This window comes from Gallinula chloropus (assembly GCF_964237585.1).
Source record: "Gallinula chloropus genome assembly, chromosome: 10".
Classification (NCBI taxonomy): Eukaryota; Metazoa; Chordata; class Aves; order Gruiformes; family Rallidae; genus Gallinula; species Gallinula chloropus.
The window spans coordinates 20683491-20792511 of record NC_140095.1 but is presented as its reverse complement, the minus strand read 5'-3'; the positions used below and the strand labels follow the sequence as shown (position 1 = coordinate 20792511).

General features: G+C 60.1%; 13 protein-coding genes across 14 annotated transcripts; 5 read left to right on the top strand and 8 right to left on the bottom strand.

Moving 5' to 3' along the window:
* Positions 1-5448: 5448 nt before the first annotated feature.
* LOC311195473 (protocadherin-10-like) lies at positions 5449-9827 on the bottom strand (the record flags this gene model as incomplete). Its single annotated transcript, XM_084268877.1, has 4 exons — positions 5449-5708; positions 5956-6044; positions 6124-6182; positions 7341-9827. 4 exons carry the CDS (start codon positions 9825-9827, stop codon positions 5449-5451), a joined length of 2895 nt encoding a protein of 964 aa, XP_084125003.1.
* Positions 9828-19442: 9615 nt separating this feature from the next.
* Positions 19443-29482, bottom strand: ZMAT2 (zinc finger matrin-type 2). The gene is made up of 6 exons (XM_084268591.1): positions 29392-29482; positions 25858-25951; positions 24411-24534; positions 24016-24089; positions 21895-22040; positions 19443-20324 (listed from the first exon to the last, which is right to left on the bottom strand). The coding sequence occupies exons 1-6, from the start codon at positions 29407-29409 to the stop codon at positions 20181-20183; spliced, it is 600 nt and encodes a 199-aa protein (XP_084124717.1). The 5' UTR covers positions 29410-29482; the 3' UTR covers positions 19443-20180.
* Positions 29483-29582: 100 nt separating this feature from the next.
* On the top strand, positions 29583-35344 carry LOC311195493 (histidine--tRNA ligase, cytoplasmic-like; the record flags this gene model as incomplete). Its single annotated transcript, XM_084268897.1, is given in 12 exon segments — positions 29583-29795; positions 29920-30039; positions 30473-30568; positions 31234-31413; positions 31416-31601; positions 31758-31856; positions 32165-32258; positions 32378-32505; positions 32605-32847; positions 33626-33742; positions 34003-34149; positions 34902-35344. Coding segments are annotated over 12 exon segments (1734 nt in total). The 3' UTR covers positions 35013-35344.
* Positions 35345-35717: 373 nt separating this feature from the next.
* On the top strand, positions 35718-50385 carry HARS1 (histidyl-tRNA synthetase 1; the record flags this gene model as incomplete). Of its 2 annotated transcripts, none has more annotated exons than XM_084268407.1 (13): positions 35718-35801; positions 36416-36505; positions 38902-39021; positions 39202-39297; positions 39839-39964; positions 41826-41933; positions 43739-43837; positions 46345-46438; positions 46558-46685; positions 46786-47028; positions 48272-48388; positions 48822-48968; positions 49891-50385. In XM_084268407.1, 13 exons carry the CDS (start codon positions 35718-35720, stop codon positions 49948-49950), a joined length of 1512 nt encoding a protein of 503 aa, XP_084124533.1. In that variant the 3' UTR covers positions 49951-50385. The 2 variants fall into 2 exon arrangements, with proteins under 2 accessions (XP_084124533.1, XP_084124532.1); XM_084268406.1 differs by having other exon boundaries at positions 41808-41933.
* A 400-nt stretch (positions 50386-50785) lies between these two features.
* Positions 50786-54257, top strand: DND1 (DND microRNA-mediated repression inhibitor 1; the record flags this gene model as incomplete). The annotated part of the gene is made up of 6 exons (XM_084268896.1): positions 50786-50820; positions 51157-51235; positions 51808-51925; positions 52017-52478; positions 53116-53514; positions 53760-54257. The coding sequence occupies 6 exons, from the start codon at positions 50786-50788 to the stop codon at positions 53834-53836; spliced, it is 1170 nt and encodes a 389-aa protein (XP_084125022.1). The 3' UTR covers positions 53837-54257.
* Positions 54258-55730: 1473 nt separating this feature from the next.
* On the bottom strand, positions 55731-58047 carry WDR55 (WD repeat domain 55; the record flags this gene model as incomplete). Its single annotated transcript, XM_084268895.1, has 8 exons — positions 55731-56058; positions 56171-56340; positions 56458-56557; positions 56674-56853; positions 57020-57107; positions 57187-57287; positions 57816-57958; positions 58030-58047. 8 exons carry the CDS (start codon positions 58045-58047, stop codon positions 55731-55733), a joined length of 1128 nt encoding a protein of 375 aa, XP_084125021.1.
* Positions 58048-58551: 504 nt separating this feature from the next.
* IK (IK cytokine) lies at positions 58552-68772 on the bottom strand. Its single transcript, XM_084268438.1, has 20 exons — positions 68698-68772; positions 67864-67930; positions 67528-67620; positions 67058-67117; positions 65863-66030; positions 65664-65778; positions 65384-65454; positions 65225-65271; positions 64114-64277; positions 63895-64003; positions 62856-62895; positions 62282-62471; positions 61907-61925; positions 61437-61514; positions 61126-61207; positions 60565-60622; positions 60093-60181; positions 59726-59834; positions 59164-59198; positions 58552-58795 (listed from the first exon to the last, which is right to left on the bottom strand). Exons 1-20 carry the CDS (start codon positions 68711-68713, stop codon positions 58768-58770), a joined length of 1638 nt encoding a protein of 545 aa, XP_084124564.1. The 5' UTR covers positions 68714-68772; the 3' UTR covers positions 58552-58767.
* A 150-nt stretch (positions 68773-68922) lies between these two features.
* On the top strand, positions 68923-70713 carry NDUFA2 (NADH:ubiquinone oxidoreductase subunit A2). The gene is made up of 3 exons (XM_084268759.1): positions 68923-69039; positions 69164-69270; positions 70382-70713. Exons 1-3 carry the CDS (start codon positions 68936-68938, stop codon positions 70471-70473), a joined length of 303 nt encoding a protein of 100 aa, XP_084124885.1. The 5' UTR covers positions 68923-68935; the 3' UTR covers positions 70474-70713.
* TMCO6 (transmembrane and coiled-coil domains 6) lies at positions 70506-77999 on the bottom strand (the record flags this gene model as incomplete). The annotated part of the gene is made up of 12 exons (XM_084268758.1): positions 70506-70899; positions 71289-71456; positions 72309-72403; positions 72544-72718; positions 72809-72920; positions 73494-73610; positions 74166-74251; positions 75148-75252; positions 76532-76715; positions 76839-76948; positions 77195-77316; positions 77915-77999. The coding sequence occupies 12 exons, from the start codon at positions 77997-77999 to the stop codon at positions 70750-70752; spliced, it is 1509 nt and encodes a 502-aa protein (XP_084124884.1). The 3' UTR covers positions 70506-70749.
* Positions 78000-83781: 5782 nt separating this feature from the next.
* On the top strand, positions 83782-85648 carry CD14 (CD14 molecule; the record flags this gene model as incomplete). The annotated part of the gene is made up of 1 exon (XM_084268784.1): positions 83782-85648. One exon carries the CDS (start codon positions 83782-83784, stop codon positions 85144-85146), a length of 1365 nt encoding a protein of 454 aa, XP_084124910.1. The 3' UTR covers positions 85147-85648.
* A 2468-nt stretch (positions 85649-88116) lies between these two features.
* On the bottom strand, positions 88117-89808 carry SLC35A4 (solute carrier family 35 member A4). Its single transcript, XM_084268554.1, has one exon. It carries the CDS (start codon positions 89795-89797, stop codon positions 88850-88852), a length of 948 nt encoding a protein of 315 aa, XP_084124680.1. The 5' UTR covers positions 89798-89808; the 3' UTR covers positions 88117-88849.
* Positions 89809-89843: 35 nt separating this feature from the next.
* Positions 89844-91054, bottom strand: LOC311195195 (SLC35A4 upstream microprotein). The gene is made up of 3 exons (XM_084268556.1): positions 91033-91054; positions 90826-90924; positions 89844-90541 (listed from the first exon to the last, which is right to left on the bottom strand). Exons 1-3 carry the CDS (start codon positions 91045-91047, stop codon positions 90344-90346), a joined length of 312 nt encoding a protein of 103 aa, XP_084124682.1. The 5' UTR covers positions 91048-91054; the 3' UTR covers positions 89844-90343.
* Positions 91055-93092: 2038 nt separating this feature from the next.
* On the bottom strand, positions 93093-100516 carry STING1 (stimulator of interferon response cGAMP interactor 1; the record flags this gene model as incomplete). Its single annotated transcript, XM_084268894.1, has 7 exons — positions 93093-94003; positions 95262-95448; positions 97388-97626; positions 97774-97882; positions 98585-98765; positions 99290-99590; positions 100396-100516. 7 exons carry the CDS (start codon positions 100514-100516, stop codon positions 93810-93812), a joined length of 1332 nt encoding a protein of 443 aa, XP_084125020.1. The 3' UTR covers positions 93093-93809.
* Between the last annotated feature and the right edge of the window lie 8505 nt (positions 100517-109021).

Below are 109021 nucleotides of genomic sequence, written 5' to 3'. Positions count from 1 at the left end.
ATCTTCTCTCTTTCTCTTAATGTTTTTTTCTTCCCTGATGTATTTTTTCACCTGTTGTTGCAGATATTCCTCGAGTTAAAATAAATATCTCATCACAAATTCTTGCAGATCCTCTGGATGTGTTTCTGATGGTTGACCTGCATAAATGTTTGATTTTTCAATCTGTTTAACATGAACTTGTTTGCCCTGTTTCCTGGCACTGGAGAAACACTTTGACTTCCCAACACTGAAATAAAATAATCATAGAATCATAGAATGGTCTGGGTTGGAAGGGACCCCAAGGGTCACAGAGCTTCAACCCCCTGCCACAGGCAGGGACACCAACCTCCAGGTCTGGAGCTACACAAGGTTGCCCAGGGCCCCAGCCAACCTGGCCTTGAACACCCCCAGGGATGGGGCACCCACCCCCTCTCTGGGCAGCCCCTTCCAGCCCCTCACCACTCTCTCTGCAAAGAACTTCCCCCTAATATCCAATTTAATCCTTCCCTCCTCCAGCTTCACTCCATCCCCCTTGTCCTGCCAGTCTCTGCCCTTTAACAAGCTGATTCCCCTCCTGTTCCTCTGCTCCCTTCAGGGACTGGGAGGCTGCAGTGAGGTCCCCCCACAGCCTTCTCTTCTCCAGGCTGACCCAGCCCAGCTCCCTCAGCCTCTCTCCATAGGGGAGCTGCTCCAGCCCTCTGAGCATCTCCGTGGCTCCTCTGACCCCTCTCCAACAGCCCCACATCTTCCTTGTATTGTGGGCCCCAGCAATCACTGCAATTGTTTAAAACATGCAAAAATGTACCATCTATTCAAATGTAAGAGCTGTAAATCATTGAATTTCATGGGAGGAGAACCATTAGTCAGAATGCAGACTGCACTAGAGGTCATATTTAATTTATTCCCAAAGCCTTCCCTCGTGCTTTTTGGTCCTGTAAGTCATAAGTTATTCAATGCACAAAGGTGTCTTCTTACGTCTCACAATAATTAAGCTGATTAAGTCATATTATCACTAACTGGAAGCATTAATTCTGCTTGAGTGAATGCTGCAACCAGAGCCAGTGACATTCCCACCACTGGGACTGAAAACACGGTATAGGCAAAGCAGGGAGGCAAAAGCCTCCCTTAGCCCAGGCCTGCCTCTTCACCTGGTGGCTGTGGAGGAGTGGGCAACTGGTGTCTGCAGAGCACTTAAACAAAAAAGAGGGAAAAAGGAAACAAACAACAAAAACAACAAGAAAAGAATGGTGCAAAGGAGCGGGGAGAGTCAGCAGGTGACAGTCCTGCAGAGCATCGTGCAGAGCATCTTTCAGTGTGGAGAAGGATGAGTGAGGAGGAGAGGAGAGGAGGGGAGAGGAGGGGAGAGGAGGGGAGAGGAGGGGAGAGGAGGGGAGAGGAGGGGAGAGGAGGGGAGGGGAGAGGAGGGGAGAGGAGAGGAGAGGAGAGGAGAGGAGAGGAGAGGAGAGGAGAGGAGAGGAGAGGAGAGGAGAGGAGAGGAGAGGAGAGGAGAGGAGAGGAGAGGAGAGGAGAGGAGAGGAGAGGAGAGGAGAGGAGAGGAGAGGAGAGGAGAGGAGAGGAGAGGAGAGGAGAGGAGAGGAGAGGAGAGGAGAGGAGAGGAGAGGAGAGGAGAGGAGAGGAGAGGAGAGGAGAGGAGAGGAGAGGAGAGGAGAGGAGAGGAGAGGAGAGGAGAGGAGAGGAGAGGAGAGGAGAGGAGAGGAGAGGAAATCCTGCCATCTTTGGAGACTGTAATTAACCACTGAGTGCCACAGCACTCAGGCTGTATCCCATCGAGTTCAATGTGCAGGTTCCAACTGGCTCCCGTGGATTTTAGCTCCGTCCTGCTGGTCCCAGTCCCTCTGGGGAGCTGGGATGCCTGTAGTCATGTGTCTACCCAGCCTAACCTGACTGCATGCAGAGTGCTGTGCCCCTGCTGTGGTTGGGTTTTTTTCTGGGGGGGTTGTTTGTTCACTGGCTGCTCCTGGTCTCCACACAAGGCAGACCAGAGTAGAGCTGAGCACCATCCCCTCTGGGTCCTTCCTCTCTGGCCTCTTTCCTCTCTACCTCTGGATTCATTTTGTCTCTCTGGTACACACTTCTGAGTCATTACAGAGAGAGAAATAATGCTTCCATCCAAAGAGTCTTTTCAGCAATAGCAGGAGTATGAACACCCCCCCACACCCCCCCATTTGTGCTGGTGCCCAGCAGCACTCTGTGCACCCGCCTGCAGCGTTTTGCAGCCAACTGCACCACATGGCAGCCTTCCCACTGTTAGAGAAGCAAATCTCAAGCTGGCTGGCAGGTCCCTGAAAGCCAGATTTGCCTCTGGATCTCTGAGAGAGACAGAATGTATGAGAGGGGCATGGAGAGAGCATGCTGTTGAGTACGTCTCCAAAGTGGCTCTCCTGCCCAGTGCATTACTGGCATGCAGAAACCAGCTAATGCTCATGGACTGTGCAGGAGAGTGAGCACAGGGAGAGTTGTAAAAATAACTGGTTGTAGGGCAAAGCCCTTGCATTTTTAATGACACCCTGCCCCTGTGGGGAATCTTCAAAGGAAATCTCATCCGTGAGATGGACGAGCCTGGCCAGGCAAGGCCTTTGTGGAAGGGATCGTGGTCTGGCTTATTGTCCTTCTTAGGGATATGCTGACTGAGAGAAGAGATTGATGCTGAGCTCTTGTCAGTGCAGGACTTCCTCCAGCCAAGCAAGAAGAGATGCTCAGGGGATGTGATGTGGGGTGTCTGGACCTGTGCTGGGTGCTGTGCTGACACCCAAATCCCTTTTGGAAGAGGTTGGACTTGAACTGGGATGAGCACAAGGTGCAGGGGTGTGTGTGTGTGTGTGTGTGTGTGAGTATGTGTACTTACCTCATCTCCTGGGCTGAGGATGGCCAGGAGTAAAGGAGAGGGAGGTCACCAACAGAGTACACTGGAGAGTGACACCCTCGGTGGCAAAAGCTGGGTGCTTGGGTGCTCAGCATGAATTTCCAGTGACAGGGGTGCAAATACAGTTCTGGGGGAATCCCTTCTGCGACCTCCCTTTGGGAATCAGCTCCATGCATTTGCCTAGATCCCGGGTGCCAGGAGGAAGTGTACTGGGTACTTCTGCTGACAGCCTGGCCCTTCAGTGGAGGGTCTGGGGCTGAGCCCTGTGACCCGCTGCAGAGGGGCTGCATTTCTCTCCTGGTGCCTGACTAGCACTGCCTGAAGATGACAGAGAAGATATTGCCAGAGCTGATCCATGAGAGGGAGATGTTCACTGCCCCTGCAGGGAATCAAGTCAATTTGATGCTTTTATTATTTCTTGAGGCTGTTACTCATGTTATTGTACCATTTTACATAATTCATTTGTTCTTTTGAAGCCGTGAAACAAGCTAATGCTGAGCAGGGGGCTCAGGCAGTGGCCGTTTGGGGGTCTTTTTGTACCCTTACCACTCTGCATAGAGTGTTGAAGGATGCACTCAGCAGCTTAAAATCCTTCAACCTACCATCTAATTGGGCCAGGGAATATTTCATCTCCTGACAGCCAGGCAGATGTGAGCTGGGACCGAAGTCAGTGGAAGCAGCCAGGTCCCTTTCATGTCCAAACCCCTCCTGGGTCCCTGACTCCTGTGGGGCTCTTTTGAGTGTTCCCTGCCCCTCATGCCCACTGAAGAGTGTGTTATCCACTTGCAGACAAGGACGTTTCTGGGTTAATCCCGAAAGCCGCATTGCAGCCTTCCCCAGCCAGACCCTGAGCAAGCAGGGGGTAAGAGTCACGCTGTGGCCACCTCAGGACTTCATCCAAAGATGAACCCCTTCCCACATCAAGACTCAGCCCACCAGCAGATAGGTACTTGCTGTTGTTATTCCCTGGCAGTCGGTCCCCTCTGTGACTCCTGGGCAAGATGCTGGGGAGCCCAGGATCGAGGGGAAAACTTAAATGGGCCATAGAAAGCTCAATAACCACAGCAAGTCCCTGCTGCCAGCCCCAGCCCCTCTCCCCAGCAGATCAAGGAACTCCGTGCCTACCCCTTGGTGCAAATCCCTGCAGAGTCTCTGCCCAAGATGGAGCAAGGAGCTGTGTGACATCCCCAGCACGTGGCTCCTCCCGGCTCTAACACCAAAGTCCTCCCCGAGTCCTTGACCCCCCAGCACCCAGGTGAATAAAATGAGCTCTCCTGAGCAACTCCAGCAATTAAGGAGGCCAGGGGGACACATCTGGTGGAACTTAGAGCCCTCCTCCAGGAGCTGAGCCTTGATTCCTGCTGCCATGGGCAGCCCAGGGACAGCCAGGAGCCGGAGTGAGCTATTAAAATACAATTTATTGGTACAAATCAGACATCGTGAGATGAACTTGCTTGGGAAAGAGCTGTCATGTTCTGCACAGATGGGTTGGAAATGAACTGTCCCGTGACAGGAGCAATGCTGGCAGACAGGCTGGCTGGACAGGTGTAGGGGGAGCAGTGCTGGGGGGGGGGAAAGACTGTTCTGGGGTTGGATTCCTGCCCTTGAAGGCTCCTGACTGCCAGATAAAAGTCCTCAAGGAGAAGCAGGGTACAGTGGGAGATGTCTGTCCTGTGCAGGTGGGAGCCCCAGTACAGGAGCTCCCACAGGCGTTCAGGACTTGGGGAGAACAGTGATCTGGGTGAGGGGAGGGGAGGGGAAGAGGACTGGCATCTTGGCTGGGAACCTTCTGAGGGCTGGAAACTGTCTTTTTTTCAGCCCATGTTGCCTTGGACTGGAGAGTTACCCAGCACCTTGTGTGTCTCTGTGTGTTCCAGCCCACCTTGCTCCCAGAGCAAAGATTTTACAGTGTCCTGCACCCTGTCCATGTCCCAGACTTGGAGTCTCCAGCCCTGCAAGTGTGAGGTCAGGGTTTGAAGGAAAGCACCCACGATGGCTGGACTTGCCTCTCAGTTTCCAGAGGAGCTGGACACTATTGGCTGCCCTGGGTATGTAACATACCCTGCTGGATCTCAGGGACAGAGCGACAGTCACTGCACCAGTATGGCAGGTCAGGCTTGACTGGAGCAGGCCTGGTCTGTGTCCATTTTCCATGCCAGCTGGGACAGAAATAGGGACATGCAGCTCGGTACATCCACACAGCCAGACAAAGACAAAGAAGTGACAACTTTCACAGAGATGGCTGGTCCCCAGGGGGACATGAGAATGGGTACACTGAAGGCAGATGAGCTTCAATCTGGTCATACCCCAAACAGCATCTGCTGCAAGCGCCACAGCTCTGCAGGGTGACATGGGAGAAACACCCCCATACCCCCTCTCCCCTCTACCCCCCCCCCCCCATCCTGATCACTTCTCAGTCTCTTGTTCCTTAAATTCTTCCCCCATGCCCAGACAGGCCACTGGCACAGCAGCCTCACAAAGTCCTGAGCAGTCCATACATGGAGCTGTGTGCTGTGGGTGGACCTAGCAGCTGAGATAATGGGAGTGATGCCCAGGGCAGAACCATCCAAGGACAGTGCTGGTCACTATTTCAGGTCGTTGTTGATGACCACACTGTCCTGCATGTCACAGTAAGTTGTCATCTTCTTCCTCTTGCCAAAGGTGGAGAAGCTGTTCTTGTTCTCCCGGCCCAGGAAGAGGGGCCCCTCTTTGCTGGAAAGCAGAGTGGGGGTGCCAGGGATGTAGACATTGTGCTGATAATCCAGGGCTGGGATGTGTCCCGGGTACAGGGGGCTGTACTGGGGTGTCCAGATGCTGTTGGTGCCTGCTGAAGCCTTCTGAAACTCTGAAGGAAAGATGAGTGTGAGACTGGGTCAGGGGAGGTCAGTGGGACAGCCCCATCCACGTCCCAGGGTGCAAGCCCACAGCCATGTGTCACCAAATGCCCTTCTGAAGCCTGGACAACCCTTCCACCCCACAAAGCTCTACCATTGTTAGGACCAGGGATGTGTTCTCCCCCACCACCACCACTACATCTCCACCAAGCAACAAGAGGGTCTGCTCTTTCCCAGCCTCAGTGCCCCAGTACTAACCAGTCACGGGGGTCACCAGTGTGCACAGCCTCTCGTGCTCCTTCTGGAGGGCTCTGCGGATGTCCCCCACATCCTCCAGACTCTGGGAACTAAAGAGAAGAGACAGGTTTGAGGCCATGCTGGAGATAACCTCCCCATGCCCACATCCCCCACCACTGGGGTCGTTACCTCTTCAGGGCAGGGCGCTGCATGCTGGGAGGCGCACAGTCCGTGTTGGGCTGCTTGACCTGGAAAACACAGGGAAGGGCAAGACTGGTGATCGGGAGTCTCTGCGAACCAGGGATGTGGGACCCCATCTCTGCTTTCCCTTTGTGGAGAAGCAAGCAGCACATTCCCATTTTAGGGAAAGTGAGGCAGTGCAGAGTCAGCCTGTTCTCTTCTGGACCTTCCCCACTTTCCTGAGACGCTGGAGTTGTCTGGGGCTCACTCTCCATCTCTAGGAGTTCAAGTGCTAAGCTCCCTTCCAGGGACTGCAAGGGGTTTTCCTCTTTCTGTTCATTTAGAAAACAACCCAAACCCACCTTTTTTGCAGGTGGGATGGTAACTTAGCCCAGGTTCTTGGGCATCAACAGGTGAGAGGTGCAGGAATTGCCCCTGCACCCCACGTCCCAGGGGGGCTGCAAACAACTAGGGGGAAATCTGATGGTATTAGACAGTGAGTCCAGCGGTGCAGGAGATGTGCAGGGGGAGATGGTTGGCAGAGAGTCTCGGGCTCTCCTCGGAAGGGCTGTTTTATTAAAAGTCAGATGTAAGTGGATTAGACGCCTCATCACTCTCCATCCTTGTAATCGCGTTTTGGGAAGAGCCTTTCATGGGGAAAATGAGATGTTCCTCATTTCAATACCTAACAAATGGTGACATCCAAATCCTGCCCTGAAGACCCCACTCCCTCCCTACCAGAAAAGCCCGGTGCAGCACAGTGGCCAGACCTTGGTGCCTGAACTGGGGACATAATGATGGTGGCAGAGCCAGGCCCAGCCCTGGGTGCAGCAGCGGGACACTGGGGACCCCGCTAGCAGGGGGGAAGCAGAATGGCAGCTTGGGCTGCCCCAGTGTGAACTGCTCACCCACGCAAAGGAGATGCCACCCCCACCTATCCCACTTCCCCCCTGGGGCACTGGAGCAGCTCCGCTGCCTCTGATGGGTGCAAAAGGCAGTGGGAAGGGATTTCCTCTTGCCTCAGCTAAGCCTGCTGTCCCCCGGTAATTAGACCCGTTGGGAAGCTCAGGCAGAGAGTTTCCCTCTCCCTGATGGCTCCCAACTCCCACACTGATCAAAGGCGACAATTATTCTCTGGAAAAAGCTGTGCCTGGTTTCTCTTGCGGCAGAGGCTGAGGGAGGGGGCTGGGGGGGACCTGTGGAGCACCGGTAAGCAGCACCGTTACCTGCTTGGAGACCTGAGGATGCTGGCCTGCCCGGGACTGCTTCCCAGTGTCCTTCTCATTGTTCCGGGGTGGGCTGCAGGGCTTGAGGAACATGAAGTCACTCTGAGCAGACTCAGGACCAAGACAGACCTTGTAGCAGTAGCCCGGCGGGCCACCCCCAGGCACGTCAAGGCAGGTGGCAGCTGCGGTCCCCGCAGGGGGCTGTGCCATCAGGTTGGATGTCTTCAGGCCATCAGGAGAGGGTCTGGACCCGGGGCAGCAGTGACAGCGGGGCAGTGAGCAGCCGTCACCTTGGCGGGAGCGCTGCTCCCCGCGGCACCGAATAGCCGTGAGGATGAGGATGGCGAGGAGGAAGGTGAAGGAGATGGAGCCCAGGGAAACCAGGAGGTAGAGGGTGAGTGGAGAGGATGAGGAGGCCTCCGGAGGGAGGCTAAACTCGCTGAAGTCAGAGAGAGTCTGTGGCATGGTGTCCACCACCGACAGCAGGAGGGACACGGTGGCAGAGAGGGCTGGCTGCCCACCGTCACGCACCTGCACCACCAGCTGCTGCCGGGTTGCATCCTGCTCCAGAAAGGAGCGGAGGGTGCGCAGCTCGCCCGTGTCCGGTGCTATGCTGAAGAGGGTGAAGTCAGTGGCCTGGAGGAGCTGGTAGTAGAGGCGAGAGTTCAGCCCCGCGTCCGCATCCACGGCTGACACTGTGCCCACGAGGTAGCCAGGCCCAGCCGATCGCGGCACCAGCTCAGTGGCCACGGAGCCATTGCGTGGCATGGGGGAAACGATGACAGGAGCGTTGTCATTCTGGTCCAGCACAAAGATGTGGACGGTGACGTTGGTGCTGAGTGGGGGGAAACCCGCGTCCTGTGCTTGCACTTGGATCTGGAAGCTGCGGATCTGCTCGTAATCGAGGGAGCGCAGGGCATACATGTGCCCGCTGTCCGAGTTGATGGACACATAGGTGCCCACAGGCATGCCATGGATGTGCCCATCGGCAATGGAGTAGGACAGGTAGGCGTTTTGTTGGCAGTCAGGGTCCAGCGCACTGACAGAGCAGATGGAGGCACCTGGTGCATTGTTCTCCATCACGTAGACGCTGTAGGAGGGCTGGAGGAAGCGTGGGGCGTTGTCGTTCACGTCAGACACTGGGACAGTTAAGGTGCTGCGGGTCAGCAGGGCAGGTGAGCCCATGTCCCGTGCTGTGATGCTGACGTTGTACTCAGGAACAACCTCCCGGTCCAGTGCCTGAGTGGTGACCAGCGTGTAGTAGTTGCGGAAGGAGGAGCGGAGCTCAAAGGGCACATCAGGGCCAACCTCACAGCTCACACGCCCATTGTCCCCAGAGTCCCGGTCCAGAACACTGATGACAGCGATGACGGTGCCTGGTGGGGCATCCTCCAGCACAGGCGTGGACACAGAGGTGAGGGTCACCTCTGGAGCGTTGTCATTCACATCAAGGAGGTGCACAAGCACCCGGCAGTGCACAGCCACGGCCGAGGGGCCACGGTCCTTGGCTTGCACATACAGCTCATGGAGGCTTGCCCGCTCGTAGTCCAGCGGCCCCTTCAGCAGCACCTGCCCACTGCGGGGCTCCACGTGGAAAAGCTCCCGGACGCGCGGTGGTGCGTGCCCACTGAAGGAGTACTCGACCTCCCCGTTGGAGCCCTCATCCAGGTCAGTGGCATTGAGCTGGATGACCAAGGTGCCAGCCGGGGCATCCTCAGGAAGGCTGACACCATACAAAGGCTGGTCGAAGGCAGGCACGTTGTCATTGGCGTCCAGCACGGTGACAAGGATGTGAGCCGTGCCCGAGCGCTCGGGGACGCCGCCGTCGAGCGCGGTGAGCAGCACCTGGTGCGCGCGTTGCTGCTCGCGGTCGAGGGCGCGCTCCAGCACCAGCTCGGCGAACTTGCTGGCGTCGCTGCGTGTCTGCACCTCGAGGGAGAAGAACCCGTTGGGGCTGAGCCGGTAGGTGTGCACCGAGTTGGTACCCACATCGGGGTCTTGGGCGCTCTCCAGGGGGAAGCGGGCCCCGAGCACAGCCGACTCAGCCACTTCCAGCACATACTCTTGCCAGGGGAAGGTGGGCGCGTGGTCATTGATGTCCAGCACCTCCACCTCGACGCGGTAGAGCTCCAGCGGGCTCTCTACCAGGAGCTGCAGGTGGAGCAGGCAGGTGCCCCCGGCCTCACACACCTCTTCCCGGTCGATGCGCTCATTGACGAAGAGGATCCCGTTCTCCAGGTTCACCTCCAGGTACGGCCTGGCCCCGACTCGCGACACGATGCGGAACCGCCGCGCGGACAGGGTGGACACATCCAGCCCCAGGTCCTCACCCAGGTTGGCCACGAAAGCTCCGTGCTCCAGCTCCTCCGGCACGGCGTAGCGCAGCTGCCCGCCGGCCGGGCGCGGTGCCGGGGACCCGGACAGCAGGAGGAAGAGGATGGAGAGGAGGAAGAGCTGCCCCCGCCCGGAGCCTGGCCCGGTCCCCATGGTGCCGCAGCCCTGCCGGGGACGCGGGGTCCCACCCGCGCCGCCGCGTCGCCTCCTGCTCGCCCCTTGCACTTCCAAAGAGTTTCAGGCTGCCCGGGGCGGCGGGGGAGGGCCCTGCCCGGAGCTGGGGGTGGGTGAGGAGGGGAGGGGGTCGACCCGCGGCCCCTGGCAGCCGCTTAACCCTGTCCCTGCTGGTCCCAGGGAGGGGATGCGATCCGGACCCCCGCACCGCACCAGAATCAGTCTACCGGAGCCGGACGCACCTGGGGAGGGGGCTTAGCCCCGGGGAGGTCCCGTTGACGGCGGTGGGAGCTCCAGAGAGGCCGATCGTTTGCCCTGGGTACCGGTATTACCCCGCAGATGCTGCGTTCGTCCCCGCGGTAGATTAAGAGGAGCCCGGATCGCGGCGGCTGCCAAATCCCCCGGCCGCGTCCCCCGCCGTGCCGGCCCTAACCTTTACCAGATGGTTAAGCCCCTCCAGACTTGATTACATTTCCCTGCACACCGTTTTCCTTGTAATGCGGAGTTTTTAATTACCGGAGCAGGGGGGATTACAGCCCTGGATAAAGCTGAGCCCATCCGCGCAAAAGCACAGAGAGACCCCCACCCCTCCACCCCCTCCCTTCTCCTCACCACCCCCCCGGCTCCTTCCCTGCCTGCTCCCACCTCCGACCCCCCGCCTGCCCGCAGCCCTAACCCCGGTCCCCACGCGTGTCCCCCCCCCGCCGGTGGCAGCCCCCTCGGGCTGTCGGGGCACGATCCCGCCGCACACCCGGGGATCTGCCCCCCCGTTCCCCAACCCCCCCCCCACCACCACCACGGGCACAAACTTTCCGCCCCCCACGGAAAGCCGGGGGGGGGAGGCGGGCGCGGGTCGAGCCTCGGGTCCCCTCCGGCCCCCCCCGGAGGGCGACAGACGGAGCCCCCCGCGACCCTCCCCCGCCCCGGTACCGATCACGGTCCCTCCGCTGGCCGCTCGGTTCTCCCCGCAGACCGGTCTCCAGTCGCCGCCGGCTCCTGGGCAGCTCCGCGCGGCGCCTCCCACACCGGCGCCGACCCCTCGGTAACGGGACGGGGCGGCCGCCGCCCCCTCCACCCCCCCGCCCCGCGGGTGCTTAGGGCGCGGATAATCCCCTAACGATCTAGTTAAGGGCTCGGCGGGGCTCGGAGCGGCTTTAGCCGTGCGGTGATATTTCACCGCCTTTGTCTCTGCCTCCCGGTCCCCGGTGGGATGGGAACCGCCGGCCCCAACCTCCCCCCCACACACACACACCCCCCTTCCACCCCCTCCGCTCCCCAACGGGGACACGCGTGGGAGGCTGGATCCAGGGACGACTGGGAGACCGGAGGAAGGGAGAGACGGTGGGGGCCGGAGGGGGTCTGTCGGGCTGCAGAAAGGGGATCGGGTCCCTGCGAGCGCAGCGCGACCCAGGCGGGACGTGGGGCCGCCGGTCAGGGAGCGGGGCGGCGCGGCTGGGCCACGCGTGAGCTCGGGCAGCTCACGGGTGGGATGGGGACGGCTCCCGGTAAGTGAAGCCCAGGCTTCTTTGGAAGAGCTGGTCACCGCCGGCCCGTCCCCCGCACCATCTCCCACGCCACGTCGTCATTGTCACCCCCACACCCTCGATCTGTTTCTCGGCTCATCATTCCCCCCTCCCCACCAGCCCCCCCGCATCCTTTCCCCCCCCCCCACTTCCCCCGCATCACCGCCCAGCCCTGCCCGCGGCTGGGACCCCGCGGCTGGGATGGTTGGGGTACGGCTGCTCCGGGAGCACCCCCAGGGCTGCTCAGGGCAGAGGGGATTTGGGGAGGGGACACAACTGGACACGGAGATTTTCGGGGGTCTCTCTTCCCCCCCTCCCCAGTCCTTCCCCCGCCGCTGCCCCAGTGCGTTCCGGGAAGATCCTCGGAGCAGCTCTCGCCCTTTTGTTTGATTCCGATTCAAATATTCATTCCCCCCCTTCCCGGCTGGAACCTGCTCCAGGCAGAACCCCTGCTCCCCCCGGCTCCCCTGCCCGGTCCCGCCGGTCCTTTTTCCGGCTCTGCTCGGCGATGCGCTGCCCGATCCACCCCCCACCCACCCACCCAACCCCCCAGCAGCTCCCCCCCGTCCCCAGCTCTCCATCGCTGCTCCCTTGGGTGTGTGGAGGGGATCCGTCCCGTTCCTTCCCTATTGCTTCCCTCCTCTAAGGGAGATCACAGACAGTCCCAACGTTCCTTTTCCCCACTTTCCCAAACCGTGGGGTCCCTTCCTTCTCCCCCCTCCCCCCAGCTCCCATGATTTCAGGGAAACAAGGTCAAAAGGGGTGGGGGGCTTGAGAGGGGGCACAGCCTTGTTCTGAGGATCCCTTTCCTGAAGGAAGTGGGACAGGCTGGGGGGGGCTGCAGAGGGATGGGGGACACAAAATAGAACCTTTGGGGGGGGGATAGCAGAGGAGGGTGGACAATAGGGAAGATGGCATGGGGACTGTCCTGTAAATTTTAAGTCCCCTCTTGTGACCCAGGGGGAGCATTTGGCTGCCAGCCCTGTCCTCTCTGGGCAAGGAATCAGGACACGGCTCAAAGCTTGGTTTTGGAAGATGCTGGAAGGTAGCAGAGTGTGTGTGTGTGGGGGAGGGTGTCTCTCTGAGATGTCTTGGCACAGGCAGGCAGGTGGCCAGTTGCCGCAGGTCAGCGCTGACGCGCCTTGGCAAGGCCAACCAGGGAGCTCAGGGTGGGATGCAGCAGGAGATGCCGCAGGTTGAGCTGCCTTGGAACAGCTAAGCAGGGAGCAGAGGGTTGGGGGGGGGCTGTCACCCAGCTGCCTGCAAGCACCAAGCCTTGCCCAGCCACCACCATCACGTCCCTTGGGGGGGGGGACGTGGGGGGGCAGCAGAAGGCGCTGCAAGAAGAGCTGTCCCTGCCAGACCCCCCCGTCCCCTCCCACAGGTCCCCCAGGCGCCTGTCTGCCCAGCCGTGCGTGTGGGCTCCCTGCTCCCTTCCTGCTCCAAGCCAGAGCAGTGGGAGTTTGCAGAGCCCGGGAGGGAGAATGCGGGGGGTGGGGGGGTTGGTGGGGGGTCGAGGGGGGGTTTCTCCTGGCTGAAGATGGGAGCAGCCCCATCCCGCGGCTGGTAAGTCACTCGGGTTGCTGGTGCAGGGTCAGGTGCCAGGGGCTCAGTCTTCAAAGCCCCAAAGCTCTGTGCAGCAGGATGCCCTGCTCTGTGCTCCTTCCCCTCGGAAGCTTTGGCTCCAAGCTTTCCCTCTGGAAGGAAAACCAGTGCCCTGAAGGGGATGGTGGCCAGCACAGTGTGTTTGTCAGGGCTGCTGGGGCCCTCTGCCCGCCCTGGGATGCTGCAAGACATGAAACGTGCCCTGTCTCCTTTCAGAGCTGCACAGAGAGGGGATGAGAAGCTACAGCCAGGAGCTGGAGAAGGGAAATGTTAGATACTAGGGAAAAATCTTCATCAGGAGCATGGTAACACCAGCACAGTGTTATCCCAGCCCCTCCTGCTGGGATCGCTGGAGGTTGAGACACTGACCCTGAGCTCTGCATAGACCCTCTGTAGCCATCACCAACGTAGGAGCATTTTCAGGACATGGGGTCCAGCCCCAGGCAGCTGCTGGGTGAGCCAGTTCTGCCTCCAGAGGACAAATCTTACCAGGAGGAGCCCAGGGAGCTGGGATTGTTTAGTCTGGAGAAGAAGAGACTGAGGGGACACCTCATCACCCTCTACAGCTACCTGAAAGGAGGTTGCAGTGGGGTGGGGGTCAGGCTCTTCTCCCTAGAAGCTGGTGACAGGACAAGGGGAAACAGCCTGAAGTTGTGTCAGGGGAAGTTTAGGATGGATATTAGGAACTATTTCGTTACTGAAAAGTTTGTTAGATATTGGCACAGGCTGCCCAGGGAGGTGGGTGAGTCACCATCCCTGGAGGGGTTTGGAAGAAGAGGAGATGTTGTGTTTGGTGGTCCAGTGTGGGACCTGTAAGGCTGGATTGATGGTTGGACTCGATGATCTTGAAGGTCTTTTCCAGCTGAAACCATTCCATGATTCTGTGACACAGCCCAGGGAGTCACCACCTCTGCTCCTGCTTCAGACTGGGGGGGGGTGGGGGCTGGGGGGCAGGTGGTCCTTGCAAGCTGGTGGTCCTTGCAAGCTGCTTTTGTGGGCAGCTTGTTCCTCCCGAAGTCAGAGACCTCAGAGCCCAGTCAGACAAAGGCTGAGCTGGGACCCCTGTACCACTCTGGGCACCTTCTAAGCCACCAACTCCCCAGTGTCCTGTAGGAATGTCTCCTCTCCCGTGGGAAGGACAGAGAAGGAAGGGCTGGAGGGGGTCGGTCAGTCAGCAGGAATGTAAGGTTGGGATGTGGTGTGGAGCCTGCCTGGAGGGAGAGCTGGGGGCTGGGGGGGAGGATGGAGCAGCTCTCCCCTGTCAGGCCCCCGTGTGACTGATCTCAGGACACCAAACACAGCGCCTGGAGCTGGGAAAGAAGATTAAAAACCTGTTTGAAGGCTTGGGAAAATCATCTCACAGGGAAAAGAGGGAGTGAAACTGCTCGGACTGGAAGAAGCTGGAGGAGGTTTGACAGCAGGACCAGGGAGGTGGCACAAGGGGGAAGAGCTGGGGACAACCTGGCAGTTCCAGGCTTGAGCCCGGGAGAGGGGATGGAGCTGTCAGGGCTACTGATGGTGTCTGTGTGTCTGGAGTCTGCAGGTCTCTGTGGAACAGAAGATGTGGGTTCATCAAGCTAAATTTCCCCAGTGTACCTTGGGGAGAGGGTTTCCAGTTGACCTCACCTCCTCTGGCAGAGAAACAAACCTCTGTGGCTCTCCTGTCCATGTGGGTGATCCATAAGAGATTTGACCTGCTATCTCTTGGGGAAAAGGGTCTGGTAGCCACAGGGAAGCATCTTGTCAGCTCCCAAAGGGCTCCAGGGAAGGGACCACCACATAGCCCTAACAGCTTCCCCTGGCAGGACTCTTGTGCTCAGACCCTGAAATCTCTCCTCCTTCTCCTTCTCCTTCTCCTTCTCCTTCTCCTTCTCTCCTCTCTTGCAACGACCTAAACAGCACCTGGAAATGTTGGAGCTGGCCCTCCTGGATCTCTGAAGAAATCCCAGTTCTTCCAGTGCTGGACAGACACAGGGATGTTTCCTGCTGCCTCATCCCCCCCCTTTCACTTCTTTTCTCTGTCCCAGTTCCCAGGACAGGGACCACATCTCCCACCCTCCCTCAGCTCCTGCCAGGGGGCTGCACGGCCCCCTGAGATACCCCTCCACATCCCCACGCTCTCCTGGGAGCTTTGCAGATCCTCCAGGTCCTCCTTTTCTCCCCCACCAGCCCTACTTCTTTCCTCTGTGTCTGGGAGATGAGTGATGGGGGGTGTCGACAGGCACGCACCCGACTCCCCGGGGAGGGTGGGGAGCGGGGAGCTGGGGGTGGTGTTGTGCTGCGAGGAGGCAAAGCTGCCATCAGCAGCCGCTTTGATCTCCAGACAATTACAGACGAGTGGAGGACCTCGCTCCGCTCAGCCGATAAATAATGGAATCTGGGCGTTGACACAGACAGATTCCCCCCAAACTGTCAGAGAAAGGGAGACAGGGAGGGAGGGACCAGAGCCCGAGAGGCTGGAGGGGAGGGGGTAGAGAGGGTCTGTGGGAACATCGGGAGAAGGGGCAATGGGGGGGAAGGAGGATAAGTTTGGGCAAGGGGGATGCTGATGGGGAAAGCTGGGCAGGGAGGAGAGGGAGCCTGAGGAAGGCGTTTGGAGAGGGGAAGGAAGGAGCTGTGGGTGGGAGGGGGAGCGCAGCGCGCACAGCGGGCTGCGAGGAGGGGGGAACTAAATCCGAAGGTGGAAAAGAAAGAGAAGGAGGAACAAAGGCATGGCAGTGCCCCCGGGGCTCCCTGGCACATCACACGCTCTCCGAGCAGGGACCATACTCCTCAGCCCTCCGCAGAGCGGCCCTGACCTCCCCCCCCCCGGGGTGCTCAGCGCCGGGGAGGCAGCGTGAGGGGGGGAAATGGTGCCACTGGTGCGCAGCCAACAGCAGGAATCTGCTCGGAGATCACAAGTCCCCGAAAAACCTCCTGTCCCCACGCTCCCCCTGCTCCTCCCCAGCACCCTCCCACCCCCCCACACCCCCCCGCTCCTTCTCCAGCCCGGAGCTGTTTGTTCTCTGGCTGATGATGGGTTTTTTTTACTTTGTTTGTGAGAAAAAAAAAACACCTCCCCTTGGCTCAGGAGTCCCAGCACCCAGCCCAGCAGAAACCACCCAGCCCTCCAGCAGCCCTCCAGCCCAACCTGGCTGTGGCAGCAGACCCCACAGGTTTGGGGGGATCCATGGGGGCCGTCTCCTTCCTCCCAGTTTGTTCCCTCTCTGTCTGTGGGACTGTCTGAGGTCTGACAGTGGTCCAGGTCTCCGGGCCAAGCATCGCTTTGCTGCGGGTTCCCCTGCTCCCCACTTGGCCCTTTTTGGGAATGGGTGTCCAACAGTTCCCATCCAAGTTTCAGATGGGAAGCAAACACCTCCCAATGTAGGGACACCCCCCCACACACACCCTCCAGTCTGTGCCCTCCCATCCCTCCCTTGCTCCTTTCTGTGGAAACACCAGCTCCAGCCCAGGGGTGGGACCTTCACCCATGTGCAGAGCACAGGGCTCTCCCTGGGGACATCTCACCCTCCCCAAAAGCAGGACAGGATACAGGCAGGGAGGGCCATGGGTTGGCTGATGGGGGTGGCACTCAGCAAACAGGGTGTCCATAGAGCTGGGGGAGGCAGCAGTACTGGCTCCAGGGTGTGTGGGATGGATGAAGGACATCCCATGGGCTGAGGGACACCCAGGAGCCCGCAGCCCGTCCCCACAGAGCCCCCCCAGTGGGGGTACATCCCCCTGGCACTGCTGGAGCGGGTCAAAGCCAAGCAGGAGGAGCAGATCCTGGGGCCATGGGTGGTGTGAACGATGGGAAGTGGCAAGAGCAGCTGCTGAACTGGGGCACCAGCAGCTCATGGCCTGAGCAGTGGGAGGACTGGAGCTCTTGCCAAGCTCTGAATCCCCTTTCAGGAGGGTGGGTGTAACGTGGGTGGGAACCCCTCAAAACCTGGGTCTTTCCTCTCATGAAGCCACTGAGGCAGGTACTGCTTCAGCTGGCCAGGGCCAAGCAACACGAGGGGCTGGGCTGGGACCTTCTTCTCCAGCATCACTCCGGGTCCCTGAACCCATCATTTTACTGGGATGGTGGGAATGCTGCGCTGGGTCTGGCTGCTGCTGCTCCAGAACCGAGCAGGACCCCAAGGGGAGGGGGGGACAGCAGGAAAGGGCAGGGAGGGAGTGGGGAAATCAGCTTGGGGTTGGTGCTCAGACCCTCTCCCAGGTTCCAGCCCAGATGAGGCTGGGGAAGAAGAGGGCTGGGAGAGAAGCAGCAGTGGGGGTGAGGGAGATGCCTGTTCTCTCCGGGGTCTGCAGTGACGCCCGAGTGCTTCTCCAAGCGCCGCCATCAATATTTAATGGGATGGAGCTGTAGCAGTCCGGCTCGGCTGAGCTGAGGGCTGCAGGGAGCGCTGCTGAGCCAGAAGCATCCCCCCCGCGCCCCGAGGAACGGCTCTGTGGCTGGGGCAGAGCCTTGTGCTCCCTGCCCCGGCACCAAGCTGGCTCCAGGCAATTGGGAGCTCTTCCCCAGTGAGGCCAGGCAGCATACCCCAGCCTCAAGATGAGGACCATGAGAAACACCCCTCCTTACACCACTGATCCCAGTTTTAACCCGTGCAAGAGCCGTGTCTCCTTTTGGCAAGAGCAAAGTGGGAACCAGCACAGAGAACCCAGCCCCCTTTGCTGCTGGGGGGCAGCAGGAAGAAGAGCTGCAGGGCTGGGGCATCCTTCAAGTTGAAATGGAAGTTCCCTGACCCACAAGGGCACATCCAGCCTCACAATTCAGCACAGAGATGATGAGTGTTTAACAGAGAGTCACAGAGAACCACTGCTCCAGCGCTGGGGGCAGCGAGCAGAGGGTTAACACCCCCCAGCAGCACTAAGAGCGAAGGGTTAACGCGGCGGGCGCAGGGAACGTTCTCTGTCTCTTCTCTAAATATTATTTCCTCCTCTGAAACCAGCTTTTCATCCTTGGCTAGAGGCAGCTCCTGCTGCTGGGAATCCAGCAAGAGCTGGTATCTGCTGCCTCACACAGCGCTGCTCCCAGCAAGCAGTTGAGACAAAGAGCCCAGCTCCCCCGGCGAGAGCAGCCCCAGCGCAGGGATGCTGGGGCTCTGGCCCTGAGGATGCAGGTGGCCTTGGGATGGAGTTTGGGTACCAAGGAGGGATCTCCCTAATGAAAGCCTTCTCCCACAGAGCAGTTTTCTCCCCCAGTCCCAGGGATGGAAGCAGCAGAGCCAGGCAGGGCACTTGGGAAGGCTGGGTCAGGCCTGGGCTGCTCCAGCCCGGCAGCAGGAGCTTCCCCAGCTCCCTGGGAAGGATTTTTGGGGCTGCCCCTTTCACATCTTACCCTCCTTGTGTGTAAAAGGATGGGTAAGAATGGCAGGATGCTCTGTGGAGAAACTGAGGCAGCAGCCACTGGCTTCAAGGTCCCAACCTGGGAAAGAGGGAGGGTGTAGGGCAGCATCTGCCCCTTCCCCTGAAGCACAACCCAGATCCAGGCTGCAGGCAGCGTCTGCTTACCTGCAGAGCTGGTGGCTGGGCTGAAATGGCTGCTGCTAAGCCTCCTCTGAAACACCCTAAACTTGGAACGCTTTGGAAAGCACAGCAGCATCCCCCTCACACCCCTGAGGGCACAGAGGCACAAGCATCTCCTCTCCCCCATTCAGCCAGAGCCATGTGCTGCAGTCTGAACAGCGCTGGGGACGTGGCTGGAATGAAAGTCGCCCTGCCAGCAGCTCGTGTGCTCAGAGAGGGAGAGCTGAAGCCAAAGGCTTGCCAAGTTAAAAGGGTCAAACCTCCAAGGACAGTTGGATCTGACTGGCTCTATATCATTTCAATAGCATCTTCAAGGGGGATTATAATCTGAATTGAAGCGGAAAGACCCGAGGCAATGAAGCTGTCAGCAGCCTAAGATTAAGGAATTAAACCAGCAGCAGAGCATTACAGGATTTGTTGTAGATGTATTAGGAAGAGCAGGCTAAACACAGCAGCCCTCCCTGGGTTGGAAATTTCAGACAAGTACAGAGAAGGGCAAGAGCAAGGAGCTCATTAATACACAGACAAAGAGAGAGGAGCTCTGAAAACCCAGCCATGCAAGATAGAAACCCTGAGCGTAGAGGGAAATGAGTCACACAAGGTTTGACTGAGGTAAATAAAAGCAGCAATGAAGTGGATTTAGGGGAGGGCAGAGGTGAGAAGACACTGATAGCCAGCAGACAGGAGAAAAATGGCCCTTAATAGACTAAAGCTGGTAAATTCTGGAATGCAGCCCAGCCTTGGATTGCCTCATGGAAATGCAGGTCCCCAGCCCTGTCCCTGTCCCCTCCTGTGTTCTTACACCCATCTCCAGAATTAATTAAAAAAGCCAAGAATGATGGAAACTGCCTGCTCAGGGCAGCCAGGCTGAGGGGAGGTGGGTTAGGTTACAAGCCTTGCCTTTGCTCCTGTCAATGTCCCCAGAAGCTCCTCTCAGTGGGAGGCAGCAGCTCTGAAAACAAAGAAGAAATCAAACTCCCACCACAGGGCCCATTAAAACGATCCATTTATTTCTGGCAAATTGCACACACCTTCTTTTGATTGGCTCTATCCTAGCTCAGGCCTGGGGAGGAATTTCTCCCCTGCCTTAAAGATATCAAAGTTATGGGATGAATGACAGAGAAAAGCAGGGAAGTGTCCCTTGAGGAGAGGACACACAGGGGAGGGTCAGCAAGGCAGCCTCCCCGCAGCCACCAGCACTGCTCAGCACAAGCCATGAAGGTGCAGGTTGTACCACTCCACACAGCACCTTCTCTGCAGTTACACAATCCAAAAAGAAACTGAATCCCCTCCCTGTGTCTCACACACACAGCCTGGTTGACAACACCACCACCACCCAGGGCCCTGCACAACAACAGCTGGCTGAGCCAGGCTACACCTGAGCCAGGTACGGAGCTGCTGCACTTCACTGCCACAAGAAGGTACCAGCAGAACAGGTCCCTGCACACACAAGGCCACAGAGCAGTGATGAGCAGCCAGATCTAGGACACAGAAGGAGATGGGAAGCTAATGACAGGGAGGAGCTTGTTCTGCAGCACAGGTAGAGCATGGAAACGCTTTTTCGACTCCTCCAGCCAACTTCTACTGGGAGATGCACATACAAGTCCTCAATCAAGTCTTTTTAAAGAGTTATCCAGAGTCCCCTGGGTAAAAACAATCTGGTTGAAGAAAGAGGAGAGTCCAGAGCTGCTCAGTGATTTTTTTTGGTCGAGCCAAAGCCAGAGAAGCCCATCACTGCTGCCATTTCATCATCCTCCTCGAATGTCAGATCTTCCTCCGCCCGCCTCTTCTTCTCTCTCTGTTTCTCCTTCTTGTAGGCTTTGGCCTTCTCCTCCTGCAGCAGGGGACAGAACCACAAAGGCACATAAACCTCCTGAACCAAGGAAGCTTTTGAGATACCAGGTACCACACAGCTGACCCAAGGCCCTCCACCAACATCCAAGTTGTGCCTGAGGAATTAAACCCGTCAGCTGAAATCCTGGGTGACAGTCCCCAAGGATGAGGCTTTCTCACTGCCTACAGACCACCTGCTTTATGACCCAAGAGCAGAGTCACACACACAAGATCACAGACTGGGCTGGGTTGGAAGGGACCCCAAGATCACAGGGCTCCAACCCCCTGCCGCAGGCAGGGACACCAACCTCCAGGCCTGGAGCTACACAAGGTTGCCCAGGGCCCCATCCAACCTGGCCTAAAAAGATGCAGCCAAAAAGAAGTGTTACAAAACCCTTCTGGACAGATGTCAGAAGTTTTGTCTGGAATCAAGGCTGAGGCACCATGGAGCTGGCTGAAAGCAGGAGGCCTTTCCCTCCTGTGGCACCCTGTTCCAGAGCCCGCCACGCCGAGCGCTGCTGCCTGTTGGCTCCCAGCCTGGCAGAGCCACAGCTGCTCACTGGAGCAGAAGCTGAGGCTCTGAGAGGCTTTGGGGGGTTCTGGCATCAAAGAGTTGGTGCTGCTCTAATCAAAGTGTTCTGCTCTGCAAGGATCACAAGGCCTGAACAGCGCCAGGCGTGTACCAGGGAAGCAGGGCTGCAGCTCCTGGGTGAGCAACTGCTCCTGCTGCTCCCATCACCAGCCAGGTGCCACAGCCACTGGGCAGAGCTGTGCCCCACAGACAGCTGCACCACGAGTCCTGGCTGGTTTCTTTGCTGGGAGCAGGTTTTCAACCCTGTGCTGCTGGGGTACCTGTCTCCTAGCCTCCCCCCAAATACACCAGGCTCAGCAGCCCCACAGCCTGCTTGGAAGCAGAGCACAGGGCCACTCTGTGTGCCCCCCAACAGAGCATTCCTGCAGCAAAGCAGAGCTGGGTCTCACTGCCCACACCCCCAAACAGGCAGCAAGACCCAAACAGGCAGCGATTGTTCCACTTCTGGTTGTGCTGGGGATGTGGGTGGAAGAGAAGCATCCACAGCAGCTCCTCAATTGTCAGAACTTGGTCAGGTTTACCAAATAAACTTCTTATTCATGTCAAGGAGCTGACAGCCAAGGCTGGGTTTGAGAGGAATCCTTTCCCTGCCTCCACACACATCTCCCATCACAGCACAGCGCTCACTAAAGCTGCCTGTGCTTGGAGAGGCCACACAGCAGCAACATGTCATGGGAAGAAGGATCCCAGCAGTGCCAAGCAGCGTGGAAGTTCAGGGACAAAGACACAGAGGGGCTTATGAGAGCACACAGATTCAAACACAGATGGGAGACCAAAATCAGGGGCGTTTTCAGTGCCTCCCAGCAGAAAGCTTTTTAGAAAGCAAGCAGCCAAGCAACACACCCCACTCCCAGCTGCAGACAAGCAGCCCACACCACCAAGAACAAGGCTTCTACAGATTAGGAGCCAGGGTGGATTTTTCCCCATGAAACACCTTTCTGGGGAGGGCTTTGCTTCATCAGCTGTTGCCCAGACTCACCTCCTCCCGAAGCTCCTTCATCCTCTCCTCAAAGTCATAGTCCTTCTGCTTCTCCTCCATCTTCTTCTTGTTCACCTCAAAGCGTTTCTTCACCTGGTCCAGCGTGGAGCGCTCCACCCGCATGGACATGCCCAGGTTTCTCTGGTCTACAAAACAGGAGAGGGATCAGCCCTCTTCAGCCTTTGAAGGTCTGCACGTAGCTCACCCCCTCCCCAACCCCAATTTAAGTACCTCAGCACGACAGCCTCTTCCTGCCTGTCATCTGTCCCCTCAAAGCAGCTGCCAGGGCCAGACTACACTCGTGCACAAGGCTGTGTGGCTGTGCAGATTGGGAGTTGACATGCCAGAGAGGATGGGCTTTAAGGGGACACAATAACCTAACTGAAGCAGTGACTACAACATTTGTATGCTGCTTGTATCAAGGAGGAGGATGCAGCCTATTCTTTTAAGGTTCCCAGTTAGGATTCTCCCCATCATGCTGCTGTTCTGACACTTGAGGAAATTTAATCTTGGACCAGTGAAGAAACAAAGGCTGGAGCACTTTAAAAAGGGACCAGAATAGAAATGGCAAGCTGGCACGCCTTGGCCATGGGAGAAGCTGAACAAGACAAGGGTGGCTCCCTGTGAGAGCTCCTGCTTGCATGGGACATTTCTAGATGAAGCAGAGCCATGAAAGATTAAGCCAGGCCTCTGATTCAGTGGCTGCCTAGAGCAGATTCCCAAGTTCCTGCTCTCAAGGAAGCCCAGGTTGCAGGGACCAGCCTGGGCAATGTCTCCAACCTGCATCACTGGCACATCCAGGTAGCTTGTTGACTCCAGCAGCCATGCACAGGTTTGCACAGGGATGCAGCAGCACTTGGGAAGCTCAAACTCTAGATCAGGAACTAGAGAGAGTGCTGCCAGGACAGCAGGCTTCAGCCAGATTTATGGCCTGGATCAAAAGCTCCTGGACTTTGTCAGTCACACTGTGGGAGAGCGATGTGTCAGCCACCTTCCAACCCTGTTCAACCCCTCAGCTCAGGCCCAGCACTGGGATTTCTGACTCCAGGTTCTCCCATACAGACTTGAACATGTCAAACAAAGCACCTCAGCGTCGTCTCCCCATTCACAGGGCCCTAACACACTGGGGTCTGGGTCCATAGCCACAGAACACTTGCCCTCAGGTCCTTTTCCAGCCCCCTGGTTCTCTCAGAGGCTCGAACAGCCAAGCAGGGCCGCACAGCTCAGCACCATTCCAGAATGGGCTGTTTGCTGACTTCCAGGTGGAGCCAGAATCACCTTCAGGAGCAGAACAAGGTGCCCAGAGCCCAGCAGCACATGCTGTTGCTCCTCTACTTTCTCCACTCTCTGAACATGCCAAGGAGAAGTGATGTGCAGTGGTGCAATGAGTGAGTTCAGGGAGGGCACAGTCCTGCCCAACTTCAACACAGTGACAGGGCACAGACTGATGAACTGGGAACTCTGCTCTCCAGTGTTGATCTTCACCTGAGTTAACAGCATTGTTACAGCAAGGGAGAGAAGAACCTGAGACAGGCACAGGGCAGTAACACCACCACACTGCTGCACCCAAGCCCAGAGCCAAACTGCCCCACTCCTGTCTCCTAATCCCCAGCAAACCACAGTCCCATCCTTGACTCTGATCTGTACTCTGGAGCTCAGGGACAACCTGGCTTTGAGCTTCACACTCAACTTGTACAAGGAGAAGGTTCCAGCCCAAAAATGGGCTAGTTCCATACCTTTTACTTATCTAAGAATTTCTTAGTTCTGCCAAAACCCTTATCTCCAGGTTTTCTTATGAGGATTTGCTGACCCTGGGCTCCCACAGCCCAGCCACTCCAAGGGAGGAAAACAGGTCTCCCAAACCAGAGTGAACTGATCATGATTTCTTATGGGCTCATTCCATGTAAATGGCCCAACACCCTGGAGAAGGTGCCAGGAGGTAAAGGCAGCACCTCCACCGTTCTTGTGAGCAAATGCTGCCTCCATCCTGACCTCCAAAGCAGCCTGTGCCCCATGTTCAGAGCTCAGACACTGGTGGTGTGTGAAGGGCACAGCCCAGAGCTGTTGCAGCAGCTCTCCCAACCCAAGCAGCCCTAAAACAGTCAGAGGAAGGATCCTTACGCTTCTTGCCGTTGATGTGATCCAGGAAGTTGATGGAGTCCTTCACCACACAGTCACACACGTTGCAGTAATACCTGGCAGGACAGAGAGGACACAGTCACTCAGAGCATAACACCACCTCAGCTGATGGAACAGCTCTGAGGCAACCTGAAAAGGTGAAATCTGCACAGCACTTGGGGTACAGCTCCTTTCTCCAGGGTGAGAGGGAAGGTACTCTGAGCCAGCAGTGGCTCTGGCAGCTGGGAAGGGCGATGGGATCCTGGGCTCCATCAGCAGAGGGGTGGCAGCAGGGACAGGGAGGGGATTGTCCCTCTCTGCTCTGCCCTGGGGAGGCCCCAGCTGGAGTCCTGTGTCCCACCAGCACAACAGACTCCAACAGAAAGGCCAGGACCTACCCTCCCATCTCTGACTGAGGGGTGGTCTTGGTGATGACGATGGTTTTGCCCAGCTTTGACTCCAGGTCCACCTTGTAGTCTCGGTGCCGCAGCAGCTCCCTTTTGACAGGCTGAGCTGGTTTGCCTGCAACATAAAACCCAGTTTATTGGAAAAGGTCAAGCTCAACATGCTGGATTTCACCTTGCCCTCGACAAGGGGGTCTGCTGGGAACCTGGGAACTACTTGATTCATGCTGAAATCACACTTTTTGGTATCATTTCCTCCTCGCTATTTCCTTCCTGATTCCTATCAGAACTGTGAGGTATTTGCAGCTCTGGGTTGGGTCACATTGAGATCTCCTTGTGTCCAGGGGTTGACTGTTCCTCTCCCTCCCCAAGGAGCAGGAAGACAGCAGAATCACTGAATCACAAGGTTGGAAAAGACCTTTAAGATCATCAAGTCCAACCATTCCCATCCTAAGATAAACCAGATCTCTGAGCACCTCATCTACTGGTCTTTTAAAGACATCCAGGGTCCATGACTCAAACCCCTCCCTGGGCAGCCTGTGCCACAGCCCCACAACTCTGCCAGGGAAGAACTTTTCCCTCCCATCTGCTCTGACCCTGCCCTGGGACAGCTTGAGCCCATTGCCCCTTGTCCCATCTCCTGTCCCCTGGCTGCAGAGACCATCACCCACCTCTCTGCACCCTCCTGGCAGGGCAGGGGAGGTCTCCCCTCAGCCTCCTCTTCTCCAGGCTCAACACCCCCAGCTCCCTCAGCTGCTCCTCAGAGGATTTGCCCTCCAGCCCCTTCCCCAGCCTGGTTGCCCTTCTCTGGACTTGCTCCAGGACCTCCATGTCCTTCTGATGGTGAGGAGCCCAGACCTGGACCCAGCACTCGAGGTGCTGCTCACCAGTGCCCAGTCCAGGGGCACAATCCGCTCCCCAGACCTACTGGCCACACTGTATCTGATACAAGCCAGGATGCCAATGGCTTTCCTGGGCACACTGTTGACTCATATTCAGCCTGCAGTCACCCAACACCTCCAGATCTTTCTCTGCCTGACAGCTCTCCAGCCAGTCTCCCCCAGCCTGCAGCTCTGCCTGGGGTTGTTCTGTCCCATGTGCAGGACTCTGCACTTGGCCTTGTTAAACCTCATCCCGCTGGTCTCAGCCCATCAGTCCAGCCTGGTCAGATCCCTCTGAAGAGCCTCCCTCCCCTCAGGCAGATCAACACTTCCTCCCAGGCTCTCAAAGGCCATGACTTTTGGGAATAAACCAACAATCCAAATATATATGTATTCAGTGGCAAGCACGGGAAGAGGGGCTGGAGCTCGCCAGCCTGGGAAAGCTGCTACTTCCCTCCAGGATTTCACTTCCAGCTGCTCTCTCCTGCTCAAACTCAAAGAGCCTGAGTGCCTCAGCTGCCAAGTGAGCAGGGCCTGCCCTGAGCCAGTCCTGGACTCACCATCCTTCTTCTCCCGCTCCTCCGTGAGCCGCTTCTCCGCCAGCTTCTCGTACTCATCCTTGTCCCACTTGCGGCGGAAGTCCAGGTTCTTGGTCTGGGGAGGGCAAAAGGTCTGTTACCACCTGTCACACAGGGTGCTGACAGCTCTTGTGCAGGCTGATCAGCTCTGGGGAGGCTGGGAGAAACGTGGAATCACTTGGCCTGCGTGGCCACAGCAGTAAATTAGGGAGAGGATCATAGGATCCCAGACTGGGCTGGGTTGGGAGGGACCCCAAGGGTCCCAGAGCTCCAACCCCCCTGCCACAGGCAGGGACACCAACCTCCAGGCCTGGAGCTACACAAGGTTGCCCAGGGTCCCATCCAACCTGGCCTTGAACACCCCCAGGGATGGGGCACCCACCCCCTCTCTGGGCAGCCTGTTCCAGCCCCTCACCACTCTCTCTGCAAAGAACTTCCCACTAATATCTCATCTCCCCCTTCCCTCCTCCAGCTTCACTCCATCTCCCCTGTCCTGCCAGTCTCTGCCCTTTAAGAAGCTGATTCCCCTCCTGTTCCTCTGCTCCCTTCAGGGACTGGGAGGCTGCAGTGAGGTCCCCCCACAGCCTTCTCTTCTCCAGGCTGACCCAGCCCAGCTCCCTCAGCCTCTCTCCGTAGGGGAGCTGCTCCAGCCCTCTGAGCATCCCTGTGAACTCCTCTGGTCCAGCTCCAGCAGGTCCATGTCCCTGTTGTGCTGAGGGCTCCAGAGCTGGACACAGCACAGGGGCACAGAAGCCTGTCTGTACCTGCTCCATATGCCCCCTCATGACCAGCATGGGTTTTTCAAGCAAGACACATGCACAAGCAAAGCAGAAGCAGCTCAGAAATGCCCATCTGCTGAGGCAGGACATGGAGACAACAGGGAAGCACCTGCATGGAAAGCACAGTAACCCCTGCAGCTTCACCCTGCAGACACCTGGGGAAGGGAGGAAACCCCCCTGAGGCAGCCTGACCCCTGGGCTGCATTGGCAACAGCAGAAGCTGCATGAAAGCAGCTGAATTTGGGTAAAACTGGCCCTGAGGGACACACAAACTGCTTTTCAGGGGGGATTTTTACCCAGTCACCATCCCTGAGGGCAGAAGTGACCAGATGAGAATCCCACTTCCATTCAAACCTCTTCCCACCAAACCAGCCTCCTCCTCCCAGTGCCTCCCCACGTGCAGTGAGGGGCCCCCACACCAGGTGACAGTCCCAGCTTCAATCTCAGCCCCTTCTTTGTTTCCTTGATAACTCTCCTTGGGTTAGAGAGCTGCATGTTACTCAGCACAGCAGTGAGAGGCTCTCAGTTTCTTATTAAAAAGCGGCTGGATGTATTTTAAAACACCTCTGGGAAGGAAGGAAGGACAAACCCCCCCCTTCCTCCTCCTCCACCTTCTGCATTCAGCCAAATCAAGAATCCACTCCCAATGCAAAGGAAATAAATCCCATCTGAAGCCATAGCAGCAGCAGAGCCATTTGAGGTTTGCTCCTCTGGCAATCCTTCAGCTGGAACCAACAGCCACTGAGAGGAATGAAAACGCCTTAGGGGGGTTGTAGAGAAATTCTCATTTCTTCCCAAAGCTCCTTAAGCACTTTCAGCATGTCCTAACAGGCTTTACTAACCACCCTGAGCAAGAGAAAAAGCAAATATCACAGAGAAGAAATGAATGTTTGGGGGGGTTTCCAGAGCTCTCCTGCACCCCAGGGCACCATCACACACCAAAGCTGGTGGGAGCTCAGGGAGGAGGGGATTTACTGGCTGCTTCTCCTTCTTGTTGTAATAAAAGGGGGGAAGTCTTTCCCAGCTCTTTTGGCAATCCCCCTCTGCCAGGCACAGGGGAATCAAACCCAGGCATGTAATGAGGGTTTGGCCAGGTGTTATCTGAAGGGACTCAACTGGTCTGGTGGTCAGAGGGCTGGAGCAGCTCCCCTACAAAGAGAGGCTGAGGGAGCTGGGCTGGGTCAGCCTGGAGAAGAGAAGGCTGTGGGGGGACATCATTGCAGCCTTCCAGTCCCTGAAGGGAGCAGAGGAACAGGAGGGGAATCAGCTTGTTAAAGGGCAGAGACTGGCAGGACAAGGGGGATGGAGTGAAGCTGAAGGAAGGAAGGGTTAAATTGGATATTAGGGGGAAGTTCTTTGCAGAGAGAGTGGTGAGGGGCTGGAAGGGGCTGCCCAGAGAGGGGGTGGGTGCCCCATCCCTGGAGGTGTTCAAGGCCAGGTTGGCTGGGGCCCTGGGCAACCTTGTGTAGCTCCAGGCCTGGAGGTTGGTGTCCCTGCCTGTGGCAGGGGGGTTGGAGCTCTGGGACCCTTGGGGTCCCTTCCAACCCAGACCAGTCTGGGATTCCAGGATTCTGGTGGAGGCAGAGGTAGCTGCAAGCTCATAACCTTTAGCTAAAAGCTGCTCTGGGTGAGAGAGTAGTTTCCAAATTGCTAACAGCAATCAGAACCCAGGAGTGCCCCAGAGCCTCCTGTTACCTCTGGGATGGACACAGAATGACCTGCCCAGTACCAGCATCAAAGCATCTAAAAGAACACAGCTGAGCCCCAGCTCACTGCCAGGCAGCCAGCCTACTCCCTGACCCCTCCCAGCACCACTCACTGCACAGCAAGCAGCTTCAGGTGAGGGGAAGCTCAGCCAAGAAAGCAGAACAGCACCGTCCCTGCCATGCCCAGAGCTGGCTGGGGTGTTCCTGGGGGCACTTAAACCAGTTTGGCTCTCCAGTCACCATCCACCAATGGCATCTACCTCACCCATCCAACCTCAGCATCCTGAACCACAAATCCTGCAGGATCCATCAAGGCAGAAAGATCCTGCTGCCAGGTTACCCAAACTGAGCAATGGCAGGAAGAGAATCAAGGCCCAGGGGAGCCATCAGACACCCCAGAATCACAGCCACGGCCAGGACAGCTGCTTCACACAGGGCATATGGCAGCAAGAACAAACCTCAGCTGGCCAGTGTGAGAGCCAGCCGGGAAACAAGCACCCCCTTCCCAGGAGAGCAGGGAAACAAGGGGACAGGTCGAGGGCTGAAGAGGGGGGGGGGAGCTTCCTCCGCCCACCATCGCTCAGCCCCCGGGACGCGCTGCTTCCCCGCGGGGTGGGGCTGGAGGCAAAGGGGCTCCCCCGGCGCAGGAGCTGGGACAGGTTCGGATCCCCTCACGCCGCCTGGCTGGCCCGGCCCGCGGGAGGGCCCGTGGGTGCGGGACACACACACACACCCGCCTTCCGGCCCGCAAGGCCGCGGGGCCTCTCGGGGAGCCCCACATCTCCCACCGCCCGCAGGCGGAGGGCTGAGAGGCAGGGACGGGGCCTCCGCACCAGCCTGAGCCCACCCGGGCACCCCCGGCCCCGCCCAGAGGGTGCCTCACCCGCCGCCAGGCCCAGGCCCCAAGCGCGGCGCGGCCCCGCCGGGGCGGCTCTTCCCCCCCCCACCCCCCGCTGCCCCCTCCAGCGCGGCCCCAGCCGCCGCGGCCTCGCGTCCAGCCCGGCCCAGGCCCCGCCGACGCCAACACCTACCCCGCTGCCCGACGCCATGTTGAAGGTGCGGGCGACAAGGGAACGGCAACTGTCGCACGGTGGCGCCCGGGGCCGTAAAGCGCGGCGGTTACTACCGAGCAGCCGCCGCTCTAGCCTAGAGCGCCGCGGGGGGTAGCGGGAGGTCACGTGTTCCAGCCGCTTCCGGCTTCCCCCCCCTCCCGGGAGCGGGCATGGCGCCGTCCGTGCTGCGGCCGCTCGCCGCTCGCCTGCTGCCCGCGGGCGCTGCCGCCGGCCGGCTGAGCCTCTCCCGGCCCTGCCCGCCCCGTCTGCTGGGGCCGGGCGGTGGTGGCTGCGGCTGCTCGACCCGGGAAGCGCGGGCGGCGGCGGGTTCTGCTGCCGCCGCGTGTGGCGGGGGCCGGGGCCTGGCTCTGAAGACGCCCAAGGTAACGGCGGGGAATGGGGGGGGGGGATGCGCCGGTGGGTACCGGGCGCCGGTGGGTACCGGGCGCCGGTGGGTACCGGGAGCCGGTGGGTACCCACTGACAGCCGCTCTCCGTCCCGGGCCAGGGTACCCGCGACCACCCTCCAGCCCACGTTGCGCTCCGCGACCGGCTCCTCGCCACCGTGGTGTCCTGCTTCAAGCGGCACGGGGCGGCCGCCATCGACACCCCTGTGCTGGAGCTGCGGGTGAGGCAGCGCCCGGGGGCACCTCGGGGGGCGGCAGGGTCTCCTCTCCCCGCCTTCCCTCATTACGGTGTGTGTGGGGGGGGATCCTCACTGGGGCTGTGGGACCCCCCCACTCTGTTTACCCCAGTGGAGTTGGGGGGCTGTGGGGTCCCTCCTCCGGCGGGACTGGGGAGCACACCCGTTCCCCGGGGCTGGAGGAGCACCCCGGACAGGGCACGGCGGGCGGGAGGCAGGCATGATGGTCCCTTGTGGGGGGATGGGGCTGTGGGTCCCCTTTCTGCCTCAGGTCAAAGGGGGCTGGAGGAGGGGGGATGTTCATCGTGTTTCCCCTTGTTCTGCTTGATCTGTGGGTCTCGGGGGGGCTGGAGGGCTCTGTGCCCTGTCCCGGGGCACCCACAGCCCCATCCTTCACCAACCCCCCACCTTTCCCCAGGAGACGCTGACCGGGAAGTACGGGGAGGAGGCGAAGCTGATCTACGAGCTGCAGGACCAGGGCGGGGAGCTGCTGGCCCTGCGCTACGACCTGACCGTATCCTGCACCCTCCCTGGGGGGCTGGGGGCACCTCCAGCTGCTTGGGAGGTGTTGGCTGGGTCACCCTCACCCTGTGGGGTGACAGAAGTCCCCTTCCCCACGAGCACTGGATGTCCCAGCTAAGCCTGGCTGCAAGCACCTTCAAACCACCCCATCAGCCAGCCCGGGATCTGCAGCACAGCTGCCCTTCCATCACCTGTGGACGTGCACCAGTATGCTCCACCCTACTGGTCTCACCTCCTCCCAGTTAGTCCGCACCTCTGTGTGCTCCTGTCCTGCCCAGCCCACCTTTTTGGTGGCTGCTCCTAGAGCAGCAGGGTTCGCTGTAGTGGCCACCCCAAGCCTTCTCCAGCTCTGTGTCTCCCCAGAAGCTCTCCCCTTTAATGTCTGTATGCCATGGAGTCCTCTGGTCACTCCGTGAAGGGCACAAGGGCCCGGGTGAGGGCTGTGGCTGTGAGGTGCTGCTGTGGTTCAGGTGTTGGAGCAGCTCAGTGTGGTTCATCGCACTCGTCCTCAGCGCAGGTTGACGATCTCCCTGCAGACAGGGGAGCAGCTTGCAAAGTTAAAGAGGGGTGCAGAGGGGGTGCAGAGCTTTCAGGTCCAACTCCCAGCAGCTGAGGGGATGTCCCGTGTTTCTGCCCTTAACTCCACCGGCCCCCCAGGTGCCCTTCGCTCGCTACCTGGCCATGAACAAGATCACCAACATGAAACGCTACCACGTGGCCAAGGTCTACAGGAGGGACAACCCAGCCACGACCAGGGGCCGCTACCGGGAGTTCTACCAGTGCGTGAGTGTTGTGGCTGCTGCTGCACGGGGGGGCTGGCACGGCCCTTACCGGCTGGGCTGCCTTGGGGCACACGGGGCCGTGTGGCACAAGCACCCCAGCTGTGGCAGGAGCCTCTGCTGCTTCTCCTGCCCCAGGACTTTGACATCGCCGGGCACTTTGACCCCATGATTCCTGATGCCGAGTGCCTGAAGGTCGTGCACGAGATCCTGAGGGACCTGCAGCTGGGGGATTTCCTCATTAAGGTGAGTCCAGAGGCAGGGTGGTTTTCATCCCCACGGCCCCTGGAGATCCAGGCCTGAGGAAGCACCAACAGCTGCTGCTTCCCGCACCCCTGGCACAAGGAGGAGTTGGTGGTGTGGGGGTTCTCCCCTGACTGAACTGTCCCTCTCCCACCTCAGGTCAATGACCGACGGATTTTGCATGGTGTGTTCGCTGTCTGCAACATCCCAGAGAGCAAGTTCATCTCAGCGTGCTCCACGGTGGACAAGCTGGACAAGGTGATAGCTGTGCTCCTGGGGAGATGGCTTCTGGCCTGCATGACTCAGGCAGGGCAGTGTCGTGCCTGTTCTCATCATTGAGATGTTCACAGCAGCTAAGCTGTCGGTGTCTGTAAAGGATTTGGGAAGCTCTTGGGCATGGTTAAGGATAAATCCTGGTGTTTCCAGTGGTTTCTGTTAACAATTCCTGTGAGAGATGAGGACCAGGAGTGAGATTGCTGGCAGTTATCTTCCCGCACGTGTGGGCTGGTGGAGATGGGGTGATGAGAGTGTCCTGCAGCAGCACAGGTTCTTCTCTGCCCTTGCAGATGCCGTGGGAGGAGGTGAGGAGCGAGATGGTGGGAGAGAAGGGGCTCTCTCCCGAGGCTGCTGACCGCATCGGGGAGTACGTCCGGCTGCATGGTGAGCGCTGCGGGTCGAGCCGCCGGCCAGGCCAGAGACAGGGGGGTGAGGCAGCTCCAGGGCTGGCCGGGCCCGGTGCTGCTGTGCTGCCAGGCCTGAGGCAGGGCTGGTTCCCACAGGTGGCCTGGACCTGATCGAGCGGCTCCTCCAGGACCCAAAGCTGTCCCAGAACAAGCTGGCCAGGGAGGGGCTGGGGGACATGAAGCTGCTGTTCGAGTACCTGACGCTGTTCGGCATCATGGGGAAGGTGAGGAGAGGTGCAGAGGTGTGTGGGGGGCTGGTGCCCCCATGGCCGGGCAGCCTGGGCCCCCCCAGTGCACCCAGTGCCTGTCCCTGTGTCCCACAGATCTCTTTTGACCTGAGCCTGGCGCGGGGTCTGGACTATTACACAGGGGTGATCTTTGAGGCCGTCCTGCTGCAGCAGGAGAACGACCCCGTGGAGGAGTCGGTCAGCGTCGGGAGCGTGGCTGGAGGCGGCCGCTACGACGGGCTGGTGGGGATGTTTGACCCCAAGGGGCGGAAGGTGCCGTGCGTGGGGGTCAGCATCGGCATCGAGCGCATCTTCTCCATCCTGGAGCAGAGGCTGAAGGTAGGTGCTGCAGGTGGTGCCTGCTGGGGAGGGCTCTATGGTTTATCACAGAGCTCTGCAGCTCCACGGTGTTTGAGGGAAAAGAATTTTGGTGAATAGGGTGGCTCCTCTCATGCCTGCCTGTCTGCACAGGGCCCTTTACTACAGCCCATCAGGTGTAGGCCTGAGTAGCTGAGGGTAGTGTTTGGTAGCACATGCCAAGGAAGCCCTGGAGATGGTCCCCGAGCTCGGGCCCTGGCTCTGAACTTTGTTCCCCAGTCACTTCACAATCCCCAGGACAGGAAACCTCACAGGTGAGAGACGAGGGTGATGCAGTTGGTACCAGCTCTGGCTCTCGCTCTGTGATGAGCAGCCTCGCAAAGCCTCTCAGGAAATTCACCACTCTGCATTTAGTTCTGAGCTTGTGATTCCTAGCAGGAGAAGCTCAGGCAGTGTGTTTGTGCCTGAAGAATCAAAGGAGACATGGGGAACCTGTCCAGGTCCCACTGGGGAGGAGAGAGGCCAGGGTCCCACGGGAATGGCAGCGCATGATTCAAGAGTGTGTCACAGTGTAGGTTCCCTGTGGGACTCAGGGGAGGGTTTCTAGGTTGACTTATCTGTGTGCTTTTTCTTTTCTTTCACTTCTGGAAGGCTAGCCTTTCCCAGTGACATTCTCTTAGTGGTGATGGTTAGCTCTGAGGTATCCTTGATTTTGGGAGCTCAGTTCAGGTCTGAAGATCAACTGGGATGAGCTTCCCCTGCAGATCCCCTCAGAGCCAGTCACTGTCTGTCCCTGCAGGCTTCTGGGGAGCGAGTCCGAACGACTGAGACACAAGTGCTGGTGGCCACACCTCAGAAACACTTCCTTGCTGCGAGACTGAAGCTCATCTCCGAGCTGTGGGACGCAGGGATCAAGGTAAAGTAGGACTTGGGTGAGGAAGGGAGAGCCTGGGGGGAGCTGCAGCACAGCAAAATCGATGGCCTTAGTTGTGTGTCTCCAAGATCTGGGCCTGTCAGATCTAGCAGGCAGAGAACAGCTGAGAGCACTAGAGGCAGCCCCTTGCTGCAGGAATACCAAGGAAGGGCTCTATGTGTGAATTTGGCTCTGTCTGCTTTGCTCTGAGATCCATCAGAGCGAACTTTGCACTCATGACTCACTTTTCCTTTCCCTCCCAGGCAGAGATGCTGTACAAGAAGGACCCTAAACTGCTGAAGCAGCTGCAGTACTGCGAGGACACAGGGATCCCCCTTGCTGCCATCATAGGAGAGCAGGAGCTGGCAGCTGGAGTTGTCAAGCTGCGAGATGTCACAAGAAGAGAGGAGGTGAGAATAGCTTTGTACACCAGGTTTCAGAAGAGCTCCCAAACCCCAGAGACTGCTGAAAGGCTCTGGGTTTTCCTTGGGTGACACTGGGTGCCTGTGGAGCTCTAGCACGGATCTGTCAGGTGACTGCTCCAGAAAACAGAAACACAAGGTTGGAAAAGACCTTTAAGATCATCAAGTCCAACCATTCCCGTCCTAAGCTAAAACAGATCCCTAAGTACCTCATCTATCCTTATTTTAAACACACCCAGGGAAGGTGATTCAACCACCTCCCTGGGCAGCCTGTGCCACAGCCCCACAACTCTGCCAGGGAAGAGCTTTTCCCTCCCATCTGCTCTGACCCTGCCCTGGGGCAGCTTAAGCCCATTGCCCCTTGTCCCATCTCCTGTCCCCTGGCTGCAGAGACCATCGCCCACCTCTCTGCACCCTCCTGGCAGGGCAGGGGAGGTGGGGAGAAGGTCTCCCCTCAGCCTCCTCTTCTCCAGGCTGAACACCCCCAGCTCCCTCAGCTGCTCCTCAGAGGATTTGCCCTCCAGCCCCTTCCCCAGCCTGGTTGCCCTTCTCTGGACTTGCTCCAGGACCTCCATGTCATTCTGATGGTGAGGAGCCCAGAACTGGACCCAGCACTCGAGGTGCTGCTCACCAGTGCCCAGTCCAGGGGCACAAAACATCACAAAACCCCTTGGTATCTGCAGCAGGTCCCTGGGGCCAGACTGCCCCGTGCTCAGGGCTGCTCTCTGTCTGCTTTGTAGGTTGACATCCCAAGAGGAGAACTGGTGGATGAGATCAGGAGGCGGCTGGGGCCGTGGGACTGCTCAGCCCCGAGCCGCTTGCCTGAGCTGCGGCACAGCCGGGACCTGTGAAGGCCGGCGGGACAAAGCGTGTGGCTCCAGCCCCCCGCTGCCGGCAGCCGCGGCCATGCCACAGGCACAGGGGACACAGCAGAGCTCAGCGGGCCCGGGCCGGGCGCTGGAGTCGGGGTGTGGGCGGCGAATCTGCGGCTGGGACCCAGGGAGAGCGGGGCTGTGGGAGGTGCCGCCCGCTCCCCTCAGCGCCGCAGGGTTCAGCCCGGGCTCTGCCCTCAGGTGCGGGGAGCCGGGGCTGCCTGCGGCCAGCGGGAGCCTCCGGAGGGGCGGGCGCGGCCGGGCCGAGCGCGGGGCCGTGTGTGTGTGTTTCTGATTAAACTCAGAGCGAAACCGGCCGGGAGGCTCCGGGGCTGCGGCGGGGAGCGGGCTGAGGCAACGCGCGGGAGCGGCGGGGAGCGGGCTGAGGCAACGCGCATGCGCGGCAGGGAGCGGGCTGGCCGCTGAGGCAACGCTGGGGAGCGGCAAGCAGCGGGCTGAGGCAATGCGCATGCGCGGCAGGGAGCGGGCTGGCCGCTGAGGCAACGCTGGGGAGCGGCAAGCAGCGGGCTGAGGCAACGCGCATGCGCGGCAGGGAGCGGGCTCGCTGCTGAGGCAACGCGCGGGAGCGGCAGGCAGCGGGCTGGACGCTGAGGCAACGCGCATGCGCGGCCCTCACTCCCCGCCCTGCGGCGCCGGCAGCGGGGCGCAGGCGCGGGCCCGGCGATGGCGGAGGAGGCGGCGGCGGCGGTGCGGGCGCAGGCGGAGGCGGTCCGGCGGCTCAAGCAGGACAAGGCCGATCCCGACGAGGTGCGGCGGCTCCCGACGTCCGCCCGCCCGCTGGGGCTCGGGACGGCGACGGCGGGACGGCTACGGGCGTGGTGCTGGGGAAGGCCGGGGGTGTTGCTGGGCGTGGGGAGCCGTGGCGAGGAGCGGAGGGGCTGGGGGGGGGGGGGAGAGGGGCTGGGGCGGGACTGGGGGTGCCGGTGCCGGGCTGGAGAGAGGGCTGCTGGGGCGGGGGGGGGGGTCGCTGGGCTTGGCGGGAGGAGCTGGTGCGGGCGCTGCCGGCCCGGGGGTGCTGAGGGGCCTGTGGCAGCAGCTGGTAGCGCGGGGAGGCTGCAGGGCTGGGGCTGTGTGTGGGGGAGGCCGATGCTGAGGGCGGGACAGCAGCCAGAGCGGTGGAGGTGTTGGGGGTGCTGAGACTGGGGTGCTGGTGCCAGGAGTGGGGAGTACTGGGGAGAGGCATGGAGTGTGTGTGTGTCCCCCACCCCCCCGGTTGCCATGGGAGGCTGGAAATGGGTGGGGGTGTTGAGGCTTTAGGCTGTTGGAGGGTGGGATGCTGGTGCTGAAGGCACTGGGGGACACCTGTGGGCTGGGCCTGACGGGTTAGTTTACCCCCAGCTCCTTCCTTCTTCCCTCAACAGATTGCAAAGGAGGTGGCAAAGCTGCTGGAGATGAAGGCACAGCTGGGGGGAGATGAGGGGAAACACAAGTTTGTGCTCAAGACCCCGAAGGTAACCTCCCCCTGCACACACCTCTCTTGCTTCTGCGTGCAGGATCCCAGCACGCACCCTCCTGCCTTCTTTTCATTTCTATTTCCCTTGTAGCGGGAGGGGAGAGAGGGGTGAAATCACCCCTGACAGAAGCCAGCCTGCATGTTCTATTAACTTTAAAGTTTCTTCTGGTGCTTCTGTGACAAGCTGGTCACAGGCTGGTGTGGTCAGGAAGTTATGCTCCCTTTTGGTCCAGTTTTGTCACAGCTGCCTGGCGTGGGAGGCCTCACACCTGCCTGGATTGCACTCTTTAAAGCTGTGACTGGTGTTGTCACAGTGAGTTGAGGGCTGGGACTCCAGCTCCTGTAGCACTGACCCCACGAGTGCTTGCAGACGTTGGCTGTCACGGATCAGCCATCCTCAAGCAGCCTGTTCCCTTTTGCCATGGGTGAAGCTGCTGGTAGGTTGGGTGTCCAGAGGGTGCTGTGCAGTGCCACTCTGCTGGGGTGAGGTTTGTTGGGGGGGGAGCTGCAGAGCACAACCCAGAGAAACCCAGGTGCCCAAGGAACGCTCAGCAGGTGTTGAAGTGTGGGGAACAAGGAAGACCTTGTGGCTTTTGGTCTTCCCTCAGTCTGTGGGGGCTGATAACCTCGGTTACTGAGCAGGTCTGTCCAGCTGCCAACACTTCTGTGTCCTTTTGACCCTTGCAGCATGGGTATCTCTCCAGTCTCCAGGCCCGAGTAGAGCACCTGTAATGTGACTTATCCTGAATTTTTTTGTAGCTTGTTAGCTCCTGGTGATACCACATCCCAGAGACTAGCTGTGCTCCCATGCTGTGGTGTGGAGATGGTTCTGAATGTTGCTTGCAAATAGAACAGGTTCTGTTGATGCTGCTGGCTTAGGTGATGCCTCAGAACTGCCTCCCTTGGCCGCTTCCTTTTCCCTGTGCTTTGGTAGATACATCTGTGGAGTGACAGCTGGGAAGTGGAAGGGTATGTCACCCTTTAAAGATACAGAGAGGGGGTTTTGCAGCTTGGTTGGTGCCAGGGGACCCCAGTTTGGTTTTCCAGCCTGTCTCAGCCATCCATGTCAGTGTAGTGCTGGAAGCTGCTCTTCACTGTGCGACCTGCAGGTGGGGTGTGAAGGAGTCCCTGCTCACCCTGCTCCCTCCTGCTGCCAGTCCCTGGAAAGTGAAAGTGAGGGAGTCTAGGTCCATTTAATTAACAATGTGTTAATTTGTGTGTTGCTGAGAGCCTAAAGGTGGCAAATCAAATATTCACTGACTCTTTGGAGGGGAAGAATTGAAAAGGCAGCCTGTGCCAGTGAACAGCAGACAGGTGCTGCACAGGTGTTACGCTGTGTAAATAGAATTCCTCTGCCTGTGTACTGGAAGTTGTAGGGCTGCTGCTTGTTCCACAGGTTCCAAGCAAACCCTAGCTGCCCATTCCACCTCTCAGGGTGGCTCATTGTGCGAGGCTCTGGCTCATGTGGTGCAGTAGAGCTCCAGACAGATCATAGAATCATAGACTGGTCTGAGTTGGAAGGGACCCTAAGGATCCCAAAGCTCCAACCCCCTGCCACAGGCAGGGACACCAACCTCCAGGCCTGGAGCTACACAAGGTTGCCCAGGGCCCCATCCATCCTGGCCTTGAACACCCCCAGGGATGGGGCACCCACCCCCTCTCTGGGCAGCCTGTTCCACCCCCTCACCACTCTCTCTGGAAAGAATTTCCCCCTAGTATTCAATGTAAACCTCCCTTTCTTTAGCTTCACTCCATCCCCCTTGTCCTGCCAGTCTCTGCCCTTTAACAAGCTGATTCCCCTTGTGTTCCTCTGCTCCCTTCAGGGACTGGGAGGCTGCAGTGAGGTCCCCCCACAGCCTTCTCTTCTCCAGGCTGACCCAGCCCAGCTCCCTCAGCCTCTCTCCATGGGGGAGCTGCTCCAGCCCTCTGAGCATCTCTGTGGCTCCTCTGACCCCTCTCCAATAGCCCCACATCTCTCTTGCATTGAGGCCCCAGCTCTGGACACAGGACTCCAGCTGGGGCCTCACAAGGCCAGAGCAGCCTGTCTGGGTATCTCCCCAGTCTCCAGGCCTGAGAGAGTCTAGGAGACAGATCCTAGCTGTGCTGTCGTCCTCAGAAGCTGTGCACTCTCTGGGTGTTGGAGCTGTGTTAGTTCCTTTGTTTCCTGAACGCTGACACTCCTGAATCAGACTGAACTCTGCAGACCACGGCACGTCTGTGTCCTGATGTTCCCCACTATGCTTCGGTGCTGCTTTGCACCCCCTCCCTCAATACATGGTGCCTGATCTCTCTGGCTCTTGTTAGCATTACAGTAGCTCCCTTGCATCGCCTCTCCCCCTTGTCTCCCCTGCCCTGACCAGCGTGTCCCTCCCTCTGCCCCTTCCCTCACCCCAGGGCACGCGGGACTACAGCCCCAAGCAGATGGCCATCCGTGAGCGGGTCTTCAACACCATCATCGCCTGTTTCAAGCGCCACGGGGCAGAAGTCATCGACACGCCGGTGTTTGAGCTGAAGGTGAGTGAAGTTGGCTGAGATGATGAGGATGCTGCAGCTGAAGGCTTGCTGTGTGTTGAGGGCTGGGCTTGCTTTTTCTACCTCCCAGGTGTCCTCTCCTCCTCTCCTTGTTTTCTGTGCGCTCTGGGGCTCACCCCGTGTCGCTGAATGTGCTGTTTGTTGTGTCTCCTTTTGTTGTAGGAGACGCTGACAGGGAAATACGGTGAGGACTCGAAGCTCATCTACGATCTGAAAGACCAAGGAGGAGAGCTGCTGTCCCTGCGCTATGACCTCACCGTATCCTGCCGTGGCCAGTGGTCTCCTCACCTTTGTAGCCCTTTGTAGCAGTGCCGGGGGTAAGGGAGGAGGAGGAAGGGTGGTCTCTTGGCCCTGGCCCCTTTACTGACAGGGAGAGCATGAGCAGGCAGGGTTGTTCAGTGGGCACAGAACCCCTGCTCAGTTGTTTATTGTAGGTTTCCTCTGTTCAGGGAAGCAGGGCTTGTGTGTGGGGTGGGGGTGAGGAGGAGCTGTGCTGAGAGGTGTTTCTGCTACCGTGGCACTAGGCTGCTGCCAGACACGGCCTGTGTGAGATGGGGACCCAGCTGGAGGTGGCTTTGGAAAGGTGCCTGTAGGGACAGCAGTGGCAGCACATGTGGGCCCTGTCTGGGGCAGTTATGGAGACCGTGGGGAGCTGCAGCGAGTCCCCTCACAGTTGCTTTGCCCCACAGGTGTGCACCGTGCTGGGTGTGGGGCAGATAGTGGGGACCCAGCACTGCCTGTCACTGATAGCTGGGTGGGGGGACCCCTCCCCGTTCCCATCCTTAACCCACCCCCCCAGGTGCCCTTCGCTCGCTACCTGGCCATGAACAAGATCACCAACATCAAGCGTTACCACATCGCCAAGGTCTACAGGAGGGACAACCCAGCCATGACCAGGGGCCGCTACCGGGAGTTCTACCAGTGTGTGAGTGTGGTGGCTGGCAGGGCAGGGGCACTGCTGGGGCTGTGCAGCACGTGCTGGGACCTGGCACCAGGGTGGGAGGGGAGGACAGTGGCTGTGACACAGGGCGCTGGTGGGTTAGGGAACATTGTAATACAGCCCCCAGGTGCCCCGCAGGTGCCTGCTCCCTGCTGTGGAGGAGGGCAGCTCCTTGCTCCATCCCATAGTACTTACAGCCTGGTATGGAGGAAGAATTTCCTTCTGTTCCCAAATCTGGAACAGCTGAACTCGTGGCTGCGTTAGCAGGATGCATGAACCTGGCCGGTGGCTGGGCTGTAGCTCTGCTGCCTCTGCTCCCTGCTCAGTCAGGCTCTGTTATTCCAAAGGAAGGGAGAAGCCCTGAGGCCACACTGTGGGTAAGAAGGGCATTTCCATAGTGGCTTTCTCCAAGGACTGTAGCTCCAAGGAATGGCTTTGTGGGCTGCATTAACACATGTTGCAGACAGGTTTCTCCTTGAGACTATTTCTGTTCCATCCTACAAACTTCCAGCTCCAACTTAGTACATTCCCAGTTCCAGACATCTCATGGCCTTTGCTGTCTCATCTGAAAGGCTGTTCCAAGGTCTCACTCCCAGGGTAGCTGGAAGTAGTCTCCTAGTATCCAGACTAAACTTAACTTGTGTCTGATACTTCAGTGTGCCCTGTGGCTCTGCAAAGGCAGCTGTCATTATTTGGTGTGGATTCTTCCCCTCTTCCAAATAAACATTTGGGAATTTTTTAGAGAACTCTTTCTCCTCTTTAGGCCATATAAATCAAGCTCCATTACCTTCTTTCCCTGGAGATGCTTTGGTCCTTTACTCAGCCTAGTAACTTGTCCATCTTTCAGCAGCCCTTGGTTGGGTGTTTCCACTGAGATTTTTCCTGTCCAACTTCCAGAGGGATTGCATCAGCCTTTCTTGCACTCAGCTGATTGGGATTTAACTGATGTGATCTCATCTCTTTCCTCCTCCACTGGCCCAGTTTATTGAGGAAGCTTGGTGAAGTTTTCTACCCTCATAATTAAAATCATTCTTGTACTCAGAGTCTCATGGAAGAGTTTGTATAGGGATTCACAAATGTCAGTCCAATTAAGGGCTTTTACTGCTTCTGTGCTTTGTTTCTCTCTGGACATTGATATTGTCTTTGTTGTTTTCCAGTTGTTGGTACCAGGCCTGTGAAACACCTTGCTGCTGGGCTGTAGTTCTGTGTGCTAGTTCCTCTGGGGATCTCTGGTGGAAGCCACTCAGGCTTTCTGATTTCTTTTTCTGCCTTGGCAGTTGAAGCTTTAGCTCTGGCTCAGCTGAGGTTGCTTCTCTGTATCTTTCCCTGATTAATAACTTGATTGGCATGTGTATTAAAAAGAGAACATCCTGAGAATCAAGGCAAGACAGCTGGCATTTAGGTCATAGCAAATAAGTAGTCTTCTCCTCCCCTTCCTGGTTCCTCTGCTCTGTTTCTTCACTGCTGAGGATCACTCCCCTGTCTCCTTTGTGGTGTTTATCAAGGATCTCTCTTCCAAAGCCTGTGAGAGGCAGGGGATGTGTCACACCTCTGGAAGCAGAGGGATGGGGGAAGCAGGGGATGGGGGAAGCAGAATGGGTTCTCTCAGAGTGCCTGTGCTGGCCCTGACTCTATGCAGTGGACATGAGCACTGCTGCCTTCGATGGATGGGGCTCACATCCCACACCCTGTCCCTTCCAGGTCCCACTGCTGAGGGCTGGTGCTCCCTTCCATCCCCTTCCTGTTGTGTTTTGTAAGCAAGCAGCTGGTTTGGCAGCAGGGCTGAAGCCCTGCAGCTGCTGTGCTGTCAGTGCTGCATCCCTCACAGCCTTTCCCTGTGCCCCAGGACTTTGACATCGCCGGGCAGTTTGACCCGATGATTCCTGATGCCGAGTGCCTGAAGATCGTGCACGAGATCCTGAGGGACCTGCAGCTGGGGGACTTCCTCATTAAGGTGAGTCCAGCTCGTGCCTCTGAGCCATGGTGGGCAGAGCAGTCAGTGTCCCTGTGGTTTTACCCAGCAGCACCTGTTCCCACTCCAACACCTGATCCAGAAGCTCATCTCACCTCTCTGTCTCCTTGTGGTGGATGTGCTAGAAGGCTGGAGCACCTGCTCAGGCTTGCCTTTAGCTGGGAATACAAGGAGTTTTCCTGGTGCTGCAGGTAGCAGAGTTTGCTCTGGCACTGACCACAGTCCTCTGCAACAATTCCAGCAGTGACAGGGTGACCACTATGCTCTCTGCCTGGCGCCAGTTCTGGACCGGGATCCCGGCTTGAGTCCCAGCTCCTGCTACCCCCTTCATAGAGCTGTCTGCTCAGTGTGTCTGCTGTGTTGTCCACACTCCTGCCCTTCCACCAAGTCCTTTCTGGGGCTGAGGCCTCTTCCAGAAGAGGAGTTGTGCCCTGAAGGCTGGGGTGCTGTTTCACAAAATCAAAAGGTTGGAAAAGACTTTTAAGATCATCAAGTCCAACAGTTCCCATCCTAAGATAAACCAGATCCCTGAGCACCTCATCCAGGGAAGGTGACTCAGCCCCTCCCTGGGCAGCCTGTGCCACAGCCCCACAACTCTGCCAGGGAAGAACTTTTCCCTTCTATCTGCTCTGACCCTGCCCTGGGGCAGCTTGAGCCCATTGCCCCTTGTCCCATCTCCTGTCCCCTGGCTGCAGAGACCATCGCCCACCTCTCTGCACCCTCCTGGCAGGGCAGTGGAGGTGGGGAGAAGGTCTCCCCTCAGCCTCCTCTTCTCCAGGCTGAACACCCCCAGCTCCCTCAGCTGCTCCTCATGGGATTTGCCCTCCAGCCCCTTCCCCAGCCTGGTTGCCCTTCTCTGGACTTGCTCCAGGACCTCCATGTCCTGATGCTGAGGAGCCCAGAACTGGACCCAGCACTCGAGGTGCTGCTCACCAGTGCCCAGTCCAGGGGCACAATCCCCTCCCAGACCTACTGGCCACTGCTGTTTGCTTCCCAACACCTCTGGTACCTTGGTGTGGCAGCAGATGGTGCTGGGTGTGCGGGTCAGGAAGGGTGTACGCTGGTGGGAGAGTGGTAAGTAGGGGTGCCTGATGTGTAGGAGGGTGGTGGGATCCCTGAGGGGGTCCTGGAGCTGTGTCATGGCTGGGCTGTGCAGGGAAAGTGAGCAGCACGGGGAAGGCAGGGGGCAGCAGGTACCTGGAACCTGTCTGGGATGGGCTGCAGAGCTGTGCCCAGGAACTGCTGGGCACAGGAACTGTCCCGCTACCCTGTGTTGGGGCAGTGGTGAAAGCAGAGCCTCTGAGGAGAAGGCAGCACCCCTGCAGTTGTTCTCACCTTCCATGGGCTGCTGGCTGGTTCCTCTTGATGCTGGAGGACTGCAGACTCCTGAGCAGTCTTTGTTTCTGTGGTGGTCTCACTGCCCACAGAATTGTTGAAGCCAGCTGAGCCTTTGGCTCAATTACCTGCTGTTACAGAGCATAATTAAAATTGGAATTCACTGTACTGTAAACAAAACAAGCCCTCAGCAAGGTATTAACCTAAGAAGATGTCCCTGCAAGAGTAGGGTAACACACTGAATTCATCTCCTGGGTCCAGGGGCTGTTGCTGAGCTGGTTTTATGTCTCTACATGAAAGGGCTCGCCAGCCCCAGGAGTTTTTCTCTGTCACAAGAAATCTCAGCAGACACCTGCCCCGTTCCTTTTCCATGTTTAAAACTAGAGAGAAGCTGGACACAGCTGAGGCATCTGTTGGGGTGTGTGGCTCCTGACTTGCTCCCTCTCCCCCAGGTCAACGATCGGCGCATCCTGGACGGGATGTTTGCGGTCTGTGGGGTCCCCGACACCAAGTTCCGAACGATCTGCTCCAGCGTCGACAAGCTGGATAAGGTATGGGCTGGAGCCCTGGGCTGCCACTGCTGCTGCTGGAGTTTCAGTGAGTCTCTGTCCCTCTGGGCTGCTCTTACTGTGGTCCCTGGGAACTGGTTGGAATATGTTAATAAATATGGAGCTGTTCCTGGTTCCCCCCTTTCTCCGGAGGGGGAGCACGCAGGGCACAGTCGTCGTGTAGGAAACGATCCTGTGCCACCTCTGGCATCCCAGGAGGTCCTGGCAAATGGAAAAGAGGGAGGGAGAAATGCTTCTCCCATCAGAGGTTCAGAGCACTGCAATAGGCTGCCCAGGGGGTGTGGAGTCTCCTTCTCTGGAGAGATTCCAGCCCCATCTGGACACCGCCCTGTGTGCCCTGTCCTAGGGACCCTGCTTTGGCAGGGGGGTGGACCCCATGGGCTCTGGAGGCCCCTTCCCACCCCTACAATTCTATGATCCCAAACCTCAGCCTTAAGGTGCTGCTGGTCATGAACCAGGATCCTGAAAACCTGGCCTGGGACTGAGCCAGGGCACTGAGGAGCCTTTTCACACACATCGGGTTCAGCTGGGTGGTGTGAGGAGTCACAGTGGTGTCCTGGAGTCACCAGACAGCCCAGATGGGAAGAGATCTTGAAAGATCACCCAGCCCAACCTTTACTAAACATTGAGACCTCAGCTGCAAGGTGAGGGTGATGTAAACAGTAAATCTCTGTGGTGCTGCAGGAGCAGAGGAGCACAGTCTGTGCTCTGTAACTGGTCTGTCAGTAGTGAGCTTGCTGGTGATGGGGATGAGTTAAATGGAAGTCCACAGGCTGCCAGGAGTGCATGGTGGTTGTCCAGGACCTTTTTCATAGTACTGTCCTGCAAGCTGTGCTCTTCCTGACTGCTTATGCAAAGCCTCACATCCCTGCTGAGGGTGCAGAGTCTGTAGCACGTGTGTGTTGCTGGCCAGGCTGTTCCGGCCTGAGAAGGGCACTGCTGGCAGCGTGGGCTTCTGGGTGTTTTTGGGACCCACAGGAGGTGGTGAGGAGCAGCAGGGACACAGCCAAGAGAAGTGAGGTGGATGTGGATGGATGAGGTGTCTGCCTTTTATCTGGAAGTAGAGAAGTGTATTCAGAGTGAGGAAGAGTAAGAGATGAGAAGGAACCCCAGCAGCACATTCCTGCCTCCTGGGCTGCTCTGTCTGGTGTGTGTCTTCACTCTCCCCTGTGCCTGCTGTTGGTGCAAGCCTGTTTCAGGGGAGCAGGGCTCCTTGGGGCTGGCCTGAGCAACGTTCTAGCAGGGCAGACACAGTCACAGGGACAACATGCTGCTCAGTGCCACGATATCTCTCCTCCTTGTCATTGCATTCACACCTCTGCTGATTTGGGCAGAGGTAAGAAAACATGATGTGTGCTGACATTGCTGTTTGTATGGCTTAGGCTTGAGTAAGCCTCTTTGTGTGGCTGCTCCTGTAAGACATGAGCACCTGCAGGTTTGTGTTGAGTGAGCTGCCTCAAGAGCCCTGGCTGTTGTAAAGGTTTCCAATGGGTTCAGGAACTTATTGGGGCCCTTTGTGAGGAGGGAAAGGTGCTGGTGTAGGTACAACTTCTTATTTGCAGCTGATTGTCATAACCACAGGCCCTGGTCAGATGTAAACATGCTGAAGACCCATCTATAAATATGAACATGGTGCTCCACTGACAGCTGAGGAAGGAGGACTGTGAAATGAGGTGCAGTCTAAAACTTTGAGGCCCTTTGGCTCAGGGTCTGAAGCAGAATTTGGAGGTGAATTTCTGTGTGTGTTGGGTCCTGTGGGGAATGCCATGGGCTGACTGCTGCTCGTCTGGTGTGTTCACACCGCTTTGTTCAGGGGTGTTCCCATCCCTCAGCTGGAGGGAGGCTGGCAGAAGGTCCTGCTAGCAGTGAGACCTATTGCAAGGGGTGACCAAAGTGTAGGGTCTGGAGCTTTGCTTGTGTGGGAAAGGGATGGGAAGGGAGGATTGGGCTTGCCTGGGATAGGATCATTTCGCTGCCATCCTACTGAAATGCTGTGATCTAGCTCAGTGCAGCTGGATGCCATTAAGACTCTGGTTCCTTTTGCCACCTTGGTCAGTGGAGAGACCACCCTGTGTTCTGCTTAACCTTGGGTCTCTGAACCACCCAGCTGCCTCCCTGCACCCTGCCAGGTGGCAGGCACGGCCAGTGATGCTTTCTTCACTGCTGGCATAAACATCTGAGCACCTAACCAGGGAAACCCCAGCACCAAGACACCCCTCAGAGCTGGTGCTCTTACAGCACTGGTGTTTGGTTCAGGCCTGAAACAAAACCCTGAGGCTTAAAGTTTTGTGGGGGCTTTGCTGACAGCTTGGGCAGAGGTACAAGAAATGGAGCTATGACAGTGCTCTGAGAGCACTTGATCTGCTGCTTCTCTCATGCACCTCTTAACCACTGATGGCCTGATGGTTCATGTGCTGGGCAGGACCCCCTTCCTGGGGAGACCCCACCCACCCTGGGGCAGTGGCTGATGTTCTTCTCTGCCCTTGCAGATGCCGTGGGAGGAGGTGAGGAGCGAGATGGTGGGAGAGAAGGGGCTCTCTCCCGAGGCTGCCGACCGCATCGGGGAGTACGTCCGGCTGCACGGTGAGCGCTGCGGGTCGAGCCGCCGGCCGGGCCGGAGACAGGGGGGTGAGGCAGCTCCAGGGCTGGCCAGGCCCGGTGCTGCTGTGCTGCCAGGCCTGAGGCAGGGCTGGTTCCCACAGGTGGCCTGGACCTGATCGAGCGGCTCCTCCAGGACCCAAAGCTGTCCCAGAACAAGCTGGCCAGGGAGGGGCTGGGGGACATGAAGCTGCTGTTCGAGTACCTGACGCTGTTCGGCATCACGGGGAAGGTGAGGAGAGGTGCAGAGGTGTGTGTGGGGGTGGTGCCCCCATGGCCGGGGCAGCCTGGGCCCCCCCAGTGCACCCAGTGCCTGTCCCTGTGTCCCACAGATCTCTTTTGACCTGAGCCTGGCGCGGGGTCTGGACTATTACACGGGGGTGATCTTTGAGGCCGTCCTGCTGCAGCAGGAGAACGACCCCGTGGAGGAGTCGGTCAGCGTCGGGAGCGTGGCTGGAGGCGGCCGCTACGACGGGCTGGTGGGGATGTTTGACCCCAAGGGGCGGAAGGTGCCGTGCGTGGGGGTCAGCATCGGCATCGAGCGCATCTTCTCCATCCTGGAGCAGAGAGTGGAGGTAGGTGCTTCGGGGGCTCAACTAAGTACGGGGGAAGAGCAAGGATTTACATCTCCCACACGCACCCACAGTCCAGCAGATGCTGAAGTGAGTCTTCCTTGCTGCAGTCTTTGATAGAGAGGCCAGCCAGGCCTCTGCTGTTCTCTGCAGCAGGAGAAAGAACCAGGACCTAATCTCCAATTGTAACCAGCCTGGGAGCTGATCTCTTCCAGCAGCCCTCAGACATGGTATGTTCAGCTGGAGAGGGCACTTCAATCCCCAGCATACCTGGCTCCCAGATCAGGTGTCTCAGTGTTCTGCACTACGTTGGGCATCTGTGTGACCCCATCTTCTCCCTGGCAAGGCTGGCAGGGAAACCACAGCCTCACACCCTGCCTGAGGCGTTACAGAGACCAGACAGGGGTGGGATGTCCCACGACAGGGAGCACGGTGCCTCTGGGGGTTTCCCAGATACCTTTTTCTTGTTTCCCCCATCTCAGAGCTGCTGTACCAATGTGTTGTCCTCTGTCACAGTCAATGGGTGTTAAATGGGTCTTTGTAGGCTCCCAAAACAGCTGCTGCACGTTCCCCTCCCCCAGAGCCCTGTTGTGGGGAGCTGTGTCTCAGCAGCCAGACACAACCAGGATTTCTAAGTGGGAACTGAATTCTTCCCCCACCACCTCCAGCCCTGGCCAGGTTTGTTCTCTGCAGGTGACCTTTTAAAGGCTTCTGCCTTCAGCAAGAGCAGTGGCAGGAAAATGTCACTTGCAGCATCCAGTACCTGCCACAGGAGTGGGTGGCTTCCTGACAGTGCTGGAGCATGGCAGCTCGCTGCTGTTAATCTAACCCTGGTTACCAGCTCAGCTGCAGAGCAGGCAGCTGCCTCTGTTGAGCTCCTGATGGGTTTGTCGCTCCTGAGCTGCTTGGAGCAGATCTCTGGGAGGCTGTGGAGGAACAGTCTCGAGGCAGAACCTGTCCAGGACGTTGCCCATTGTCAGCACATCCCCCAGTGTGCATGTTCCTGCGGTGCAGGAGGGAGGTTGTGCTAAGCCCCTGTCATGGAACGATGGCAGGAGATGAGGTTCTGCTCCAGGGTGGGGTCTGTGGGACCTCCCTGACTCTCCTGAGGTTATGCTGTTCACCCCCTGGGCCTGATCCTCTTCACCACTAAATGGATGAGTCTGGAGTGATGACCTGCCCTGTTTTGGGATCTCAGATATCTCTGTATGTCCCTGGCATCTTCTGAGTCTTGTTCCCTCTCTAGGCCTCTCAAGAAAAGATCAGGACAACAGAAACACAGGTGCTGGTGGCCTCTGCCCAGAAGAAGCTTCTTGAAGAACGGCTGAAGCTCATATCCGAGCTGTGGGATGCTGGAATCAAGGTATGGCAAAGTCAGGAGCTGCCTGGTCCACTCTGAGCCAGGAAATGGACCAGATCTGGCTTGCTTTGGGGGGAAGGAGTCGTGGGGAGAAGATGGGCAGATGCCTGCCCCTTCTTGGTGTCCCAAATCGGGTGTTCTCCAGGAGGAGAGACCCTGGGACCTGTGCTGGGCACCTGGCGTTCCCACCCTGACCAGGGCTGGAGGGAGCGAATGACCTGGTGCTTTCCCAGGATAAATGTTGCCTTGTGAGTGCCCCTGTGCTGTGCTGCTCGTTAGCTGTATTGCCCAGCCCTCTCCATTAGCCCATCTTCTCCCCTCCCACAGCACCACGCTCACCAGACAGCAGTTCCCAGGCTGGTCCCGCAGCGCCCGGCTCGGAGGGTGCAGAGGGACAGGCTGGTGCTGATGGTGGTGTGCTCTGGGTCTCTTCCAGGCAGAGATGCTGTACAAGAAGAACCCCAAACTGCTGAACCAGCTGCAGTACTGTGAGGACACAGGGATCCCCCTCGTTGCCATTGTGGGGGAGCAGGAGCTCAAGGATGGAGTCGTCAAGCTGCGGGTGGTGGCGACCAGGGAGGAGGTGAGGCCCTGGCAGTGGCTCGGTGTGAGGGGGGTGGCAGTGTGACCCTTGGTCCCAGCTGAGGCCAGTGCCCTGCTTCCACTGGTGCCCTGCTCTGCAGCCCAAGGGGCTGTGCTCAGCAAGGTGGCTTTGCTGGCCCGTGCTGTAGCGTGGAGCCCAGATGGAAGAGCCTCCAAGGTGTACCAGAGCAGCAGAAGGTGCAGTGAGGGGAGGGCTCTCCACACATAGTAGACAGAGGGGCATGAATGAGCCAGGGCTGCCAAACTTGATGTGAGGCCTCAGGACTGATGGTGGTGGCCTTGTGGGTGCACTTCTGTGGAGGCTGAGGTGAGCTTCCTCAGCCCCTCTTGGCTTGCTGTGGAGCATGTGCCCCTGTGTCAGTCTGCCCCCTACAACAGGTCCTTAGGGTTTTATGTGATGGCTTCCTCAGTGGCTTTCTTCAAGCAGTGGTCTCTTCAGTAACACCATGTTCCAGTCCCTTACCCTATGCAGTTTCCTGAGGTGTGGACCACTGACATCTCCAGGTCTGGAGCCTTTCCCATCACATGGCTTGAAGTCCCAGCTGCTCTCAATTCAGGAGCACAGAGGGGCAAGTCAGTGAGCTGTATGGCTGCTCATGCTTTCTGGCCAGGGCCCACTGCTGAAGGTCCAGGAGGTGTGGGACCAGGTCTATGCACTAGTCTCAGCTTTGGAACCAGTAGGAAAGAGTGGGAAGAGCCATCACCCTCGTGCTGGCTGGGCAGGGTTGAGGGCAGGTCCTTGCTCTCCCAGGTTCAGCCTGTGTGATCCCTGCAGAGGGACCGGTAACTGCACCACCCTCTGTCCTGAGACCCAGAGCCCTGCATGGGCTGGGGAGGGTCAGGATGTATCCCATCCTGCTGCTGAGGCTGTACTGAAGCTGTTCTCTGCTCCCCCTGTGCAGGTCAATGTTCGCAGGGAGAGCCTGGTGGAGGAGATCAGGACACGAACCAGCCAACCTTAAACTCCCCCAGACACGTCTGCTCTTTCCTTGGGTCCTGGCTCTCAGCTCTCCTCTGGTAACTGCCTGTGCCAGGCCCATGGCAGTGGGTGCAGGGTCCCCTGACCCTCTGAAAGCCCTATTTATTCCTGCCTCATGCCCTCCCCCTTCCTGGTGGGAGCAGAGGAGCTGCACCCACGCCCCTGCCCTGCCCAGGCCCTCGAGGATGTCGCTGGGAAGACGTTTTGCAAGTGGCTCTGGCAGACACTGGCCTCCCCCTTCCCTGGCTGTGGTGACAGGAGCCCCGTGCTGTCAGCAGGCCCCAGGCTCTTGGCTGCAGCTTCTTGTTCCTGTCGCTTTGAATAAACATCCCACTCATCTCCGTGCTGTGGGTGAGGGGAGGTGACCTTCTCCCCAGCACCCTGTACAGGCGCTGATCCTAGGGCATAATAAACCTGTGTCCCCTCCTCCCTGAGTGCTGTCCCTGCTTTCTGCCTGGGCCAGGAACCTGCCCTCCCTTCCTTGCCCCTGCCAAACCAGGCGCGGGGGGTCCCCTGCCCCAGCCGTGTGCGGTGGGTCCCGGTGGGTGGGTGCCTTGGGGCGCCCTCGCTTCTCCCCCTGCATCTCTTTCCCAGCTTCGTCCCCCCCCCGGGGGGTGGGAGGGAGGATGTCTCTGCCCCCCGAGGCACTGGGAGGGGGTGGGTGGGGGTCTCTGCCCTCCCCGGCAGGGGGGCGGGCGGTGCCGCCGTCCCTCCCCGTCCCTCCCGGGGCGGAGCAGCCGCGGTGCGATGGGCGGAGCGGCCGCGCTGGAACTTTCCAGAGTCCAGAGCCCGACGCGGCGGCGAGGAGCAGCGGCACGATGGAGAGCGAGGTGGGCGGCACGGGGGTCGCATGGTGCTTCGCGGGGGGGAGTCGCAGGGCTGGGGGCACCCGGGCCGGGATCTCGGGGAGCTCTCGGGGTCCAGCCCGGAGCCCGGCGCTGGGTTGCGGTGCGCGGTCCCCGCGGTGAGCCGGGGCTGGCGGCCCCGCGGGGGTGATGAGGAGCCCCTTCAGCGCCTCAGCGGCGGCGGGACTAGCCGGGCTCCCCCGGGAAGGGACGGGTTGGCTCCTGCTTCCAGCAGCTCCGTGCCCCCGTCGGGGACACGGGCACGCCCGGGCTCTGCGGGGCCCCGGCCCTGGGTCGTGCGGAGCTTTGCGGGGTGCGTGGCCGGGCTTCCTGCGCCCTCGCAGCAGAGGTTTCCCCTGGATGGGTCCCCACTTCTATCCAAAGGGCTTACGGAAACATGAAACCCCGGTGATGGACCTGGAGGTGGGTGAGGGGAAGGTGCAGCCAAACCGCCTTTGAGCCTGAGCTGGGCTTAATCCCCCTCGTGGTTCGGGCTCAGAGGCCCCAGTGAGACTTTGCAGTACTGAGCTAAAACCTGATGGTGTCCCTGCATGGATGGTGTCTCCAGACCCCCCTTAGCGTCCTCAGAAGCCTCAGGAGGTGCTGGTAGAAGAGAGTGGGGTGTCTTGGGGTTCCAGCCTGCACGGCATCTCCTGATGTGAGCAGTCACCGTGGCTCTGCTCCAGTCCCCTTCTGCAGTGCCACCCAGCCACTGCCTGTGCCTTGGCTTTGAAAGCCTTTGTAGGGGAGCCCTTGCCGGCTTTGTGCCCTTCCACAGCCACTGGACGCGGTCATGTGGAGCAGGCTTGGCCAGGGGGTGGGGTAAGCGCCGTGCTGAGAGCCTGTTGAGGTTTCCTGAGGGCAGAAGGGTTTGGTGTTTGCTCCTCCACGTGCTGGCTGCTGCCAGCCCTGGCAGTCGCTGCGTGAGGCTGGGATGTTCTCCCTTGGGAGGTTGGAAACTGCCCCGAAAGAACCAACATCACCTTCCTCCTCAGAGGTGGACGGACAGAGTCAACCAGGCCAACAAGCTGGCCCTGCTGACCTGGGCAAAAGAAGCTGGCATCAGCCTGGTGCAGGTCAACGGGCAGAGGCGATACGGTGGGCCCCCCCCAGGTATGTCTGTGAGGAGAAACCTCAGTGCTGAGGCTGCAGGGTGGTGCCTCCAGGCAGGGGGACCCCCTCTCACCCTCTTGTGTGCCAGCAGATTGGGTGGGCAGCCCCCCGCCGGCGGGCACGGAGGTGTACATCGGGAAGCTGCCCCAGGACCTGTACGAGAACACGCTGATCCCGCTCTTCCAGAGCGTGGGGAAGCTCTACGAGTTCCGCCTCATGATGACCTTCAGCGGCCTCAACCGGGGCTTCGCCTACGCCAAGTACAGCAGCCAGCGCGGCGCCAGGGCCGCCATCGCCCGGTTCAACAACTTCCAGGTGCGGAAGGGCTGCGCCATCGTGGTGAACAAGAGCACGGAGAAGCGGGAGCTGAGCGTGGACGGCCTGGGCCCCTCGCTGAGCCGGCGGGAGCTGGAGGCCCTGCTGCGGCGCTTCACCAAGGGGCTTCTCAGTGTCTCCCTCTACGCCAGCCCCGGACAGAAACAGGCCCAGCTCGCCGTGCTCCGGTACGGCTCGCACCAGGCCGCTGCCATAGCCAAGAAAACCCTGCTGGAAGGTGAGTGGGAGGCTCGGGGTGCTGTGCCTGGAAAGGGAGGGCTGATCCCACCGCCGCCAAAATGGGCTGCGAGGTGACTTCAGCCTTGAGACGTCCCCTGTTCTTTCCCCGAGTCCTGGAGGAGCCCGGTGTCCTCAGTGGGGCTGATCCCCAGCAGTCCTTGTGCTGCTGGTGGGGTAAAGGGGCTGCTGGAGGTCTTTGGGCAGCTGCTGGCTGCAGGAGCATCACCAGTACCAGTGCAGGGAGGCTAAAGCCTCCTAGACCCTCCTGATGGTGATGGCAGTGCCCTCCGATAGGATGCATTTCACAAACATCCACCACGGGCTCCTGATTTGTCCCCAGTTCTGCCCCAGCTGAGAAGCATCTGGCTTTGATGTCTCCATGCCTGTCCCTAAAGGGAAGCCACCCCCCCAAATCCCCTGAGCTTGGCAGCCCTGAGCCCACCTTGGTGGCAAAAGGAGATGGAGAAGCAACTCCCCTGTTGCTGCGTGTGTGGGGGTGGGGGAAGGGGAAAGGATCCCACCCAGTCTGTACACTCAGGGTCAGTGTCAGACCACCCGTGGGGGTCCCTGAGGGACAGGGTGGGATGTGGGGGGATACCAGGCCATGGGCATCTCCTGCTGCTGGTCTCTCACAGGGAACATGAGGCTTGGTGGGACAGAGATGAGCGTGGAGTGGCTGAACTACGACCTGAAGCAGAAGCTGCAGCCACACACAGAGATGCCATCGTCCAGAAGGGCGCAGGGGGGCAAGTGCCAGAGGGTCCCCAAGCCGCCACCCCCCACCCCGGTGCAGCACAACGTGCTGGACCACCTGAACGCCCTGTGCCGGCAGCAGTGCCTGGGGACACCCCTGTTCATCACCAAGTGTGTCCAGGCCAGCCCCAGCGGCTGGCTGCGGTTCTGGTGCCGGGTGGTGATCCCGGGGTACCCCGTGCCCTTCAGCGGGTTCACGTGGGTGCGGCAGGACGGGCCCAGCAGGACCGGGCACGAGGCCGCCAAGATCGTGGTGGCCTTGGAGATTCTCAGGATGCTGGGTGAGTCCTCGCGGGGCATCGGTGCCGAGCCAGAGCCTTGGGAGCATCTCCGGGAGTGGGGGATGGCTGGGGAGCCCCAGCCTGGCAGGGAGGGCTGGGACAGGCACCCCCCCTGCCAGCCAGGACCCCGGTGGCTCAGAGCTCCTGGTGGGATTGCTGGTTGGAAGCAGAGGGTGGGAGGGGAGGGGGGTTTTGGGGTGCTGCTCCCCCCAGTGCAGAGCCTGACGCGTTCCTCTCTGCCGCAGGGTCCCAGCTGAGACAGGCAGCGCTGCCTGAGCCACGAGTAGAGCCTGGGTGCTGCTCGGCGTTCAAGCCCCACTGAGGACCAGGTCCTGCTCCGGCTGTGCTTTGAGTTTGTTTGGGTTTGTTTTGGGAGCTGGGGCTGGAGGATGGAGCTGCTGGCCTGGCTGGTGACAGCTGCCCTGTCCCCTGGCTCGCCTTGGGGTACAGTTCTGGTTTTGGGGGTGTAGGTTTGTATAGGGATGTGGCTCCTTTTAAGTTGGTTTGTGTTGTTCTGCTCTGGTGCCTCAGCCCGGTGCTGGGCTGGGGAGAAGAGGCGGCTGCTTGGAGAGGCCACCAGCGTCAGCTGGGGTAGAGGGGACCGTGGGCGCTGGCCTGGGCTCAGCAGGGACCACGTGTGGCCTCATCTGGGGTGCCAGCTCCCCAAGGAACGCTCTCCGCTGAGGATGGGGCTGTGTCCTGGTGAAGGGAGCGTGTCCCACGGGTCACAGGGGCTGTTTGGAGAGGGGGGCAGTGTCTGTGGGCTCGGGGGGGGCCGGGCTGCGTGTCCCCCCCAGCCAGAGGTCTGGCCACACACGCTGGTCACTTGGTATTAAAGTAGCCTGGAGAGATGGGCTGTTTGTGGTGTCAGTTTGTGCTCCTGCAGCCTCAGCTCCCTCCTTGGACAGCAGCAGCCGCCCACAGCTACACCCTCCTCCCAGGCACTTACAGGGAGCAATGGGGTCTCCCATCAGCCTCCTCTAGACCAACACTCCCCCCAGTTCCCTCAGTGTTCCAGCCCCTTCCCTGCCCCTCAGTGCCTTTTCTGTAGTGAGGGGCCCAAACCTGAACCCAGCACTCAAGGGGCAGCCCCACCAGTGCCCAGAACAGGGGCTGGTCACTGCCCTGGTCCTGATGGCCACACCAGGATGCTGTTGGCCTTCTGGGCCACCCAGGCACGCTGCTGGCTCACGTTCAGCTGTCAGTCAGCACCCCCAGGTCCTTCTCTGCCAGCAGCTCCCCAGCCCCTCTGCCCCAGCCTGCACCGTTAGAAGGGGCTGTTGTGACCCAAGTGCAGGATGGGGCTCTGGGGCTCTGCCCACACCCAGCACGGTGCCAGGGTGGCCATCGCCACCTTCAACAACTTCCAGGTTGCTGCCCCAACAACTCGGGCTCTGCTCTAACACCCACCACAGCTTGTGGTGCCCAGACATGGGCCACGTTCCCCAGGGCCACCCCTCGTCCCCACCCACACCACAGTCCCAGGGCAGGGTGCTGGGGGAGTTGGGGTGAGCCGGACCACAGGCTGCAGGCGCGAGGAACTGGAAGGCACTGGGTTTATTTGCAGGGAGCTGATGGGCCAAGTGATGAGCAAGGCCCAGGGCCACAGATGTGCACGTTGGGCGAGGGGGTCAGTCAACCCATCATTTGCCCAGGCCAGGGACCCCATCACACCCATCGCACCCCCCCGCCCCCTTCCTCCCAGAACCCCCAAAAGCACCAACAAGCCTCAGCCACACCCTCACCCAGGGACCCCCTGACCATGTGCACCCACCTCCCCCCCAATCAGGGTCCTGCCCGTCCCAGAGCCACCTCCTCTCCCTCCACAGGAGTCACGACAGCCCCCAAACCTTCCCCCAGCCCACCCCTCAGCCCCCCCAGTCCCCTGCCTGCGGGACCCTCAATCACGACACCCCCAACGCCCCCGCCCAAGGACCCCCAACCCACATCCTCCCCCACAAGACCCATTCCCCACCCCTCCCCCCCAAACACTTCCCCCCCCCCCCTTCTCACCCCCACTCCGGGGTCACCCCCCGGGCCCCTCCCTGGCCCCGTACGAGGGACCCATCCAGGGGAACCCCCACACACACACACTGGTCTCTTTCAGTCCCGCCTGAGTGGCAGCTGCGTGAGCCAATCAGAACGCCGCTTCCCGGCCTGCCAGCAGGCACCCACCCAATAGGCGCTCGAGGGGGCGCGTACCCCGCCCCCAGGGCTCAGTCGCTGCCGTCGCTGTCGCTCCCGGCCCCGTCCCCATCCCCATCCCCGTCCCCGTCCCCGTCCCGCAGCCCGGCGAAGAAATCCTCGCCGCTGGCCGCCGCCTTGCCGCTGAGCGCCCGCAGCGGGCCGCCCCGCTTCTTCTTCCGCCGGTAGTCATCCACCACCAGCCCCGCCAGCCCCGCCACGTCCCAGAACTTCACCTTCTGGTCGTGGGCGCAGCTGGCCAGGAGCTGCCGGGCCGGGGCCAGCGCCAGCTGCTCGATGGGCTCCCCAGGGTGCTGCCCCACGCAGCCCAGCACCCTGTTGGGCAGGATGTTCACCGCCCTGGGGATGGGATGCAGTGAGGAAGGGGGTGTGTGGGTTGGGGGGGGAGAGCACCCCAGCACACACACCCCCCCTGCCCGCGCCTTGCTGCCCCCTCCCCAGCCCCGCTGACCTGATGACCCCGTCCATGGAGCCCACGCACACGATGCTGTCCGTGACGGGCACCACGCAGTCCACCGACTCGGCCCGCAGGGCGAAGCGGTCGCTGGCGGCCCCGAAGCCGTCCCAGTTGAAGAGGTAGATGGTGCCCTCGCTGGAGCCGCACGCCACCTTCCTCCCCCTCTGGGGAAGAGGGGGAGCGGTAAGGCACAGGCCAAAACAAGACACCCCCCCCCACCCCCCCCAGGGCGTGGAGAGGGACCCACAGGCCCCTGCTCCGTGTCAGGGCCCCACACCGACCTTCAGCAGCACCACAGACGTCAGGTCCCCGTTCTGTGGCTCTGAGAGCAGCTCGAAGCGTCGTCTCTTCACGTTGAAGACGCCCAAGGTGCCGTCGCCGCTGTGGGAGACGGCAGGGGCACGTCGTGAGCATGGGACACGGCGCTGGGCACGTCCCCCACCCCTAAACGGCAGAGGGGAGCCCAACCCTGGTGCCACGGAGCCCCCCCCGGGTACCTGGCGGTCAGCAGGATCTTCCCGTTCCCGTCCACGGCCATGGCGCTGATGTACTCCTCCTGCTGATGGGCCTCCAGGATGGCATCACCCCTGCGCAGGTCCCACACCTTCAGCGCCCCGCCGTCATCCCCCGTGGCAAAGATGTTGTTATCGATGGGCAGCACGCAGTTGAGGGCTGAGCTGCAGAGACACCCCCCCCAGCCCCCAACCAGCATGGTCACAGCTCACATGATGGACAAACGGAGCCCAGAGCACTGGGGATGATGCTCAGCCCCTGGCTGCCCAGCCCAGGGCTGCACGGCCCCGGCAGGGAGGAAGGGTCCCCCCTCCCCCCGTGCTGACCTACCCATGGGCCTTGGGGAAGCGCGTTTCCAGCCGTCCCTCCTCCACTGTCAGGATGTGGATGGACTTGTCCTTGGACACGGTGAAGAGCTCTGGAGAGCCACATCAGCACCCCCAGACCCTGACATCCCCCACCGCACCCCGGTGCTGCCTCTCGTCCCCCACACTCACTCTGCCCGTCCTGGGAGATGGCCACGTCCCGGCACGACTTGAGGTGATGCCCCGAAGACCAGAGCTGCCGGTTCTCCCCCTCGGTGCAGGAGTACGAGTACCTGCGGCACCGCGCCGGGCTCACCACGGAGCCCCAACGGCCGGTGCCCAGTGGCTCCTACCGCCAGGACCCCCCCACCCCAGCGCATCCCCCCCCGGCCCTGGACCCCCCACCCCGGCGGATCCCCCCCGGCCACAGAGCCCCCCACCCCAGCGGATCCCTCCCTCCTCCTCCCAGGCCCCGGGGTCCCCCCACCCCGGCGGATCCCCCCCGGGCCCGGAGCCCCCCACCCCGGCGGATCCCCCCCGGCCCCGGAGCCCCCCAGCCCGGCGGATCCCCACCCCCCTCCTCCTCCTCGGCCCCGCAGCCCTCCACCCCAGCGGATCCCTCCCGGCCCCGGGGTCCCCCACCCCAGCGGATCCCCCCCTCCTCCTCCCCCGGCCCCGGAGCCCCCCACCCCGGCGGATCCCCCCTCCTCCTCCTCCCCGGCCCCGGAGCCCCCCACCCCGGCGGATCCCCCCCTCCTCCTCCCCGGCCCCGGTGTCCCCCCACCCCAGCCGATCCCCCCTCTCCTCCCGCCGCCGCTCACAGATAGACATCACCGTCCACGTCCCCCGCCGCCAGCAGCGGCCGGTCCGGGTGCAGGGCGATGGCGTTGACCGTCGCCTCGAAGCAGATGTCCTCGGGGGTGTCCCGCAGCCGCGGCTCCCTCGCCGCTGGCTCCGAGCAGCCCTGGGGGAGAGCGGGGCGGTGGGGCCGTGGCCGGCGGGGCCGGGGCCGCGCTGCCCCCCACGCGTGCTCACCTCGCCCGGCTCCGCCATGCCGGGTGTCCCGCCGCCGTCCCGCCCCCCGCGCAGGCGTCCTGCCCGTTTCCGCTGGTCGGGACGCGCCCCGGAGCCGCCGTGTCGCGGCCGTGTCGCGACAGGGCGCTGGATGCGCCGGGACTCGCCCGGCCTTTTCCCTGCCGTGGCCCGTGCGGCGGTGCGACCCCCCCCCCCCCCTCCTGCCCCGAGGGGCGACCCCAGCTCCGCGCCGGCCCCGTCCCACCCCCCTGTCCCTGCCCTGCCCAGTGCCCCATCCCCGCAGTTTGCTGGGTCAGGTCCTCGCCTGGGCTTAGGGCACATCCTTCCCCCCCGCCCTGAAGCACAAACTGCCCCCATCATCCCCCCACACAGCGGCGTTTGCTCATTGCGCCGGGGGCCACCCACCCCCACCCCAATTTGCTTCCCTTCCAAAACGCCTCCAGCTCGGGTTCGCCCAGGAGACCCCCTCCCCAGAGCCCTGGCAGCCCCACCGACCGAGCCCAGGGCCCCCTGAGCAAAGGGTCAGGCAAAGGAAATGCCGTTTTATTCTGGCTAAAACATTTACACAGCACCAGCTACACAGGGAAGGGAACAGGGGGAGGAGTGGGGGGTACACACACGGCCCAGCCCAGGGCAGAATGTGGACGGTGGGGGGCGAAGGAGAGCACCCCAGCAAGCTCCAGCGAGGCAGCAGCCAGCAGGCTGGGGGTCCAAGAGCTGCAGGAGATGCTGGAGACATCAGTACTTGGGGCGCTTCACCTCAACCCTGGAAGAGACAGAGGGGGAGGATGGAGGGGAGAAGGGCAGACAGCTCCACCACCCTCCCCTCCAGCCCAAGGTCCACACTTTCAGCCTGGTGAGGACACAACTCCTCAGGGAACCTGGCTGAGAGGGGCAAGGAGGAGCCTCAATGCAGCCCCAGGGTCTGCTCAGCACCCACCCACAGCCCAGCGCCCAGGGGCACTGTGGGCTCCGCTGAGAGGGGCAGGATGTCCCCACTCTCCTCCCAGCCCCACCACCAAGAGCCTGCTGGGAGGCCTCTGGCCCTTGCAGCCCTTGGCAGAGGTGGCAAGGGGCAGCCAGGCCCCCGACCTGCCCTGTGGCTGAGCCAAGAGAAGAGACAACTTTACTAACCCATCAGCCTCCAGCTTCTTCCTCTTCTCAATGATCTGCAGAGAAAGCACAAAGTCCCGTTATGCTCAGGGCAGCTGAAGGGTCAGAGGGTGCAAGATACACCCAGGGAGAGTTGGAGCCAGGTCAGAGGAAGCTAAAGTGAGCTAAAGCTGTCCACAAGGCTACATGAGATCTGGAGCAGCTTGGCCTGTTCCCCCTTTGCTCCATTCTGGCCACCAACAACTTAGTTCTCACCTCCCCCTAGCCCACCCCACACCACTGGGGTGCTCAGAGCAGCTCACCCTGCCAGGACAACACCCAGGACAACAGGGAGCTGCTAACCCTGTGTGTCCCTTCCAAGCCCCTCTGGATGGCTCTGAGCTGCCCGTTGGGCCACGTTCATCTGCTGCAGAGCATGAGGCAAAAAGCCCAGAGGGCCTGGAGCTGAGCCAGCTTCTCCAGCACCACCACACACACAGGGATAAGCACCCAGCGAGGACACCCCGGGCAGGACAGGGTGGAGCTCCCCTGGGCTGCAGGGGCAGCTCCTGACCGAGAGAGGTCCCCAGCCCTCAGCACTCACCGCGCTGATCTTCTTCCACTGCCGGTCCAGCTCGGCCTTGTCGTTGGTCTCCTTGAAGCGCCGGGTTTTGCGTCCCTCAGACATCTTGATCCCGTACTGGAAGGCTGCCCTGGGGAAGGAGGAGACATGCCCAGGGGAATGGGCACATCCAGCCACGAGCTTGTACCCCAGAGCTGCCCTGGGGCCCCAAAAGCAGCAGCTGGGCAGGAGGCAAAGCCAAGCCACGAGGCCCAGGACCCGCAGTGTTTCCTTGGGTCCTCACACCCCCTTCTCGCTTTAAGCTGCCCCCCAGGCCTCAAGTTTGGCCAGCACGGCCACCCCCCCCCTCCAGAACCCCTGCTCAGCCCTGCCCCAGGGCTGCACTCACTTGGGCAGAGCCTCCTTGTTGTTCATGTACTCGCTGTACTCCTCCTGGGTGTCGAAGTCCCAGCGGCCCAGAGGTCCTTTCTTGTTACCCTGCAGGGAAAGAACGACTCAGAGCAGCTCTGGAGGTGACACAGCCCCACACCCCCAGGCAAGATCTCAACCTCCCACGGGCCCTGTCTGAAGGGGTTTGTGCTCTTAGTGTGGCCCCAGCTCCCCTCTCTGAGAAGCCTCAGACAGGAGATTCTGGGGAAGAGGGAACCAAGGTGGAGCAGCACACCTCCTCACCAGTCTCACACAGGGACAACAGATCCCACCCAGAGCCAGGCACACTGCAGACCAGGAAACCCCAAAACACACTCAACACCCAGCTCCAGGGCTCTCAATCCCTCTGCACCACACTGCTTCTCTCCAGTGGGATCCTCTCAGCCTGCACCGATGCCTAGTTTGGGTCCTAGAAGCTGGTGACACCATACCTGATCCATTTTGCTGTAGTCCACCTCTTCATCACTGTCCACAGCCATATCATCCATCCTGCAATGACAAGGAAAGCAAGGAAAGGGTTTGGAGTGAGTCAGGAAGGGGTTCAGACCTTGGAGCTGGGCTGGTGGGAGTCATCTCTTGTGTCCTCAGACCGAAAAGCATGCAGTTCCTGGACTGGAAAGATGTTCCTCCCACTGCAAGCCCCACAGGTGGGCATCCAGGACAGCACACACTCCCAGCATGACTCTGCAGGCTGGAAGCTGCTCCTGTTCTGCTACAGGATGGCTCTGCAGCCAGAACTCAGCAGGCTTGTGCATTATCAGGGAACCCAGGAGACTCCCAGACACCTCAGCCTTTCCCCAGCACTGACCCCAGGTACTCAGAGCAGAGACCAGCCAAGAAATGGCCAGGCCAAAGACACAGGAGTGCTGGAACAGCAGCCCCTGGCCACAGCCAAGCCCTCCCCTCCCCACACACAGCAGGGGGATGTTCAAGTTCTTGCTGCCAGCCAGGAGCAGCCCCCCAGCATTCCCAGCTCCCCACTGCTCCCTTACGTGGCGGGGTAGCACTCGGCGTAGCTGTTGGACATGCCAAAGAAGTCCCCCAGCTGCTTCTTGTCCTCTGGCTTCTTCAACGTGACAATGGTCAAGGAAAGCACCACTGTACAGCCAAGGGCTGAGCACAGCCACCCAAAGAGCTGCCTCCTGCCCCAGCACCCACCAGACTGGGGGCTGCAGAGCCTACACCTGGCATCCCAGCAGCCAGGTTTGGGAGGCATTTCTCTGCTGCAGGAAGCAGAGCTCTCACAAGTGAGGAAGGGCAGGGAGACAGCCAGGCTTGGCTGGCACAGACAGTAAAGGATATGGCTCTGCTCCTTCCCAGCCAGCAGCTCCAGCAAACTTCTCATTGATGGACTTGATAAGCTCCTTGGCCGAGCCGGGTCCTGGGGCAGAGAGAGCAGCAGGCTGAGTTTCAGGGGAGGAAACACTCACCACAATATGCAGGGGGCTGGGGAGAGCCCCCCTCTGCACCACCAGCTCTTTAAGCAAGAGGCAGAAGGACAGGGTGTGTGAGAGGGAAGAGAGGGGGAGCCAGGAGAACATCAAGGAGCAGCACAGATGGGGGTGGGCTGATCCTAGGAGATCCTGAATCCCCCTTGGCTGTTAGAGCTGGTGTGCTGCAGGGAAGGGTCTGCACACACACCCACTCCAGGAGGGCAGACCCTTCGCATCAAAGCCCTCCTGGGAGGCAGCTCCCTCCATGGCAGCAGCCTCAGAGAACAGGGAGCTCGTGCTGGCTGAGCAGCTCTGCAACAGCCTCACTCCAAGGCCTCACCTTTGTCGATGTCTGTGGGCTGCAAAGAAGAGAGAGAGAGAGAGACACCACGTCACTTGGAGGGCTGAAGGCAGGCAAGGAGCAGCACTGCAGGCCTCACTGCTCCACTTTAACACTCTCTGTGGCAACCCCACAGAGCCAAACCATGAAATCTACTGGCTTAGGTTAGTCCCACCCTACTTGCTGAAGGAAAGGACAAACACCCAGGGCTGGAGGGACAGTGCTCTGGACGAGCTGAGTACTGGCACGAGCGGGAGCACGACCAGTGACACACAAACACAGCAGGGTGACCCCCCCCAAGCCCACCACCCATGTGCTCCCCCCAAAGGGCTGGGATCAGGTGGCAGAGCCCAGGTTTCAGGAGCAGAGGCTCACCTCATCATCAGCCTTGGGCTTCTCAAAGTAGCTGTGCCTCTTCTTCTCCTCCTCCCGCTCGCGGTCCCGCTCCCTGTCCCGCTCCCGCTCGCGGTCCCGCTCCCGGTCTCTCTCTCGGTACCTCTCCCGCTCCTTCTCACGAGGCACCTTGGCTGTGGAGGGCACGTAATCCCCAATGTCTTCAAAGATGCTACAAGTGGAAAAGAGCCCAGAGTTATGGGTGCTGCAAGGGAAGAGCCCACAGCCACCTCCCCTCTGAGCCAGAGCCTCGTAAGGAAGCACACAGCCCCAGCACCAAGAGCTGAGGGTGCCCATCAGAACCACGTCACAGGTATCGCTGCACTTCTGCTCTCTGCTGCTCCCTGGCCCTGCTTTTTGGGGGCCAGAACAACAAAGAGCCCCTGCCTGCCTTAAGCAGGAAGCCAACCCCAGAGCTTGCCTCCAACCTCCTACAAGTCCAAGGAGGCAGCTCACTCCAGAAGCACTAAACCCAGGCATCTCCAAACGTGGCGAGCCAGAAAGGTGTTCCCTAAGGCAGAGAGCCCACAGCCTGTGGGCACCACGTGGCACTTACTTCATATCAGCTTCAGGGGGCTTCTTCTCATCCAGCTTCCCTGTGAGGACACAGTGGCAGTGAGAGGCAGATCACCCAACCCACCACCCACGCTGTTTCCCTGTGCCCAGACTGGTTTCCAAGCCCCAAGAGCATCAGGCACAGAGGATGTCCTGACTCTCTTCTTCCCTTACCCCACCATACCTACACCCTGTCCCCTGAGGAAGCTATTTCATCCCTCCCCCAAGAGGGGACACCTCTCCAGGGAGCCAGGAAGAGCAGAGCAGCACGAGGTGCTCTCAGCAGCTGCACCCCGTGGTCCTGCCACAGAACAGCCACCCCTGAGGACACGGCGCTCAGGGCACTGCAGGGAGGGACCCTGGCTTGTGTCAGACATAGTGTGGCCAGTAGGTATGGGGAGGGGATTGTGCCCCTGGACTGGGCACTGGTGAGCAGCACCTCGAGTGCTGGGTTCAGGTCTGGGCTCCTCAGAAGGACATGGAGGTCCTGGAGTGAGTCCAGAGAAGGGCAACCAGGCTGGGGAAGGGGCTGGAGGGCAAATCCTCTGAGGAGCAGCTGAGGGAGCTGGGGGTGTTCAGCCTGGAGAAGAGGAGGCTGAGGGGAGACCTTCTCCCCACCTCCCCTGCCCTGCCAGGAGGGTGCAGAGAGGTGGGCGATGGTCTCTGCAGCCAGGGGACAGGAGATGGGACAAGGGGCAATGGGCTCAAGCTGCCCCAGGGCAGGGTCAGAGCAGATGGGAGGGCAAAGTTCTTCCCTGGCAGAGTTGTGGGGCTGTGGCACAGGCTGCCCAGGGAGGGGCTGAGTCACCTGGGTGTGTTTAAGAAAAGGGTAGATGAGGTGCTGAGGGATCTGTTTTAGCTCAGGATGGGATTGGTTGGTCCTGATGATCTCACAGGTCTTTTCCAGCCCTGTGATTCTGTGAATCCCCATCCTCTAAAGCCTCACGGCACAGGGGACACAGCAAACCAAAGCACATCTCACTCTCCTGGGCTGTGCCACCAGCATGAAGTCCCACCACTTGGCCCCCTTCAGTTCCCACCTTTGTCCTTCTTCTTGAGCTTCTTGTTGCGAGTCCCTTGCCTGAGGTAAGACAGGATCTGTGTCAGCTTGCTGATCACGATGTCATTGGTGGTCAGCGTGGTCTGCGCCTGGAAAAAGAGACCCCCAAGGAAGTGTCTAACCCCCCCCTGACAGGAACCCCAGGCTCCAAGACCTGCTTCAGACCCTCACAGCCCCAGGAGGGGTGCCAGCTGGGTACCTCCATGGTGGGGCAGTCGGCCTTGCTGCGGATCAGCGTGGTGGGGATGTCGGTGTCGGCGTACTCGTCGTCCAGGTCCACCACGTAGGCCATCCTGCCCGGCAGGAACAGCTCGTTCCGCTCGTACGCCTTGTTCTTGAACAGGATGCGGTAGATGTTGCGACCTGCAGGAGGTAAAAGGGACAGGGATCTCCTGGAGAGAGTCCAGAGGAGGCTAAGGAGATGATGAAGGGCCTGGAGCATCTCCCCTGGGAGGAAAGGCTGAGTGAGCTGGGGCTCTTCAGTCTTGAGAAGACTAAGGGGGGACCTTATTAATGTTTATAAATATCTTAAGCATGGGATGCAGGGGGAAATGGGCAGCCCCTTCTCAGTGTCTGTGGGGACAGGACAAGGGGCAATGGGCTCAAGTTGGAGCACAGGGAGTTCCTCATCAATATGTGGAAGAACTTTTCCCCAGTGAGGGTGAGGGAGCCCTGGGACAGGCTGCCCAAGGGGTGTGGAGTCTCCTTCTCTGGAGAGATTCCAGCCCCATCTGGACACCGACCTGTGTGCCCTGTCCTAGGGACCCTGCTTGGGCAGGGGGTTGGGCCCCATGGGCTCTGGAGGCCCCTTCCAACCCCTGTGACTCTGTGATTCTCTGGAGAGATTCCAGCCCTGTCTGGACACCGCCCTGTGCAATATGAGCTGGGGAGCTGCTTTGGCAGGGGGGTTGGACCTGATGAGCTCTCGAGGTCCCTTCCAACCCCTGTGATTCTGTAATTCTCTGGAGAGATTCCAGCCCCATCTGGACACCAACCTGTGTGCCCTGTCCTAGGGACCCTGCTTGGGCAGGGAGTTGGACCCCACGGGCTCTGGAGGCCCCTTCCAGCCCCTGTGATTCTGTGAAACACGTGGGAGAGCTGCTCTCAGAGAGCACCAGCCAAGCCCATCGTGAAGCATCTTTAGTTTAAGGGGAACATTAGGATAGCCTCCTAAGAGCCACACTTCCTACAGCTCAGACTCTCCACCCTGCAGGGACTGAAGGTTCTCATTCCTCCACCCCACCCCAAGGATTCCTCCCACGTTCACAGCACCACACAAGGTGGGAACAGCTACAGCCACATGGTCTTACCAAGCCGGGTCTTGAATTCAATTTTGTTCTCAGGATCTTCATCTTTCCTGAACAGAAACAGAAAGGAAACAGAAGCGTTGTGCTGAGCACAGGCCTCCTCTGCATCCTCCTCTCCAGGAGGCAGCTGCACTCAGGGGGGCAAACCCCTCAGCCACTCACTTAGTTTCTTTCTGGGGCTTCTCCATCATTTCCTCCTCTTCCTTCTCCTTGCTGGCAATCTCAGCCCGTACCTGGCCACAGAGGAAATCTGTGCATTACAGACCAAGCCACACCACTGCTGCCCACCAGAACCAGTAAACCCACTTCCACCAGCTCCCCAACCCTCCATAAATCTTTCCCCAGAAAGAGAAATCCCCACTGAGGGGACTGATACACCCCTTAAGTGGCACCTGGTGCCCTCTGCCCACCAGAGCAGCAGCACGGAGGTACCTGTGCTCACCTTCTGCAGCAGCGCGAAGTCCAGACCCTTCACCAAGTGAGTGTGCTCCATGTCACCACCCAAGAACTTGGACTCCTGGATCAACTGTCTCCTCTTCTCTGCAGCAGATTTATCCCTGTGTGACAAAGCCAGAGCCAGTTAGGAAACAGCCCCTCCAGAGCAGATGGGCTAGACAAGGCTGTGCCGCAGGCTCACGTACGCCTCTGCCGTGGGCCCCACGGCCCTGTAGTTGGCAGTCGTGCTGATCAGCTCTGTTTCTTCGTAGTCCTTGTTCACACCATCTCTCCTCTCCTTGGCTCTGTCCCTGTACTTCTCAGCCAGCTCCCTCTCACGCTCGATCTCCTGCTGGCGCAGCTTGGCGTAGTAGCTGGGGGGGGAAAACAGCCCCGTGTTAGGAGTGACACACTTCTGAGGCACCAGGTAACAGCCTCAAGGCCCCACACCTGCTCCTTCTGCTCTCAACACCTTCCCAAAGAATTGCACCAGAGCACCAGGGGACACAACGTGCCTGGAGGGCAGTGCTGCTGCCCAGATGCACCCCAAAAAGGCAGTCACCAGTGCAGACATCTGTCCTGGTTTGGGTCAGGATGGAGTTAAATTCATTCGTAGCAGCGGCTGGGATGCTGTGTTTGGGAGTTAGAATGGGAGTAGTGCTGACAACACCCTGATGTTGTTAATTGCTGTCAGATAGTCAAGGACTTTCTCAGCTCTTCATGAGAAAGGAGGGGCGAAGCCAGGACAGGTGACCCAGCTGCCCAAAGAGAGGATTCCAGCCAGTTACGTCCTGCCCAGGATATTGGGGGCTGACAGGAGGAACAGGGGCGGCTCCGGGACGCACGGTTCTGGGGGATGGTCGGGGTCTGGGACGGCTCTGGGCCTGAGCTGTGGGTTGGGTCAGACACTGCATTGTGTATCAACAGCTTCATAGATTTTTGCTCTAAAGTCCTGTCAGCATCATTACATTGTACCTTTCTGTTATCTTAGTAAACTATCCTTATCCCAACCCACGGGCCTCTTAATTTCTTGATTTTGGGGTTATTTACTCCTTCCTCTTCCTTTTTCCCTTCCCTTACTTCTCACCCCCCCTCCCCTTCCCTTTTCCCTGCTCTTTTCCTTTAAGGAGCAGGCAGCTGCGTGGATCTCGGCCCTCAGCCGGGGTGAAACCACAACAACATCCCACCACTACCCTGCACAACACCCCCTGCTGCTGCCCTCCCACGCCCGTTCCCACAAGCAGGGACAGTCAGCCCAAGCTCTGCTCTCTCTGCTTGGCTCCAAAGCCCCCAGATAGTCCAGGACACTTGGGGTCCTCTTTGGTAGCCCAAGTGCTCAGAGTTCCTTCCATGGGAGGGACACAATGCACCAAGCCCTGAGGTAGTGCTTTCCCCATGTACCTTTTCTTCTTCCTCCTGCGAGCTGCTGGATCTTCATCCTCATTGTATTCCCGGGGCATCCTGGGACAGGGTGAGAAACCACACAGACAGTCAGCAGAGCCACAGAAACAGGCAGCAGGACAGAGCAGTCCCTCAGGCACAGCAGGGCACTGAGGCAGATGCTCCAAGATGGGAATGGTACAGTCTGATTTCTCCCTATGTCCAGTTTATTGACAGGGAGAGGAGAGGAAAGTGCTGGTTTTCACAGAACAAAACCCAAACCTGCCTCCTGCACAAACCATCCTAACAGCTGGATCAGACTGTTACTTAAAACAGCCCTGGCCCACCCATTTCTCCAGGTGACACACACACACAGAGCTTGTGTGGACCTGAGCACAAAGCCAGGCTGAGGTCTGAAGCGGAGACAAAGACAGGGAGGCAAGACTGCCAAGCTTGGTCCCACAGCCCCATGAAACCAGAGCTCTACTCACTCATGGTGGCGAGATTTGGAAGGGGGCGCGGATGTTGGCGCAGCCCGCGGGGTCATAAGCAGCTTCCTGAAGTCTTCATTGGTCAGCTTGGACCTGCAAGGGAGAGGGGAGACAGAAACCATCAGCTCCCAGGAAGCTCCAGCAGCCTGACAGCTCCTGAGGAGGCAGAGAGTTGGCCAGCACGCCCCACACGTGATGAGGAGGCACATGGGGTCCCTGTGCAGGGAGCCCCGAGGCCCCGCTGGGCCAGCTGCTCCCACCTTTGGGTGGGGGGAACCAGCTGTGGGTCCCACAGTCCCTGCCCAGTCCCACCCGCTGCCCCAGCCCAGTACTCACTGGTGGAAGGAGTGCGAGTCGTCCACATCGTGCCCATCAGGGGCCAGGGGGTTGGAAAACGGCTCATCTGGGGGTCAGGAGGACAGAGAGAGCGCTGAGTGCCCGCCCAGGCCAATGGCTTCCAGCCCGCCGGGCACCTCACACGGGCCACGGGGCTCCGGGGGCCTCGCCACCCCCAAAACCCGAGCGGCTCCGTGCCCCAGGGCCCGGGGGGGGGGGGGGGGGGGTCCCGCTACCTCCCGGCGCTGCCCCAGAAACGGCTCCCAGGCCAAGTTCACCCCCAGACACACCCCGGCTCGTCCCCGCACCCCCTGGGCGGCCCCACCCCGGGTCCCAAGGCCTCCCTAGGCCTCTCTCGACAGGCTGACGCGGTACCCCGAGTCCACGGCGGGCCTGCACCCCCTCACCGAGCCGGCCCGGATCGGCTCGGCCAGGCCAAGCCAGGCCCCAGGGCAGCCCCCGCCGTAGGCCAGCCACAGGCCCCAGGGCGGCCAGGCCTCAGGACAGCCCCCACCCTAGGCCAGCCCCAGGGCAGCCCCAGGCCCCAGGGCAGCCCCCAGGCCCCAGGGGGGCCGGGCCCCAGGCCCCAGGGCAGCCCCAGGGCAGCCCCCGCCGTAGGCCAGCCACAGGCTCCAGGCCAGCCACAGGCCCCAGGCCAGCCCGGGCCCCAGGACAGCCCCGGCCCCAGGACAGCCCCGGCCCCAGGACAGCCCCGGCCCTAGGCCGGCCCCAAGACAGGCCGGGCCCCAGGACAGGCCGGGCCCCAGGACAGGCCGGGCCCTAGGCCGGCCCCAGGGCAGCCCCAGCCCCCAGGGCAGCCCCCGCCCCACTCACTGTCGCGCTCCAGCATGGTGCCCACCCCAGCAGCCCCGCTCCGCTGCCCCTCCGCCGACCGCTCCCGTTCCCAGCGACCCCGGCAGCCGCCCGGCCCGCCCACGCCCCTCTCCGATTGGCCGACCGCTAGCAGGTGGGCTCCGCGATTGGCGGCAACCGCGATTGACGGGCGCTATGATTGGCTGGCGCCGAAGACAGGCCCCTTCCATATGTTGTTGTCGCCGGGCCCGGGGAGAAGATGGCGGCGGCCGCGGTGAGGGGCATTGGGGGCGGGCTGGGCCGCGGCCTGCGGGAGCTCCGCATCCACTTGTGCCAGCGCTCCGCGGGCAGCCGCGGCGTCAGGTGAGCGGGGCCCGGGGCCGGGCTGGGGCCGGGGAGCTGCCCGCGGGCGGCCGGAGCGGGGCGGGGAGGGAGGGATCACCGGTGCGGCCTGGCGGGCTCAGCCGCCCTTCCCCTCCCTCCCCAGGGACTTCATCGAGCAGCACTACGTGAGCCTCAAGAAGGCGAACCCGGAGTTCCCCATCCTGATCCGCGAGTGCTCCGGCGTCCAGCCCGCGCTCTGGGCTCGCTACGGTGAGGGGGGGGCGCCCGGGGGGCCTGGGCTGGGGCTGGGGGGGGGCGAGGCCGGGGCTGGGGGGGGGGGGCGAGAGGCCGGGGCTGGGGGCGGGGGGGGGGGCGAGGCCGGGCCCCGGCCCCGCTGCAGGTCAGTGTGTGGCCGCTGCGTGACCCGGGGGGAGGCAGTGAGGGGCCCTGGGGGCTCGAAGGGGCTTTGCCAGCTTGTGCCTTGCACCCCCCACACCACATCTCCCCTGTCAGGCTCCTCTGTGCAGGAGGTTTATTTCCCGGGGTTTGCTGCCCTCTCAGTGAGGTGCCAAGGGAGGGGCAGAAGAGCTCCAGTGTAGAGGCCCTAAGGCCACCTGGGCCTGGCAAGGGTGGTTAGGAGCTCCCTCTCCTGGATAGGCAGCAGTTGTGCTGTCCAGGTGCAAGCCCCCAGGCATGGAGCTGCTGGTGCAGCACCTGTGTGTGGCTGTGTGGTTTTCCCACCCAGCTGCCCTCTCTGCAGGGGGAAGAGAAAGGGCAAACCTTGCTGGTTGGGGTAAGGAGACCTTCCTGGGACAGCAGGGAGAGAAATGCCAGCAGGACTTTATGGCAGAATGCAGAAAGTGGTGACACCAACTCGGGCTGTACAGCTCAGAGCTGTCCTGAAACTGGGCCATTCCCAGAAAATAACTGCATGTCCTGGAGCTCTGTGTCCCCTCCCAGCTCCCTGAGTGTCTCCCACCTTGGTTAGCAGGGAAATAGGTACACTTGGGAAGTCCCTGACTGCTGGGCAACAGCTAAACCACCCCTGTGTGCTCAGCACTGCTCCCATCCCAGGTCCTAAACACAGCATTCCAGAAAGAACATTACCCATCCCAATGGAAGCCAGGCCAGCAGCTTGCAGGGAAATACATCCCAGGCTTTTGCACAGCAAAAGCTGATGAAGAGGGGGAAGGAAACCTGTGGGGCTGTGCTGGCTTCTCACCAAGGGAGAGGCTGAGAACAGTGGGTGGGAACGGTGACCTGGGTGCACCAGGCTGGCCATGGGAGCCTGGGCAACCTAGAGCAGGGTGTTGGGTTGCCCTCATGCTGGAAGAGGAGTGAGGAACCTGCCCCCCAGTCTCACCCTCTGTCTCCCCTGCAGAGTTTGGCAAGGAGAAGAGCGTGCCACTGAACAACCTGAGCGTGGATGACGTGGCCAAGGCCCTGGAGAGCCTGGTGAGAGGCAAGGCCTGATGATGGACACCAAACACACACGTGCTAAGGACTCAGCTGATGATCTTTAATGGAAAACGTGTATCTTTAAGTTTAAAGTTACATAAATGCAGCGTGCTGAGCTTCCCGTGTTGGGTTCACAGCCAAAAGGAGGCGCTGGAGGAGGCACTGAGCCCGGGCTGGAGCTCAGCCCTGCCCCAGGCTGGGGGAGGCAGGGGGCAGCACCTCACTGCCGCAGCCTGAGAGCTTCCCTCCCCCTCGGAGGAGTGTGGAGGGAGGGAAGGGAGGCGGCCCGGCCTAGGGGGAGGCAGGCAGCGTGGTGTGGCAGGGACTGAGGGGCTGCCCGAGCATGTCCAGCAGTGCCTGTGCTCTCTCCTGGAGCGAGGGGGTGTGCTGGTGCTGCTCCAGGGCCTGCTGCCCGCCCTGCCTGATGAAGTCAGCAGCAGCCTGTGGGAGAGGAGAGGAGAGGAGGGGGGGGGACAGCTGCCTGGCTGCTGATTGGGGTCTGCCCAGAGCCAGGGAACGGGCTGCAGCAATGCCCCTGAAGTCCCAAACCAGGTCAATCCAGCCATGCTGAGTGCTGGCTCAGAGCACACAGAGCTTGGAGGTAATCACAACAGAATCCCCTCATCATCACCTCCCAGGGTGCAAACAACCTGCCCCCCACCAAACAAAAAGGACCTCCCCAGGCACAAGAAGGGCTTCCCCCCCTCTGCAGCGTGCTGCAGGCTGAGGGCTGAGGCACCTCTCTGGCAGTAACTGACGGTGGTATTGTTTAAATAGTACTAATTTCTGAGCTTGTGCTTGATTCTGGGGCAGCCACCCCCTGCTCTTACCTCAGGCCAGTGCAGGAAGAGGAGGTGCAGCAGCTCCAGGCACTGCCCCACAGCTTCAGGGTCGGGCAGGGCCAGGGCAGGCAGGAGCAGGGGCAGGGCAGCGTGTTGGTGCAGCTGCTGGCAGTAGGCTGGTCCCTTCACTGCAACGTTGCACAGAACTGTCAGGACCTGGACAGAGAAGCCATGGGAGGGACTGAGCAACTTGTTAGTGGGACCCTTCTGCTGGGACAAGACTCTGTCAGGAGTAACAGATGTAGAGACTTGAGGGGAAGCAGGTGGTGACTCTACCACAGAATCCCCAGGTTGGAAAAGACCTTTAAGATCATCAAGTCCAACTGTTCCCATCCTGAGCTAAACCAGATCCCTGAGCACCTCATCTCCCCCCTGTTAAACACACCCAGGGCAGGTGACTCAGCCCCTCCCTGGGCAGTCTGTGCCACAGCCCCACAACTCTGCCAGGGAAGAGCTTTCCCCTCCCATCTGCTCTGACCCTGCCCTGGGGCAGCTTGAGCCCATTGCCCCTTGTCCCATCTCCTGTCCCCTGGCTGCAGAGACCATCGCCCACCTCTCTGCACCCTCCTGGCAGGGCAGGGGAGGGGGGGAGAAGGTCTCCCCTCAGCCTCCTCTTCTCCAGGCTCAACACCCCCAGCTCCCTCAGCTGCTCCTCAGAGGATTTGCCCTCCAGCCCCTTCCCCAGCCTGGTTGCCCTTCTCTGGACTCACTCCAGGACCTCCATGTCCTTCTGATGGTGAGGAGCCCAGAACTGGACCCAGCACTCGTGCTGCTCACCAGTGCCCAGCCCAGGGGCACAATCCCCTCCCCAGACCTACTGGCCACACAGTTTTTGACACCAGCCAGGATGCCCTTGGCTTTCCTGGGCACACTGCTGGCTGATATCCAGCCTGCAGTACAAGACCTTCCACCAAGCTGTCGTTACCCCCCCAAACCAAACTCCAGCTGGACTATGGGACTGGGGGTCCCGTGCTTCCCTCCAGGCGTGGGCAGGAGGTGAGCTCTTACCAAAACACTGGCCATCTGGGAACAGGGCAGGAGCTGCAGCAGGGCTGGCAGCAAGTCCAGGGCCAGCAGAGCAGAGCAGAAGAAGGGCTCATCCGCTAGCAGAGAAAGGGGGTGTCAGCACAGCAGAGGTTTCTGAGGGGGAATCTCAGCAGCCAGGACGCTCTGAATCTGCTGGTGGCTGAGGCTGGTCCTGGCAGAGGCTCTGGCTCTGCTTCCAGCCCTGTGCACCGCTCACCTGTGAGGTTGTTGAGCAGCCAGAGACACTCCTGCACGATGAAGGGGTGCTGCTGGGAGAAGCACTGCAGGATGAGGAAGAGGGTGATGAGCAGCCTCTCATCCTGGACCTGGCCCTGGCAGCCTGTCTCCTCTGCCAGCAGGTTGCTCAGACACCGCAGCACCGGGCAGACGAGCTGTAGCCGTGGGGAACACAAAGCCCTTCAGCTGGATCGCATCCCCCACCGGCGCTGCCCGGAACAGCCAGCGCCCTGCCCGCATCTTACCAGCTCCAGCCCCTCGGGAGCATCCTGGGGGATGTGGGAAGCCAGGTCGAGCAGGAGGGAGGCGAGGGCAGGCAGAGCCCCCAGCGACAGCAAGGCGGCGCTGGCTGTGTGGCTGCGGAGGGAAGGGACAGCCTGGCTGTGCTTGGTGCTCAGAGAGGGGACACTGCCCCAGCCCTCACCAGACAGGCCTGGAAATTCAGAGCACTCTCCAGAACCACCCCAGGTCTTGTTTCAGCTTTGAACGGCAGCTTGTTCCTGAGCTTGTGAGAAAGTTTAAAAGCCCCCCCCCCCCCGCCCCGAAAAGTGATCTACTGGAATTATCTGTGTGGGTCTGCAATCAACAGCCCTGAGTACCTGCATGTTTCTGGGTTCCTGGAGCTTCCCTTGGGGAGTGCTGAGGAGAACTCCAGATATGGGGAGGTGATTGGGGGGAGAGGTGATTGGGGGGGTGGTTCAGAGGACTAGGACCAGCTCCCTCTGGTTTATCACCCTGTCAAGGAACTCAGTGATCCTGAAACCAGCGAGTTGGATACAAGAGCAGGAATGCCCAGCATCAAGGGGAAGCGGCTTTCCCAAGGGAGAAGGGCAAGGAGTGGCAAACCATATCCTCTGGCAGGACCCTGAGGCTTCATGCCTCTCTGGCTGCCCCCAGGGAGCTCAAAACGAGGAGAAAAAGTGTGTTTACCTACAAACAATGTAATGCAGACACCAGGCAAACTCCACTGCAGCTCCCATCCCAGCCTTGAGCCCGGAGCACACCAGTCGAAGCATGTGCTGGGGGAGCACTGAGTCCAGAACCAGGCTGGGGTGAGAACAGGGAGTGAGTGGGAGGTGCAGGACAGAGCACAAGCAGGGCAGACAGCTGGCAGGGAGACCCTCACCCTGCCCACCCAGCAGGGAGCTGCTTTCCCCCAAACTGGGGGCCACGTGCTCCAAAACCACTCCTGGAAGAGCCCCTGACCTAAGTGCCACAGCTTCCCCCACTAAGGCCCAGCACAAGGGCCACAGGGCCTGGGGATGCTCACAACAGCTTGGCTGGGGTTGCATTTTTAGCACTGGGGGCTGTCAAGCTGATCTTTTCCTTCACAGGAGGAACACAGCCAGAATCCCCCCCCGAGCCTGCCCTGCTCACCACTGTCCTTTCCCAAATACCACAGCTGTCTGCTCGGATGAGGCTGAGGGAGAGGAGTCAAGCCCTGCACCCTGCTCTGCAGCAAAACCTCCGTGGTTCTGCAGGATTCTGCTCTGAACCATTAATATCAGGGGGGGTGGGAAGGGCAGCCTTGTCCCCAGCATGCAAATACCACCCCTGGCCCCAGGGCCCATCGCGACGCGGGGCTGAGCGGCTCAGACTCACGGGATGATCTCTGCGGGGGCCTCCTTGGCTTGGAGGAGCTGTGAGAGGACGTAGCCCAGGCCTTCCAGCACAGCCTCGTGTGGGGACTGCAAGCAGAGGGCACCAGGCTAATCCCCAGTGACAGAGCCAGGCTGGTCCCAGCCTGCCCCCTTGTCACACCAAACCAAGCAGCCGAGCGGTTCCACGCCTGGGGCACAGCAGGGAACTGGGAGGGTTGGAGCAGGCTGTGGCCACACCAAAGCTGAGCTGTCCCCATTCCCTGAGCTCATGTGGGCTGCAGCTGTGGGGATCCAGGAGCCCAAAACACAGCAGCAGAGCTGCTTTGGGCATTCAGATCGGCTCATGACAGCCCTGCTCACCGTGCTGGGCTCGTTTCCCCCTGGGCTGTACAGAGGGGAGAAGCCTGCAGCTCCCCATGTCACAGCCTGTTTATCAGCAGGCTGCAGTTATGATGGGATTCAGCTAGAGAGCACAAGATAATGAGTGACCTAAGCCCCAAAAATGGAGTGGAGGGGAGTCCATTAGAGACCCTCACCTGTCAGGGAGAAGCCATGAGAGGAAGGGTCAATGGCAGGACAAGGGGGATGGAGTGAAGCTGGAGGAAGAAAGGTTTAGATTGGGTATTAGGGGGAAGTTCTTTGCAGAGAGAGTGGTGAGGGGCTGGAACAGGCTGCCCAGAGAGGGGGTGGGTGCCCCATCCCTGGGGGTGTTCAAGGCCAGGTTGGCTGGGGCCCTGGGCAACCTTGTGTAGCTCCAGGCCTGGAGGTTGGTGTCCCTGCCTGTGGCAGGGGGTTGGAGCTCTGTGACCCTTGGGGTCCCTTCCAACCCAGACCAGTCTGGGATTCTATGAGGGGTCCCTGCCCGTGGCCACAGCTGAAGGGAGGACTGGTGACTTGGTACCATCAGCCAGCACCTCAGGGGTGGAAGGAAAGGCTCTTTCTGGGGCAGTGCAGAGGAAGTGCAGCTGAGCTGCTTCACCCACCTGGATGCAGGATGCCAGCACTGGAATGATGCCCTGAGGCAGAAGCTGCTTCCTCACAGTTTCACTTTCCACCACGAGGTTCCCCAGCGTGTACAAGCAGAGCTCCTGAAACAGGCCCAAGAGAGCAGTCACTTCCCCTGCCCTGCCAGCCGGACCCCACACAGCCAGCAAGGTGTCAAGGTCCCTCCCTGCACCCCTGGAGTGGGGCAGAAGCTCTCTTCAGAGGGGTGAACACAGATGGACACTGCAGGGCTCTCCAGCTACCCCCTTCCCCGTTGTACAAGCTTCAGTTTATCCTTTTTCTATCTGGCCCAGGTTGGGATCTGATTCCTTCTACTCTGGAGGTGTTTCAGGCTTCCAATTGTTGTGATCCCATTGCCCTGAGACCCCTCTAAGCCCCCAGCATCTCCCAGAGGCTGCCCATGTGCTGCACCAGGCGTGACCAGCACCCTGGGGCTGCTCCCCATCTCCTCCCTCCGCTCTGATCCTGTCTGCTGCTCAGAGGAGCACTGCACAGGGTGCTCTGCTCAGCTGCTGGCAGAACACATGGGCATCCAAGGGCTGCTCCAGCTGTTTGCTCCTTGGCCCCATCAGACTGCACAGCGTGGAGCCAGGGGTGCTCTGCTCTCCCCCCCCCCAAAAAGCAAACAAAAGCCCAACAGCTTCTTGTGTGGGGTTGGAAAGGACCTTGAAAGATCATCCAGTCCAGCCCCTCCACCAGAGCAGCATCACCTAGGTAAGGTCATACAAGAACATGTCCCTGCATCCCATCCTGCAGCTGCTCATTTCTGCCCCTTCTCCAGGATCTTCTAGAACACTTACACTGAGCAGGACCCACTGTTTCTGCTTTACCCACCCAGCAGACACCAAGGTACCTCCCCCCTGGCCCAGCCTGTGTCAGGAGGCCAGGCCACACACCTGACAGTGGAGTCACCTGTCACAGCCTGCAGGCCCTGCTTTGCCAAAGGGAACCTGGAGCTGAAGAGGAGGGGAACGCTGCGAACAGGGCAAACCACTGCATGCCAGGCTGCAGCAGAGCATTTGCTTGGCCTGGATGAGGTTTGGGTGCATTTAAGAGCAGCCTGCAGCTGCTTGGAAGGAGATGCAAACACCCAAACCTCTGGTTGGTGTTGGGAGAAGGCACAGTGACAGGAATATCCCTGCTTCCAAGAGTTGTCCAAAGCCGTGCTGCCCTGGGTTAGCAGTGGGGACAGTCCTGTTCTAAAGGGAAGGTTGGACTAGAGACTTCTAGAGACTTCTAGAGACTTCCTGCCAGCCACGTGAGCCACGTTAGGCCACGGCTGGGCAGAACTGGTCAACACCCAACCGCTACCAGAGGTTTATCAGGTGCCAGAGCCCTGGCAAACAGGAGCACAGACCTTACCGTGAACTCAACACTGTGTCCAGAGAGGTAGGTGAGGAGATAAGAGGTCACTGGCAGACACGCCTCAGCCACAGCCGGGTCACTGGAGTGGGAGAGCTCGTGGAGACAGCGACCTGCCTCCATCTGCATGTCAGCCAGGCTGCTGGTGAAGAGCCCGATCAGCGTCCGGATGCTGCCATCCAGCCTGATGGACACAAAGGGTGCTGTCACCTCCTGCCTTCCCACCCTCAGCCACACAGCAGCTCACCCACATGATGTCTGGGACGTGCCTGCAGTAACAGCCATGCTGTGCCAAACCTGAGCTGACCTGACAAACTTCTGCTGGGTCTCCTTGTTCTGCAGAGCCCAGCGGAGGCGGCTGAGCGATCTTCTCCTGTCCTCTGAGCCCCTCTGCACGCCTCTGAGCAGCTCCAGAACCTATCCAAAAAATTAAAAGGTGGGTGAATTTCAAGCAGTCCCAGGGTTAAGATTCCCCCCACCTTAATCCCAGAGCCAGAGAAACCCAGGGGTGCAAACCCAGTCACAATAAACCTTACTGCTTCTCCCTGTGTGACTCAGAAACCACTCCAAAATCCACCTCCACCCAGGCACCTCTGCATGCCCAGAGGCTGGGAAAGACTCCCAGGGACCCCCATCACCACAGAGAAGGTCAATGCTTCTCACCTCATCCTCTGAAAGTGGGTCTGGCACGGTCTCTGCTCCATCCTGCCCACCCTCCTCCGCTGTGTCCTCCCGCAGAAGCCGCTTGCTGACCAGCTGCTCCTGCCGCCGGGCCTTCCTGAGGGCTGTGAGCAGACCAGTGCCCGTCACCACCTGCCCAGGTCCCCACGCTCCTCCATCCCACCCCAGAGCCTTCTTACTCCTTGCGGAGGGGAGAAGCTGCCAGATCCTCCTTGTGCAGGGGAGGGATGCAGGAGGCAGTGCCCACGCTCGGGCCTTGTGTGCCGGGGTCAGACACGAAGCTGTGGCCGGGCAAACCAGCATATGGCAGCAGGGCAGGGGTGTGGGGACCAGGGGGACCCAAGGATGCTTCTACACAGGCCAGACCTTGGCAAACCCAAACTGGAGGGAGGAGACGGGGCAGCCAGGGCAGAAACCCCACACGGATTAATACTAAACACTGTGAAATGCTTTCCCCAGCCCACGGCTGCCAACCGCCCTGGGCAGCCCCGGGGTGTGTGGCCGTTCGGGGCAGGGGCCGGGCTCCCTTCGGGTCCTGCTGCGGGGCAGGGCTGGTGGCCGTGGGGGTCCCACCACCTACGGGGAGGCCACGGGCCCTCCCGGCCCCCAGATCTCGGCCCGCGGCCCAGCTCCGTCCTGCCGCGCTGCTCGTTCCCTCCCCTCCCCTTCCCACCCGGTCCCGGTCCTGGTCCCGGCCCGGACCTGCCTCTCGCTCCCGCCGCCGGGCCCGCAGCTCCTCCGCGCCGCGGCCGCTGAGCCCGGGGCCCCGTCGCCGCCGGCCCCACATGGCGGCCGGGGGAGGGTTGGAGGAGGCCGGGCCGGGGCGGGCAGGAGGCCGGGCCCGGGGCGGGGCAGAGCCGGACGCGGAGGCCCCGGTAATGCCGCTGCCTGGTCTGCGGGCAGCCCCGGGAAGGGGGGGGCCGGGGCTACGCTGTGTCGTCCCCCCCCGCCACCGAGGGTTCGGCCGACAGGTCTACCCGCAGCCCGGGGAACCCGGGCACCGCCGCGCCTCGTAGCACCGGGATCGACCCTTCTCGGGGCTGGGCGCTGCGGGGAGCCGGGCTGGTCCCGCTGCCAGGCTGGGGGGAGCCCCTGTGGGGTCCGGGCAGGGGTGCAGGGCCAGCACGGACACGCTGTGGGGAGGATCAACCCCTCTGGCCTCGCAGGGGGGAACCCAGCACAGCTCCAGCACGGCCTCTGCCACCCCCCAAAGCTGCGTCGCGTGTTTGTTACAGCCAGGAAAAGGCCCCCGGGGTCACGAGAACCCCAGGTCGGTGTCTGGGACCTTCCGCAGCGGTGAGGAGGTCAGGAGAGTCATCACCCCACAGGTGGTTCCAGAACCACACGTCCTGGCTGCCACCAAGGAGACACAAGAGCTGCTTCTTCCCCAGAAAGGCATCTGGGGGCAGGGGGGGAATTTGCAGCTGGTGGCCAGCAATGAGCAATGAAAAGGCCCCAGGCCCAGGCAGGGCTGCTGCCCTCGCCAAAAGGAGCAGTGGGGACACCTCAGAGAACCTGCTGTGTGACTCTGCCATGGCACACACAGCAACGGCTTTGGGGGAACCTAAGGAGGGAGAAGGGGCATCGTGCTGAACGCCTCTGCATGAGGGATTGCTCCAGGAAAGGCAGCAGAGCGGTGCAGCGCTACACCCGATGCCATGTGTGGGAAGCCAAAATCAAAACTCAGCAGTCTTGGTGGCTTTCAAGCAGGTATTCTTCATTGCAGCGCTGGGCAGCAGAGCTTTTGTACAAGACATACACACGTATTGTGGTGGTTTGGTCCTGGCTGGAGGCCAGACACCCACCAAAGCTGCTCTATCACTCCCCTTTTCAGCTGGATGGGGGAGAAGACAGACATTGAGAGGCTCAGGAGTGGAGATGAGGACAGGGAGAGATCATCTTGCAGTCAGTGTCACGGGCAGAACAGGCTCAACACAGAATAGAGGACAGAAACTCTCTAATTGATGGAGGAATGGGGTTTCAGTCAGTTCCTCACGAGAGGTTTCCTTCTTGGCCAGGGGGCCCATTCCTCACCCCCTCCCCCTGCTGCACCCTGGGGTCCCACCCATGGCAGACAGTCCCTCAGGAACATCTCCAACCTGAGTCCTTTCCCAGGGGCTTCAGCTCTTCCCCAGCTGCCCCAGCGTGGGTCCCTGCTCTGGGTGCACTCCCAGCTCACAGGGTGGCTCTCAGTCCCTCAGGCCCAGACTGCTCCAGCCTGGTCCCCAGGGGCTCACAAGCCCCCAGCAAACCTGCTCTGGTGGGGCCTCTGTCTGCAGGGGCTGCAGGTCCTGCCAGGGGTTTGCTGCAACGCAGGTCACAGCATCTCCTGTCTGTCCCCCCTCCTCCAGCCTGGGGCCTCTCCAGGGGCTGCAGGGGGGGTCTGGGCCTTGTCCATGGGCTATGGGGGGACACCCGCTCCTCCACGGGTCTCTCCAGGGGCTCAGGGGCACCCGGGGCGCCTCCTGCCCCCTTCCCTGCCCTTGGTGCTGCACAGCCCCTCACACCTTCTCACTCCCTTCTCTGGGGCACAGGGCAGCTGCTGGTGGGTTTTTCTCCTCCCTGTGAGTCCCAGGGGCGCTGTGACCATGGCTGATGGGCTGGGCCTTGGGCAATGTGCTGGTTCAGCCCCAAGCAGTGGCTGAGCACCACACACCACTCACTCCCGGAGAAGAAGAGATGGAGCCTCTGTGGGTTGGGATAAGGACAGTTTGCTGACAGAAGCACCATGAAAGTAGAAGAAGCCGATTAAACTCATGGGGTGATAACCCAGAGTGCCTTACAGCTGATGATTACAGAGCACTGCATGACATAAGGACAGACCCTATGCTCTGGCCTCACCCAGACTACCCAAAAGCACCCCTCCCCAACCAGCCCCTTTGGTGGGGAAGCACTATCAGGTGGTGAGGAAACAGCCCAGGCTAACTCAGCTCATCTGTGCTGGCTGCTTGGGGAGGTTGACTCTGCCCTGGGCAGAACCAGGACAGTCAAAACCAACTCTCGAGCCAGCTGCTGTTTACTCTGTGGGGCCTGCAGAGAGCTTCCAGCTGCTGCTTCTTGCATCTCACCCTCCTCCACCAGAGCCCAGCCAGGTAAAACCACAGCAGCATGTTCACAGGGTTTCCAAGAAGCGGTTGGGTTTTCCATGCTGAGAGCCCTTTATCGCCCACTCCCACAGGCACGTTACTGTGGGCTTCAAAGCCAGCTGAAGGTTGTTTGCTTCATGTGCTCCTCCTCGTTCCGTGTCCTTCTGGTGAGCTGCAGCTTGCTAACAAAGCCACAGAGCTGACTCTGAAGACTTGAGGCCCCTCCTGTTCCTCTTTGCTACTCTTTTTTCTGAGGTCAGCTGTTTCTCCTGAGGTATCCCAACGCACCCCATGTGCTTTAGGAGGAACTCTGCACATCCTTTCCATGGTTTTGTTGCTGACCAACTCACACTTACCATCTTCCCTGCCTCACACCCGAGGTGCCAGGGACAAGAAAATAGACTCAACGAGCAAAAAGGAGATCTTCCCTTCACCCATCCCTGCAGCAGAGCACGTGGGACAGGCAGCTCCTGCCCCAGCTGCTGTAGCACTGACAGTGTCTCTCTGTAATGCCACTGAGCATCCCACAGGCTGGGAATTGCATCCTGTAGCTGTGCAGTGGTGTTGCCTTTCTGAAACCCTTTCTGAAACCCCACGTGGGCAGAGGAGTCCCTGGGGGAGAAAAAAAAACCAACCCTGATAGATCTTCAGAAATGCCTGGTGGTTTCTGCCTGCTGACAGAGGGAATGAACACTGTGGTGGAGGCACAGCCACCAGCTTGCCAAGGATGCTGACCTTGGGTGACAGCGTTGGGCCATGCACACAGCAGGTGGCAATTTGTCCCATCCCCACCCTCCATGGGACACGGGGATCTGGATTTGGGCTGGGTACTGGGTATGGCAGCACCCCAGGTGTTATACACAGCAGTGACAAATTGTTCCCTCTAGTTTAGAGTATCCAAAGAGAATTTATTCGAGTGAGTAATAAGGAGGTAAAACAGCACTGGGTGGCTGGGGAGTCTCCACCCCACCAACGATGCATGCCCAAGCAGCAGCTGACCCTGCATTTATGCAGTAAAACAATGGCTATTCTATTAACACCTATACATAATTATTACCTAAACCCACCTACTCTGGCTTCACATGTTCATGAGCTTATCAGTCCTTTGCGCTTGCGCAGATCCTTCCAAGTATTGTAAGTGAGGGTCTCAGGTGGTCCTTGGAAGAAGGCCATGAGTCCTCCTCACCATGTGCTTTTCAACTTCCACCTGGAATGTGAGGGTCTCGCAAGCTGGCAGTGTTCTTACCAGCCTGAGCTAGTTTATGTCCTTGTTAGTCATCAGTTTTTCTGTAGCAAGGGGATAGACAGTGTATCTGTGGTGGATGCCACCCCGTCCTCGGATTCTCATTCCCTGAGGTAGTGTGAGACTCTCACAAGCAAGCCCTTTGCTATGAAAAGAAAGAGAAAATAGAAACAGACTTTCTCATCCTTCACAAGCTGTTAGTTCCCAGAGCTGCCCTCCATAACTACACTCCATAACTACACTGCATAACTACACTACATAACTACTAACCGGCATCCTCTCCCCTCACATCAATTGCCATTAATAACAGCTCAGTTACAAAGGTTAACATAGTTTAACTGCCTACTGGTGTGATTAACAAATTGATTATACAAGGTTTATTACACAGGTGCCCCCAGGGCTGGTCCTGAGAGTGTTCTGGACTGCACCTCTCCCATCATCCTCCCCAGGACAGGGAGCAACATTGGTACTCTGGACCAAAACGCTTCCTGGAGCCCTGCTGCAAGAAGCAGGGAAGCAAAGCAGAAGTGACTGGAGCAGTTGTTGTGCAGCGTGTTGCTTCACGTGCCTCAGCCAGCCCTGTCCTGCTCAGGAAGTCACAGAGTGGGAGCCAGGGCAGTGCCCAGAGCCTGGGCAGTGCTGGGAGTCAGGGCAGTGCCCGGAGCCTGGGCAGTGCCGGGAGCCAGGACAGTGCCGGGAGCCTGGGCAGTGCCGGGAGCCGGGGCAGTGCTGGGAGCCAGGACAGTGCTGGGAGTCAGGACAGTGCTGGGAGCCTGGGCAGTGCCGGGAGCCGGGGCAGTGCCGGGAGCCAGGACAGTGCTGGGAGCGTGGGCAGTGCCCGGAGCCTGGACAGTGCTGGAAGCCAGGGCAGTGCCGGGAGCCTGGGCAGTGCTGGAAGCCAGGGCAGTGCCGGGAGCCTGGGCAGTGCCCGGAGCCTGGACAGTGCTGGGAGCCAGGACAGTGCTGGAAGCCAGGGCAGTGCCGGGAGCCGGGGCAGTGCTGGGAGCCAGGACAGTGCTGGGAGCCGGGGCAGTGCTGGGAGCCGGGGCAGTGCCGGGACCCAGGCTCCAGGGCCCCGAAGCACCAACGGCAGCTGGAAAACACCTGCAGGGGCGGTGAAGTGTCATCCGGCCGGAGGATCGAGCGCTTGCAGAGCGCTTGCAGAGCCGCTGGCATCTCAGCCCGGGACTTGGCAGCAGCTAGAGGAAGCAGCCGTGGGGCAAGGGAACCCTGCGGTGTGAGCTGGCTGGTGAGTCACTGCACAGACCCACTCCCGCGCCGCGCTGCCCCGGCCCTCAGGGGTCCGGGCACGATCGCTGGAGCAGAGCTTGTGGCCCCGGAGGGGGGGATGCGACCCCGGCAGACAGGTAGGGACCCAGCCGTCCTGGGAGGCTGTTTTGAGACGCAGCCAGAAAACGCTGTGGCTGAGCAGGGCCGGGGCCGGCACCAGCCCTGCTCAAGGCAGGAGGGTGGACTGGGGACCCGCAGAGGCTCCTGGCCACCGCCCCGCATTGCTCAGGCAGAGCCGGACTAGCACGTTCTCTATTGTCTTCCACTTTCTGCTGGCTGCTCTGGTGCAGCCTGTTGATAACCCTTTCCTGGCTGGTGGGACAGCAGAGCCGTGCCCCGAGCCGACAGGGATCCACGCAGACCCTGTGTGATCCATACTGGGTGAGGAGGAGGTAAACACGAGGTCCTCTGTTGCAATTTCCTGCCCCAGATTGAAGTGTGCACCGTGCAGGGGAAAAAAAAGCTCTTCCCTCCTGTGCTCAGATATCTGGCTGTGCTGGCCCTCACTCGGACATTTCCAGTGGCTCCTGACCTGTGGGATCTCCTGGTGGCTTAGGAGCAGAGCCTGCAGCAAGGCAGCCCGGGCTGGGAAGTGTGGAGTCTGGTGGGTGCTGCCCCAGAAAGAGCCACCCCTGCTTTTGGGGTGGGGAGAGATGGGTGCTGGAGGGGCAGGTGGCAGAGGTGCAGCTCTTGGGTGTTTCTCTGGTGATTTCTCCTTACCCTCCGTCGTGGCTGAGTGGCCAGGCAGGGGCTGATGGGGTGTGCTGGCTCCACGTGAAGGGCAGGTGGGCAGCAGGAGGTGAGGGCAGCCCCATGTCCCTGAGGGGTGACTCTGCAGCACTGAACCTGCCCAAAATGTCCCTCCAGTCATCTGGATCTGCACGGTCTCCTCAGCTGCCACAAGAACACTGCCTTTCACCCTTGTTCTCCTGGTTTCTAGGTTGTTCACCATGAACGTGGCTGTTCTCCTCCTGCTGGGGCTGGGGCTGCTGGAGGCAGAAGGCAGATGTTTCTTCAATCGCACTGAGGAGCACTGCATGTGTTACAACCTGTCCCAGGAAAGCCTCGGCAGCATCATCCAGTGCCTCCCAGCCTCTGTTGTGGAGTTTTGGGGGGGAGAGTTGGAAAGATACGTAGCCTTCCCCATCAGCGACCCGGACCCCTCCGCCATCGACATGCTGCACTCCCTTATCACCAGGAAACTCGTTTTTGGTGATCTCCTGGTGCCTGTGATACTCCTCAGCCGAGTCCTGAAGTTCTTCTCCTACACCCAGGTGCAGGAGCTGGTGTTTGAGAGGTGTGTTTTCAAGGGGAGAGGCAGCTGGGTGGAAATGGAGGGGAAGGAGCTGCCCGTACGGTCCCTGCGCTTCCACAACGTGACGTCTGCCCCGCTGAGGGGCAGTGAGCAGGACCTGTCCAGCCTGAGCAGCTGGCTGGAGACGCTGCAGGACCTGGCTGTCACCAGCTCCAGTGTCACCGGCCTGCCCTGTGATGTTGGGAGGGTGTTCAGGGCTCTGCGCTCCCTGGACCTGGCGCAGAACAGCCTGAGGGATGAGAGCTTGATGCCTGCCTTCTGCAAGGGGGCTTTCCCTCAGCTCCAGGTCCTGAGCCTGCAGCGCAACCGCCTGAGCTCCTACCACAGCGTGTGCAGAGGTGTGCAGCTGCTACCTGAGCTCCAGCACCTAGATCTCAGCCAGAACAAGCTCGTGGCAGACCCCTCCTCCTCCTCCTCCTCCTGCCAGTGGCCAGCGACCCTCCGAATTTTTAACTTGTCTGACACTGGCTTGGGTGAAGTCCTCACCCCCCTGCCTTCCAGTCTAGAGGTGTTGGACATGAGCTGCAACCACCTCCGTGCTGTGGACATCTCCCTCAGCTCCCTAAAGAAGCTCTTCCTGAGCCAAAACCTGCTGCAGGCTGTCCCCTCCGTTAGGAATTACCCCGTGTTGGACACCCTCCACCTAGACAACAACTCCATCACAGAGCTGCCACGGGATGAGGTGAAGCTCCTGGGGTCCCTGCAGGATGTGGCAGCAGCTGGCAACCCCTACAACTGCTCCTGCTCTGGGGCTGGGGACCTGCAGGCGCTGGCAGCCACGGGGCACCTTGGGCAGGGCTGGCCCCAGGACTACGTGTGCCAGTTCCCCCCTGGCTACCAGGGCAGGCTGGTGAGGGAGGTGCCGGTCTCGGTGCTGCAGTGTGACAGTGCGGCCGTGGTGGCCCCTGTCTGCGTTGCCCTGGCACTGCTGGCTGTGGCTGGAGCCTTCTGGCTGCTCAGGTCCAGGCCTGGGCTCAGCCGGCCCTGCCGCCGAGTGTGAGACAGGACAGGACCCCGGGTGCTGCTGAGGGGCTCTCCCGGTGTCCCCAGCCTGGGTTTCCCTGTGGAGCAGGTCTGTCCCTGGCACTGTGGCTGCCCTTTCCCTATCCAAATATTGGGGAAGCCCCCAAGGAACCCCTTTGCCACACCCTGTCCCAGAGCTGCACCCTCTCTGTGGGGTTCCTTAGGGATGGCTCCAACTCTCCAAGCCCCAGCACCTCCCCAGAGCCCCCGTGATCATCCCCTGCCCCGAGCAAGAGCAGCTGGGCTCCATTGTATTTGCACTGCTGCAGGCAGAGCTCGGATGCCCCAAAACCTCCCCTGATGGTGTGTGTCCCCCACAACTTGTGGCCCCCCCTGTGGCCTCCACAGCCCCTCTGCTGATCCTGCACCTCACCAGGGGCTGTAGGGGGGGTCTGGTTTGTGAGGGGTTCTGCTTAACTGCTGTCCAGCATGAGAAAAAAACCATGAAAGACAGGAAAAGTAATAAATTTACCACCATTAAGAGCAAATGCTAACGAGCAGGGGGTGACAGCAACCAAGGCCTGAGCTCTCAGGGCACCCAAAACCCCTGAGTGGGACCTTGATGTTCAACCAGGAAGTTTTTAACTGGTAAGGGAAAAGAAACTGGGTTTGCTCTGGGATATTTGGAAAACAACTCGTGGGAAAGAGAAAATTGGTGAGGGGATGGTGAGGGAGATGGGGTGGGTGCAAAACCTGCTGGGGAACACTTCTGGGGGGGGGGGGGGGTTCAAAGGGAGGATCGTGGTGCACAGGGAAACAATAAGCCTGGCAAGATGGGGATGAGGAAGGAGGCTGTGCCCATGGCCCAGCCTTGCGCTTCATCCCCATGGCCTGTCTCCTGAACACGTGTCTCTGGGCACTGCCTGCGGCCCTGGGGTGGTTCTGTGTGTGCACAGCCAGGTGTGACCTGTGAGCAAACACAGGCTGGGCGGGGGGAGCCCCACGGGGGGAGCTGGGGAGCAGTTCAACAGAGCTGAGCGGTGACAGCGTGGGGGGGGACACCCGGGTGCGTGTCTGCCCTGGGGTGGGATGGGGCCACCAGCCCCCAGCAGCTCTGGGCAGCTGAGGGGGGGTGACAGGGCTGTGCTGCCTGTGTGTTTGGGTTGGTGGGAGTGTGTCCTGGTGAGGTGGGAGCCAACCCAATCTGTATCCTCAGCATCTGCATCCTGGGGACCGGTGCTCAGCTTTGCTGCTGCCTGGGACTGGGAATAGGGAGCAGTAGCTGCTGTGTAATGGATGTGGAAGGAGAAATCCCTGTGTCCCAGAATCCCAGGGGTTTGCTTTCCCTGAGCAGCACCCACGTGAGGCACAACCCCACCCCTTGCTGTGCTCCTGACAGCTCTGGGTGCTGTTTGTTCCATTCAGTGATGGGTTATGTCCCTCCCAGCATCACCCCTGGGCCTGGAGAGCTTTGTGCAGGCAGGGGCTGTCATCTCACGCTGCTGGGAGGTGGTGGCAGATGGGGGGACGTGCGTGCATCTCCTTGTTGTGGCTGGTCCTGTCCCCACAAGGGGCAGGAGCTGTCCCAGGACCTCTCTCCTGTCTCCCCCAGTCTGTGACTCTGTAGGTCACACAGCTTCTCAGCTTCAGCCTTATGGGCTTCCCCAGGAGGACTAAGCTCCAGTAAACACGATTCTGTGTTTTCTGGTTGCTTCGTGACAGCCCAGGGTCTCTCATGCCCTGTGCCTGGCTTCCAAAGATGTCCCTTTTGGAGCTGGGACCATGACAATGGCATGTGTTCCTGCATCTGCCTGCTTCCCCCAGCCTTGCTGGCTCCTGGGCATGGTACCCCCAGGTGGGGCTGTGCCAGACAGCAAGGGAACACCATCTACCCACGTAACCCATCCAAGGGCTGCCAGCACTGAGCAAGCCATGGACACTGGGGAAGGGAGTGCTATTAGGGGGACATCTGTCCCCCACCTTCAGTGCAGGATGCCCTGGGGCTCCATCCTGCTCCTGGCAGGTGCTGGGGGTGTGGGGCAGGACCTGGCTCATTCCCTCTCTGCAGGAGGGGTGCATATGAGCAGCTGTGGGACTGCACCCAGCAGCAGGCAGGGCTGGGGGCACCCACCTTCAGCCTAAACCCCAGGAAACGTGGCCATGATGCTGCCCCAGCTCTGGTGGCTGTGCTGGTGGGACTGGCCTGGGCAGGGGTAATGAGCACTGGGTGTCCTGGGAGGAGAGACCTGGCCACCAGCCACCTCCTGCCTGCCCTGGCTCAGCAAGGGGCTGCTGGAGGAACAGAGCCCGGCCTTCCTGCTGCTGTGTGTGACACTGCCTGGTGGCCCCAGGATTGAGATGCTGCTTTGGGGTGCCTCTTCCCTAAGGTGTGCCCCTGCCCTGCCCCACACCTGGCACTCTGTCCCTGGCCACTGCCTGGGGACACACACAGCCAGAAACCAAACACAGGCTCTACCCCTCCCCATCTACCCTGTGCCCAGCACAGGGATGTCCTCGGGGTGGTGGAACCCCCGTGGCCCCTGCCCAGGGCTTGCTGCTCTCCCAGGCACCTCCAAAGAGATCCTGGTGGCACTGGGACTGGCCAAGCAGGTGAAGGGGCTGGCTGAGACCATCTCTGGGACCCAGTGCATGGGGTCATGGTGTGTTGAAGGGAGATCCAAGGGCTGTGGACAGAGCTGCTGGCTGGAGCTGCACCCCCTGAGCAGAAGGTGGCCATGGCCCAGCTGTGAGAGCCCTGGGGAAATGGCCCTGGACACCAGATGTGGACCAGGATGGCACCAGTGCCTCCTGGGGGAGGGCTGGGGACCCCCAGGCTGCTGCCACGGGGCTCAGAGCAGGTGCCCCTTCGCTGGTGAGTGCTGTCAGGCTCAGACACAGCCCTGGCTCCCAAACCTCAGCCAGGGAGGGGACAAACCCCGCAGGGAGGGGACACACACACACACACACGTGCTGTTGAACTGTAAGTTTAATGCCCCTGGCTGGGACCAGCAGTGACTGCTGCTTGCCAGGGACCCACCAGCCACAGCATCGGTACAAATACAGGTGCTCTCTCCCTTTTGGGGAGCAGGCAGAACAGTCCCCACACCCCCCGTTCCCCATCTGCTCCCCACCAAGCAGTGACTCCTGAGAAGGGCACACGGGGCCCTACATACAGCCCAGAGCTGGGCTGAGAAAACAGAGACGTGGGGCAACCCCCCCGGCCACGGCCTGAGGCTCCCCAGGCAGCAGCACCCAGCTGCCTCCCCAGATGTGGAGGAAGAAACCCCCTTCCCCAGCTCAGAGGGGTCACAAGCCAGGGGGAGTCACCTCCCACAGCACCAGCTGCCCTGAAGCCACAGGCTAGGGATCAGCTGGGTGTGCTGGAGGGACACAGGCCCTGCCACAGAGGAGCTCTAACACTGACAGGCACCAGGAAAGCACCTTGAGAATATGATACACTGCATGACTGAGGTGGTCAGGACCCACCTGATCACAAGGGAATCCCCCTGGGCTGGAGCAGGACCCAGCTTCCCTGGGGAACAGGGACAGGGTGCTCTTACCCCCAGCACACCTCCTCTGGGACCCCTTGCTAGCCTGTCACACCCCCACCAGCAACAGCTCCCATGACCAGGACAGGGAGGTGGATGGCCAGAGCTTCTTACACCAGCCCCAGCAGAAGCGCTGAACACCCCTGAGGAAGAACCAACGGCCCTGGCACACCCAGGGCAGGAAGGGAGCAGCTACCTCACCCCATAGTACAAGTGAACAGCGAGGCCGATGCACGAGACAGCAACGAAGAAGAGGAGGGTGAGCTGCAGGTTGAAGAGGGCAACAGACAGGAGGGCGTTGACCAGAATGGAGCAGGAGATGACGAAGAGCCTGGTGATGTTGCTGCTGTGCTTCATGACTACAGACATGATCAAGCCATTCAAGGCCTGGCTGACCACAATCACCAGCACCCAGGAGGAAAAACCCTCCAAGAAACCACCCTGGGTGCTGCTCCAGAAGTAGGCAGTCAAGTTGAGCAGGACCCCAAAGAAGTAGAGGAAGAGGTTCTGCAGGCTGAGAGGCAGCGCCTGGCTTTTCAGGACGGCTTCTGTGTAGACAGCAGACAAGCCTGAGATCAGGCAGTACAGAGAGATCAGCACCAAGCCCAGCAGGGTGATGTGCAGCTGCATCTTGGAGGGGCTGCCAGGGTCCCGCAGGCCCCCGCAGCTGTAGCTCAGCCCAGCAGCCAGCAGCAGGAGCAGCGCCAGCCACCTGCGCAGGCCCAGTCCCTGGCGCAGGAAGAGGCTGTAGAGGAGGGCAGTGCTGACCAGCTTGAGGTTACTCAAGACCTGGAAGGTGCTGGGGTCCATGAAGAGCTGCATGTGAACCACCAGGTTGTTGTTGGCAGCGTAAAGCAAGGCAGAGAGGGCGAAGGGGGCAACGTGGCGCCAGGACACGGCGACTCCCAGCAGCCCCCGGTCCCAGGTCAGCAGGAACAAGAGGGAAAACAGGAGCTTGGTCAGCTCAACAAGAACCACAACAGACGTGGAGCTGAAGGGGATGGCCCCGTCCACCTTGCAGAGGGTGAGGAGGGGAGCGTGAGAGCCGTATATGGCCACGGAGAGGAGCAGCATCAGTCCCCACAGCCCCCTCCGCAGCACCCGCTTTGCCGGGCCGGCAGCGTTACCAAACAGCACCATTTTCAGGTGGCAACCAGCAAAAGGTGGGCTGCTGTCAGTGCAGAGGCCACACTCTCACCCTAGAACAGTCAAGAGGAGACCAAATACCATGAATTTAATGAGCCTGGTTAAGACAGGACGTTCCCTGCTACGTTTGGGACGTAGAGTTAAAGAACTGTTCAGTCTTTCCTTAGGAAAAGAGCTACAAGCCTCCCAGCAAACTGCACAAAGCACGTTCCTAGGGCAAAGCGTGCGCTGGGTGGGAGGGTGCAGAGGTGCTGAGTGTGGGGACAAGCCTCTCAGTCCACAGGAGCACAGGGAGAGGTGAGGAGAAAAGGCAGCTGGCAAAACATCGCCCGGCAACACTTCCAAGCTACTGTGGGTTAGTGGAGTGACCACCACTGTCATGATGCTCTAATAAACACCCCATAACCAAACCCTGTAACGCTCAGGGTGATGTAGTGTAAAGCCCTTCTCCAGAGGAAAAAGAGCAGCGTGCCTGACGTGCCCCAGAAAGCCCCAGGGATCTTCTGCACCTGCCAGCTACGGAGCCAGCGCTGCTCCTTGCTAGTCCCGACCTTTTTTCAGCGAGCTCCAGTAGTCCCGGATGGTCTTCTCAACGTTGGGCAGGGCATAGTTCTGAGCAGCGTATATCCCCGTGCAGGTGCCAGCCACGAACCCCAGGACGGCCGAGGAGCGGAGCTTGGCCACCACGTAACCGGCCAGGAAGCCCTTGAGAAAGGGCGATGCCAGCAGGGAACCGTCCTGCGGAGGAGAGCGGAGAGACAGTCCCGCACCGCGGGGGGGGGGGGGATCGCCTGGGGAAGGCGGAGGCTCCATCCCCGACGGGGCCAGGCCCGCCTCTGTCGCCTCCAGAGGGGGCCGAGCCCGTCTCTGCAGACCCCCGAGGGGCCGGGCCCGGCCCCTCGGGGGTCCGCAGAGGCGGGCCCGGCCTGAGGCGCGGCCTGAGGCCCGGCCTGAGGTGGGCCCGGCCTGAGGCGCGGCCTGAGGCGGGCCCGGCCTGAGGCGCGTAGGCCGCCCCCGCTTACCTGCCCCACGCCGGCCTGCACCTCACCCTCCACCCTGCGCTGCAGGCTCTCCAGCTGGTCCTTCAGGAACGCCAGGTCCTTCAGCTTGGAGGGGGGGCCCTGGGGGAAGCCGGACAGGCTGATGGAGGGGACTGGGGGAGCGAAGAACAGACCCAGGCGCTGCCCGAGCCCTCCGAACCCGCCTCACTCACCCGCCGCCCCGCTCACCTTGTCGTCCGCCATTTTGGCGCAAGCACCGCCCCGCGCGCAGGCGCCGTCCGCAGCTGATTGGGCCGCGGGGAGGCACGTGACGCGCGCACACCGTTTCCCGCCCGCCGAGGTTCGCCCGCCCGGCGCCATCTTGGGACGCGGCGGGGCTTGGTTGGGGTTGGGCTTCGGTGAGGGTTGTGGCTCTGGCGGGCACTGGCCGCGCTGGGAGGGCCGCTGGCCGCGCTCTGGGAGGAGCTGACTGGCCTGTGCGGGGGTTGGAAGGGTCGCGGGTGTGCCTGGAGCCGGGCTGAGGACTGAGCTGCCGTGGGACTGCCTGTGCCCCGTTCAGCCCAACGTGGGGTCTCAGGCACAGCCTGTGGGCCTGGCAGCCTGTGGCCTCGGGGGTCCCTTGGCATGGCTCCGCACTGCCGGGGGCTGGGGGAAGGACCCCCTGCTGGCAAGGAAGGCCCGGCTGCTGGCTAAGCCCCAGGGGAGCTCAGTGTCCTGGAGCCCCCTTGTCTCTGCCCCGCAGGGTGCTGGGGTTGGCTGCAGCACTGGAGCGTCCCCATCTATGGCTGCTGCTCCCCTTCCCCTGCCTCTTTCCCCAGAGACCAAGCTCTGCGCACCAGCCCAGCAGGATGGGTGCTGCAGGCTGTGTGTGTTTAGCTCTGGGGGGTGGCAGATGAGCCCTGTGAGGGGTGCTGGGAAGAGGTGATGCTGGTGGTGAAGGACAGCGTGGTGTGGGAGCAGCACTCCCTCTGACAGCCCACAGGACAGGCTCCAGCAAGTGCAGCTCACATCTGCTGCACAGGAAGCCACAGAAGGACAGGAGCAGGTGGTGCCCAGCCTTTGGGACGTGCCTTTCACAGAATCCCAAGCTCGTTGGGATTGGAAGGGGCCTCAAAGAGGCTCTTTTCTAACCAGATGCTTGTATAAAATCCTGTGTGTGCCACAGGCCTGTCCCAAGTTACATGACACACACACACACACACCCCCCCCCCCCGACACTCGTGGTGGTCTATGCTCATCAGCTCCCCTGGGTTCAAAATCACCTCCAGCCTGGAGCCTCCCCTCAGCTTTTCCTGTGGCCACAGCTCCATAAAGCCTGGCACCTCAGCTAACTTGAGAGCCAGGCTGAAACGATGGCACGACACTCAGGGGGGTGAGGCATAGAGTAGGGCTTCTATCATGGAAAGCTGGAGAGGGGCTGGTGCCAAGGGCAGGGAGGGACAGGCCCAGGGCGGTGACCTTCAGCTGGAGAGGAGCTGGGAGGCAGAAATCCTTCCTGGGGGCAGGTTGGAGCCCCTGGCACAGGGTGCCCAGAGGAGCTGGGGCTGCCCTGGGATCCCTGGCAAGGGTTCAAGGCTGGGTTGGATGGGGCTTGGGACACCCTGGGATAGTGGAGGGTGTCCCCATGGCAAGGGGGTGGCACTGGGGGGGCTCTAAGGGTCCTGCCCACCCAAACAAAGCCAAGGGGCACCAAAGGGAACTCCCGAAGGTCGCCCCGAGTGCAGCGCTTGTGCCACGGGGGCAGGTGAGGTGATTTCACGGAGTCACAGAGCTGTAGGGGCTGGAAGGGACCTCCAGAGCCCATGGGGTCCCACCCCCTGCCCAAGCAGGGTCCCTAGGACAGGGCACACAGGTCGGTGTCCAGACGGGGCTGGAATCTCTCCAGAGAAGGAGACTCCACACCCCCTGGGCAGCCTGTCCCAGGGCTCCCTCACCCTCACTGGGGAAAAGTTCTTCCCCAGATTGGTGCGGAACTCCCTGTGCTCCAACTTGAGCCCATCGCCCCTTGCCCTGTCCCCACAGGCTCGAATGCGGCGTTTGCTGCAGCGCGACAGCCGAGGGCAGCAGAGCACCGCCGGCTCTGCTCACCTGCCCTGCCTGTGCCCGTGGCCAGCGCCACTGGAGCTGTTCCCCACCGAAGCACCCAAAATGCCTGTTTCAGTGACTTGCTTGATCTCAGCCTCATGAGGAGACCACCACTGCACAGGCTGGCTGTCATGGTGTGCTTTGCCCTGCATCTGTGCAGGTATCAACCAGGCTCTCTTGCTCTTTGGATATAATGGGTATAAAGTGGAAGGATACAAATTAGGTAGGTCCTGAGGGATATTTATAGTTGTCCTCAGACTTGAGAAACTTCTCCCTACCTGTCCCAGGCATGGAAGCATCCAGCCTGGGCAAGGCTTGGTGATGGGACCTTTAACGTTTTGAAACAGTGACAGAGGTTCTGCTGCAGGGCCCAGGGGTCAGGATGGGGTTGGAGGGGTGGGAGCACAAACAAACTGGAGAATGTGTCTTGCAGTGAGCATGGTCTCACTGTGGGTCAGATTTGGGGATCTAGGTGATCCATTTTGTTAATGTCAACTTTATATTAATCACAGAATCCCCAGGTTGGAAAAGACCTTTAAGCTCATCAAGTCCAACCGTTCCCATCCTGAGCTAAACCAGATCCCTGAGCACCTCATCTCCCCTCTGTTAAACACCCCCAGGGCAGGTGACTCAGCCCCTCCCTGGGCAGCCTGTGCCCAGGACTCACTCCAGGACCTCAGTGTCCTCCTGATGCTGAGGAGCCCAGAAGAGCCTGGAGCTAGGAGATACACAAACCAGAGCAAATGGGAAGCATGTCACAGGGCTGAGGGTCGAGTCAGCTGCTTCCAGTACACATGATGCACAGGAAGCTTTGCTGGGCAGTTCCTGCAGGAGGTTGGCAACTGCTGCAAGAGGAGAGGGCCTGGGGCAGGGGCCTGGAGCCCCGAGGCAGCAGCGAGGGGCTGGGCAGCACCGGTGGGTCAGAAGCCGTCGCTCCGCAGAGGCTGGGGCAGGTCTGACTGGCTGATCTGCAGGTTGAGCTCCTCTGAGCAGAGGGTGCTGTCAGGGTGCTGGGGCTGCTCCCCCTCGTGCAGGGCGTACTCCTCGTGGCACTGCTGCCACAGGTGCCAGAGGATCTCTCTGGACAGGGAGTGGGTCTCTGCTTCGCCCCGCTCTGCAAAGGAAGAGACACAAACCAACCATCAGCACTGGTCTGGGCTGAGGCAGGAGACTGGGCAGAGGGCAGAGGCTCTGGGACCTGGCCCAAAATGTGCTGAGTCTCCTGAGGAGACACAGTGGGGGGTTCCCGTTTCCCCCTCTCAACGTGCTGGAAGAAAGGAAGTAAAACATGAAGCCCTGGAAGGAGAGTGAGATACAGGGACTGTGTGCTGCTCCCCAGGGGTGCCCACAGGGATGGGAGCTGCTGTGCTGGGTGGGAATGGTCCTGCCCATCCAGGAGAGCACTGGGATTCCTCTGGAAAGCTGGGAGGTTTGTTCCTGAGCAGGAGCCAGCAGTGTGCCCAGGTGGCCAGGAAGGCCAGTGGCATCCTGGCTTGTGTCAAAAACAGTGTGGCCAGTGGGTCTGGGGAGGGGATTGTGCCCCTGGACTGGGCACTGGGGAGCAGCACCTCGAGTGCTGGGTCCAGTTCTGGGCTCCTCACCATCAGAAGGACATGGAGGTCCTGGAGCGAGTCCAGGGAAGGGCAACCAGGCTGGGGAAGGGTCTGGAGGGCAAATCCTCTGAGGAGCAGCTGAGGGAGCTGGGGGTGTTCAGCCTGGAGAAGAGGAGACTGAGGGGAGACCTTCTCCCCACCTCCCCTGCCCTGCCAGGAGGGTGCAGAGAGGTGGGCGATGGTCTCTTCAGCCAGGGGACAGGAGATGGGACAAGGGGCAATGGGCTCAAGCTGCCCCAGGGCAGGGTCAGAGCAGATGGGAGGGGAAAGTTCTTCCCTGAAAGAGTTGTGGGGCTGTGGCACAGGCTGCCCGGGGAGGGGCTGCGTCACCTTCCCGGGGTGTGTTTAACCCAGATGAGGTGCTCAGGGATCTGGGTCAGCACAGAATGGGAACAGTTGGACTTGATGATCTTTAAAGGTCTTTTCCAACCTGGGGATCCTGTGACTCTGTGGTTGTGTTTCAGCAGGAACCTGGCAGCACCGAGCTCTTTCCAAGCCCGGCTGCTCCGGCTGAAGCCAGGAGAAAGGACGTTAAAAGGGAGAACCAGGAGCCTTGAGGAAGGAAAAAGGATCTTCTCCCTGGCAGGAGGCACACCAGCACCCAGCTCAGTGCTGGGGTGGGCAGGGTGGCTCCAGCCATACCTCCCAGGACCACCCAGTACACAGAGCTGCTCCTTCCCATCCTTCCCAGTGCGCTGGGGCTGGGGCAGCGCAGCCACCGTGCTGGGGACACCCCTGTCCCACCCCACCTGCACTCACCCTCGTAGGCGATGAGGCGGTAGGTGCCCGCACACTCCTTGGAGCCCTTCAGGATCTCCTCCAGCGTCCTGTAGAAGAGCTTGGCCTGCTCCAGGCGCTCCTCCCGGCTGAGGGCAGCACACTCATCCTGGGACATGGCGAGGAGGGACTGCAGCGGGGTGGCGAACTCCACTGCGCAGTGCCAGAGCTGCGGGGACAGCAGGGAGGGAGGGAGGGACACGGGCTGGGGAGCAGCAAGCACCCAGCAAAGGCTCCGTGGTGCTGCTCAGAGCCCGTGAGACCCCCTGAGTGGTGTGTGACCCTCTCTGCGCTGGGACAGGGACACTGGTGATGCCCTGCCCGGTGCTGAGCAGGGGAAGAGCCACTGGTTACAGCCCTGCCAGTGCTGGGTGGGCTCAAAGCTGCGTCCCTCACACACAGCCCCAGGGGGCAGCTGTGGGGTCCCCAGCACTCCCCAGCCTGGGCAGTGATTGTCCCATGGAGTTCGGTTCTCCGTGGGGATCACAGAATCATAGGATTGTAGGGGTTGGAAGGGACCTCGAGAGATCATCGGGTCCAACCCCCTGCCAAAGCAGCTCCCTAGGACAAGGGGACACCCCTTGCCTGTGTCTGATCACACCCAGGGGGCTTTTCTGCTGGAGAAGGGGAAGTCTGAGCATCCTAATGCAGAGTAGGAGCCTGGGGAAGGGGATGAAGGCTGGCAGGGGGAATGCAGGACCCTTTTTAAAAGGGTAGATGATGGCAGGACAAGGGGGATGGAATGAAGCTGGAGGAGGGAAGGGTGAGAGGAGATATTAGGGGGAAGTTCTTTGCAGAGAGAGTGGTGAGGGGCTGGAACAGGCTGCCCAGAGAGGGGGTGGGTGCTCCATCCCTGGGGGTGTTCAAGGTTGGCTGGGGCCCTGGGCAACCTTGTGTAGCTCCAGGCCTGGAGGTTGGTGTCCCTGCCTGTGGCAGGGGGGTTGGAGCTCTGTGATCCTTGGGGTCCAACCAAGCCCAGTCTGGGATTCTGTGATTCTATGATTTGTCAGGGCCATGAGGATCCCAAGGAGGAGAAGGGTTACCAGTGGGTCCTGTTCTGGGCAGATAAAGTGTTTTAAGAGGAGGAGGGATGGGACCCCTGGGTCAATGCAGGGTAGTGGGAACAACCACCAGCCTTGGAGGGCAGTGCCACAGTGACCCAGAGCAGGTCCAGGGATGGGAGGTGGTGCTGCTGCCGTGGAGGCATTCACCAGGGACAGAGGGACAGAGGGACAGTGGGACAGAGGGACAGAGGGACAGAGGGACAGAGGGACAGGCTTCACAACACGGCTCAGGCCAGGTCCGTGCTGCAGAGGAACTCGCCTGATGCCGAGTGACTCAGCAGGAAACCGGCAGATGAAACAGCATCAGGGCATGTGTCATAGCAGGAAAAACCTGGTGCTGACTGCACTTCCCCAGGAGCAGGGCCTCTTCCCCAGAAGCAGCTCTGGAGTCCCTGCAGGCAGAGCTTTAGGAGCAGCAGCTCAGGGCTCAGCCACCATCAAAGGGCAGATGAGGGCCAGCCTGGTGAGATGCACTGCTCTGCCCCTGCTCCCATCTGCCCTTGTGTCTGCAGGACCAGTGTGTTCCCTGCCTCAGGGGTGCAGGGCAGAGGCCCATCTGCCTGAAGCTGTGGAAGGAGATGAATTCTGTGTGATGTGGGGGGATTTTGGGGCTATTCAGCCTGGAAACGAGGTGACCAGGGGAAGGGGAGAGAGTCAAGTTATGTAGTGACTCACGTGGACATTTTCAAGCACCTCTGCAGAACAAAAGGCAATCCTCATCCCATGAGAAGTGATGCTCTGGACCCCACATCTACTCCTCCCTGCCCCCCTCCCTTATTTTTCTGTTGTTTTCTAGACTTCAGTGAACTCCAGGAGGGGTTAAAAGAGCCCAACTTCCCTGCAAAGGCCTGACAGGAGGCAGCCAGGAGGAAGGGGTGGCCAGCACAGGCAGGACTTGCAGAAGCCTGCTGGAAGCTGGGAGTATCTACCAGGAGAGGGGATGCTGTGCTGCCCTCATGGCCACTTCTGGGCTGGGATCTGAGGCTGGGAAGAGCTTTGGACTGAAGCACTGTGCCTGCACTCCCAACCCTGCCCTCAGTATACCTTGTTGTCCTTGTCCCTGATGGAGTAGAGGCTGTGCTTGTAGACCCTTTTCTTGGTGCCAGCTCGGGCCAGGGTGGTTTCGGTGAGATCAGTGAGGTACTTGATGTTGCTGTCAGCTTTCTCCAGGTCGTCATAGACATCACAGCTCAGAGGGATCAAGATGTGGAGCTTCCAGGTCTCCCTGCACGTCAGCATGTTAGGGTTGGCTCTGCTGAATTCCTCCATCGAGGTTTTCACTCCTGGTGGTGGGGCAGAGGAGCCTGGTGTGAGCACAGCTGCCTTGTGCCCTGCTCCCCATCTCCCTGGAACGCTGTCAAGGTGGGAGGGTTGTTATGAGGAGCTATTTCTGCCTGTAGGCATGATAATGCAAGGAAACAGCTACGTACGTGGCAGGACTATTTTTAGGTACCCGATGTAATAAGACCAGGCAAGGCCATGAGCAACGTTCTGCTTGGACCTCTCAGACATCTCAGATATTTCCACAGCTGAGTGAGTCTGTGGAGGGAAAGACAGACAGACCAGACAGACCAGCAGGGATGGGAGCAGCTCTTCTGCAGCTTGTACTTCTGCCCAGTGCTTCCAGCATGCAGGAGGAGACATCCCAGTGCCTGGTGGGGGATCTCCAGGGCCACCAGTGTCCCCTGCCAGCTCTGTGTATTCGTTTAGGTGCAAATGGGTGTTGAAACCCCACGGGGACCTGATGGCTGCCCTCCCCAAAGCACCTTCCTGCAGCCTGCATGGCCCCTCTCCCCTTCCAGCTCTGCTGGGGTGAAGCAAAGCTCCCCCAGTGCTGCACAGGTACCTGGAGCTGGCTCTGCCACCCACAGCACCCCTGACAATTAACCCTTTGGGGACCACACTGGCTACATTCCCCTTCCCACCCCCCCCCCAACACCAGCTTGATTGACAGGTTTAAAAATACCCAGTTTCTGTGTCAGTAGGGCTGAGGCTGGAGCAGGGCAGCTGCCAGCACCCAGTAAGAGGCAGCCCAGCTTTTCTGCCTGCACATGTGCCAAGGAGCCCAGCTCCTCAGGGCTGAGCCAGAGAGAGCGTTTCTCCCCCTGCAAGGGCCCTGTGTGGCTGGGCTGGGTGTGCAGGGGCCACGTGTGGAGCTGGCGCTCCGTGGCCCCGTGACCACCCAAGGGCTGCTGCCCTCCCCAGGCTTCTTGGCCAGGCTGGGAAGTGTGAGTTCCTTACGTGGAGCCCCAGAGCGAGGATGAGGAGCTGGCACAGGCTGGCCAGGATGAGGTGAAGGCCGAGCGGCTGCCCGTCGGCGTCAAGAAGAGCTGCGTAGGCTGCGCCACAGACCAGCAGCGTGAGCGTGTGCCAGCGCGGGGGGAAGCAGGCGCACAGGGCCCTCCACAAGCTGCCGTGGTGCCTGGGTGGGAGAGGGAGACAGGAGACAGGCTGGGGGCTGCCCCCCACCACCCCCCGTCTGCAGCCCACCCTGCGCTGCCCCGGGGGTGCTGCTGAGGTTTGAGCGCAGCCAGGGAGCCCCCGGGAGCTCCGCTGCGGGCTCCCCGCTGGGAGAGGTGCTTGGAGCACCCATGGGTCTTAGAGGGGAGCAGATGGAGTGCAGCCCTGGACGGTGAGGGAAGGTCATCTCCAACAGCCCTGTGCCCTCCAGCGCTGAGCAGCGGGGGAAGGCTGGGGGCTGGGATCTGCTCCCCAGGTGATGGGCACGCTGCGAAGCCACTGCAGAGGAGAGGGAGAGGTCCCTGAGTGTACTGGGGAGCAGTCAGAGGAGGTGAGAAAGCCAAGGCTGATGGAGAGTGTTGTGGTGCCAGGGCCAGCAGAGCGTTGTGACAACAGGGCGTGTGTGGGGGTAGAAGGGAGCAGGGTTAGGGTCGTCTCTGTGTCCCCAGGGTGGCTCTGGAGGCAGCCTCCCTCCTTGCTGCTCACCTGGACTGGAGGTGGAAGATCTCCTCGGCCAGGTAGCACGTGCCCTTGAGCAGAGCCCCGATCTGCAGGGCCATGAAGTGGGCGGTGATGCTGCGGGCAGCGGGTACCAGGGGCTCCCCGGCGAGGCACAGCGCGGCGGCGCACAGCGCCAGGAGCAGCAGCACCGCGCCCTGCGCCCGCCCGCCGCGGGGCTGGGGGATGAGCAGGGGCCTGGGCTGCCTCAGCCACAGCGAGTCCCTGGACATCTCTGGCAGGGACTGGAGAGCAGCAGGAATCGCTTCCCTCTGCATCCGCAGCAGCACTGTGGGGAGTGGAGAAGGGGGATGGATGGATGGATGGATGGATGGATGGATGGATGGATGGATGGATGGATGCAACATGTGTCCCCAGTGCCCAGGGTACCCCAAAGCTTGTCCCTCCCTCTTGAGGAGGTTCCTCTGCATGCTGCACGGGTCATAGAATCATAGAATTGTAGGGGTTGGAAGGGACCTCCAGAGATCATTGGGTCCAACCCCCCTGCCAAAGCAGCTCCCCAGGACATATCACTCAGATAGGCGACCAGAGCTGGAATCTCTCCAGAGAAGGAGACTCCACACCCCCTGGGCAGCCTGTCCCAGGGCTCCCTCACCCTCACTGTGAAGAAGTTTTTCCCCATGTTGATGCAGAACTCCCTGTGCTCCAACTTGCAGCCATTGCCCCTTGTCCTGTCCCCACAGACACTGAAAAGGGGCTGCCCATTCCCCCTGCATCCCTTGCTTCAGATAATTATAGACTTTAATTAGGTCCCCCCTTAGTCTTCTTCTCTCCAGGCTGACCAGCCCCAGGTCCCTCAGCCTTTCCTCACAGGGGAGATGCTCCAGGCCCTTCAGCATCTTCATAGCCCTTCTCTGGACTCTCTCCAGGAGATCCCTGTCCTTTTTATCCCAAGGAGCCCAGAACTGGACACTCAGTCCACTGGTCCCCTCAGGGTTGGTCCCTGTGCCCAGATGGGCTGGGGGGAGGCAGACACCAGCTGCCCACCACACTGCTAAATGGATGCCAGCCCTGCCCCTGCCTGTGCCAGCCCCTCCCTGCTCCGCAGCCATCGCTCCTCTTGCCTCACTCACCGTGCTGCGATTGACGGGCTCCGCTGCTCCAGTCTCGGGCAGCTGTGGCTCTTGTGGGAAGCTGCTGCTGCCGAGAGGGAGAGGCCCAGAGCCCCAGCGCCGTCCGGGCTTCTCCTGCCATGGGCGGAGCTGCAGCTCCCAGCAGGGAGGAAGGTTAAAACGAAAGGAGCTGTGGTGGCTCCAGGCCGGCTTGTGGAAACCCCCTGAGCCCTCCCATGCCGGGCACCCAGGAGGGCTGGCAGCCTGCCGGGAAACCCCGGGAGCTGGGGTGACGCTGGGTGCTTGTGGGTTTCCATATCCATGGGCTTAACACCCCTGGAAAGCCCCTTATGGGTCTGTCAGGTCCTGGTGGGGCTGAGCCGAGGTGGAATGAGGAAAGAAACCCGAATTCGCTGAGACTTGAGGATTTATGAAGTGCCAGGGGCGAAACCAGAAGGGAACTCGCTCCAGCAGAGAGGGTGACTCACAGCGCCCTGGCTCTCACCACCCCAGGCAGCTCCAGGAGGTGCTGGCTCAGCAGGCAGCGCCCACCACCACTGGGGACACAGTGGGGGCTTCCTGCAGCTGGGAAGGCTCTCAGGTCCCTGGTCCTGGTGACCACAGAGCCAAGACCGCTGCAGTACCTGAAGCTGCCTTTGACTCAGCTCTTACTGCTGAGTCTGCAGTGGTGGGGCACTCCCTGTGCTGGAGGAAGGTTGGTTTGGGGCACACTTGAGACATCTGAAGGTACCCAAGCCCATAGGACCAGGTGGGATGTACTTGAAGATGCTGAGGGAATTGGCTGATGCCACAGCAAGGCTCCACTCCATCTCTTTGGAGATGGCAGCAGTCAGGAGGTGCCTGAGGAGTGAGAGAAGGTGAGTGTCACAGCTTGGAGCAGGGAGGCACAGGTTGGGTGAGGGGGTGACCGTCCAGACCATGCCCTGGGTCTCAAGAACACGTGTGGATGCTGGGAGGCTTCCAAGGGGCCCTCGCAGACCCCACAGACCCACAGGCACCTTGCTGGGGTCTCCACAGGCTGCAGCAGGCACACAGCACCAGGGGCTCCATCCAGACATGCCTGCAGGGCGTATTTAAACCCAGAGAGCAGGAGCAGCTAAGGCTGCCCAGAGAGCCTGGCAGCCAGCTACCTTTGCAAACCAGTCCACAGGGCATCTGACCCATGTTCCTGGCCTGGGGAGGGCTTGTGGATAGAGCTGATGTGGTGTTGGCTTCTCCAGCACCAAAGCTGGCTAAACCATCAAGTGAATCACTTCCTCCTCCCACGCTGGGCTCTCTGTGGGGCCCAGGCTTTGCTGACCAGTCCCAGCTGGCTCTTGTGGTGCAGTGGAGGAGCCTCCCCAGCTGCCCAGTGCTCCTCTCACGGGTCCCCCTGCAGATGGGTGGTCTCTCCTGCCCATGGAGCCTGACCTCCTGCTTTCAGTTCTGCCTCCAGCATGCCATCACCTGTGGGAGTTGCCGTTTTCACTTCAGCTCTGGGCCAGCCTTCACCTGCAGCCCCAGCCCTGCCTTGTGTGGAACTGCTGCCTCCGAGCTGCCAACTGCGGAAGAAGAAAGAAGAAAGCAGCATGGAAGAGCTGCTCTGCTGCCAGAGCCTGCAGGAGCAGCTGCCCACACTGGAGGGAGGTGAGGGTGGAAGCAAAGAGGAACTGCATCTGCAGCTTGGGGCCCAGCTGCAGGCAGGGACAAAAGCAGAACTCCCATGGTCCCAACCGTGCTGCGCCACTTCCACAGCGCTCTGCTCTTGGCCAACCCTCCCAGCCCTTCCCAGCTCCCTGCCATGCCCTGGATGGGACTGTCCCTGTGGTGCCTGGCTTGTGTCTGCTCCAAGAGCTGTGCCCAAACTCCAGGACTGAGATTTGGATGTCTCCAGTGGAGGCTGGACATCTGTCACATCTGAACTGGCCTGGGAATGGAGATCCCAGTGCTGCCCGGTGCCTCTGCACAGCCAGCAGGAAGCAGCAGCACCAAAGCTGCTGCTTTCTCCTCCCTGGCCTTTCCTCCCACTGGGAATCTGCATTTCCAGGTTGTTCCTTGGCTGAGGTTCCCCTGTCCCTGTGTGCTGGGGTTCCCTCCAGGGGAGGTGTGCTGGGCTGGGCTGGGCTGGACATGGGCTGTTCTGCCCCTCCCACCACCCCACCAGCGAGGGGCTGGGGGTGCACAGGGAGTTGGGGGGACACACAGCTGGGACACCTGACCCCAGTGAGCCAGGGGATACCCCACCATATGATGTCAGCTCAGCAGGTGAAGCTGGGGGAAGGAGGCAGTGGGGATGTTCGGGGTGATGGGGTTTGTCTTCCCCAGTCTCTGTTACTCTGCATCCTGGGATGGGCAGCACCTGCCTGCCCTGGGAGTGGGGGTGAATCCCTCCTCTTGCTGAGCTCCTGTGTGCAGCTTTACCTGTTAAACTGTCTTTATCACAGCCCCTGAGTTTCCTCAGTTTCCCCTCTGATTCTCTCCCCCATCACACCGGGGAGGGAGGGAGCGGCTGTGGGGGGCTGAGCTGCTGGCTGGGGTTAAACCACAACAGAAGGGAACAAGAAGCCATGAATGATGCCAAAGTATGGCCAGTGGGTCTGGGGAGGGGATTGTGCCCCTGGACTGGGCATTGGTGAGCAGCACCTCGAGTGCTGGGTCCAGTTCTGGGCTCCTCACCATCAGAAGGACATGGGGGTCCTGGAGCGAGAGAAGGGCAACCAGGCTGGGGAAGGGGCTGGAGGGCAAATCAGCTCAGAGCTCACAGCTAAGCCCAGGATGTCTCTGGCTCTGCCCACTTCCCTTACCAAAGGGGCTGAGCTGGTTTTGTGCTGTCACCAAGGGAGGTTTTCCAGAGTGGTTTGTGAGCAGCAGGCCCAGCTGGTTCCTGGCTGGCACACCCAGAGCTGGTATGAGGAAGCAGCTCCCTGCCTGGTCCCACAGCTCCTGTTCTTCTCCCAATAAAGGGGGGTTAGAGGGGTTGGAGTCACCTGTAAGAATCAGGTGCTGTTGACACTTGCTTAAGTGACTCAGTTGGCCTTGACTTGGTTTGGTGGTTGGTAGCAGATGCCTGTTGTAAGATTCCCCCTTTGGAGATGACCCCTCTGATCCTGACCCAGAGGTATTGGGTAGGGCTTCCACAGTCACCAGAGCTGCCTTCTATGCATTCAAGGTTCTCCTTAGCACACAGCATGACAGCTTCCACCTTGGGGAGCATCCAGAAGAGCTGAGCTGGCCCCTCACACATAGATCAGTGATTTATGGTCACACAGATCACACGTTATTCTCATGGTGTGTGGTGGTTTGACCCTGGCTGGGGGCCAGATGCCCACCAAAGCCGCTCTGACTCCCCTTTTCAGCTGGACAGGGGACAAGACAGACACTGAGAGGCTCAGGAGTGGAGATGAGGACAGGGAGAGATCATTCTGCAGTCAGTGTCAGGGGCAGAAAGGCCTCAGCACAGAATAAAACCCCATCTGATTTATCTCACACAGAGCGAAACTGGAGTTGGGAAATGAGAAGTAAAATCAAATCTTAAAACACCTCCCCCAACCCCCCTTCTTCACAGGCTCCACTTTATTCATGATTTCTGTCCCTTCCTCCCCTGAGGGTGGCACAGGGGAGACAGGGGAGAGGGTTTTGGTTGGTTCCTCATGAGTTGGTTTCCTTGTTGGCCAGGGGGCCCATTCCTCACCCCCTCTCCCTGCTGCACCCTGGGGTCCCACCCATGGCAGACAGTCCCTCAGGAACATCTCCAACGTGAGTCCTTTCCCAGGGGCTTCAGCTCTTCCCCAGCTGCCCCAGCGTGGGTCCCTGCTCTGGGTGCACTCCCAGCTCACAGGGTGGCTCTCAGTCCCTCAGACCCAGACTGCTCCAGCCTGGTCCCCAGGGGCTCACAAGCCCCCAGCAAACCTGCTCTGGTGGGGCCTCTGTCTCCAGGGGCTGCAGGTCCTGCCAGGGCCTTGCTCCAACCTGGGTCACAGCATCTCCTGTCTGTCCCCCCTGCTCCAGCCTGGGGCCTGTCCAGGGGCTGCAGGGGGGGTCTGGGTCTTGTCCATGGGCCGTGGGGGGACACCCGCTCCTCCACGGGTCTCTCCAGGGGCTCAGGGGCACCCGGGGTGCCTCCTGCCCCCTTCCCTGCCCTTGGTGCTGCACAGCCCCTCACACCTTCTCACTCCCTTCTCTGGGGCACAGGGCAGCTGCTGGTGGGTTTTCCTCCTCCCTGTGAGTCCCAGGGGTGCTGTGACCATGGCTGATGGGCTGGGCCTTGGGCAGCAGCGACTGGAGCCGGCTGGTGTTTGCTCTGGGGGGCTGCAGAGAGCTGCTGGTGCTCCTTGCAGCAGCCACCCCACAGTCCCCACCCACCCCAAAACCCCTCACCTCTTCCTCTGCTTCCTGCCTCCCATGCTGACCCCACAGCCTCCTGCTGAGCCTGGCACCGAGCTGGGCAAGACTCTGCTCCAGAGACATGAGCCTGCAGGGTGGGAGCTGGAGAGGACCCGATCTGGAGCCAGGGGGAAGGTTTTGATCACTTTGGCCAACTCAAGTCTTGGCAGCCAGGTTTGTGGTGCCAGGCTGAGGCCCCCCCCATGGGCAGGGCGGTTTGTGGGGCTGTGCTCTGTGCTGCACCCATGTCTGCACCAGACAAGGGAGAGTTGGAGAAGACAGGGTGATGGGGCGGTAGGTATCAAACAGGGGACCCACAGCAGGTGAGCTTCTTGCCCCTGTAAAACCTGGCAGTGCTTTGGTCAGGTTTGGGTCTTTTTATGCTGAAATTCCCATTAACACCTTTTTTTTTTCATCTTATAGGAAAATCCATGAAGTTTCAAATAAAAAATAAACAAAACCAATTCAATTCAAGGTTAAGAAATCCCCTGCTTTATTTCCAGAAGAGAGGTTTCCAGGTCTTGAGACATGAACACGTCTGAGGAGGAGGACAAGTCCCTTCAGAAGGTGCTGCTGTGAGGTGTCAGACCTGTCCCAGGCCTGAGCTCAGCTGGCTCTCCCTGGGCTGGGTGTCACACCACAAAGAACCTGGGGCAGGAGCTGTGCTGGGGCAGCAGGGTGCAGCCTGTGCTGCGGGTTTGGGGTGACCCCCTGGGAAGCAGCACTGTGGAGAAGGAGCTGGGTGGCCTGAGGACACCGAGCTCGCTGTGTCCTCGTGGCCAAGAGGCTGGTGGGTGCTGGGGGCCTCCAGCAGAGCGTGGCTGGTGGGTCTGGGGGGGGTTCTTTCTCTTCTCCTCCCCTCTGCTCAGCTCTGCTGAGCCACAGCTGGAGTTTGGGTGTCCAGGGCTGGGATCCCAGTTCAAGACAGACAGGGAGCTGCTGGGAAGTCCAGCCAAGGATATGAGGATGATGAGGGAGCTGGAGCATCTCTGATGTGAGGAGAGGCTGGGTGTGAGGTTAGCCTGAAGGCTGAGAGAGGATCTCATCAACACTGACCTGTATTTAAAGGGGTGTGAAGGGGACAGGGCCAGACTGTTCTCAGTGGTGCCCAGGGACAGGACAAGGGGCAATGGGCATGAACCCGACCACGGGAAGGTCTGTGGGTGCCTGAGCCCTGGGCCAGGCTGCCCAGAGAGTTTGGGGAGTCTCCATCTTTGGAGACATTCAAACCCCTGATCCTGGACCCTGCCCTGAGCAGCCTGCTCGAGGGGACCCTGCTCTGGATCACAGGGGGTGGGACTGGATGATCTCCAGAGGTCCCTGCCAGCCCCCACCAGTCTGGGATTGTGTGATTCTCATTCCTGGAGGAAACACCAACAAGCCAGAGGAAGAAGTGGCCTGTGTCTCTGTCTTTTAAAGACACAAAGGTTTCAGCAGGGATGGAGATGAGCAGCTCTCCTCAGCTCACGGCTGCAGCCAGGGATGTGGCTCCTCTGTGGTGTGTGGAGGGCAGAGGCAGAGCTTTCTGCTCTCCAACCCAGCACTTTCCCCACTGCTGCAGGTCCACCTTTCCCGTGTTTTCCTCTGGAGCTCGCTCAACACCAGTAAAGTGTGGGCTTTTCCTTTCCCAGCTGTGTCTTACTCCCTTCAGAGTTCTCTTCTGCCCCTTGCTGGGCACCAGAACCTGGAAGAATCAGATTTAGCCAGCTGGACTGGGAGGTTTGTACTCCACTCTTGTAGCTCTGCCTGAGCATCCCCAGGGGCTTTTCCCCTCATACAGTGCTGGTTGGAGGAGGATGGTGATGGGAAGACCAGGTTGGCTGGAGCCCTGGGCAACCTTGTGTAGCTCCAGGCCTGGAGGTTGGTGTCCCTGCCTGTGGCAGGGGGTTGGAGCTCTGGGACCCTTGGGGTCCCTCCCAACCCAGCCCAGTCTGGGATTCTGTGATTCTAAGACATGTGGAGGCAGGAGTCATCTGAGGAGAAGGCAGAGCTCAGCTGCCTCCTCCAGAGATGCTGGTTTGTAGCAGGGGTATGTCCTCACATGGCATGAGGAAAAGTGGATGTGGGCCAGTCCCACCATCACAGGTGGGGCCAAGAGAAGCAAGGGAGAAAGGCAGCAGGTGGGACAGGCAAGTCTGAAGAAGAAAAAGTGGCAATGAAGAGCCAGCAGGGAGGTGAGCAGTGAGCAATGCTGCAGACGGGACCAGGAAGGGGAAATCTGAACAGCAACCGCAGCAGCAAGAGAAAGCAAAGGGAAAGAGAGGTGGCAAAGAGCCAGGAGGGGAAATCCTGACCCTGAGCTCCCCAGGGCCAGGTATTCTCTGGCTCTGCTCCCTGTGATCTCAGGCTGATCTTTATTTGTGCCTCATCTTCCTGGCACCTCGTGGCGTTTCTAGAGGTGAGAGCTCCGGTGAGGAGCCACGACCTGCTGCCCCATCAGCCAAAGATCTCACTGTGAGCGCTGAGGAGGATGGCTTCTGGAAAAGACACGTCCCACCCTTCACCTCCCTGCACCCCACGACTCCCTGCAGCCTGCACCCCATCAACACCAACCCCCTGACAGCCCCAGGCCAAGCCTTAGACTCTGGAACTGAGATCTGCACTGCAGGAGTTCTGAGGGGACTGACCTTGTGTCCAATGATGGCAAAGAGGGCTTCTCTACTCTGATTTCTTCTCCCTCAGAGAAGCTCATGTCCCTCTGGTAAGAACCAGCCCATCACAGTGACCCCTGGTGCTAAACCCACCCCCTTTTTATTTCCAAAGCTATTTACTCCCTGGGTTGAGTCTCATGTTGCTTTACTACTCAGAGAGGACTTGTCAAAGCCTGTGAAGGACAAAATAGGAGTCTCTTCCTGTTAAGCCAAAGCTCATTTTCCAATCTGGGAACAAAATCCAACCCTGAGTTCCTGAGAACCCCAGGAAAACACCCCTTGAATCTTGGCTGATCTCTGAGAAGCCACGTCCTTCAAGGCTGCAACTTGAAGGAGTTTTGAAAACTCCCCCAGAAACAGGAGAAAGCTGCTGCCAGAGAGATGCCAGAGGAGCAGGAAGGCTCTTGTGTCCCTGCCAGGGTGGTGTGTCCCCTGCTGACAGACAGGCTGAGTTTGAGTGAGGGATGAAGCCATCGCTGCTGTGCTCGGGCACCAAGGGAGTGTCATCCCCTAGGAAAGAGGAGTTCGTGGTGTCACTTGCAGTCAGCAGGGTGAGGTGTTGGCTGGGCACTAACAGAGGAGCCAGGGAAATGCTGGAAGAAACGTGGTGCTGCCTCAGGAGCGGGCAGAGCCCGAAAGGCCTCTGTGGGATGAGCATCTGGGCATTCCCAGTTCCCTGTGCTGGTGGAGAGTGGCATGGCAAGGAAGGTCTGCAGGGGGGTGGCAGAGGGACAAGCTGGCTGCTCTTCTGCCACCAAGGGGCACTCAGCAACCCAAAAGAGGGGAAAAAGAGCAAGAAGCCCCCAAAATGAACCAAAGTAGCTAAAAAAGAACCAGCCAGAAAAGCCGTTGTGATGAGTCTGGGGTTTATTTTCTCCATCCCCAACGGGAAGGAGGGGAATGAACTGAGAACACACTGTGCTGGGGCTGCCAGGACAGAGCCAGCACGACACAGAGCCCAGCTGTCAGAGGGGTAGCAGGGACCCTCACCCCCACCCAGGGAGGAGCAGGCAGGGCTTCAGCATCACTGATGCACCAGAAGCCGTGTGGGGTCTTGGCCCTTCAGCAGCAGCAAGGGAAGGAGCCCTGTGGGAAGCTCTGCTGGCTCCAGGGAGTGGGGCTTTAGCAAGGGAAGTGTCTGACCCTGGGGGAAATTTTGGAGCTGAGGTCCAAGCCCAGAGCTGCTGCTTGCTGCTGGGAGTTGTGTGTTTTACTGAGCTCTGGAGTCTCCAGGGAAAGGCCCTGCCAAGAGCTGCAGGAGAGGTGTGGGACTGACAGGAACAGCAAACACAAGCCTGCTGCAGGCCCAGGTGAGATGACAGACAGCAACACAAAATCATGGTGTCATTCACTAAAGATGTTAGTTACAGGGGAGAGAGACACACAGGCAGCCAGGCTTTCCTGAAGGGAGCAAAACATGATGCCTTCTTGGGAAGCCTTATGACTTTCAACCCTCATTGCAAATGCTCTTGGCACTTAACTCAGTACCAGGGCTGCAGAGTTGGAGAGGTCCAGACAGCACAAGGCACCACCACAAGCCCAAGCCAGAGGGACTAGTCTCCAGTCCCTACTCACGCTCCAAACCCAGCAGGATGAAGAGAAGACTCTTAATT

Excerpts from the sequence above, each read along its gene's own strand:
- ZMAT2 (XM_084268591.1), bottom strand. Across the intron at positions 24,535-25,857 it reads GGAGCGGGAGAAGAAGGATG|GCAAACCAGCTCAGCCTGTC; the intron begins GTGAGTCCAGGA and ends TTTATGTTGCAG. Across the intron at positions 24,090-24,410 it reads CCTCAGTCAGAGATGGGAGG|GTATTACTGCAACGTGTGTG; the intron begins GTAGGTCCTGGC and ends CTGTCCTGCCAG.
- IK (XM_084268438.1), bottom strand. Across the intron at positions 61,208-61,436 it reads TGGCTGGGAAGGAGCAGAGC|CGTTGAAGAAGCCAGAGGAC; the intron begins CATATCCTTTAC and ends TGACCATTGTCA. Across the intron at positions 60,623-61,125 it reads GCCGAGTGCTACCCCGCCAC|GATGGATGATATGGCTGTGG; the intron begins GTAAGGGAGCAG and ends TTGTCATTGCAG.
- NDUFA2 (XM_084268759.1), top strand. The coding sequence starts at position 68,936 with ATGGCGGCGGCCGCGGTGAGGGGCATTGGGGGCGGGCTGGGCCGCGGC. Across the intron at positions 69,040-69,163 it reads GCGGGCAGCCGCGGCGTCAG|GGACTTCATCGAGCAGCACT; the intron begins GTGAGCGGGGCC and ends CTCCCTCCCCAG. Across the intron at positions 69,271-70,381 it reads CGCGCTCTGGGCTCGCTACG|AGTTTGGCAAGGAGAAGAGC; the intron begins GTGAGGGGGGGG and ends TCTCCCCTGCAG.
- SLC35A4 (XM_084268554.1), bottom strand. The coding sequence starts at position 89,797 with ATGGTGCTGTTTGGTAACGCTGCCGGCCCGGCAAAGCGGGTGCTGCGG.
- LOC311195195 (XM_084268556.1), bottom strand. Across the intron at positions 90,542-90,825 it reads TGCAGGCCGGCGTGGGGCAG|GACGGTTCCCTGCTGGCATC; the intron begins GTAAGCGGGGGC and ends TCTCCTCCGCAG.